Source organism: Agelaius phoeniceus, chromosome 1 (assembly GCF_051311805.1).
Source record: "Agelaius phoeniceus isolate bAgePho1 chromosome 1, bAgePho1.hap1, whole genome shotgun sequence".
Lineage (NCBI taxonomy): Eukaryota > Metazoa > Chordata > Aves > Passeriformes > Icteridae > Agelaius > Agelaius phoeniceus.
The window spans coordinates 142,727,688-142,849,388 of record NC_135265.1 but is presented as its reverse complement, the minus strand read 5'-3'; the positions used below and the strand labels follow the sequence as shown (position 1 = coordinate 142,849,388).

The 121,701-nt window shown below is 44.9% G+C and overlaps 1 protein-coding gene across 7 annotated transcripts; it reads right to left on the bottom strand.

The window, feature by feature from the left end:
* Positions 1 to 4,295: 4,295 nt before the first annotated feature.
* Positions 4,296 to 79,819, bottom strand: ZHX2 (zinc fingers and homeoboxes 2). 7 transcript variants are annotated; one of them, XM_077188621.1, is made up of 5 exons: positions 78,492 to 78,645; positions 47,007 to 47,068; positions 29,803 to 29,888; positions 10,718 to 13,411; positions 4,296 to 5,564 (listed from the first exon to the last, which is right to left on the bottom strand). In XM_077188621.1, the coding sequence occupies exon 4, from the start codon at positions 13,224 to 13,226 to the stop codon at positions 10,722 to 10,724; it is 2,505 nt and encodes an 834-aa protein (XP_077044736.1). In that variant the 5' UTR covers positions 13,227 to 13,411; positions 29,803 to 29,888; positions 47,007 to 47,068; positions 78,492 to 78,645; the 3' UTR covers positions 4,296 to 5,564; positions 10,718 to 10,721. The 7 variants fall into 7 exon arrangements, with proteins under 7 accessions (XP_077044736.1, XP_077044722.1, XP_077044730.1 ...); XM_077188607.1 differs by lacking the exons at positions 29,803 to 29,888; positions 78,492 to 78,645 and adding an exon at positions 79,434 to 79,819; XM_077188615.1 differs by lacking the exons at positions 29,803 to 29,888; positions 78,492 to 78,645 and adding an exon at positions 78,950 to 79,304.
* Positions 79,820 to 121,701: the final 41,882 nt, after the last annotated feature.

Below are 121,701 nucleotides of genomic sequence, written 5' to 3'. Positions count from 1 at the left end.
TGCTGTAATGGAAAAGGAAATTCTCTCTGTGTGGGAATAAAACAGCAGCTGCAGCAATGGCCAGAAATGTTACCCAGGCTGGGGGGAGCACCTGGCACCTCCCCTGTGGGTCCCCTGTGCTGGATTTGGTTGTGGTAGAGTTGATTTTCTTTACAGTAGCTGGTTTGGGGGTGTGTTTTGGATTTGTGCTTTATTCAGTTGAATATGGCAAGGTCCCTTCCAGCTCAAACTACTCTGTGATTCTGTAATATCCCAAACCACTGGTCATCCTCAGCAATAACAGCTGGGGAAGAAGGAAGGAGGAATGGGATGTCCAGAGCAATGGTGTTTGTTTTCCCAAGTCACTGTTACACGTGGTGGGGCCCTGTTCTCCTGGAGAAGGCTGAACACCTGCCTGCCATGGATGTTAATGAATTCCTTGTTTGCATTGCTTGTGTACATGGCTTTATCTTTACCTATTAAACTGGCTTTATCTCAACCCACGAATTTTCCCACTTTTACCCTCCCAATTCTCCTCCCCATCCAGCTGAGGGGGAGTCAGTGAGCAGCTGTGTAGGGCAGAGGTGCCAGCTGGGGTTAAACCACAACACTGCCCAAAATGGGTCCCTGGGAAAGGAAGATGGATGGAGGATGTTCAGGAAGAGACTTAAAGGTGGAAGGAATTAAGGCAGGAAGGTGAAAGCTCTACCTGGAGGCCTGGGCAGGAGAAGAACCATGTCCTGGCAGGACTGTGTGGGATGAGGGTCTCTGCAACTCCCCAGTCCCAGGCTGCTCATTTCTGCCCTTGTGCCTTTGCCACTTGTAGAGTGAAAGGCTCAGAAATGCCAATGAAAGAGCAATGACTTGATACCAATATAAAATGAAGCTTCCTTGTTGGGAAGCCAAGACTAGGCCAAGCTGAACTCAGCTCTTACCTTTAACACATTTATTCAGCAGTCTTATGAATACCTGCATACATATCAGTTTCTCTGTCTATAAACTTGGGTTAATGCTTTTATTCCTTTAGCTGTCTTATAGATGTTTGCAAAACATCTATATATTGCAATATATTGCACTGGGCTGATCCAGACTTTTAAAAAAGGTATTTTAAAAAGAGGAAGGTAAGGGTGAGTTTGTGTACTGAGGAAACTACAAAGATGTCCCATTTACTGTGCCTGAGCCAGCTTGCTGGATGTGTTAGGTACATGTAAATGATGAGAATTTTAATATAATTGTAACTACCATTTTAGTGCATCAGTTGGAGGGAAATAAGAAAACCACAGACCCCTCTGCTTTTGCTTGCTGTGTGATTTGCTCTGACAATTACCCGGTCACTCAGCTCTTACCTCTGTCCTAGCCAGAGCTTGCAATAATCTCATTGGGATAATTCAACTGCATAACACCCCAGAAACCCTGCCTGGTGCTTTTTATGCTGCCTTTCCATTCCTTCACTGTGTAGCTGACATTCTCTTGCTTTCACTGAATGCATTCACTTTTCCTGCTGTATTATGAATATTTTTGGAGTTAGGCCCCATTCATAGCTGCTTTCCATTAGTCTAGCAGAAGATTTCCTGCTCAGGTTTCTCTTTTTACCCAGCAGACAGTAAAAAAGTTCCTTTCCATTGCTGGTGTGCTCTCTCCTTGCTAACAAGATGTCAAATGAACTTCCTACAATGTTGTCTTATGTGCTTCTGAAATTTATTCTTTTCCTCCTTCTGTAAACTGGTAAGATTTCAGGATGCATCTTTTTGCTGCCTAAGAATATCTGAGGGCTACAAGATGAAGAAAGTTTAAGTGGTTAAATTTCTGCTGATGGCAAATATAATGCATAAATATTACTTATCTTGGTTGCCATTTTACCTGTTATTACCTAGGTTATCATCACATAATTATCATTATGCTCACAATCACTCAGATTTCTTGTATAACCCAGCACTTTCCTTCCAGTTTTTACTAGTCCACATGGTGCTGGGACACTCCTTCTTCCTAGAATGATCCCTGCAGCTACTGAGTTTCACCCTGCAGGTGCAGGTTTCTTGCCCCAATAACTGGCTGAATTTCAGAGTGACACTTTAAATGAAATTCCCAAAGGTCAGAATTGGAGATTTGAGGTAAGAAATGATGCTACTGCACAATTGTGATTGAAAAGTGAAGAGCTTTTTTTATTTTTCTTCCTTAAAAAAATAGTATTTGAGAAAACTGAACTGAATAATTTGGACTGCAGGGAGTTTATGGTTGCTTGAGTTGCTGCCCCAGAAGTTCCCAAGGCTTGGTTAAATGGGGCTTTGAGCCACCTGATCTATTGAAAGATGTTCCTGCCCAGTGCAGTGGTGAATGAGATGATCTTTACATGTTCCTTGTGATCCAAACCATTCTGTGATGCCCTTCTGTGGTGTCTGAGTGCTCTCTCACTGTTCACATTTAATAAGGCTTCTGACATGTCTAAATTGTGTGTTATGATGTACTTGGAGCCCCCAGATCTCTAACACCAGTACAGAGCTTCCCAGCATCTTATGGACCAAGCAGAAGAATGAAAATCCTTGTCAGTAAAAATCAGACAAAATTTAAAAAGGAGAGGCCACCAAATTCAAGGTGTTACTGACTTCCCAGTGACAGATTTTTCTACAAGCCACATTTTAATCTTGTACAAGTTTGAAAATCTGATTTATTTTTATTTTGTGTTTAACTAGATTTCTTCTGATTAGAAACTTCAACACTTAGGTTAAAATGCCTTGTGGGAGGCATCAATCAGCACCTGAGCCCCAGGGGCTGCTGCAGCTGGGGGAAAGGCTGGAAAGGCTGGAAAGGCTGGAAAGGCTGTCCTGAGCTGGCCCCTCGCTGCAGGGCTCTGCCAGGACAGGCCCTGCTGGCCGTGCTCCTCAGCAGCTCTGGGGCTGCAGGGCTGTGGGAGGAAGGAATTAAGGTGGAAACTCGGTGTCAGCAGCGTTTTCATGGTGTGCAGTGAAACCCCAGGGCCCTGTCCCCAATGGCTGCCATGCACAAACAATGTCCCCTTTGTCCCTTGCTCTGGCACTCTCCTAGGAACGCAGTCACTGTGCTGTGTTAATTAAACACAAAGCCTGCTGCCACTGCCCAGCTCTGCCAGCCACACTCAGGCAGCCTCTGGGGCACCTGGGCTGCTCCAAGCTCAGCCTAAAGGGGTCCCGGGCTTGGCTCTGTGGGCTCTGAAGGTTTGGTACCACACCATGACCTGCCTGCACAGAGCCCCTCAGTGCCACCAGGCTGCCACCCTGGCCAAGATGTGCCAGCCTGCTTGCTGGGGACAGCCTCAGATGTATTATCTGTGTGATGAGAGACTGCAGGGCCACTGCCATTGTTTCATTCGAATTGCAGAGATCTCTGAGAGCCCCAGTCCTGTGCCCTAATCCACTGTATCTGGGATGCACAAATACAGAAAAACCCAGGTGGGTCTTGTTCTTCCTAAGCTCCCCAGGAGCACTGCTAGTTAAGTAGGTCAGTGCTCCAAACACACAGATGTACAACTCATGTCAGACAGGAGAGATGCAAACTGCAAGACTAAGCCATCAAGTGGCTGTTAAAAACTTCACAAGGGCAATTAAACTATTACCATCCTTTCATACAAGCAGTAGAAAGAGAAGTGGCAATTAGTTTCAGTTACAGCTTTGGAGTTCTGGACAAGCATCTCCAGATGCATTTTCTTTTTGGTCACCTGCTCTGTGCACCCATGACTGCACAGGCATCTGCCCCCACCCTGAGGTGAGCAGATGAGCACCTGAGCTGTGTGTGATGGGACATGTGCATGCTCCCTGTCTGGCAGCCTCTGCCCAGGGAGCTGCTGCTGTCACTTCCCCACCTTTTGCACAGCAAACAAAGGGCTGCCCCATCCAGTCACTCCTCTTCAGCAAGGAACCAGACACCTTTACTGCAAGGGAATTCACTTGTTGCCACCCACTGCAAACCTCCCTCTACAGTTATATGTTGTGCTGATTAATAAAAATAACTCCATATGTGTGAATCACAGGGCTGGTTTCATTCATTCGTTCAGTTTGTGAATCTGCAATCAAAATAAAAGGTGTTCCCCAAAGGCTCATTCCCAGGCACTGTCTGCATCCTTCCTGCAGGAAACAGCTCACTGACAGGGGGGATTCAACATTGGTATTCATGGAGTTCACTTTAATACAGTATTTGCCACATTCTGCAAAACCAGTAAAACCCTCATTGCAGCTCTAAAGACATCAAACTCCTGTGCACAAAGTTTGGGCTGAGGGTGGGTGGGGTTTGGTTTTCTTGGGTTTTATTTATTTTAGAGTAAAACAAAAGAGTTGAGAAAAAAGTTTCCAAAATTTTTAGCCTTTGTTTTATTGAGTTACAACAAATGAGCAACAAGTTAGAAAAGTTGGATTTATTCAAACTCCCTACATCCTGTTTGTGCAGCACACTGAAAGGTGGGCAAGTTCTCCAACCCCAGCTCCTCAGAGGAACTCACTGGGCAGCTCTTGCACCCAGGCTCCTGCTCCCCTCTGCTCCCTCCTCACACATGCACAGACAGACATCCCCACACAAATCCAAATTAGCAGTATTTGAAAAAAAGTGCACTCAGGAACCTAAGAGTGATCTAAAAATTTAGTGGCAAGGGTTAATAAGAAACTTCTGTTGTGCGCTACAACGTCTAAAGCTGGAGGGCAGCTGCTGGTTATGGTGTCCATCACTGTACCAGCCAAAGAAACACAAATAAATTTGGATTATGAAGCATCTCCATTTCCTCATTCCAACCCCTCTGGGAGTTGTAATGCATGTTTAAACAAAAAGTGCTAAAAAAACCCCAAAACCAAACCAACGATCAAAAAAAGGCATTCTGGCCAAATCTTCAGAGACCCACAGCTGGGGCTGGCTGGTGAAAAGTGAAGTACAGGAGCTGGAGAAGACTTGCCTTGTAGGAGCATGGAAAAGCAGAGATTTAAATATTTCAATCAGTAGCAGGTGGCCATAGAACAAAACAAAAAAGTCAAAACAACAAGAGAAAAAAACAAAAAAACAAACCCCACTGCTCCAGAACATGTTTAACTGGTCTGAAATGTAAACTGGAGTGGGGATCTGGGCTCAGGTGTTGATCTGCACCAAGACAACTCCAAAAGATTGCAACTCTTTCTTAAAACACTTCAGGAAAAAAAAATCTCCCTCCTCCACAAAAGACACTTCCCTCCCCCCAACCAACCCCAAAATTTCTCAATTGCATTTTATGCAAGAATAACTTGCACCTATTAAAAAAATTAACAAAATTTTTATGTTGTACAAATCTGTTCCAGTAGAGGAAGAGGCAGGGCAGGAAAGTGGGTGGGAGAGAAACTAAGAGAAAACTATGTACAAGGACCCTTTCCTCTTTCTTTCTTCTCTTTTGTAATGCAGTAGTAGGACTTTGGCACTATCAACAATTCCATGGTGATGCTCCATGAGAATATCTCTTCCCACTGTGCCTCCACAAGCGCGGTTTGAGACTTGGAGTCACAGCACACTCTCTCACCCAGGCAGGAAAATAGAGTTGTCTTCTATTTTCAGAGAGCATTTCCCCTTCAACATCAGGACAGTGCAGCTGAGAAGTACCCCTGCAAAAATTACAACAGCAGCATATTATTTTTTAAGGCACTATGAACTGTTTGAGCTGTTAACTATGCTGAGACCTGGTTTACACCCTGCACATGTGGTAACACTGTTTTGTGTTAACTGCACCCTGAGGCCTATCCTTATCACAGCCTCATCTGGTAGGGTGCTGCATTTTTGCTGCATGTAACACCCAGCTAACAACCCCCTGTAGACTTCCAACAGGGATATATGGTCCAGCCTTGGCTCAGGCAGATTCTTACACTGACTCAAAATGATGCCTGCACATGTTTGGGGCAACCACTTTGCAACCACAGGACAGACAGTGCTAAAACCAAGAAGACTTCAGGTCTTTCTCCCCCAGTAAATCCCCTTGTAAGGCTTCCTATTTCACGTGATTTTAGAAAATGATACAAACTAAAAGACAATGGAAAAAGTTGGATGTGCCTGTGCTCTGCAAAGCAGCTTCCTGGTTCTGCTGTCACTCCTGCACCATCATAAAGGCTGCACAATTGGACCAGGGATTAAGAAATGACCCCTCAAAACCCAGCCTTCAAACAGGCACCAATTCACACCTATCCCCAGCTCCCAGCAAAAAGCAAGGGCTCTATGACAGGGATTATGCTCAGTTTTTCCACACTGAGGTGTGAACGTGCAAGAAGTGCAAACATCCTCTGCAGCCACCCTGCAGCAGTGCTCACTGAAACCTGAGCCGATCCTTATTTCACACCTCTCAGGGATGTTGCTGCCTGCTCTGTTATTTCCCACAAAAGCAGTGGGCTCTCTCTATCTGGCATCTGCAATGCAGTCAAGCCCAGGGAAAGGCCACAGGCTTGCACCAATATCAAGGGGAAAAGTCCTCCCCCCACCCTTGAGACCTTCCCACACAGGCCCCTGTTCATCCTGACCCACTGGAGAATTTTAATTGCTGCACTGGGTTTTGCTTCTCCTTCTGAAATCCTTCATTATATTAGAGCTTGAGTCTCTAATGCACCTCACTCATTTCAGGGGAAAAAGCATGTCCTCCCTACTTCAGCCTCATTCCCTGAGAAGTTTTATAGGGTGACCTGAATTCTTCAAAAACCTCAAAAGTTTCAGGATGACCTGAATACTGCACTGGTCAATCCCTTGCTGAGTTACTTCAGGAGGCTGACTTGGAGCCCAGCACCAGTGGCAGACACAACTGAGAGCTTTCTAAATGAAACCCTAAGTCTCAAGAAAAGTGAGAACTTGGGCAGAAAGTGAGAAACCCAGTGATGTTCACTGCTGGTGGTTTTGGACACTAAGGAATGCACTGGGTCCCTGGCAAGCAGGTCATGTGAGCTCCTGCAGCACTGCAGAGGGGGCTGGAGATGCCAGGAGGACCCAGACCAGCTCTGATGCTCAGTCTCATGCATTCAGCAGATGAAATGGATGATTGCCTTCAGGCTTTCTTTTTTTTTTTTTTTTTTTTTTTCCCCTACAGTGCAACCTTCACACGTGGTTTGACTCTGGCAAATCTCCACAGAGCAGTGGTCACAGCCAGCAAGATCTGGGGTGTTCATGTTCCCACCATGAGCCACAGGCTTTGGTGCCTACACCTTGCAGGGGTCATGCTTAAAAAAGGAGGTCATGAAATAACTCCAAAAAGAGACAGTTTACTGTGGAAAGGTGGTGATGGGGGAAAAAACCAGATCATTCTGAGAAAAAACAAAAGCTCTGGTCTTGGGAAAACCCCAGAGGAGACAACACCAAAGAAAGCAGCAGAACTGGCATCCTCTGGTCCTGCTCTCCTGCCTGAGCTGTAGTTTGCTGTGTTTAATTCAGAACCAGTTCCTGTTTGTCAGTTTGTGCACAGGAGGAGGACAAGGGACCCAGTTCTGACCTGTGCTGTGGGAAGGCAGGAACCTCTCTGCTGATGGAAAGGGAGCTACAGCTCTCTCTTGACAGAGCAGCTGGGCCTCACTACAGGAGGGACACAAAGCTTCATGACAGTCTCAGGACACTTCCAGAGAGGGCTTTAGTGCACCCTACAGCAGCCACTCAGCATCTGGAAGGCCTGGTACCCTATGGGGACAGGTCTCCCAGCCTCTGTTCAAGAAAACTGACCTGCTCCATGGAATAAATCCAATTTTGCCAACAGCTTCAGATACAGACTTAGTAACAGAGCCTCTCCTTAGTCCTGGGATGGCATTGCAGAGCCTGGCATGAATCCTGCTCTCACAGAGGCCCAGTCCCTTGTGAAATTCCCTCTAGCTTCAAATCCCTTCTAGATTCCCTCTAGCTGCAGCAGCAGAAGAATCTGCCAAACATGGATCAGTTTGGGAAAAACTCGTTTTTTTTAAGGCACAAGGTCTGTGAAGGCTATGACACAAATGCTCTCTCATAGTTCCAAAATCTCCTAAAGCTACACACTGGAGAAGAGTGACTGAGATGGTCTGGAAGAACTGAGGTTTCACAAAAGCCACACACAAATTCAGTCAAGCAGGGTATGGAGGTCAATCATCAAAACCCATTCATTTTAGAGTATGTAGATCAAGCTGGCAAAACAGCAACACCAGGAATATGCAAGGAGCAGCTCCTGCCTGGTGTGTGGCTCAGCAGTGAGAGACTCACCCAGCAGGTGTGGCCGTGTGAGAGACAAGAGGAATCCCTTGTCAGCTCTCCAGTCCACCTCTTACATGTGGTACCTGAGGAGCATGTTAGGAAAAATCCAGCTTTTATGACAACTGACAGAAACAAGTTCCTTGTTAGGTCATACAGAAGTCTCTGCTTTTGAGTCATACCCTGGACATCACTTGGGATAACACCTTGTTAATTTAACAACAAAATTTTAGCTGAAAATTTCTAAGATTGGCTGTCCAATGAAAACTTAGAAAAAGTAGTTGAGATTATTCCCTGAGTCCCATCAGATTGGGATATCAAGATTCCAAATTTTGTGTCACAATGACTGTGGCAATGCCTCCATGTGTGCACCACAGAGCAGCACTTGCATTCCTCAGCTGAGACTTACAGGCAGAATATAGGAAAATTAAGAGGACTTTTTTAGGTCCCCAGACCAGCACACTGAGAAACTGGCAAGGAGCAGAGGACAAAAGGGCCCTCTGACCATTACTGCACACTCCTTGCAGCAGAAGTCCTGCTCCAGTGCACCTTTTCTCAGCAGGTATTTTACACAGAACCACCTGAAAGCTCCTCGTGAAAATGATCACTCAGCAACAGTTTAACTCAGACCAAAGTTCTTATAAAAATTCCTCTCTGATAACAGTTGAGCACCTCCAGAGCCCTGAAGCTTTATGGCCAACACCTGCACAGAGGCAAGAGGGTCACTCCACACCTGACACTGCTCACAAGCACAAAAACCCAGGCACCAAACCCAGGCTGCTGCAAGGAGCTGGTGCAGATCTTGGTTTCATAATACAAGAGGTTTGTAAGGAACAGGGGTTTCAGGCAGCTCCCCCTGCTCCTGCCTTCTTCTCCACTGCCCCTCTGAGCCCCTGATCTCCCCCTCCTTGGAATCAATATGTGTAGCTGGAAGGGGGAAATGTTCTGGAATAACAACCCGGCGAAAAAGAATCCCACAATGCATTTATTCCTCACACATTTGACTTTAAAAGGCAGATCAGATCCTGGCTCTCCCTTCTTATGTGGCTGCACAACAGTGGCACCCCAGTGTGCCTCTGGCTGATGTTCCCACATCCTTCTTCCTTTAATCCCTGCCTTTGACACACAGGTAACACCTGCTCCTCACATCCCTAATTGCCAACTTTTCCAAGAGTAATGGAAGACAGTGCCTTGCAATGCAGTCTGAGTCTGTAAGATTTTGGTATAAAGGTGCTGTCATAACATTTCTCAAGATTAGCTAAAAGAATTCAAAAATAATACCACTTCAGGGTTGTTTTTTTCCTCAACTCAGAGAATGTCCAGGAGACTTTGGGACAAGTACTGCACATGGAGAAAGTGGTGTGCTAGCCAGCAGGGCTCACTGCCAAAAACTGCACCTCTGCAACAGGTGGTTCAATCCAAGTACTGGTATCTATAATACCAGAAGTCTTAAATACAAGTGTGGAGGCACTTCTATCAGTCCTGGCAATTTTTTTTTAATTTTTAATTTTTAAAGAAATGCTAAAATATATTTTACTTATTAGATGCCAGAAAATTACCAATTTTTCTCAAACAGGTGTTCTGTCACTATGGTTTTTAATGCAGGATGCTGAGTTTTCTGTAGGATAAGCTCTAAAGTTGTGGTTTAAGGAACCTCCAGATTCAGGAATACTGAGCACAAAATGTTACAGGTTCCAGTGAACTCAATTCAACATGCAAGAATTACTGACAGTGCTTGTTCCAGATTTACACCTGTGCAGTTGTGATCAGAAACAGGTTTCAGCTCTCCAAATAACAAGTCCTTTTGCACTGGGAAAGATCATATAACCCCCCACCCCCCTTAAAGCCAGGCCCTGCAGCTTGCTTTTAAATTCAAGATCCTGTGAAGAAGAGCTGCTAAACACCCACACAGCTTAGTCTGGGGCATTTCCTAAGCCTCAAGTGAGAGCAAGCAGAACAAAGCTAGACTGAAGAGAGTTCTCACTTGCAAGAGGAAGAAAACACATTTGCATGAGCCACTTCAGTCCCACTTTTTTCTTTTTTTTTGCTCGCTTTTGCATAAAGAGGCATCTGTGTCCTAGGCCCTTCCCCCAGTGACCTTTTGTTTTCAACATGGCAGGATGCTGCAAAGGAAGGACCTGAGATGCAAAAACAGGCACAGCCTCTAGTCAGTGATCTCTCAGCAAGGGGGATATTATCAGCTAGTATTATTTACTATTTCTTCGTGTGGCTCACCCAGCATGTTTTATGTAAAGTACATATAGGTTGTTTAAAGACAGAAAGTTTTAAGGTTTAATCACTTATTGCAAAAAAAAAAAAAATTATGGAAACCTCCCTTATCCAGGACTTGATCCACAAGGAGACAAAAACCAAGGCAAATGGCACTAACCCCTCCTCTATCATGCAGTTGGCTTTAATTTACAAACAGAATGGGTTCCCTTTTGTTCAGGCATCCAGCAGGCACAAAGCATCCGGCAGGGATGGGCTCCAGGGATTTACACTGAAGGGCTACAGAATGCTGGAAGCACACCCTGCCAAAGGCAGGCTCAGAGAACCAGGGCACCCTCAGCATTACCTGTCTATACGTGGGAATTGTCTCCAGATATACTTTCAGAGTCCAAGTCTGGCAGCTCTGTGTGGCCCTCTGTGGGGGCTGTTTGGCTCCAGCTGTCCGTACAGTCCGAGGCAGCATCGTCCTCGCCCACCGTCACCTCCACCCAGTTCACCTCTGCTGGCTCCTCGTTCTCCTCACTGCCGTGGCCATCGTGGCTGTTGCTGCACTCCAGCCTGTCCACCCCCTCTGCCTGATTCCCCAACAAAGAGTCCTTCAGTGGCTCACAGTCTCTTTTTGCTCTCACCACTGGTTTCCCCCCATTCTCTTCATTCAGTTTTTTATGCTCCTGGTAATGCTGCCGAGACACCTCATTACCATTCTTTGGACTCTCAATGTGCTTTGAGGTCTTTTTCTGGCTTTGCTTGTTATGACCATCACCAGCACACTGCTGCTGGTACTGGTCAATCCATTTAAGTGACCCAGTTCTCAGTGAAGACCGGTTTTCCTTGAACCAGCGAACTATTTCAGTTCTCGTGAGCCCAGTCTGAGATGCCAGCTGGTCATACTCCTGGGGTGACGGCCACTGGGTCCTTGCAAATGTGCTTTTCAACAGATGAATTTGCTCTTGTGTTTTCTTCAGTGTGGTGGAGGACCCAGATAAAGCACCAGGGAGCTGAGAGCCTGTCAGAAGTTCTGCCTGGCTTATTGCACCATTGGGAGTTCCTTGATCCTTAATTTTTCTGTATGATCCCATCGAGTCCAGGACAGCTTGCTCCATGCTGTCCCTTATCTTTCTCCGTTCAGAGAACCATGAGTCTATCTCCCTCCTACTCAGCTTAGTCTCCACTCGAAGCCTGTCCAATTCTCCCTGGGTAGGAAAGGAGCATTTTAGGAAACTCTCCTCAAGGGCCCTAAGCTGCTCTTGAGTTTTCTCTTTGAATCTCTGGGGAGTAAGATCTGTGTATGGGTGAAATGACCGGCCATGTCGACCAGCTGAAGGTGCTATTTGATCTTTCCCTAAAGCATCACCAGGAATTTGCACAATGCCCCTCTGACTTCTGTACCTGTGGTCACTGAACCACTTTTTGATCTCACTCCTGGAAAGACCAGTTGCCTCTATAAGCCGGTAGACTTCTGCATCATCAGGAAACTGGCTTGCCATGAAACTGGCCTTCAGCTCTGCTATCTGCTCCTTGGTCTTTTTCCTCTCACTGGCTGGGGTCACAGGAACAGCAGTCACCTTGGCAGGAATCTCAGGCACCTGGACTACGTGAGGACGCTTGGCCTCTGGGGCACTTGATAAGGTCTGTATTGTCCTCTTTTGGCCCTGGTTTGGGGCAACAGCAAGGGTAATTGGTGAACAGGAAACAGTTGAACCATTTGACACAGGAGTCAAAACCAGGCCAGTCTGGCCCAGGATCTGACAAGGCAAAGCTGTCTGGATGATGGGCTGTGGCATTTTTGCAGTTGCCAAAGGAGCTGGCAGGACGGTGATGGTCTGGGGAACTGCCTGGATAGTACCATTGAACATCTTCTTCCTTGCTTCCTCCACTTCTTCAGGAGACCAACTTATACCATGCTTCAAGCGCTGCGTAGCAAACCAGATTCGGATTTGTTCTTCGGGATGTTTCGATGCTGCCGTCAACCACGACAGCTCTGCTTGCGTTGGGTAAGGAAACTTATTAAAGGAGTTGATCATGGTTGCGTTAGTGTCCAGTGCAGAGTTGTATTTGGTACTGTTCAGAGGGACCGGGACCTTGGGGACAAGGTTGATATTTGGTGGCAGCTGTACAGAGGGCATTACATGGGCTAACACATCATGGAGGAGGTCTCCATTTATACAGGCAATGGCTTCAGTGGCTTCAGTGATGATGCGGGGCAGAGCGCCATCCACGTGGTTTTCTGTAACTCCCTCCTCTGGCTTTTTAGATCCCTTCTTGGCTTCCCCTTTAGGCTTTCCCAGCTTCATCACTGGTGCTTTATTTGCACCCATTGCCCCATGAAGTGAATCGTCACACTCTGGGTTCTCCAGCCCACTGCTAGTGACAGTGACATCGTTAGTGGCAGCCTCGATAGACTGCTCTAGGACAGTCTGATTATTGCGTTTAATTAACTTCAGTTTAAAGTTAGTCTCTCCCGGGTGGTATTTTGTGTTGTGGTCAGATAAAGAATCGTATTTTTTGGTTGTGAAGTTGCATTCAGCACAGACATAGAGGGGGTTGAGAATGACATTTGGATGCTGAGTGTCAACGTGCTCTGTAAATTCATTTAGGTTTTGTGTCGAGTAAGGGCAGTACTTACACTCATAACCACCCTGGGGTTTCTTAGACTGATTTTCACCCGCGGGCTTCGCCTCCACCACCTCGCAGTCTTTGACTGAGTTTTCTGGAGGCCAGGTGTTTTTGGAGTCCTGCTGTGATGCCCCAGGCCCCTTGTCTTTAGGAGTCTCTGCGCCCTCGGCACCTTCCTGCTCCACGACTTCAGAGGTTCGCACCATACAGGGAGTTGTGGACTTTCTCTTGCTGGCCATGGCAGCTGCTGGCAGTGTGCTGCTGTCCCAGATGGTGGCTTCTTTTGACAGGGTGAGCAACCAGCTCAGTAGATCTTGCAAACAGCTCCAAACTTCCCTGATTATTTGCCTCTGTTTCGTTTAAAGACTTTCTGCCCTGGCTGTGACCCTCAGCTTTGCCAGCAGACCCATCAGCTGCATGACACCTGTGAAACAAAGCACACGTTGTTAGCCACTGATCAATAAAACACAGATTTAGCAGAAAGCCACAGCTCAAGGTGTGTGCATTTGCAAGGCACAATATTTTGGATATTGCCAAACTCTTCTTCCTCCACATCATCATTTTAAGAGTCAACAATCTCCCCAAAAAGAAAAACGTCATGGGTAATTTGCAATGAAGTGCACCACAAGAAGAAAATGACTGGAATAAATAAGATGAACAGACAGAGAATTTTAATTTCCACTAGACTCAATGTGTTTAATTAGGAAAAGAAGAAGATAGTACTATAAATACTGCATCTTTTTATAGAAGCTGCAATTCTATTAATTACTATTTTGAAGCCTGCAGATTTGAAATTGAGTGTGATTTATATTAAACTTAATTACTTCCCACTGTCACTTACCTTGTAAATATGACTACTAAATGATTATGGTTACTAATGATGGGTGATTTCTAAATAAAGCTATAGGATCTGCCTTGGTTGTAAAAGTAATGGCAGAAAGAAGAGTTAATGTAAATCAACACTTCCAAAGGTCTGTGTTTTGAGAAAAGGTGGGCTCAAACAAACTGCAGCAGGAAACTCCAGCAGATTTGTGGAGGCCTATCAAGTCTTTTCCAGATGAGAAGTTTCCTTAAAACACTACTTTCTCACTCAGTATTGACAGAAACAGCTACCAAAGGCCACAGAAGCCCTCAGATTCCTTTTAAACAGGGACCCTTTCTGTGACCCCACTGATAATGTCCCAACTTGTGCATGTCACCCCCTGAGGATTAAAAAAAGCCAAACCAAAACATTTCAAAGCTTTATTTTTAATGCTCAAGCACCTTTGAAAGTTCCCAAATGCAGAATTCTGTAACATGTATTTTCTGAAGGATAGGAGGCAAACATCAGTCAGAACAAGCACAAAGAAAAATTACATTAGCTTTTTTAGGATCTACACACACTCATCGGGACTGGATGGAGGGAAAAAGAGCAATTTAGTTGTCAGAAGAGCTTAATTAATAAAAAAGCAAAGATAAAAAAGGTCACTTCCCTATTTGACAAGATGCTTTTTAAAATTTATCACTGATTCAAATTTGTTATTCTTCCTGGTCAGATGATCTCTGGTTTCATAATACTTCTACAGTCTTGATGGAAAACTCAGATTTAACAATCAAGAAGTTCTTGGTATTGAGTGGGAGGCACACTGGTGTTCACAAACTGGAGGAGGATGAAAAGGGGAGATCTGCAGAGTGGGTCAGGCCTGCACTGAGTTCTGCAGAAGTGTTCTAAATGGAGAATTTGAACTAGAGATCCAATGGAAGATACCCTTACCCCTCGCAGGGGGGACAGACTGGATGATCTTTAAAGATAATTTCCAAGCCAAACCATGACCTCATGTCTAATCAAATGCACATTTGCTTATTGTGAATATAGTAAATGATAAATGATCCAGAACTGGAGACATGAAGATCTAACAAAATAAAATATCACTGCAGTCACGTCTGGACACATCCAACATCAGCAGAAACTTTATAACCACCTGAGTGCTGTCCCTGTATCTGCTCCTCTCTCTGGAGCCTTGGCTCCATGAGAGAACCTGTGAAAGCAGCTGCAGCTCCTCGCTCGTGTTTGCAGCTCAGGAACACCCTGCAGGTCTCCAGTGCTGCTGCTCTGCCTGTCACAGAGCATCCCATTCCTGTACACATGGAAACTCAAACCATACACTCCAGCTGGGGATAAGAGCAGGGATGGCAGCTCCCAGCTCTCACACAAAACCCAGCAGGAAGCAATTCCCCATCCATGGAACGCTCCGTGTGCGGATTCACCACGCAGCGCCTTTGGGTAAGGCTCTGGTGACACTCAGGCTGTGAAACACCAAACACACCCTGGAGAAGATCCCATGCATATTTACTATGGTGCAGCTGCCTCTGCATACCTGCCCAGTGCTTTGTGTTCACAGCCACTGCCACCCCTGCACCTCCCAGCCCTGCCACAGCCCAGGCACACTCCTGCAGCCTTGGTGAAGCACCAGAGCAGCTGGCTGACCTTCAAGGGTGCATTTGAGCTCCAGGTGCTTCCCTGGGAAACAGAGCACAGCAGCTGAACTCTGTGAAACAGGCATGGCTCTGCCTTGGTCAGGGTGACCCAGTGCTATTCCCTCTAACCTAGGACCACCAACATTGTCACCACCATTCCTCAAATCATTCGCCTCTGAGCCAACATTTCCTTTTCTGTTTCCTTTTTTTTCCTTCTGCCTTTTAATGATAAACAAACAAGAACAGTGAAAGCAATGATGCCTGGTTTTCTGTACATTTGTGCAGATTTACCATTGAACATTCTCTATTCATTCTCTATCATTTCCACATATTCCTTCAAAATTCCCCTCCTACTTCACCTCACAATTGTCCTTCCACAGATATTTTGGCTGTGATCTGTGACTTGCTGTGTCCCACTGCAGGTGGGATCCCAAGCTAGAGACAAACACACAACTGTCCCAGTTGTGTCTTTGCCTGTCTTCCTGATCACCCATTTTCAACTGTGCTTACAGAAAATTAATTTGCTTTGAGGCTTCTTCCCTTATACCAAATTTGGTTGAAACAGGGCAAAAGATAGGGGCAGAATGGGCTCTGTAAGCCCAGCTGGTGCTGTGAACAGGGTCAAAGTGATCAGGTCATCTCACTCTCCCCTGTAGATCCCACAATATTTGTGATACTGACTTTCTTAGATGAGGGAAGGGAGGTGCAAGGCAGTGTCCTGGCCAGGGTAATGAAGATGGAGCCATGGCTCCTGAGATGCTCCTCTGAGTCTTGCTCTCCCTCCCAGGCCACAGCTGCACCTAATGGTCTGCTCCTGTTTTTATGTATGACCTCGTGCAAAATTCATGTGGCAACATCAGCAAAAGGAAGAAAATTCAAAGGACATCAAAGACAGAGCAAGGCTTATTTATATTTCACTGAACTTCCCCCCATCTCCACAGGAAGAAAAAGCTAGGAACATAAAGGAATGTGATGGAAGAGAAAGAGTGGAGAAGGAGAAACATCTAGGTTACAGCTTGGAATCAATCAAAGGTTTCTTAAAAGTCAGACTAAATGTTTTGAATTCCCCAGTCTCTGGAAGCTCAGCAAGCTCTCTGCTGCACCAAGCTCCCAACTCTCATGAGGACCAGCCTCAAACAAGGATGCTCTGATACAGAGGAAGGGCCAAGGTCCCTTCAAAACATAGCTAAGTGTGTGGAAAGATGAAAAATTCTGTCTGCTACTGTTTTCCCAGAAAATTGTACAGACTGTTTCTTCTCTTCCTTCCTCCTCTCCACAGAGTGGTTTTCTGCATGTCTAATTGCTGGCTTTCTAACCCTACACTTTGAGTAGTTTTTTCTGCCACATGAGAATCATGCTGCACCACAGAAATCAAGCACAAGTCAAAGGCTTCTTTTTAGAGGTCAATAAAAGAAACAAATTACTTTTAGTCTATGATGTGTAGTCTTGGGCACTCATAACTAACTACAGACTGTCTTTGTCCCTTTGACCCACACCCTGAATGATGGGGAGGAGGAGAAGCTCAACACTTTCATGAGCAAGGAGAGTTCATTGGGATCTCCAAGCAGTAGCCCCTGCAGGACCTCAGTCAGGATGTCATTTGGGATAAAGCAAGAGAAAGCTCCAAAAGAGGATTCGACCCCCACACCCCAAAACACATCCAGCTTTTGGGAGGTGCATCATGTACATTTGCAGGGACTGCCACAGCTCATCCCAGAACATTAGAGAAAGCATCAAGAGCATCTCAGAGGTTTCCAACATGAGCCACTTGCCAGAAAATCACAGGCCCAGCAGACAGCTTTAAATATGCAGTGTTGCTCCTGACAAAACTGATAAAGAGAGCCACTTCAGCTCCTCCAATGCAAGACTTAGCCACTGGCCCATCCTGATGGCAACCTGAGCTGCACCTCTCCACCTGAGCCCTGTCCACACGAATGCATTCCTTCCAGGGCCAAACCCACATCTGATATTCAGTGCAGGGCTGCACCATGGCCAGGTCAACCTCCATCCCCAAAGCTGGCCCTGTTCTCCTTATATTTTGTTATGGACAGGACTGTGGACAAATAATCTCTATTTCTGGGCTGCTGCCACTGTGGAGTGCCCACAGGAGTGAGGTGCAGGGTGATGTCAGCAGCTGCCTTGAGAGCTCACTGTGTCCTCACTGGGCATGGGGAGGGAACAGAGCTCTCATCCCTCCAGCTCACCTGCCACATCTCTTGTCTACCCATACTGCAGGGGGTTGAAAGAAAAGAAAATCTCATTTTTTGAATTTCCTTTTTAAATGAACAAATGCACAAAGCAGCAAAAGGCAACCAGGTGAAAAACAGAAGTGCTTGGCTGCAAGCAGAATCTGTCATTGTGAATGAGGTTTAAACCAAACCACAGAGAACATGTGTGCAGGAACAAAAACTTTCAATCTGCTCTGCATCAGCAAAGCCATCCAGGACAGGAGCACACAAGTCAGAAGCAATGCCTTCTTTTAAATTTATCTCTCCACAAGTGTGTCACAGCACTTATGAGTGAGGGCCTAACCTGTCTTCTTTTAATTTCTGAAATTTGTTTAAATAATGAAATAATCCAACCAGTATCCTCTGCTCAATGGAACTCCTGTTAAAACAGCTACAGAGCATCTGACAGGAGAATGAAGTGGGATCTTAATGGCAACTCTGTGCTTGACTGAGGAAATGCCAGATTTCCTATCCTGGCCCCAGACTGGGGAAACTGCAGAGAATCACACAGGAAAAACAAACAGGGTTTTTAGGCCTGGCTGGCACTGGAAAATGCTTGCCTGTGTAGCAATGCCACCTTCCATCAGCATAAGGGAACTGTACACTGCAAGCTAAGGGATGACAAAAACAAATCCAAAAGGTTTCTCTTGCTAAATATTTAAATCTTTTCCCTCTCTTGCATCTTTACCTCGTGCACATAGCTAAATTTTACACCCTACCTCCACCAGAACAAAAGGCAAATATTTGGGTAGAAACTGAACTCCTTTTCTGCACTGCTGTTCCCACAGGCCCCTCCAAGGTGGTGGCAGAGCAGGAATTTTCCATGGCACCTGGACACAGCTCAGTTTCACAAAGCATCATTTAAAACCCTGTGAGCTGGGGAAGTGGTAGGGCAGGGGAGAGATAGTGAAAACAAGCAGCATCTCTCCCTCATGCCACAAAACATGAATGAATCTGGAAAAGGCTGTCTAAAGATAACCAAACTTGAAGGTATGTCTAATTCAAAAGCATGGAAAACTTTAATTTTAGCAGAAAGGAAAAAGTGCATCAGAACTATCACTGCTTTGTGCTGCACCTTGCCTTCAGCCAAGGGCTGGAGTAAAGAAAGAGCTTGAACCTCCCAGGCAATGCAAATGTATCTTTACTTTTCACAGATAAACCTCACTTTTAAGAACAAACAGAAAAAAACCCAAACACTTTAGGGACACTTGTGTCATTTGCCAATCAAATATTTCTTTATTTTTTCATCTTACTGCATTGTTTGCTCTGCCCTGTGCTGGCAGAGAGTTCCCAGCACCTGGCTTCATTTGAAAATGAACAGTGGGGAAACCACCAGCATGAGGATAACTGCAAATAAACCCACAAATATCTAGCAGTGTTCATTTGCAAGGGCTGGCTGATGTTTAAAGAGGGTGGAAACATTTTATTTTACTGCTTAGGAGCTCAGTCTCCACAATCAGCATCCTCTCAGCTGCACAGGACAAGCAATAGCAAATTACACCCTTGTAATTTAACACCCACACCCCCCTTGTCTGAAGATGACATTTAATATCACAAAGGTAAAAACTCCTCCTTGGAGCTTTCCCACGCCCCTTCCCCAGCTTGAGGACACAGCAGCAGTAACAGAGGAGGAGCACAGAGCTCACCAGCAAGGACTTGTTGGGCACAAACTGCTCAGTCCCTGGCTTCTGGAATACCATCCCACTCCATTTCACAGCAAGTGGATCTCAGCAAAGCTCAACAGAGGTGCCAAGCTGTGCCCTGGACAGCAGGCAGTGTCCACCTGCTGATCTCCACCTTGCAAACACTGCAGGTTGCTTTTAAGGCACAGACACCACCTTTTCCCTTGTCCTGAGCTGAAGAATTTGCCACACCTTCCAGGATGTGTGACCAACCACACCATGAGGGACCCCAGTGACTCTGCTCATTCCTGGATACCTTCAGCCATCTCCTCTCACAAGCCTGGGGGTCCCTGGATGCAAATGCTGTGTCCCTCTGTGTCTCAGATTTTAACACAAATGCTGTGTCCCTCTGTGTCTCAGATTTTAACACTGTGTGGCTGCCCACAAGTCATGCTCAAGTTCAGAGCAGAGCAGAAACTCTGCTATCAGAAACTAACTGATATTACCTGACAGCATCATAAACCTGCCTTGACCAGCTGCTCTTTGTCCAGGAAGGCTGCAGCAATGCAAACAGAAGCAGCACAGGGCAGAGCTGTCATCCTGCTCCCCCCCAGAGATGCTGAAGTCATGTTCATTAAAGCTGTGGTAACGTTTTTCTCCTACAAGCACAAGGATGAGAGGGGAGATTCACATTTCACAGTGCAAAAAAAGAAACATGCCTAGGGTGATGTTCCTCCTTCCTTACAACTGCTTTCAGCATGCAGCTGCTACAGTAATATCAAAAAGCACATCAGCAAGCACAGCAAAAAACATGCTGTTGCTCTCCTCTGTGATAAAACACTTAAGAACATTGCTTAATTACATACAGAAGAATAAGTGGAAGCAAACCAGGGCAAATAATTCCTGCATGATTGTGACTGTAATGATTCACAAAGAAACCCAACAAACCCACACAGAAAGAAAGGCAGGTTTTGTGAATTAGGGCAGAGCTTTTAAAACAGCATTTAAGCCAAACCAGCATAGAGCTCCAATACCTCTACAGTTTTTTGTAAGCTGAATAAATCCCCATTAAAGGGGAGGTATACAGACTGTTATAGTAATAATTTTTGCAGACATGAAAAAATAAAATTGAAAGTTTGCATATGTTGGGGTAGACATCTCTAATTATAATAAAAATCCCACATGGATATCTGTGGGATGCTGTGACCACGAATATTTTTCTATAGGAAAGCAACAATTGATAATTTTTGTTTCTTTAAAGGATCAGAGACCCACACCTTCCAAAGGTGATCAGCAAACCCAAGTGCCTCTGGAACTCCTGACTTCCCCAGCAACAAGTCCTGTGAAACTGGATGTCAGCACATGAATGGGGGCAGAGCAAACCCAGTGCACATCCCACCTCTGCCCTGCACCCCCCTACATCACAGTCACTGAAAGACTCTGTAAAAACACAAAGATAAAACAAAAATCAAGTTTTGTTGGGGTGAGGGTGGAATGAAAGGGTTTTTAAAAGGCACCAACAGCTGCAGAAGATCCCAGTGAACTGCATGATGAAGTTAATCACACAAAAGCTGCCTCTTAACATTAACAGCTCAGCTCTGATGTGACCACTGCGTAGAGATAGAAAAACTTACTCTGAAAAACACAGGTATTTTGGGGAAAAAAAACCCCTTTGTAGGCTTCACCAGAATAGGTTGTGTGGCAGCACCAGGCAATAGGCTTATTTCAGAGTACACTGCTAACAGGCTGTTCTTTTGAACTAAAATGTTCTCATTCAAGCTGCTGTTAAGCCAAAGATGTGGGGAAAATGGTGGTATGAAGACCAGAGGCCAACCCCTCCCCAGAAAAGGGGAAGTTGAATATTGCATGCTGTGAATTTTCTATTATAAGTACCAATCTGCAATCACTGGCTTGTACTTTTTTTGCCTTTTTTTAAATGCAGGCTTAATTCAGTTGCTAAAAACTAGATTAGGCCTGACTACTTTTTTGTTTTCTGAAAAAAAATCTACTCATGATTAGAAACTGCACTTTACAAACTGGTTCATGCCCTGAAAAAATACTTATATTGTAGCAACAGTCACTTATTCCACCCAAGACATGGTCATAATCTTGGTGAAGGCAGGAGATGGTCCTTCTCCAGGAGGGCACACACCAGAGCAGGAGGGAGAAGAACACTGAAGTGCCAAGGTAGGGACAAAATCCATGTTTCCTTGCTTCCCAGGCACTGCCTTCTCCTCCAGAAAAAGGGCTGGCAACCCACAGCTTGCTCACAAAAAGGGACATGTGGGTAAGTGTGGTCACTGCAGCTCCCACTGGTTTGTGAAGTTGGTGCAGTCTGGGCAAAGCTTTTTTTCCTTGCAGGGTGAGAGCTCCTGCACCCAGAGGCACCCAGACCTGCAGGACACCTGACTGGGCAAAGCTTTTGTTCTTTGCAGTGTGAGCTCCTGCCAGAGGCTCCCACGTCCTGCTGGACCCCTGACCTGGCTGCTGCCCTGCTCTGGAGCCACAGATGCTCAGGGACACAGAAGGAGCCCAAATCCCAGTGGCACCTGGCTGTGCACTCCAAACCCACAGGGTGATGGTGGCTGCCCTGCTGAGGCCTTGCTCTCTCCTTTGGGAAGGAGGAATACAAACTGAGTTCTTCCAAGCAAGATGATGCACAAACAACCCATGCCAGGTACAGCCAGGTCCATCAGCAAATGTTCTCAACACCCACAGAGGGGCTGGGCTGATCCTCTGTCCAACACCCTCCACTGGTGGCTTCCAGGGGCAGCAAGCACCAAAACAGCAATCACGTACCCTGTCAAAATTCTCTCCTTTAATCAGTGGTGTGTTCAGTGTTCACTCCTAGGGTGGGTACTTGCATGTTCAGAAGAGAGACATAAAGACTAACAGACTTCTAACAAGAGAAACAAAAAAGCTATAAAAACATTCATTCTAATAAGTTTAATTACTTGTCTGTGCAACTCATTGAGTTCTCATCATTGGACTAAATTAAAGTCACTGGATATAAATAATTTTTCATATTGAGTTTTCATCTAGCATGATGTGGTAGGAGGACACAGACTTAAGACACAAAGTAAAAATTATCTCTTCTGCTTAGTGGGCTAATGTATCTGGATGTATCTGTCTTTTATGCAGAAAAAAATAGTTTATCCTGTTAGAATATTCAGCTTAACTTCTTTTCAGATGGACTTGAAAGAGCAGTATTTTTTCTAGGAAATGGTGGATATGTTAAAATAAGTATTCTTTGCTTAGAACAGTTTTTAGTAATAATTTCTTATTAGTTTAGATCAAATATCTAAACAGCAACATCTGGTCCACTTTCTCCTTCATGTCATCTGTCCTTCCATAACACTGCCACCTAGACAAGGAACAGCTGTACACATTTCCAGTGTAACTATATATTTTATATATTATCATGTATTTTTTCTCCTCAGATTTTATTGTTACTATAGAGACATTCTAAGTTAAATTCTTCCAAAGCAGAAAGAACATGAGCTGTGACAGAATCAAGACATTCAATTTTTTTACTTTGCTTACAAAACTTAATCAACAGTGTAGAAGTTTTCCTGCTTTAATACTTCTTACACTACTTGGCTCCCTTCTCAAATTCTTCTGCTCTGGGAACCACAGCACCCTGCCTTTAGTCAGTTGAGTGTCCACTACTTCCAAAATAAAATTATCAAGGCACTCAAACACTTTTGCAGGTGAATTGCAATGGGGAAAACAAAATAAAAATCATATAAACAGCCCTCTTGCAAGGCTGCAAGGTAGAAATGAGCTCTAAATGTCTCAAAAAACCCCCAAGAGCTCTCACTTCTCAAGAAGTAGCCCCTAGAGGCCTGCATGCCTTGGCTCTGACAAGTACATGGCACACACCACAGCAGAAAATGGGAAAAAGCCCCCAGAGGACCTGATGGAGGGAAGGAGAGAAGGCTAAAAGGCCACAAGGCTGTTTTGGTGACCACTCCTAAGAAATGTTTAGATTTGAGGGTAAAAGAGAAGAAACTTCTGCCACCAGCATGTCGCGTCTCAGCGAGACGAGCAGCACACACACCTGTGGGAGGTTTGGGCCAACTCTGTTTGTGCAATGTGGGAAGCAGCCTTTCCATCAGCCTCATTCACCACAACTGCAGCACTGAAATAGTCTATGGAACTCCCAGGACAGAGGAAGGAGCTCAGTAATTAACAGAAAACATTAGTAACCTGTGTGTCTATAGCTGCACAGCTCCCTGTTTGACTCACTCACCCTGTATTAGAAAAGGCAGGTGGTTTGTGATTTGTGCAGCTGATTAATCACTGCACCTCTTTCCTCCCTCCCAGTGGCTTCTCTCTGTATCTTCACATTCCCCAGTGAGACCTACAGATTGGAGGATAACACACTACAAGCAGAGCAGCATAATGTCTCCTGCCACAGGATGGTTTTACCTGTGGCCCACAAGCACTGCTGTTCTCTCCTGTTCCATTTCCCCACCCACTTGCCTACACATGGGTGAACTCAACAGCTACTGCTTGAAGTTGTCTTCAATGACACTGCTTACACAGTCTGAACCTCTGCACTACTGGGAAAAATTTCAGTACATGGTAATTTTGCCTTTTAAAACATCAAGTCTGGCTTATAAACTGTAAAAACCAAAAAAAAAATTTCCTGAATGGAAACTCTTGAGCTACAGTACCAGATGCTATTGAAGGAAGAAGCCCCAAAGCTGGGTTTGGGGTACAAAGATGTGTCTTAAAGCCCACCACACTGAGCACTTGCACAGCAATGAAAGGGAAATGTTTCACCTCAACACTTCCATTAACAGGAGTTTAGACACATTTCTTTCAAAACAGGACCACTCCTGGAAACTGCCACACGACTTTTCACAGGACCTGAGCACCCAGTGACCTCCAAACTCAGCCAGGGGGTACCAAACAAATCTGATGTCCAAGGCACTTCAGGGCAGCTCCAATTTTAAGCACACAGAGTCAGCTGCTGGCCTAACTCACACAGTTCAGTGACCTGCTCTATTAGGAGACTCCTGTGGTACAGATGAACCCCAATGTTTCTAGGAAGACATTTCCTTTCTCAAACCTGACTCAATTTTGTCACAACTATAGCCAGAACCTGAGCTCCTAGCCATGACAGAGACAAAAATCAGCACATGGGAAAGTTGGCTGCTGCTGGTTAAGAGGAGTGAGATGCTTGGGAGAATTCCATAGGCAGTGCTTTGCATCAGTCTGATCTCCTCAGCTTCCTGGTGATGAGCAGATTTGGTTCAAATGAGGGGCACTGCAAATATCTTGCTGTAAGTAATTTTCACTCACTCTCATCTTGTTGTGTACATTACCTTTTGTTGTGCTCTGCTTGCTTAAAGAAAAGGCTATTTTAAAAGTGGCCTGGTGATAAAAGTAAATTCCACATTTAGAGCATCTAAAAGCAGTGAGATGACTTCCACCCACCATGTAAAACAAGTATTTTTTTAGGTCCTTTCCCCTCATGTAGGAGCCTGCGTTAGATAAGTTAATGACCCATGGTGATCAGAGGATCCCACTGGTCCAATATTTGGAGGTTTTACAGCTGTTAAGATACCTATCCTCACAGCAGGACTGTGAGTTAAGGCACTGCTATTATTCCCATTGCTCAAATGGGCAATTAAGGCATGAAGAGAACATGGCAGAGGCTTTGCTAAATGGCCAAGTCAATTTACAGCTTGCTGCCACCCAAACTGGATATCAGAGTGCAAAAATCATGCCTTACCCAAGGTCTTCAGCAGGGCTGGAAACTGCAACAAGGTTTTTGGTTACTGCTCCAATCTCCAGTAAATTCAGTTTACCCTCACAAGTGGAAAACATTTAACAGCCCCTACAAAAGCAGCAGGTACTCTTAGATTTGGTGCTTTTTTGCTGGGACCTAAGTCACAAAACCACCACGACTTTCATCAGGAGGCTCATGGGAGGAAGCAAAAGTCTAAAGATAAAAGGTCTGAACTGTTCTGTTTTCTCTCAGAAATCACTCATGGGGCCAGGTGCACATATACAAGAGAGAAGCTTCTCAGCCAAGGTTGCTAAACCTCCCTGTCCTTACACAAAAGAAAAGCTCCCTTCCTCTGCAGCTGCTGCACAGCAGATCATTAGCAAACCACACCAACTCCTCCTGTCCTTCCTCTGCTTGAATCATGAAGTTCAAGAACTCTTCCCCTTTACACTTTTTGCCAAAATTCTGGAAAAAACAAGTATTTTAGAGAGGGTTCCCATGTAACAGAGATCTTCTTGTGACAATTCCATCTCACACAAAGTCTGTGGGCACCATCAATACACTTGTTCCCTTCTCTCTGGAGGCCCTGCATGGGTTGACCCACACCATTTGCAGTCAAGAGCACACATTTTTTTCTGCTTGTTGGTGATACAAGCTGAGCATTCCTAGCACGAATCATATTATTCTTTGGTCAGTTCCTCAGTCAGCTGTGAGGTCAAATGCTGAAAAAGTGACCATCTAAAAAAAGCTTAGTTACACTGCTTTCTCTCATTTGAATCACATGCTGTGCTTGTGTTTGTTGAAGTTGTTTTACTACATCTGCTGTACTTCATCCCTTGCAATTCCCACTCAGATCACCCCTACACATAATTTCCCCCTTATTACCTTCAAGTTTTATCTCAGCACTTTGTTTTCAAAGTGTATTTCATTATTTCTCCTTCTCTTAGTAAGCACCCAGTCCTCATACACATACAAAGCACTTTGTTTTAGTGTAAGCCTAGTGTAATTGTGTGACAGAGAACCTACCACATGCTCCACAGAAGAGGCTGAGAGACAATAAATTAGGAGTCCAGCAAGATCCTTTTGAAACATTTGCATGCTTTCCTTTCACTGCAGATTACATAACACCTTCCTTACTGGCCATTTGAGGCATCTAAGACAAGACCAAGACACCAACTCCTGTCTGCCATCAGAAACCAGAAACCAGTTGAAGCAGCACTGATGTTCCAGATATTCTACACCCTATGAAACATGAAATCAAAAGCTGTTTAAGTTATTCACCAAGTGACACTATTCTAATTTCTTCAGTCGTCCAAATACGCTCCCAATCAAATATTTATTTTCCTTGGGAAAATCCCTGATTATAAATATAACTTTTAATCAAACCCCCCCAAAAGCCAACAAAACCCCCAGAGTCAGAAAGCCTTTCAAAACTGTGCTTACTTATGGGGAAAAGGCCTGTCTGGCCCCACAGGACGCTGAGGTTTCGGGTGGCTATGAACATTTCAGTGTCCCTGCAGGCACCTGGCAGGCAGGCAGGCAGGCACACAAACGCCATTTTCCCCGGAGATCACGGGGCCAAACGAGCTTCCTCTTCCTCCCTGCACACCCTGGCTGCTGCAGTTTGTCACAGGGCAGAGCCACTGCCCTCTGAGCACAGTAACAGCTCTGCTCCGGCAGGATTTGGCAGGGCCACAAAGGACCTTTGTCCGTGCCAGAAGTTGAGTGCACAATGCAATCCTTGCCCCTTGTCACACAGAGCTGGGCTTCCCTGCCTGGGCTGGAAACACCCCCCCAGAGACTGCACCCCACAGACCCAAACCTGTCCCCCTCCCCAGCATGGGATCCTTCTTCCCCTATCCAGTGCTGCAGGCCAGTGGGGAGCAGTGGCTGCTTTTGGGAGCCTTTAGTTTTGGTGAATTCTACCCAGACCTGCTGCAAGGATGAGTCTGAGTGAGTGCCAGAGCTCTGCCCTCAGTCTCTCTACACAACTTTTTCCACCTAGATACTACAAGACCACCTGAATATAAGGGTCTCCAATTCCCAGGTATATTCTTGTCTTCAAGAGGCCAGAAACTTGGCAGACTGATCTCATTTCACCTAACAGTATGTGATTCCATTGTGCAACATTCCTCTGTTTGTGTTTGATCTGCCAGCCTGTGTGTGCACGTATATACAACTTTTATTTTTTCAATGTAGCAGCTCTAAATTCAGCCTGTCCCACCTCTCCCTCAACTGGCGCTTGAAATGAGGGTCCCTAGGCCAGGACAGGAGCTGCCAGCACCTTGGAGCTCTGGGAAAAGATGCCAACATGGGATGTAGGATGAGCACAGAGGATGAGCACACCCCAACACTATGCTGCTGGAAAAAAGTGGGATTTAGCAGGATGTAAATGTCTCTGCATTTTCATTTCACTCCAGAAATACAAAGAAGAAATGATTACTGAATCATTCACTAACTATTTAATATCCCAATTCAAAAGAACCAGGGATTCTTCTGGAACTATACAGCAAAAGAGAGCAAAAAGAATCTTTGGAAGTAAGACCTGATATGTATTAATAAATAGTGGGAATCGACACAGTTGTAAATACAGTGAGATTAGCACAATCCAAGCCTTTGGAGACTTTTTACACAGCACACGATACAAAGCAGGACATGTTTAGATTCTTCTTCTTTTCATCTGAAGCATCAAGGGATACTGATCAAACCAGTTCCTACTTTCATAACTGAGCTTGACCTGGACTATCCATAGCCTAGATACTGTGGCACAAAACACCCCTTATAATCCCAAACCCAAAAGGAAGCATGTTTCACATGGAGAAATTATTACTATATTGAGGAATAAAATGCCAAGGAAAACAACAAGAGAAGAACTGGCTAAATCTCCCATTCATTTATTTCTAACCAGCATTTGCCATCAGAACACCTAAGTTTGACCAAGCACTTGGCTCCTCCCATCTCCTCCCACAGGTTTCAATCCCAGAGTGCTCACTGTTCCCAGCTCTGGCATCGCCTCTCTGTCTCCCTGGAGCTTGGATTTCCCCGAGGGCCACTTCATACTCCTCCAGATGAAGAAACTGTAACAATGATGCTTGAGCAATACTTGAGAAATGCAGCAAAGGAGGAGAACTGCTCCATAAAACAGTTTCTCACTGAAGAGTATTTGTTTAAACTTTTTTAAAAGAATTTTTTAAAACTCGGTTTCTTTTCCTCCTGTTCCTGGGATGTCAGGACCAGGCCTGCAGCAGCGTGCCCAGGGCTTATGCTCACCCCCACCATCTGTAGCAAACCCTCCTCCTTCCTGCTCTCTCCTCAGAGCTGCAAAACAGGCTCCAACCATCCAGTCACCAAAATCCAGTGTGACACTATTATTCAGTATTTGTTGGCCAAAACACATGTGTGCTCCTTCCAAGGGAAGGAACAAAAACAAATAAACCCCCCCCCTTAATGATATAATTTCAAAAGACACTGATTCTGTGACCAGCTTGTGTTAATTTAGATGGTCACCTGGTTTTATAATGTTTGTGAAAATTCTTCTCTCAAAAAGAAACAGCCACCAAACACTCCAGTACGAACTCTGTGCAACGTGGCAGCTCTTTCCATGGCAACCCACCAGCACCAAGCCTCCTTTTCTCCACAGACTTTGCTGCACAGAAAAGGAGGGCAGGGAAAGAGCTGCTGCAAAGCTCTGGCTGTTGCTGCCACCCTGGCAATCCTGCCACCCCTGGGAACCAAAACTTTGGGGAAAGGCAGCACTTCCACAGCCTCACTGCTGAAACGTGGCTTAGCCCCAGCTGCTAACCAGCTGCTGGGTCATTTGCAGGTTGCTTGGTTTGCTGGGTTTGTAAAGCCCAATCAATTTATTTTGTTTCCTAAACAGCATGAAATATTACCTTGGTAGTTCCCAAATCATTCTCCACACAGAAGGGAGTGGAATTAAGGCAACTAGGCCAAGCTCTCAGATGGTCTCCACATGCAACAGCAGGATGGTCGCTGAGGGCACCTCCTTCTGGAGGACAGACAGACAGACCTGCCACTGCCCTGGGCAGCCTGGCCAGTGTGGAGCCAGGAGCACCCACAAGCTCCCTGATGTTTTGCTGGGACCAACTGGAAAACAGCAAGGCTCCCAAGCTTGTCTCTGCCACTACACATTTTCCTTCTAAACACAGCACCTGCCCAGGCTCTTTGATGAAAACTTGAGCAATTCAGCACCCCCACACATGTGGGAGCTAGGATCTTGTCCTTGGCCAGTCTGAAATTAGCCATGTAGCCAAACCCCTTGTGTCACTACAGGCAACCCAAAACCGAGCCACAAGCTCCCCAGACTTCCTCCCCTGGACCTCCTCTCACAGGCACTCCCTCCCTGCCTCTTCACCTGCAAGGATGCCTCAAGCACTGGGACAGCCCACACTGGAGTGGTCCTGGGTTATTTCTCCTGAAGCTTTATGTGAAGATTTATTTACACAGAAGTTTCTGAAGTTTAGGAAAAGCCATGTTCCACAGCAATAGCTGATGCTATTATTTGAAGTGACCTGACCCCAAAATCCAAATAAGAAGCAGGGATGGGGACAAACAATAGTGCCATCAGTAAGGCTGGAGATGGCACAGACTTGAAACCAGATCTCAGATGATCATTCATCAGCCATGACCTCTCATATCTACTGTGGATTTTAGACATTTTTCCCAACAAAAGCATTGACAAAACAGACACTTATGTGGAGAGCTCATTTCCAGCAGATCAGCTGCCTTCTGGCAGGGAAACACTCACCCATGAACATTTCCTGAAGCAATTCCTACCTCAACACTTCTGTGATATTCAGGGAACTAGGTCAAGACTTACTGCAGGCTTCTCACCTGAAAGAAGAGTCCAAGGAAAAAAAATTACTGAATTACTTTTGTGTTTTCTCCCCAAAGTTCCTTTTCTCTTCATGATTTCTTTGCCTTGTGGAAGTGATCTGCTTCTCCTCCAATACCTTTTGTCTTCTCTACCCTCACCAAAACGTTCACAGAGTGAAGGAAGCTTAGGCAGAAGAAACCAAACAAACTGTTCACACAGTTCCTGGCTTGTGTGGTCTCCAGAAATGCTCCAGAGAGGGAGTCCCTGCAGAGCAGGGCTGCTTTGGGCTTGGAGGGGAATTGGGCTGTATGTGATCCAGTTCATTCTGTTTCCCTGGTATGTCCTGTGGACTCACAGCACTAAATTAAAGGATAAAATCAGAGGGGAGAGAAAGGGAACAAACAAGAAATCCTTAAAATCCCACCCTGCTCATGCAGCTCATGGGCCTCTGCCTTTTTGAAAAAAAATATAATTTCTAAAGCAAAATTATCCCATGTGTGGTACTGCAAGAGGAGGAAAGAGAGCCAGGAAGCAGGAACAGACTGCAGAGCCTGCAATGGAAAATCCTCACTCTGTCCCTGAGCAGTCCTCTTGTAACACTTATTTTAATAAAGTGAATATGATGAAACACAGCCCAGTTGTACACAAAACTGCTGAGAAATTGGATCCGGCTGCTGAAATCAGCTCTGGAACCCCTCCTCTCCCAATCCTGCCAGTTCACATCAGTTAATTCCATCCAAACCACCCCCAGCCAAGAAGAGACAGGAGAAATGAGACAGGATGGGTCAACCCCACATTTGATTCATCTTCAGAGCAGGGCCAGTGTGTAAATCTTTATTGGTCTCTTTTGTCACTCGCCAAGGTTCAACCATGGCATCTCTGGCTGTCCCCTAATGATGAAAGGTGACACTGACTAACAGACTTCAAGGGCAATGTCCATGCAACTTGGCCTTAGCTCTTGCATGAGCAAGTGAGAAAATAGCCTTAATATTAGGTATAAGAAAGCAAATTTTAAAAGGGCCTGTTTTTTTTCTCATCATTTGCTTTTAATTCTAGGTCTTATTCTTTTAAAACTGAATTCAAACAAGAATAGACAGATTTTCCTGCTTTTGTGGAATAAATCAGCCCAGCTCCTGAGGTCAGTGTTTTCAGACCAACACATGAAAGCAGAAGATGGGTCTGAGGAAATTCAGTGCTGGCTGATTCATCCTTTAGAAAGGATGAAGAACAACCATCCTGGACATCAGGTTTGTTCCTTTGAAGGCAAAACAATTTAGTGCTGGTATCAAGTTGGCAGGAACTGGAGGGAAAAAAAAAGGCAATCCTGTCCAGACTGCCCTGAAATATCTTTTCAGGCTTTAGATGCTGAACAATGAAAGAGCCTCCATGGTCCATCAGGTTTGCACTGAACAGAAGCGAGGTGAAGGGCATCGTTCCTCGTTCACTACGTGTATGGTGGCTGAGCACTGCTGCCCTTCTCATGTCCCCTGCCACAGACATGCACACAGAGACAGGGCAGCAAAGCAAGAGAACCACAAGTTATATGACCCACTGAAATGTTCCCAGATGGAATCCACACTTCATGTTTCACAGGAAACAAAGCATAGCCTGAAACTTGTGAAAACAAAACTGCACAGCAAAAATTCACCAAAAGCACAGTATGAGAGAAAGAGTGAAGACAAAAAGTGCACTCTTTAATTTAGGGATTCACTTTAATTTAGATTTAATTCAGATTTGGAGAAATCAAGAGTGTTGGTGGAGGAAAAAAAAAGTCTTTTCTCCTTGGACAGCCCCATTTCAAGATGCAGGTACACACTCACACAATGTGTATCCAGCTATATAAAACCAGCACATGCCATCACTGTTTGCTTAGAGTGTAAATAGCATCAGGAAAGAAACACTTTTCAACCTGTCCCTCTGCTTGCTTTCAGTCCCAAGTGACTTGTAAGAAGGGCTGTCTGAAGATGCTCAGTAGCAGGTCAATCTTTCCCAGCAGGTAGAAGAGCAATAAATCAATTGCTTTAAAAGAAAAAAAAAGGAAAAAAAAACCCCAAAAAAAAACCCCAAACCAAAAAACCCCTGAGGCTTGCTGGGAAGAAGTAAAATTGGGGGAAAAAAGAGGTAAGATGAAAAGAACCTGTAATCCCTTTAATGCAGCACTGAACTTCTTCTGAAGAGAAAGCACAGTAATGATAAGAAAAGGAAAGGAAAGTGAAAGAAGAAAGCAGCCCATTGACACTAGGTACAGATATTATTTTTAATGGGCATTAGGTCAGCAGGGCATTTTCCATCTGCCCTGCTTAAACCAGAGCTTGATGATGTTACATATGTGATTTTAATACAGCATTTATCCTGGTGGGACTGTAAGTTTGTTGTGTGTGTGCATGTGTGTGTGTGCACATGGGTATTTTGATGGGTTTTCCTGAGGGGAAGGGCAAATTTGTAAGCAGATGATGAAAACAGCAGATGTTGGGCTGCACTTCTACTGATTTTGGGGTTGCTTAGAAGGGAGAAAGAAAGAAATCATCAGCGACAAAGGGCTGTGAGAACTTGGAGAGGAAGGGAAGAGGAGAATGAAGGAGAAACAGCTTTTCTCTCAGCCTCCTGCAGTCCTTCTGGATTCAGCTCAAATGGCCAAAGGGCAGCCCTGCTGCTCTGGAATCCCACTGGGCAGGGGCAGCTCCCCTTTACCAGCAGGGCCCTGGACAGGACTCCAGGCTCTTCTCCCCTGCCAAATGCACAGGAACTGCCATGACCCTCACTCCTGCCCAGTTCTTAGCCCAACCTCCAGGCCTGCCCATCTCAGCTCAGAATCCTGGACAAGGCAGCAATGATAAAATACATTTTTCCTGTATTTTTGTTAGTCATCTGATGATTCACATAGACAAAGAGATCACAGTCTTCCTCCTTCAAAAAGTCTACATAAAAAGGAAAGATCACGATTCCACATTCTGCTTTTTTTTTCAAATTCCACAGTGCTTTTCCAATCTAATTCAATAAGAACTATGCAAACTAACTGGAGCCTGCCAGAGTTCCCAGTTAGCTGCTTGACTAACACAGAGCAAGCTAAGGAAGATTAGTTGGAAGCTGAAGTCAATGTTTAAAACACAGATTAGAGACAGGTTTGGAAGTTAACTCAGAAAACCATACCCTACAACCTCAGCAATCTCTTCAGTTTAATTACCACAGCTTTAGGATACTCTGCCATAATTAGACCATACATCTCTAAAGGTGTAAAAGATCCCTGGAGAACATCACCATTAGTGCCAGCACCAGTTCCTTACATCCTTAACTACAGGCAGTGCCTTCTAGTTGAACATAACCTAAATAAACCCAAAACAAGCCCAGACTCTTTTTCTGCCCATTGATAGGCAGCAGTGGTAGAACCCAAAATGGTCACTGTTTCAGGAAACTTGAAGACTTGAAAACATCAGTTAGACCTGAAGAACAAAGCAGAAAACATCCACATCTCTATGGGGAACCTCCATCACGTGCACTACAAGTGTGTGCTGCCATGGATGGTGCAGGGATTCACTTTCTCCTTGGCATGTGAAACTGGAGTAGGAAAAAGAGACCCAACAAGAAGTTTAATATTCACAAGCTGCTGTAAGAACCACCAAGGAGTTAACAATTTCCACTGGTTTTACTTTACAAGGGGCAAGATAGAAATAGGGATACATTTTTAAATTTAATTTTACAATCCCTGAGGATTATATTCCAGGAAATTACTCTCTTATGTGACTGTGGTTACTGCATGACATTTTGGTCACATTATCTCAGACTCCTTTTTGGCACATCTGTCAGATGGGATTCACCATATATTTAATGGCATGCAACACTGGTTCAAATATAATTTACTAGAAATATAATTTACTACAGCAAGTTAAGAAAACCTTTTTCTTATGCTTCAGGTTACAGCTTAACTCAGAAATGCCTTCACACAATACTCATCCAATTTTAAGATCTCCCATGTAGATTTCTGGAACTTTAAACAAGAAAAGAACACACACACCCCCCAAACAGATAAAACTGCTTTACATAAATTAGAGAAATACAAGATACAGTTTGACTGCACTGAATTATCTCAATCCTAATACCTTCTCCAGCATTTTTGAGTTATTCATGTAAAGTCATTTCTCTGTATGATTCCTAGGCAGGATTTCTATGGCAAGAAGGTTTACCCAGATCAACAGTTTTTCTCCAATCACAATGTCACTGCTACAAACTCAAACAAGCCCCACTCCTTGTCCCAAAGAGTTTACACACTATGTCCCTGCTAATATGGGAGTCAGGAGGACTATTAGATGTAAATTGCTTTGAAGGTAAAATAAAAAGGGTGTTAAATATTGCTGTCTTCACCAGTCAATATACTTCAAAACTCTCTGCTAACACTATGGTAAAAATAGCAATTTTGAGCAACAAGCTACATGTTCCACAATTGGTGGCTCAGGAGCAACAAGCTACACCAAGCATTACTGTCTCTGACAATAGCCCCACACAGGCAAATTTGTTTTAGGGATAAACTGAACAAATTTCAACACATGCAGCCAGACAGATTTTGCTCAAACCCTTCAGGCAATGAGCTGGGTGTGCTTGTACCCTGCAGAGGGCAAGGAGCAAGAGGGATCCAGCAGAATGACACCAACCTTGCAAAGGAAGGAGCACCCCCTGGGAAAGGGTGGCTCACTTGGGGTCAACTGCTGCTGTGCTGAAGGTGCACAGAGCAATGTGACACCCAGCCATGATGAGGAGGGTCTTGGAGAAGGGGATAAGGAGCAGCAGAGGAGCACCAGGCACCTCCAGTAACCCATCCAGGGAGGGATGCACAGACTGGCAGCATGCGTGGATCTAGCTATGCTGTCAGCCCCCTTTTGATCAAGTAAAAAAACCCAACAAATCAACAAAAAACCAATTCACCAGATTCATCCACAGGAATACAAAGCTCTCCCACCCCCACCTTCCAGTTGTCTGGAATAAAATCTAGCCTTTGTAGAGCAGACACAACCTAATTTTCCTTTGTGTTCCGTACTCGAATCTCCAACGTTCTGGGTCTGTGTTGCCATCCCAGCTGAGGCTCCCACCAGCAGGAAGCACCAGGGAAAGCCCCAGGACACACAATGAGATCTTTGCAGAATGCTCTGGCCAGCAAACAGGACAGCTGGCTCCTTGGCTCAAGCAGATTTGGGAGTATCTAAGAAGGAAAGTGCAGCTAATTACATGAACTCCTTGAACATCTCAGTTTCCTGTGAGGTGACCCAGGGCTGTCCCACCTTTCAGAGCTCTCAAGGCTGAGTGTTTGAGGACGAGCAGAGGCCCAGAGTGCTGCCAAGGTTAATCCTCTGAGAGTTCTCTGGAAAGCAAACCAACAGCAACCAAGGAGGCTGCACAGAAGAAGGTGGCTCCTCCTGGACAGAGACCTGGTGTTCCACAGTTGTGGAGGTGACACAAAATGTGAGCAACTCAGTAAACAGCCCAGGAGCCTCCACCTCAGCAGGCACTACACCAGGACCAGCTGAGGCCACAAACCTGCACTGCATGGGGCAAGAGCTGATGCATTTGAAATTTCATTTCTTGCAAAATTCCTAGCATTAGAAAGCAACACAAAAGCAGCACATGTTAAAGGAGAGGTTCAGTCAGCAGCCAGTTTGTGTAAAGTCACCTCAGTGCTCAGGGTGTTGAGAAGGGGTCCTGTAAGGAACAACCTGTGGAAAGTTGCAGAGTTGTGCTGTTGATGCTCATTATGATGATGTTGCCACTACTAAATTTACTGGTGTGTTTCAGTAGCCAGGGAAGAGCACAGAACACCTGAGCCCAGTGCTCCATTCCCCTGACACATCCCAGAGCACAGCACACAGACTGAGCAGGAGAAGCCACAGGTAACAGGTATCTACCCATGACCAGCCTCAGACACCTGATGGGCACAGCTCTGTTTGCTGGCAGGCAAGTGATGTGTGGCAGAAGCAGGGACTGTGATTTGCAGGGGTAATGCACCAGCTATACCTTCCAGTTGCTTTGTTGCATGTTATTTTAATTTTTTCTTTTATATTTGCCAAGTGGGAAGCCCCAGTCACTGGCAGTGGCACAATAAGGCTCCTCTCACAGACCCAGCACTTTTGAGCAAGGAGAGCATGGATGCACAAGAAGAGGGAGGTGCTAGACAGGTATGAAACCAAGCCTGCATGAGTCTGAAGCAAACTAAGATGCTGGAATGATCACATGGTTCTCCCAACCCTGGGATGCTGCTGAGAGATGCAGCCTTGAAACTATCAACCCTTATAAATGAGATTTTTTCAAGTTTATTACTTTTGCAACCAGCTTATGAAACCCTCTAAATACCTTCGACTTGTTTTGCTATTTAAATGCTCTCTGGAGTCCCTTACTCTTCTACCAAGAGGAGCTAAATCACTGCTTCCTTCCCCCTCTGCCACCACTGCAGCTTTTTGGAGGTCACCATCTCCCTTCTCTCCATTTATCCTGTCCCTGAGTGCACAGCTTGGTGTGTACCAGATATATCACAAGTGCACAGGGGCTGAGCACAGGGCTGGCTTGTTTCTTTCCTGGTTAGCTTCATGCTTAAAGGACACACTGAAGCTGTTCTCTGCTGGGAAAGGAGATGAGCACCATCATCCCCTGGTGCTTGCCAATGCCCCCACCATGGTGGCATATCAGATCACATGCCAGGGGATGCAAACCTGACCCCCAGCCTACCCTATCTCCTTCCTATGCTCAAACCCACTCTTAGGAATCCCCAAAGGTGATGGAGGTTATGGCAGGCTCTGGAAGCTTTACACTGCTTTTAACACACAGGGTGTACCTCTGATTTCACTGCCACCTCTGGCAGTCAGGGCTAGCATGAGCCTAATGTATGCATCAGGAGTTTGTCCAAATGACACCATTACTCATCCAGACTCAGCTGGAAAGAGATTCTCAGAGATCCTCATGACATGCACAAAATGCACCCTTCAGATTTTCACACACAGCAAAGGAAGGTGCTTCTGGATCTTCTCTTACAAAAAACAGGCAGAATTTGTACAGTAACAGATAAAAACCTACTGCTGCCACAGCCAGCCCTACATGTTACACTACCACTGGAAAGATTTCTTTCTTTATGAAACATTCATAAAGAAGCAACACTTACTAATAAGGGTGTGCTCCCTTCCACCCCATAGGCACATAAGGGCTGCTTCTCACCTACTCACAAGTGCTTTCCCCAGTGCCTTGGGAGTATTTTTAGAGGGCTGATCCTGGCTCATTGAAGTCCTCTGAAATTTTGCTACTGACTCCAGCAGTAGCAAGATCAAAGAAGAAAGCTGCTTCTTCTCTGCACTCCTCCAGTATCAGAGGGATGGCCTGTCCATGGCCACTCAGAGGGCTCTTTTTTACTGAAGGTAAAACCACTGGAGGTGTTGAGGAATACATTCAGTGGAGCTGCAGATTTGAGCTCCGGGTGGAGGGAGCCTGAGGCAAGAGCTGGCAGCGACCCTTTGCACAACAAAAGGCACAGAGGACCCCTGTGCAGGAGCCAAAAACTCAGCAGGAAGAGCCCAGACTTTCATGCACATAGATTGTGGGGATGTAAAAGCCCAAGGATTCCTTTGTTTGATGTCCCACCTCCAGAGGCACCAGTTCAAGCTGTTATTCTGTTATTGCACCATGATTATTTTAAGAATCCAGACATCTGAGACTCTGCTGTGGGAAATCCTGGGTTGAGCTGGTAAGGAAGCCTGGTGTGACTGTCTGAGTGTGGGGAGGCAAGGGGGGCACCCTCTGCCACTGGAACCACCTGTGGTGAAAGGGTTTCGGTGCTGTGGGTGCAGCTGCCAAAGCAAATCCTGCATGGTCAGACAGGAAAACTTCCTCAACAGGACAGCAAGGTCACATCAAGTTGGGAATCTACTGAATGCTTTATGGAAGAGCTAAAAAAACCCCAACCAGCTCCTCTTTGCATTCACATAGTCTATAATAGCTAATACACACTTACTAGATAAAATTACATACGTAATGTAAGTAACATAAACCACATTTTAATCCTATATTAATAAGAAAGACAATAAATGCAAGGCCATTCCCTGTCCGGCTAGAGCTCGAGTCTCCTCCTGTAGCAGGTGCTCTTTCCAAGCATTGCACCCCCTTGTCCTTCCCTACACACACTCAGAGCAGCATCTGAAATGCAGCTGCCCCAAGCACAGCAGGGTTTGATTCATCTGCTGCAAGCCTGGCTGGGTTTCAGAGCGTGGCAAACACAGATATCTGGTTTGAGGCATGCAAGGAAGAGTGTACTTGGAGAATGCAGACAGGAAACGTGCCAGATTGTTTATACCTGAGTCATAACTAATGCTGACAATGAAAACTGAGTCAACTCAGAGACCACCACTGTGCTCAGTGCCTATGGGATGCTCCAGCCTAATGCCACTAACAGGGAAATTGGGACTAAGCACAAATTACCCATATAAACATCACAGTTGTTTCTGTGAAAGTGTTGGTGATGTGATACCCCCACTGTATTGGCTGTGTTAGGAGACAGGAGCACATTCTCCAAACCACAGCAGACTCACAGGTCCAAGTGCTGCTGCTATCAAGACCTTGGGCTCCTGATTTCCAAGAAACATCTCCATGAGTGAGCAGCCACTAAGAAAACAACACTACCAAAAACTACTGATGGTAGCAAAAAGAAGGAAATGTCTGGAACAGGTGGAGATGGAAAGCTCCAGGAAAGTTCATTGCAATTTTTGTCACTTCCAATCTCTCTCCTTTCAATTCACTGAACTCTATTCTATCCCTTGATATTCTTGCTTATCAGGCAGACATGGAAACAGCAGTGCACCTTTGAAATCCACTGGGAGCAGTGAAGAGGAAAGCTAGCAAAGCCTGGTTTAGCTTTAAGGGGAGGGGATGAGGGTTTAAGTGAGGGGAGCAGATCCCAGGCTTGGTTAGATGGGGATTTGTGACAGACCACAGACTTGCAATGCAAGGTGTGTACATGGATCCCAAATCACAAAAAAAAAAAAAAAAACAAACCCAAAACAAAAACCCCACAAGCCTTGGGCTTCATTTTGGTGGAGTCCTTGTTACTGCAGTATCTATGAGCACTCACTTGGGCAAGATGTGCCCTTTGCTCCCACACAGGGCTTTCTGCCACCTTGGATCCACCTTTATCCTCAAGGGAGGGAAAGTCAGACATGCCTTAGTGCCTTTCACACCTCTCCAGACTACGTGCAAGTCCCAAATTACTGTAAATTGAAAATCTGTATAGCACATTGCACCTATAGAGGGAGGCTGAGTAGATGATGCTGAGCTGAGGACCTGACAGGTAAACTCTCTCACAGCAGTCTGTGTTCACTGTAGAGCATTTATTTCCCCTCATAAATCACATTTCAGCTTTTCCAATCCAACTCCTTTGCACATCTACCCAGACAGAAATACAGGCTCCCACCTTCTACTTTTTTCCCCTCCTGATTTCCCTCCTGGGGAGCAGCTTTCCAGACCTGCCACCCATCCCAGCACTTGAGAGCATTATCCACCAAGGACTCCCCCAAATCTCTCAGCACCAGTCCTGCTCCACCACACAGACTCCTGGCAGAGCCATCCCTCCCCAACAGCCCACAGCTCCCCTCTGCTCAGGGACAGGGACAGCAGAGCTGGCCTGACCTTCCTGGCTCCCCCATCTGCTGCCCTGTCAGTATTTTCACTATCAGCCACACATAACCTGGGGCCATTTCTCTTAGCACGTAGCCCAAGCAGGATTGCTATTCTGCAGCACTTGTCTCTGTATCCTTTGCAAAATTGGGCCATTTGATGAAAATTTCAGGTAGAAATGTTATTTCTGTACCTTCTTACAACAATTCCTATTTCAGCTACTTACCCCACTGCCTTTTGACATTTATAAGCATCACTGCTCAGACCTCTACCCTTGCCAGTCACCTTCAACCAAACCCTTCCCACCTCCTCCCAAGGAATAGCTCCACAAGTTCCCTTTGGTCAGGGCGTTTGGTTCAAAGCTCTCAGCCCCCTTGTCCCCCTGAGGTAGCCTGATCACATCTGCTAACAGAGCAGTACTCACCTCCTCCACTCCCCTGGTAATGCCAGCTTCATCCATCTGCTTGTCAGCTTCCCCCACAACAGCCACTGCCTGTCCCCACCCATGCGGCCCCTCCAGCATGGCAGGAGCTCCCACCATCCCACTGCAAGCCCAATGGAGACCCACACTTGCTATGAAAACATGAAAATTTGGGTTTTGCAGTGTGTCAGGTGCTTGGTGGTAGAAAATAAAAAGGATTTCTTCCCAGACCTCTCAGAAAGCAGCAGCTGAAACAGGTGGCTGCAAGCATGTGCTGCTCTGTGGCTGTCACCATCCACCAGAGACCCTGCCTCCATCACAGCTCCTGCCATTTCCTGGGATCACCTTTGGATTAGATGAGGTTGCCATCAGTTAGCAGAGGGATTCAAAAAGACATGCAAGAACTTAGCAAGAAGTATGGGATGCAACTCAAGAAGGATTTTTTAAAGAACTGCCTAACACACCCATAGTACTTGCTGTATTACTGCAGCAATAATATAATCACTCTAGTTTTGGTCATGACAACACACCTTCAGTGTAAACAGCAAGGAAAGCCTTAATTCTGTTCCTGGCTTGCTGGAACAGTTTAGACAAGTCTTTAGCACCTTAGTTTACATGCCTGGGGACTGGTTTTGTATATCCTTCTGAGCTGTTAAATCCCAGATGCCCAGCTGTGAGCAATGTGTAGCAGAGATTTGCTGTGCTGCTTTGGAAGGGCCACCTGACACTGTGTGACCAGAGCAGTGTGATGAGCAAGGACCTTCTGCAGCCTGGAACACTGTTATGGACCACTACAGAAATTGTACAGGTCATCTTTGGTCAGGGTGGCATTCCCCTTGTCCACTTTTCCCCCATCTAGTTTATGGCTCAGAGTCAAATGGGAGAGACAGACAATTCTGAGGGCTATGCTTGTGATCTGCCTCAAACATCTGTCCAAAAGCAGGGTGAAACATCTCTGCAAATGGTGCAGTCTTCCAACTGATGCTGGAAGTGGTTAGACAGCTACTGTAGAATAAACACTTAACTTATAGGCAGCTGGGGTGAAACACATCCTAATCCATCTCTCCAGGTTTACTTGCACTCATTTATAAAATGGGGTAACAGCAGCATCCCAGAATCTCAGAGTGAGAGGCTGAGCTCATGGATCCCTGGGTCTGGGCCAGCCACCACATATGGTACATGATGGAGGTACAAACAGCCTCAGACCCACCTGCACAAGTCACAACCCTCAACACCCTGCCCTTGCCCTCAGGAAATAAAGGTGTTACCTTCCAAATAAGGTTTCAGTACAATATTAAGGAATGTGATGTGAATAGAGACGAAGTGTGCAATACTGAAGTTAATTCCTATTTCACAGGAAATAGGGGCTGGAAGGGAATCCCATGAGAGCAACACATTTATTTCATTATTATATCACAGACGACATTAAGCATCCACTGAGTCCCTCAAGGCAGAATTCTTGCATAAAAAGCATCCTCATTTACCAAGTATGATAGAACCTGCAACTGTTCTATAAATAAAGGTTATTTACAAAGAGCTGTTAAATATTTATTTTTCTCTGGAGACTGAGTTCTCTGTTCATTTGTCTCCGCTGAAGAATCATTTGGTATCAGGGAGCAGAGGAGCTCACCTAAAAAAAGACTAGGAATCTGTCCAGAGCCTGATCCGGACACAGCACCAGCCTCCTCCACAAGCTGGCAAGGAAAAGCATCCAACCTGACACAGAGGGAACACGAAGCAAACAAAACAGGAATGAGCTCATTGGGGAGGCAGAGGTAGAAGAAGGAACACCAGTGATACAGCAGTGATTAATAAATGCTATCACACTGCTTCGTCCTTACAGGGCTGCCTTGGCACTGCACATTGAAAGAAGTGACAACCTTCAATTGTGAAGAGTAACTGCAGATTTGCATTACATTTGCTTTGTGTCTTAGGAACAAGAATACATCTCTCACAACCAATAAATTAGTGATTTTTTACTTGGGTGTTTTTATTTTTTTAATTTTCTGAAGCTGACAGATCAGGGTGGGGGACACATGACACAGGCTCAACCAAAAAAACCCATGGCTCTGGAATAGACTTCACTGCTAACCCTTTGTAGTAGTAACTGTAATAGTTCTTACTCCAGCTTGCCAAAAGCTGTTTTAATTAAATATTAAAAAGCTATTTGTTAAAATAACGTTTCCATAGCAACTAGAGAAAGCTAAAATACCCTGGTGCTTCTGACTCACAGCATATTAATCAACCAGCAGCTATTATATAATGAGCACCTCCCTGCAAGCACCAGCAGGAGCCACGGCACCGAGTGCCTGAATGCAGAGCTGGACTCTGCTCTGTGTTTGCTGCCTGCTCCCAGCACAGACCTGGGGAGTTACCTGGGCTCAGCCCAGCAATCACATGCCCAAACATTCTGGGGAAGCCATGCTGGAGTCCCCAGGGTCAGTATGTCCCTGTGGGGCACAGAGGGGGTGGCACTGGGCAAGGGGAAGCTCTGGTGAGGGTCACACAGACAGTGGCCCCCACGGGCCTGCAGCAGTGAGGGGCTGAGGTGGCTCCTTCCCAGCAAGCCCCAACCACCTACCTCCAGTGCTTGTCTTGCAAATGCAGTGCTCATACCACATCTATTTCTCTAATTTATTTAATTTTTTTAACATGATTTGAATTATTTTTTTGTAGCAAGCACCTTCCTACTATTAGGCCAACTGTGCAAAACTGAGTAAGTGATTAAATCTTGCAGGGACAAACAAGCTCTGCTGCTCAACCAGAAAAGCTTATTTCACAGATTCAAGAAACAAAACAAAACAAAGAACAGCAAACAACCACTCCCCCCTCACATCTAATGCCCCCAAAAGATGAAAAAACCCTTCTATTCTCTATCCATGTAGCACAACAATGGCAGCCTCAGCCACCCAGCAGGTAAAGCTGCCTGACCTGGCTGCTGCTGGCCCTTGCTGCCAGCCTTTGGGAGGCTTTGCCCCAGGACACAGCTTGTGTTAGAGCAGGGCAGTGTCCCCCAGTGCCTTGTCCATAGGAGCATCACCACATGGTCTGAAGGGATGGGAACAACTGCAAAGGGAGTTGAGCAGTTGAGGCCAGAGCAATATTACCTCAGGGGAAGAGTACTGGGATGGAGAAGTGCAGGTACACTGATCAGATGGAGCTGGAAACCACTTTTCTCCTCCTCAGTGACTCAATTTTTGCTTTTAAGCCCCCTTCCTCTTTTCTTTCCAATGGAAGAGAAATATCTAACCACGCAGTTATTAGCCAAAAGGAATGTAATGAATATTACAGCATCTGTATGCCAGCTTTGGTTTCCTGCTGCTTTGTTTGGGTGTCACAGACTGTGGCTATGACAACCACAAGCAGTTATTGGACTGATGTCATTTGTGACATCATACTTAATGGAAAAGAAAAGGAAGAAGAGACAGTATCAAAAATAAGAAGAATGGAGCAAGATCCCAAAGGACCACCACACTGGGGCTGCTGGAGAGCCAGGGAGAAGCAATCCCATCCTTACCAAAGCCCAGGCAGCACTCAGCTCTGGGGAAAACCTGCCCTGGGCTGTGATAGGAACTGCAGATTTGCAGTTACATGAATGAAATCCTCTCACCCCTTCTCATCTTGGAGCTGTAATGGAGGCTTTTGGCTGAGCCTCATCTCCCCTGACTAAATTTCTCCTGCTCTCCAACCAACTTCTCCTCCACATCTTCCTCCTTCAGTTACAACAGTATTCCTCTCCTTTTAAAAAATAAAACAATCTGTCCAAAATTTCCAGACAGTTGCCTGATCAAGCACTGGGAGAATGAGCGTTGGTTTTGTGAGGAGTGCACTGTCTGGAGAGGTGGCTTTGCTGGTGACAAGTACAAGTGACAAAAATTTCAGGGCTGCCACACCTACAGCCCCATCTCTTGCCCCCTGTAAGAGCAAGGAGGTAGCACCACTGTTGGATTTGGCAAAGCAGTTTCTGTACACAGTTCTGGCATCCCTAACACACTGTTGTCATTTTATCTGCAGAAAATGCTTCCAAATTCACTGTTCAAGCTCCAAGAAACAAAAATAACCCCAAATTAATCTAAATCTCATCTGATAAGAGAACAGTTTACTGCAACAAGTATATTTTTTTGAAGTCACACATCCAGAAGCCTTGACATTAAGTGAGTTAATTTTTCCAAGCTACTACTGCCCAAAGGACACTTTCTCTGTCCTCCTGCTCCCCCACCAGACCTGCTGTGCCTTTGTAGTCCAACACTGCGGCCTGCCCTGGGCATCCTGTGACCTGCAGGATCTCACCAACCTGTCCTGACACAGGGCATCCTGGGGAGGGAGAGCAGCCACAGAACCACCTGAGGATGCTTCTCCCCAAGCACCTACAGCCTGGAGGGACCCTCCCCTGCATCCTCCCAGGGCTTGGTTCCCCACCAAGAGATGGCTCTGCCATCTCTGCAGAGAACAAAAGTTCATCAGCTGAATTCTGCCCATAATAAAGTGGGTATTGCTTTTAAACAGCAGGACAGAGATGCTGCCTTACAAAGGGATGGTGAATTAAAGCCTCATGGGTGAAGCAACCACCACTCACAGCTTGCTCCTAACTGTCCCCAGGCACACTGGAAGTGTCAGGAGCTTCCCAAACCTTACCTAACAGCTCATAACACATCTCTTGGTCAAGGCCCCTCTGCAAGGATGTCAGTCAGAGCCACCCCAAGCCCCTGTTGACACCCACACTGCCACCCCTCACCGGGCACAGGCACCTCTGGGAGCAGCCACTGACAAGATTCAGCTCCAGCTGCTGGCAGTCAAACAGAGAAAGGGAAATGACAAGAAAGCCTCTTTTTCCTTCTCTCCATCAGTTCTCTCATAGAACAACTGAAAGATTTTGCAGGGCAATACTGCAAGAGGACAGAGAGAGCAGACACAGAAGAGCCAAATTCTTCTAGCCCTGGGTTTTCCTGAGCTTCTGAGCAGGAGGGAAGTTTCTCAGTCAGCACTGTCCCACTGCAGCTACCTCATGCTCCCCAGCTCCTGTCATGCAGCCACAAGAGAAGACAGGCAAATGGGAACTTCCAGTCTCCTTTCACTGCTGAGCTGTGACTGGGTCTTGCTGCAGTAATTTCACAGCCATCTGAGATCCTACACCAGCTGCCTGGGGAGCTTCCAAGGAGGCCACTCTTGGCTTTATCTCTCATCCTCTTAACACAGCTATCATGTATCAGAGGCACCTGTGGATTACATGCCTGTATCAGCACTGCTGTTTTACTTTGATTTAATGACACAGACAACATCTATGTGGCACCAGCAAGTCCTTCTCTGAGGAACAGGTCCCCATGCTCAAGCCCTTTGTGGAACCAACCACCACAGGGGTGCATTGGGATGAAGATTCATTAGGAACTGAGAAAACGATTCCCAGATTTCAACACTGCTTACCTAACAGAAAAACAATTGAGCTTTGGTTCTGAGATGAGCAAAGGGCTTTTCTAAGCTGTGGATATACTTTGGATATATACAAAGCACACTTCTGCTGATTTTTTTTTCACTTAAATTAGTATCTATTCATCACTATGAAGCCAACACAGCTGTAAAGAAACAGAGGCCAGAGCCCACCCTGTGCAATGCTTTGTACGTGACTCACAAAAAATAAGCCCCACAGCTCAATTAGCAGGTCTTGTGTGGCAGTCTAAACACCAAGGAGTTAGAAGAAAACATTTGTGATTCAAAGAAAGAATATGAACCGTGGACCTTACTGAGGGAGATCAATACAAAACACTGTCATCATTTCACAGCCCTTTTTTCTCCAGTTACTGCACTCATTGACAGTAACCTTGATAAAGGGCTGAAAGAAGGATTAAATTTTTTTGCTTACCAGTCTCTGAATGCTTGATAGGTGTTTATTAGGGAATTTTCACCACATCTTTACCAAACAGAGATGGACTCAGTTTTTCTCCTTTAACAAAACTAGCCCTTTCTTTTTCAAACTGATTTCAATTTGGGGTTTTATTCTGCTCTAGCCCAAATAGATTTTTGTTGTTGTAACAGAAAACAGGCTTAAGCCAGTGAAATTAAAATAGAAACAAAACTCTGCTGATGTCCAAGTAACCACAGATTGCCATCACCACAGAACAGGGTAAAAACAGGAGTTGAGCTGATTATAAAAGCCTCAAAAAAACCCCTAAAAAACCCCTTATTCTACCCTCTGCTAATAAAATTTACTTACAGAAAGCAAAGAAGTCCAGAACAACAGCATCCAAATTTCAGCCCTGTTATCAAACCTCAGAGCAGCTGCCTCAGGAGCCCACACTGTGCCAGGCACACAGCCAAAGGCTCCAACCAGGCTTTCCTGAGGTTCCTTTAGAACAGCACTGGCTGGCCCACCTGGAGAGCTGCAGAGTAGCCACAGCTGCTGGAAATCCCAGCCCACACCCTCCAGCAATGCATAGGGAAGGGTTGTAGGGCAGCTGCTCTTCAAATATACATTTTCAATTGTTTTTTTTTTTTTTTTTAAATATATATATAGAAGCTCCTGGCTAAGGTGCTTTGAAGCAAGTGTGCAGGTGTCTCTTGTGATATAAAACCTCCTTCAAAGCTATTTTATCACATCAGGGAACACCCAAATATTGGATAGTTTCCTGTTGTGATGACAAGGCTGTGGTGCTGTCCATACACACAAAAACATCACAGCCAATCTGTGCTCTTTTTCCATTGCAAATGATGCAAGCTCACTTCCCAAGGAATGCCTCAACTCTTCAGCAAGATTCTGTCTTTCCATAGTTGGTAAAGCTTGAAAACAACAAACAAGCTTCAGATGGTGCTAATGGTCCATTCTGCTAACCATATTCTGAATTAAATGCATTCATGTGGTTTATATCTGTAGTGAGATAATTATTCAGCCTATGTGGTAATGCAATGCTGACTTTATTTTGTGGGCTGCAAAGAGGTGCCAAAGGCACTCAACTAGTTCCAAAAGACTGGATTTGCTTGCTGTAAACATTTCTTGAAATGTCTTTAAAAGAAAAAAAATTAGAAGATTCTCCTTCTCTTTGGGCAAGCTTGGATTTCTCATGTAAAGGAAAATAAACCTACTTACTCACAGCACTTGATTTCTTACATCCTGGGAATCCCTCTGAAGATGAACAGTACTTCTGATACCTACAAAAGTAGAAAAAAACATGTAAGTCAGGGAGAAAAAGAAAAGAGAATAGCAGCCATCCCTTCTCCTTTACAACTGGTAATTTAATTTTTTCACCACACCAGGAATGCCATCAGGAATTCCAGCAATTCCCTTTTTCACTGACCACCACTGACAAGCAATTTGAAAGATTTGGTCCTCCAGCCCCTTTACAGTAACATAATGAACCTTGGGAGCCTGTCAGGAGAAAAAAAAATCTACATTTCTTAGGCCAAGCAGACAGTGGAGAGTGCTCACACTGATATCCTGAGATACCACCACTGTGGTTTGCACTGGAAATACCCACAAAACATCTGCTGCAGCTGCCATGCTCCAAACAAACTCTTTGGCTACTGGGAACTTCTACAAAATGCCATCAAAATTGTCCTTCTCCTCCTTAAAGGGACTCACCTGCTGTCTCCCAAAGCTAAAGTAGGCTTTCCTCATTTTTGCTTTATTTTTTTTCCTCCTAAGAAAACAGGAAAGGAAGGTTTCGCTTCAGCAGCTGCAAGAGCAGAACTGAATAGAAAAATATTCCCCTTTGGCAGTGGCTGTACACACACCTAAGAAACACAGTGCCTGCAGGTCTGCAAGAATGGTTAAAGAGATAATAAACAGCCAAGGGACTGCTCTGAGTAAAAGAAATACAAACAGAAAACCACCTCACAAGCCCCCCAGGAAAAGAGGCAGAAGCTTATTGATTGCCTCAGTAGGACTGTGAGCACAAGCTGCACTTTCAGCTCAAGCTGAAATATTTGGGTTTGAAACTCCAGCCTCCTGTTATCTGGCCCGAGGAAGGTCGGCTGACAAACCCAAAAGAAACCACCTGGAGTCTTTTGCTGCTTCCCAGCAGGTTAGGTTGGTATTTTTTTGGATCTTTTCAAAGGAAGATATGACTTGATTTCCTGAAAGAGCACGCTGGCTACTGGAGGAGCTGGGAAGCCAGAAGCTATTACACAACCATAACCATATTTTAGGAGCTTAGGCTAGAAAAAGCTGCATGTTTATTCACAGATAAAAGGGAAACTGCTTCCCGCTTCGCTCCATCTAGGAGTAAGGCAAAAACTGCTAGTTTCACTGAATTGTAAAAGAGAAATAAAACACATGGGATAGCTGCAGATTTTGTGCAGCTATTTATACCTCCAACACTTTGGGACCCAGCAGGCCACCTTCTGCTGCTCTTCCTCCCTCTTTTGGGTCAAATTCTCCATTCTCACGTGGTAGGCTTACGATGAAGATGTTTCTGTATTTAATGGGTTTAGTCCAGTCATATTTTACTAAAACTGCTATCTAAAATTCTGCCTTTTCAGTGCTCTGTCCAACACACAAAAGTGACCCTACAGCTTCCCAACAGAACTAAATCCAAACCTGTGAATAAAACACTTCTAAAGAACAAGGAAATCACCTAGAGTCCAACACAGCCCTGTCCTTCCCCGATCTCAAACCTCTGCCTAGAATGTTAAGTAAGATAAATATGTCTGTGTATGGTGCTGTTGCTTGTTGGGACTGTATATTGACCCTCACAATTTTTGGTACTTCTCCTAAAGACCCTGCTGGTGAAGCTTCTGCAAGGATCTTCTCCACTTTTGGAAGCATAAAGCAGAAAGAAATCTTCATCCAATCCCTTGCTGTTGTAATCATCCTGCACAATCCTCTTCAGAAAGTATACAAAAAGTTTCTGCCCCTTGTGGCTATGAGAATATGATTTGGGTTTAATATAACAGCCCAGAAACAAGTTGGTAATATGTGTGTGTATATATATACACACACACATACATATTTCAGATCTAACTATTTCACACTTCTGGGAGATCTGCTACTGCTTTTGAATGTTTGGAGTTAGGCAACAGTGAAATGAAGGAGTCACAAACATGTTTGATATAGAAACACCAACTTTTTCAACAGGTAGGTAATTACTATTGAAAACTCTTGCCTGAGTTTGCTTGTCTTGAGCATCCCTGCTGTGGGCAGCTCTTGAGCAGCCTCCCTTGGGGACATGCTTACTCCAAGGCAGCACAAGGCAGGAGAAGCAGCTTTCCTTGCCATGAAAACACCACTTTGCTGGAATGCATCACAATGCTGGGATCAGGCAAAATCAGACCAGACCTCCCCACTGCACAGGAGGCATTCATACAGCCATCACCATTTCACCCACATGAGCTGTGCCACACCAACACCCACAGAGCAATGGACAAGAGCTGGGGAGATCTGTATCTGCTGGCTCCCATGTGCTGTCATGGTGAGTACATGTACAGAACAGTCAATGGTGCTTTCTGAGTTACCACACACACTCCTGGTTGACAGGAATTGCCTGTTTGTGTGTTTACGTGGCCCACAGCATGCAGTGAGTAACTCCAGCTATCCCAGCCAATCTTCATTCTCTGCACACTGAGCAAGAGACTCAGCCACCAGCTGCTTCATCATTCTAGACTCTTTCCAAAAAAACATCTCATGGCAAAACAAAAGAAAATAAACAAAACAGCTTTTACGTACTTTATAAACAGCAGCACTCCACATGGTTTCTGCAACCCAAACACTACAGCACAAACCACCTGAAAATGGGATTATTTTGCTTTATTCACCATGGAGTTTTTTACAAAAAAAAAGAGATTGTCGAGATATCTTCAGAGAGCTAAAAGGCAAATCTTGAGCTGCTGTTAGACAGGGAAGAGAAATAATGGTACTTTTTAGATGCTTGACAGAAAAGTTCCTTTGAGACTCTCTCAACCTACAGAAACTATCAATTTTGCAAAAGCGTATTTTACAGAGAGAAACTGAATTGGGAGCCCTGAAAGCACCTGCTTTCCCAAGCTGTTCTTGAGATGAAGGAAAATAAACCCCACATTCCTCTCGATTTCTGTTCCTGAAGATGCAATTGGGTGCTTTAAATCCTGGGGTCAGCCCAAAGCATCCCCATGGAACAGGTCGTGCCAACTCTCCACAGCTCCACCAGCTCAGGTGTTCCCCCACAGCACTGCTGATCCATCAAATGCCCTGACTGCCCCAAAGCCCCAAACTGGTGGTACAGGCAATAGGTCAGGAAAAACCTTCACTAAGCTAAGTGCCCAGGATGCTGCTTTCCTTTGCTGCTGGCTCAGCAAGGCAGGAATACAGCAAGGATGCATTCCCAGGATGCAGGGTGGGGCACTGGCAGCCACCCACCACGTCCCTGCTCCTCACTCCCTGGTGTTTGTATCATACTAGGCATTTATTAACTTTTCAGTGTAGCTTACACCTCTATTTCCCTAAAAAACACCATGATCAAAATTACCACCTTAGCAATGTGAATTACTCCTAACAGCAGACTAGCAATGCTGCTATGGAATTAAGCATGCACAGCTGTGCTGGAAATGGGGGGTTTGCAGCCTCTCGACTGCAGACTGTTATTACAGCATGATTAGCAGATACAAATGTTCTTGAAAGTCATCTCTCTCCACACACTGAAAATCAGAGTTATCCCAGCAGATCCCAAGAGCCCCAACAGCTCCTGGCTGCTGGTTCAGTCCTTGTTAAGCATTCACCAAACCTGGCAGAGTGCAGCACCATGGACTAACATGCTCATGAGCCTCCTTGCCTTCAACACCTTTTCCTAAAGCTACTAAAATAAACCCATCCCTGCCCCCATCCCTACAACAGACAAAATACAACTAGAAGTCTACATCAAAACCTTAAATATGCAGTGAAAAAACCACTAAAAAACCCCCAAAGTGCTCTGAGGTCTCTGAGTAAGTGCACACACAGTGCAGACAGTGATGCTTGGACAAACCACAGGGTATCTCCCACAGCACTCCATCCCCAGAGGTCCTGTTCCTGTCCCACTTGGCACTCAGCTGTCCTTCTCCAGCCTTTGGAATAAAGTTTAAGAAGAGAGGGGTATTTCCACCCCACACCAGCTGCCGCTGGCAGCCCCTGAGCTTCCCTGGAAAACCACCAGAGCTGACCTGGAAAACACAGAGCAGGAGGCCCCTCCCAGGAGTCATGTTCTGCACCTCATTGGTGTGATGACCACTCACACAAAGTCCTTATCCACGCTGCACAATTTTCAGGGATCTGTGAGCAGAAGCTGTCCCAGTTAGTCAATCCAAGGCTGCACCATGCTGCAGCTCTCCAGCCTTAGGTTCCCCAGGTGAATTTCTATAAGCTACAGGAACAGACCAAACTCCTCTTTGTAATGCCTTCTGATATTACTAGCTGCTTTTGAAAAGATTACAAAGCATAAAAATAAGCAAAGAGAAAACAACAGCAAAATAAAGAGTAAATAAGATCAAAAACCAAATTAGCTGTCTTAAAAAAAAAAAAGGGAAAATTTCATAGTTTTAGGCACATTTTCACTGTGCAGCACTGTCCCAGAAACTATTCCTCCCCTCTGAGAGATTTAGTAGATTTCAGAAAACATGTTCCTCTCTGCCAGGTTGAAACTGATCTCACATTCCTCTAGGGAGAAGCAGATGGCTGAGCCAGGCAGCCTGGGCAGCCACGGAGGCCACCTTTGCCTGAGTGCCACCCCAGGGGACTGCCCAGTCCCTGGGATCCAGGCTGCTCGGGGCCAGGCTGTGCCATGCACAGTTCTGCTGAAGCTGGTGGCAAGTGCTGTGCTGCTGGCACCAGCTGCAGCTGGCCTTGGCTACAAGGTGAGACAGGGGCTGGCAAGGGTCCTGGCCTGGCTTCCCTGGCACTGAACGGACAGACAGACAGACAGTCATCCTGCCACTTCTCATCTCAGTGCCCTCTTGAAAAATTTGCACATGAACAACAACATTAACCCCACAGCCCCAGCATGGGCAGGTGACCACACACTTCCTCCCCAAGCTCCTACAGCCTTTCTGCACCTCCCTTTCCAATGCTAAGGCTGGTTCATGGGGAACCAGGCCCTGAACCAGAATGAAAGAGAATGGGAAAGCACTGCTCAAAGCTGATTATATTTGCTTTAAAACACATCCCCCAGTTGCAGATGTCAGCACAGAGAAAGGTAGAAAGAAAGAAGGGCTTTCTTTCCTATCTCCTTAACTGTTCCTAACTTCCTTCAACAAATCAAAGTGTTTTCTTGAAGGGTGAGAAATTTCAGTCTCATACTATTTTAAATTGGCAGCAAGGGGTTTAGAGCAAGGAGAAGAATGTTTGATTGCATAAGAAAATTCAGCCAGAGAGAGAAAGTGATGTCCTGTAGGGTTCTGGCTATGAAAAAGTTCATTATTGGTTTATTTGGCTTTTAGTAAGGCTAAACTATTTCACATTATTCCTCTTAACCCTTGCATTTCAGACTGTCACCCTCTGGTTAGTTACCTGCATGCCCATAGTAATGAAGGTATTGGAATGTTGCAAATCAGTTGTCAGACCCCTCCTCTGCCAGGGCCATGACTGAGAACTGTTTTCCAACACAGTGGTTGCTGGACTGTTGTTGGACACTTTTTCTGCCCAACATATGTACAGCAATAACTTTTTATTTTTAAACAACCAAGCTGTGGACTGTTAACCTGCTAATTAATTTTCAACACCATGGGATGTCCCCTTATATAGTCACAGAATCGTTTATGTTGGAAAGAACCTTTATGCCAAGTCAACCACTAAACCACGTCCCTAAGTACCCATCTACATGTCTTTTAAATACCTCCAGGCATGGTGACTTCCCTGGACAGCCTCTTTCAGTGCCTGACCACCCTTTCTGTGAAAAACTGTTTTTTAATATCCAATCTAAATCTCCCCTAGTGCAGCTTGAGGCCACTTCCTCTCATCCTGTCACTGTTACCTGGGAGAAGAGACCAACCCCAGCTGGCTGCAGCCTCCTTTCAGGGAGTTGTAGGCAGTGACAAGGTCTCCCTGAGCCTCCTTTTCTCCAGGCTAAACACCCCCAGCTCCCTCAGCTGCTCCTCACCTGACTTGGGCTCCAGACCCTTCCCCAGCCCCATTGTCCTTCTCTGGACAATCTCCAGCACCCTCAATGTCTTTCTTCAAGCTGAGGGGCTCAGAACTGGACACAGCACTCGAGGTGTGGCCTCACCAGTGCTGAGTACAAGGGGACAATCCCTGCCCTGGTCCTGCTGGCCACACTATCTGATCCAGGCCAGGATGCCATTGGCCTTTTTGGCCACCTGGGAACACACTGGCTCATGTTCAGCCACTGTCACCCTGCACCCCCAGGTCCTTTTCCTCTGGGCAACCTTCCAGCCACTCTTCCCCATGCCTGCAATGTTGCAGTCCCTGTGTTCAGATCCATCCAGGTGCCATACATGGAGATATTTCCATTTGATGGAGATACATGGTGTAAGTTGTACACTGGGGACAGAGCCAAAAATCACAGACTCCTTTCACTACCCACCAAATACCCAAGCTCATAACAACAGCAGTGTTCAGAGCAGGAAAAACCAAAGAGAGAACTGAAGCAAACACAACAGACAAACATGCTACCCCACATCAGTTCCCATGATCTAAATGGATGTGCCACTTTGGGAAAGACAGGGGTCATCATCTGAGGCTGCCTGGAAGAGCAGGCAGGTGGGGAAAGGGTTGTGAGCAGCAAAACATCAGCACAACTTCACATATGGCTAATGCTAGACTGCAGCCAGAAACATCACCAGCTATTGTCACTGCTCAGATCCACTGTCAGAGTGACACAATTCAAGGCCTCCCAGTATGACTGTTAGGTCTGGCCTGGTCTCTCCAGTTTCAGCCTGATTTCCTCACCACATGACAGAGCCCAGCAGCAATCAGTCTTTTCCCTTGCTCTTTATTCATTCCCTCTTTTGTTTCACTCAACCCTCAAGCTGAAAAGAAAAAAAAAAGGGGAAAAACCAAGACTGATCAAGACCAGACAGTGACTAGATTTTGTTGCCATAAAAATAAATGCAAGAGGAAGGGGTTTCCCTTTTTCCAGCTGTTTAGACCATTCCTACTTTTGGCTGTAAAGCACCGATGTATTTGCAAATTCCTGCCAAACATAGCACTCATTGGTGCAAAAGTGGTGCAAGAAACTAGATGAGCACAGGATATAAACATAAAGCAAAATATCACTTTGCTCCTCTCAAATAATTGTGTTTGTGCTTCATTTGCTCATGAAGACCAGCACTGTTAGGTGTTATTGAGTATCTTCTTCTCAGTAAGAGCATCCATGTCCCTCTACCTGGAAAGCTCAGTGAGAGGTACCTGGGTCAGCTACAAGTAATCACAGAGCCACAAACAGACCACAGGAAAGGTTGCCCAGGGTCCCTTATATTCCTTCTAGGAATAGAGGTTCCTGCTAGGTCCTGAGCTTCAGCTGCTCTCCTCTGCAAACTCCTGGAGGTCCTGTTTGATGGGAGCATCTCCCAGGGCATGTTCCTGCCTGCTGCACTTCTCCCAGCTGCACAGCCCCAGCCCTGTCTCTTCAGTATCCCCATGCTCCAGTAAATAAAGCCACAAGGGAAAAGTCTGCATACACTGACACATTAAAAAAAGTGACTGATCCCAAGGACTGGGAAGGATTGTGGAAATCCCCACAAAGCAGCTGCTTTTGTGGCCTTTTCTCCCTATCCTGGGGATAGGCAACACAGCCTGGGCAATGTGTCTGCTTATTCTGTTAAGAATCAGTAACTCTGGGCCCATCCTTCCCCTCCAGCTAGACTTTAACTTTTAAGGCCAAGAATACAAAGGGATAGAATGAAAGTCTCCTACAGCCTGTCAGTCTTGCTGTCCCACAAATTTATCCTATCAATTTATCACCTTCACTGCTCTGATGTCTGTATTGAACATTAATTTGTTATGTGTCTGGGTAAACAGCCCTGAACAGCCTGGGATGTTTTTGGAAACCAAAGCAACAGAGGTTCACTGAACGTGTGATTCCTCCAGATCTGTGCTTCATTGGAGTAAAATGAAGGTCTAGATATGCCTTTGTTTGAGGACTGGTCCCATGGGAATCTCATGAGGTTTAACCAGACCAAGTGCAAGATGCTGCACCTGGGTCAGGGTGACCCTGGTACCAATCCAGGCTGGGGAGGAACAGACCCAGAGCAGCTGTGCTGAGACCTGGGGGTGCTGGGCATGACCCAGCAATGTAGCCCAGAAAGACAAATACCCTGGGTTGCATCAAAACCTCATGGGCAGCAGGTTGAGGGGAGGGATTCTGCCACTCTGCTCTGCTCTGGTGAGACCCCACCTGCAGGGCTGTGTCCAGCTCTGGGGCCCTCAACACAAGAAGGACATTAGCTTGTTGGAGCAAGTCCAGAGGATGTCACAAAGATGATTAGAAGGATGGAGCACCTCCCCTATGAGGAAAGGATGAGTGAATTGGGATTGTTCAGCCTGGAGAAGAGAAGGCTTCAGGGTGACCTAATTGCAGCCTTCCAGTTCCTGAAGAGAACTTACAGGAAAGATGGGTCAAGAATATTTACAAGGGCATACAGTGCCATGACAAGGGATAACGGGTTCAAATTGAAGGAGAATAGGTTTAGGTTAGATATAATGAAGAAATTCTTTACTGTGAGGGTGGTGAGACACTGTCACAGGTTGCTGTGGTTGCCCTGTCCTGGGAAGTGTTCAAGGTCAGGCTGCACAGGGCTCCCTGCTCTACTGGGAGCTGACCCTGCCCATGGCAGGGGAGCTGGAATGAGACAAGTCCCTTCCAACCCAAAGCATTCTCTGATTCTGCTGGAAGACATCTGGAGCACCAGATATTTTTTACAGCTTTCTACCCCACTCAGGATAGAGGATATATTCACATTTCTGAGAGGGAACCCTGCTACTACTTGGATACAACTTCCCCACTCACTCCAGCAGAAGCAGGTTTGAACCAAGGAGATAAAGTGCAATTCACATCCTGCTGTGAAGACTGTTCAGGAAAAATGCACTTTCATCTTTAAAAAATCAGACAAAATCAGATTTAATACAAAATGTATCTTATCCTTCCACATAACCAGCAACATGACATTAAATTTCTTCTGTCTCATGATATATTTAATGAGGGGGAGAAAACCAGACAAGTGCACTCCCCTTTCTCCAGTACTCCTTGTTATTCTTCCAGAACAATTCTTCAAAGGTACTGAGATCACTGTATGTTACCTCCTTTTTGAAGGATCAGATACATTGCATCAAAAAGCATGCAGGAAAAGTTCTAGGGCATGAAACCAATTTTTGCACACTTTTATCTGGGTCAGCTTTTCTATTGATTCTGCAAATACTGTATCATTTTTTTAAAGTTAAGGGTTTTTTTAGTTTAAAAAGAAGAAAAAGAGAACATCAGAACTCAAGTCAAACATCCATCTCAGCCAAGGACTGGTTTTGTTGGGTGACTCCAAATCAAAAAGGTAGATTTTTTAATAATAAAATCCATCTAACAGTGAAAGGGACCTGGATCAACTTCTAAATTCAGTAAATGCCCTCTTCCCATACTGGGTCTATTTTCATTAATATCATTAATACCATCTTTGCTGTTAGGTGTACAAAACTTAGCAACAGCTGACAACATCTAAGAAAGCTAACATGAAACAAACACATCAAAACCACTCAGACACATGTTTTAGCATTAATTCCTCCCTTCCTTTCTCTGCTCCTCTGCCAAGTTTTCCTCCATGGTTACGAACCATTTGGCTCAGCCTCCAGCTTTGCTTTATGTTGTTTCATCAACCAATGTGTGTCTTGAGGTGCTCTGAAATAGAAATAATAAGTAAGAACTGGCCTCAGGTGATATTCTGTATTAGGAGGAGATGAACTTACTGCAGACACCCTGAAGATCTGTACCAACTTCATCTGTACACACACATGGTAGATGGAGGAAGGACCCTTCCCAGAGGACTCCTACTAATAGGTGACAGTTCCTAGTATGGACAACTCAGAAAATTTGCTTACAATTTCAGTTGACAGCAGAATATAATAAAGTAGTGGGGAATTTCAATTAGGTTGGTGAAAATAAAGAGCTAATAAACTGTCTCTCAAGTGCTTTTCCAGAATGGAGTGCTTTTACTTCTGAGAGATACTTTTTGCATATTTTCATGGTGGTGTGATGCTGGGAACTCCACCACACTGTCCAAGGGCCTGATTATCAAATGTGCTTCTGCTGAAATTTGGGTGCCTGCTTTGACAAAACTTTGTTTCACAGGGATCTGGGCACATGGGAAGAGAGCCTGTACACTTTCAAGTCAGAGCTCAAGAGGGGTCTGACTAAGATAAGCATTTATTCCCTGGCTCTGGGACTCTTGTCTGGCATGCTCAAGATCCAGAGGATTGTCTGAACAGATACATCAACTTTTTTATACTCACTTTTCCCATTCTGGAGAGCTCAGATGGAAAGATGAGTAATCATTTCCATCACACCCACAGTGTGACCCATACAAAACCCCCAGCCTAACTGACACACAAATTATTAAACCCCAACACTTTCTTGCCATGATTTTACCCCATTAAGCCTTGTCCTCATTAGGAATCTTGCCAGTCCTGCATGGGCTGCTGGATGCTGCCTCCAGCACTGCACATCAACAACCAAAGAGCTGCAGACAAGTGAGCTGCCCTCTCTGCAGCAGGGCTGGAGGTGCCTTTGCCCAAGGATGGCCCTGCTTCCAGAACCCCACCCTGCTGTACTCCATCCACAGCCCAAGTGCAGTTATTAATATACTTCTAATTGCAGGAATTATTGCTCTGTTACACTATGTCTTCTCTCTTCCCCCATGCATTGACTGGTTGCTTGGAGCTTTGCAATCCTTCAAAGAAAATGCTTTGAAAAATAAGACTGAGGAGGCTCACGTTAAATTGGGAAATGAGCACGCCTTGCTGGCTACCCTGAGAAACTAGGACAGGCTTCTCTCCACCAAATCTCCAGGTATCTCTGAGGCAGCAACAGTCGGCACAATTCTTAAAATACGCACAGGCTGATTAAAGGCTGGCTTGCAGCACTCACCAGACCTGCAGCATTAGTGCAGGCTTTTAAAATCAGACAGGACAATTTATCAAAGAAACCTTCTCCAAATGCAGGACTGCTTGATGGACCCCCTCCCTTGCTCTCCCACCTCACAACACACCTAAAGCTCCTCTTGGGAAAGCCTGAGGTACCAAAGTGGGCACGAGCAGAGGTACCCACACCTGGGATGCCAGTCCAATTCAAACCAGCAGCTGCTTCAGTGTTAAAGTTGGGTTGTAATCCACACTTTTCCAGGGTTCCTGACAACCAGCCTCCATCCTGCTTCATCCCTTGCTGGGAGATGCAGTGCAGACATCTGAGGGGAAAGCGGAGGGCTGAGCCAGGGCAGCTGGCCAATGGATCTCCAAAATATCAGAGGAATCAGCTGCAGAGCAGACTTTAAAACAAATATCCCTTCCAACAGGCCCCTTTCCCTGGGGGAAAGGTTTCCCCCTGTGTGTCACACCCCAGGCCCTCTCATTCATGTGCTTGCCTCGCACTGCAGAGGCTTCATTAGCGGAGAGGAGCCGAGCGCTGCCGGGCCCCGCGCTCCCCTCAGGGATGGATGAAAGCCAGACTGAGTAGCCAGCAACATCCCCCCCTCTCACAACAGGGGGAACAAGGGCTGCTGCCCTTCCACTGCCTTCCCCACCTTCCTCTCACGTAGCAGAGCACCCCCAGGCCAAAATGAATTTCATATGGTGTTGTCATCCTGTCACTATGGATGAAGCAAAGCAATACTAATAGTTTGGATTTATTTATGTCAGTTTAAATTCAGGCAAGGTTGCAAATTTGGCTTTGACTGAGCCCAGCACACCCCAGCAGTGGCAGAAGCGGCCCTGGCAGGTGTCACCCTGGCCATCATTGCTGGCTGCCATTCTGTGCCAGGCTCAGGCTGTGGCACTGCAACGCCCATGGGAGGGGGTGGGCTCCAGCTTCCCTCAACAGCCTCACCCTGCACTGACACTCACCCCACAACCTCAACCATGCAATCCAGCCAGCTCAGCTTACTAGCACCTCCTCATTTAAACATTTAGGGCACTTTGCCACAAATGCAGATGCTTTTGTTCCTCTGCTCTTTCACGTGGACTTCAATAAAGAGCTTTTGGCCACCTGTCCCACAGGGGACAGTTTAGCATCTTGAACAGAGCTATCAGGCACACAGGTTAATGGATGAATGTTAATGTACAAATATGCTGAACCTAAATGGACTCTCTCAAATGAGAGTCAAAATATAGTCAGAGGTCACCAGAGAAACCTACTAGTAATGCTCAAATTTATACAGAATCATAGAATAGTTTGGGTTGAAAAGGACCTTTAATTATGTATTAATTACAATTAAAATGGATTTTACTCCAATCCTCTGCATATACACAACCTCTCAGTGAAGGAAACATTGGTTCTAAAGGATCTCCTACAAAGCAAATTAAGTAAACACCTTTAAACAAAGCTCAGCAACTCTCCAAATCCAGGCAAGGTAGTTACAGCTCTCTTTAGCCTGTACTTCATGGATCTTCACAGCAATCTGTGGAATCAGTCATAACTTTCCCATTTTGTCCTTTGCAACATTATGACAACTTCTGAATAACTGTGAAGCAGCACAGCTTCCTCAGCTGGAACATCCTCCACTGTCCCAAGGCAAACTGCACTGTTTGGATTTAATTTCTATTTATATGGCTGTGTTTTCCAGATGAAATGTGTGGTCTAAGCAAAAAACACACCCAGAGTCTTCACTGCCTTCATCCAAACTCAGGCATATGCTCTCACATGTTCCACTGAAACAACCAGGGCCCCACCTGGTACCTCAAAATCCCTTAGAGCACTCTGCCCTTCAGGAAGCTCTGTAGTGCTCTGTTGAAAGATGAACAGCGCTCAAAAATTTTATTCTTCATGGAGGCTGTATTTAAAAAGATTTTCTACTGTTCTCACTGGAGTTTCACATTTTGGATATGTGACAAAGCAGACATTGTGTGCAAGGAAATAAAAATTCTGACTGCACAAAACTACCCTAAAGCTAGAACTTCAGGATTGGATACAGACTGAATTCGAACCCTTGAATCAAATTGCTCAGATCTTCTCTGCTGCTAAAATAAAGGCAGAATTTTGTCCTGAAAGATTCCTGTCGCTCCTCAGTTTAAAGCAGAGTTTAACTAGAGACTTGTCAAGTTTCTAGTCCCCACCTCAAATAGCCTTGTCAAGTCACACAAGCAGCAAGAAGCAGCCAGGGCAGGGTTTTATTGTCAGGGAATGTAAACAAGTAACAGGCAGTGCTGTTCGTCTATCTCAGGTTGGCGCATATAATTTTAATTAAAGCATTTATGTAAATACAGATGCAAATCAGGTTCAGCATAGCATCTGACAAATTACTATCAAAGACCTGAGGCTACTGGCAAATTATCAGCATGAGCTCTCATGATGCGAAGGTATGAAATCCAATCTTGGTCCAGACACTGTATATTTTATTTGGCTTAAATTGGCAGTAAAACACCATACTGAGGCATATGAAAGAAGTTAAATAGTCTTCAATTTGAAAAAAGAGCACTGAGGAGGTAAACCAACATCCTTGTAATTTCTACTTTAGACAGCTTGTGTCTAGCAAGAAAAAACCCTTTCTGCAACACCTACCAAAGAAACTCAAAGCATCTCTGAAATGTTAATTAATCCATACTCTCCCCAAGGGATATCTATTTTAAAGATGGTTATATGGAGCCTGCATTCATCTCTCATTTGCCAAGGGCTCCCAGGGGAAAAGCCACAGAGATCAAATCTGGACCTTGGCTGTGCTCCTCCACATTCTCATCACAAGACTTCCCCTTCACAAAAATCACAAGAACTCACTCACACCACTGAGGTGTGAACCTCTCTGGCCTAGATATCACTGCCTCAAAGTAGTGTTAACTTCAAAACCTTGTTTAACTTGCAAAGATGATTACAAGACAAGAAAAATAAAGGAAAACAAATCACAAGAGCAAAAACACCCACTCCCAACATTTGAAAATTGAAGGAATCTTTAGATCATACTGAAAGAATCTTATCTTTGGAAAATGAGAAGGTATGACCAAGGTAATCTCCACAGCAATATCAGCAGCAACTTCTGCTATTTCTTCCCTCCAGGTTCAATTCCATCCTTATGGCCTTGCAAGGGAAGAGCAATTCTCCTTCATTCAGAACCACCCAGGAAGACAATGCTTGGAAAGAGGCAATAGCTCCTAAGGTTTTAAAGCAGACTTAACCTGATCAACATAAATGAAGTTTAAGTGCATGCTTAACATTTTGCCTGCAATACCCTCACACATTTCCCAGGGTATGAAATTCTCACTGGCACTGACAGAAATGAAATCACATTTCCAATTTATTTGGAATAGATGCAACAAGTTCCTTGGAAACAATTGTTATTACTGGTGATAAAGAAGGAGAAGGAAACGCAGTAAGGTTTGGAGTTACAAAGGTACATTCACAGCATGACAAAATGTGACATATACATGTCATAGCATTACTATGACAACAGTGTTTGGAAGATGTGTAACCAGCATTTTGTAAGCATATGGTCATATACTGGCCCCTTCCTGTGCTCAAAATGAAAAACAAAACAGAGGGACAGGAGCTAAAGGCATGAAGCCACAGACTGGCCAGTTTGCATTCCTTTGTCCTGATATCAGTTACAACGACTGCACAGTCATTCAAATGCTTTGCTTATACATGTGCTTATTTGTCTTCAGCATCTTACTTCCAAAACACCTAAAAAACCTCCAAGAAACATATAGAAATAGCGAGTGCTGGTTTTGAACATTGGGACACCAGTGTGAATTCCTACAGTAACTGTGATTTCGTGGCTGCAGGGAGTGTGTGGAAGAGGGGAACAAGAGATGCTGATGTAATTAAGGAAATGATACTGAGGTTGCACCTCCTGTTATCTGTTGGAACAGGCTAAATGTGAGAGCTTTATGCTCCTGGAAATTTGGCATCCCTGCTTTCCATGGCTATTAGGAGAACTGGTGCACACACATATATATATATGTACATATATATATATATATTTGTGTGTGTGTATGTATATGAAACTTGCTGGAGAGCATTTAACATTGCAAGCTCTGCTTCTCCATAGCACATCTGCATCTTTAATGGAGTACCTGCTCCAGCAAAATCATTTTCTGGGTCCCCTTTTCAAGAAGAAAAAGTGGCAAGTTTCACTGAAGGGGGAGGAGGGGGTAAAGACTGTTACAAAGGATGAGACACTCCCCCTACTTATTTTGGGAGAAAGCCAAGCCAAAACCACAGCCTTACCACATACTGGTTCCAAGTAAGAGCCCAAACACCTAAAAGAGGCCAAGTTTGCCATCTTGATGATTTCTTGTTGATAATCACATCTCAGTAGACTTTTTCTTATCTGATGACTTAATCAGACAATTTCAACAGATTGAATGATTGCACTAGTTTTGCCAAAAGCAGTAAGTGACTTGCAACATACAAGCAAACAGATAAATAAGAGACTTGCAGGTCTGATGCGGCCCCAGCTGGCACATCCTTAGGGAATTGTTTGGAAATCAGTGGTCCTATACTATACTGAGAAGCTGAGCCACTCAGGCAGCAACTCATTACCAAGGGACATGGATGCACCAGAGGAAAAGGAGAGGACAGAAGGATATAACTCCAGCCAGGCTGTGGGAGAGATTTTAATTCCCTGCCTCACCTTGTGTAAACCATTTTTACTCTCCAGAGCTTCTTCACTTAATTCTTTTAACAAAACTTTTCCATATCACAAATACTGGTATGGTAAATACCCAAGAGGATACAAGGTGCTTGTATTTTAAAAATATGAGATCAAATAAGCACCAATAAACCACTCTCTCATCTGCTTCTCCAGTGAGGCTTGGAATAACCCTGAAGGCCTGAATAACCCTGTTCTTCTTGAGCAAAGAAATGTGTAACTCTAAAATGCTGGGGAGGAAGAGAAGAGCAGTATTTCACCAAAGGACCTGTACTAGCAGTCTAACAACATAATCTCTTGAAGGGAGCCAAGGATTAAAAGTTTGTGTGGAAAGACACAGTAGGTAGTAAAAATACAACAGTATCCATCTTTCAAAACTCAAGGGGTCTTGAAAAAGGGTGCTAGGAAGCGGGAAGGGAATTACTCTGCCCAAGAGGTAAAGTTGTGCCTTGTTTCCTCTGTCTGCATATTTTTCCACCTTTTATTTTTGGATCTCACAACACTATTCAGCACTACATGGCACATAGCTGGAATAACAGCCACTGTACTCTGCTCCAGAGCACAGCAGCAACACTGGAACCACCTTGCAAAGAAGGTAAGAGAGAACATGGAACATTCAAACATGGAGCATCTCTCACCTCTGTTTTACTTGAACACACCTTTAGGAATTTACAGGAACTGATTTCCCAGAAGTGCTGCAGCAGCAGAGGAGCCCCTGTGTGACCCCAAAGGCTGTGCAATGGGCAGGGCAGTGGTGCAGAGCCCAGCTGTGCAGGAGCCCAGCACGAATCCCTGGCAGGCTGCAGAGGGCAGCTTCCCCAGCACAGGCACGCCTGCCTCACTCAGGAGTCCCACCTCTCTGGGCTTGGCCAGGACAGCTCTGCTGGCAGGAGTCTGTAGTGTAGGCACGGCTTAACCCCGAGCTATTTTCAGCAGGAGGAGGGATGGGATGCGAGATAACTTCCCAATATACAGTACAGCCTGTGTCATAATACAAAATCCAGCCTTTGTGCCTTGCAACACAGAGCTGCTCAGGGCACTGCAGGTGGGGACCATCAGATGCTGTCAAGTAAGAGCCAAGATGCTGATGCCATGAAATAAATGGTTTTTAAACCCCCCAACAGGACAGTTTTCGTTGATACACAAACTCTAGATTAGCGCTGTTGTGGGCTCCACCACATCAGGTCAGTGCAGAAAGACACAGCTATACAAGCAGGGAAGTCAAAAGGCCAATTTAGAGTCCTTAAGCCCAGGCAAGCACAATGCATAAACAGCATCACTGGAAAAAATGTGGAACTAACACATCTCAAAAGATTTTAAACTCTTCTGAAAAGGCCAGGTTTAGCAGATGTCCCAGGACAGCCTTATCAGACTCAACCAGGAGCCATTTTATTTGGCTGGCTGACCTGTTCCCCTATTTCTGCCTATGAACTGGTTTTGCCCTTTTGTCTCTTGATTTTAGGCCTGGATAATATTTTCCTGTGTCAGAATTTACTGTGACCCAAAGCAGCTACTGACTGGAGTAGCCACCAATCTAAACACACATGAAAACTTCAAGTAACACTTCCAACCCTGTGTATCACCCCCGAGGAAACAGGCAAACACCGTTACAGCTAATCAACAGCTGGTTTCTGCTAAAAATGCTACAGACCTGCAAGTCCCAATGAACTCCCAGTACCCCATGGACCACTTAGATGCCATGATATCACTTCAAAGGCTAGACTTGAGAAACCACTTCTCATAAATCTGTACAATCATTTTTAGCTCAACATGACCACATTGCCAGAAACAGAAAAGGAATTATGATTTGTAGCATCTTCTAAAGCACAGTCCAGTTCTCAGTCTGAAAGTGCTGAAATGAGGAATTTGCCCAAGACTGAAATACATGCTTTCTCCTTGGAAACATAGCTCACAGGCAGAAGATACATCTGGAATTCCTCTGCTGCCAGCCACTGGTTTAGTTCATGTTATGATACCAAGAACTGAAAGTTGTTTCTGCTGAGAACCCCTCCTTCTTCCAGTTGTTTCATAGGACAGAGTGAGTTTCTATGTTAATGGAGTGTTAATTATCACTGTGTTTTCCCACATAATTGATACCTGATAACCGATGCCTATGGCAGTGGTAAGACATGGTCCCCAACATTTTGAATTACACTGATCTTTCCTCTCCTCAGGAAAAGAGATTTTATATCTCTTACCTGTGATTCAGCCTCAAACTCAGAGTTGGAGGAATCGCGTCTGTTTTGGATGGCAGACTCCTCCTAATTACCAAGGAAAAGGTGAGGAAAAGGCTCCCAAAACTCAGGTTAATAAAACCTTTAACCTTTGTGCTCATGCTGAGAGTCATGCCTTTGTTGAGGAGAGATAATGGCACCCACTGGTAACTAAAAACCAACAATGATCTGCTCTGCAGTCTCCACTGCAGCTTTCTCTAGAAGAGCTGCACCAGCCAACAGCCAGGGACTCAATTCTCGCATCCACCCATTTTCCAGCTTTTGCAGGAATTACCTCAGTAAAGAGTCACAAAAGAAGCTTAAGATCTGGGTGTTATTCTTGTAGCAGGAGGATCCCAGAAGTCTTCCCCAAAGACATTTATGCTACTTTTGAGGGCAAAAGCAGATGGCATTCAGTATGCTGCTGGAATATCCTGGAGATCAGCGTGACAAGGGAGTCCCACCAGTGCCTACTGAAATCATACAGGGCACAGCACCATCACCAAGTTGTGTCCATCACGTTCACCTTGCCAGAGCTGTGTGAAATAAACATTAACTTAAACATTGTTTCAGTGAAGGGCTTCGAATTTCTACCCAGGGTCTGCCCTAACTTTGCTCCAGCAATTGAAAGGAATGGCTCCAGGAGAGAAACCAAGCATCTGTTGAAACTTGATATGATGTGGGATGAAATATTCACACTCTGTAAGAAATAACAAGAAAGTTGTACCAGAGAATATTTCTGATATGGATTTATTTTGTCACCTGGTTCCACTTCAGCACTACCTGCAACCCCAGAAGCTCAAGGAGTATTAAAGGTCATTCCTGACACAGTCTGCATCTTCCAGACACAGAGGATCTTTCTCACTCTGAAGGCCAGCTGCATGTGGGAAAGATGTTAAACTGTAGAAACTGGTCCTCATTCCTGGAGTCATACCTGTTCTCTTTAAAGCATATCTCCCTACTTTACCAAAAAATGCCTCCCACATGTATTTACAGCAGTGTTCACTTTGCAGATGGCTGTGGGAAAGAAATAGAGATTTTAATCTGTCTGGTGCACCACCAGCTGCAGTTGGATTCAGTGGACAGATTCTTTATTGCTGGTAGACTTATGTGATGAGATGAACACAGTTTTATCTCCAAGATCTGGATGGAGGGGTAAAATAGCTTCCCTGCTGTTTCTTGGTACCAGAGAACTAAAACAACTGGCTCCTTCCCAGGGAATTCACTACTCACTGCTCATCTCTGTGATGATGCAGGAGCTCTGTTTGGAAGGGACAGGAATGACTTGTAGGAATGGCTTCAGATGAGGCTCAGTGAGTGTCCCCCTCTTCCACACTAACCAAACTTCAATTCAAGTATCATTACAGTCTTGGAAAAAACGTTTCCATCCTCTGCTGGCTTTTTACTGCTTGGCTCCAGGCAAAATGTTCAACTTTTGTGCCTCAGTTTCCCCACCACTTAAGAGTAATAAAACCTCCCGTGGAGGTGTCAATTACACCTTGGTGTTTGTATAGGAGGAAGGTGCAAAGGAAAGCACAAGAACCAGAGATCATCAATAAAGCATCCAACACTGCCACTGATGCTTCAGCAAACCACGAGCCCACTCGACTCCTAGAGCCAGATGTGCAGCACTAGCTCAGAAAGCCAAAACACAGGAAGAAGCTGCCAGGTTCTTCATATTCATAAGCTTTTTAATAAACCTCAACAAAACTTGGAGGCATGTTCTCTGCTGCTGCTCTTGCCCTTTTGCACAGTGAGCAAGTCATAAATATTTCAGGGGAAGAGTCCAGAAAATTTGCAAGACTGGTCCTAGCCTTTTACAGCATTAATGAGCAGACCATTAATAGTTAATGAAGCAGCTGCTGGTGATCTCAGAGGTAAAGGCAAGACGAGAACAGTAGCATTTGCCCATTCACTACAATGTGATCATGTGAAGGAATGGCTTGATCCTTCTATCAAATTCTCCCCATCACAGCAAGACCCAGAAGCTGATCACAGGACTTCCAGCAGAACCACACACAACCCTCTGCCCCACTGCTGTCACCCAGCACGGATGGGGGCTGCTGGAAGTGGTCTGAACCAAGTGTCCTGATGCTCTGTGCACACTGGAGGGACTGCAAAGGCTTCAATGCTGTGTCTTAAATACAAGACTAATGTTCCAAACAATCAGGTAGGACCATGCAATGCCTATGTGCAGGTGTGTGTGTGCACCCCATAGCCAAACATACGTAAAAATGCCAATAAAGAGTGGGTGTTGAGGCCTTTTAAAAGTCTCAACTGTTTGTTCAAAGCTGCATTTTGAAAACCAAACTCACAATACAACTGGGCAGCCAATTTCAAAGAACAATTTCTGTGATTTCAGCCTCAGATTCAGCAGCGAGGACTTTGGTGAAAAGGTATTCTTGCTGTACTTACTCTTTTGTATATCTGAACTGACATCCCCTGGCTGTATCTCTGCAGACAGGAAAGCACCTTGCAGACAAGAAGTCACCTTCTGGCAACTCTGCTTGCCAGGAGCTTTACCAAGGAAGGGCACCACTGGCCAGGCTCCTGGGTGCAACTGCAGCCCTGCAGCCCTTTTGTTTTGAGAAGAATTGGGTAAAAGTTTGGACACTGCCAAACTCAAATTTTCTTCGTTTTATCCCTGCGAGTATCACTGATTTTTAAAGGATTCTTGAGGTTTGTTTCCATCTTCCTCCACATTCATGTGTATGTGGGTCCATCAATCCCAGCACAGTCATTTCCTACTGGTCTAATGAAAACAGGGAAGCTGTGGAGAGACCCCCCACCACCTGTGCTCTGGAGAGTGGCCAGTGTGACCCAGTGCACACAGGAATTCAGCACCACAAATCAAACGCACTAAAAGCGGTTTGCGTCAGTCCTTGGCCCCAGGAATAATCAGTCTCCTGGATTTCAGCTCACATCACATCTAGCTTGTCACAGATTAAGCCTTTTCTGGGGTTTTCTAATAGGGGTCTGCACAGAAAGCAAGGATTGATAGCAGAGAGGCTCCCTGAAGACCCCCAGATGGATAGGGACAGCCAGACCCACCTCCTTCGACAGCAAGCTGAGCTGGGTTTGGATGCAATCTGAGTATCTCCCTTTTATGTAAGTGTCCTTAGCACAGAGTGCAAAAGTTCATCTGTTCCAGCCGTTCAGGACTGGCAGTCAAGAGCTTTGCATTCAAAGGGAAGAGAAAAAGGAAAAGAAAAGCTTAATCTCAAAGTTACAGTCTTAATTCCACCCTCCAAACCAGAGATATTTTAGTAGTGCAGGAGTCAAAGGCAACTGCAGCACTGGGCCCTTTGTTAAATAATTAACTACGATTTGCCTAATCCATCCATCCCAGGTTCTCAATGAAGAGACACAAAACATCCCCATCAACACCCCACTCTTGCCTAAGCAATGAGCTTCCTACAGCACCTCCTGGATAATCCTCTAGTTTTTAACAAAACTGCTCCTTGACTTTTCTCACCTTCAAACATGATTCTGCCTGCTGCTCTCAATGCAGATCAAAGGTGACCTTAGTAGATCGTTACTGTGCTAAGACATAAATTTATTAAGTTAAATTTCAAGTAATTATGTTATTCTGTAATTTTATTAAAAACTATCATTTGCTAAACATGCTCTGGAAAATAATTACTACTCAGACTTAATAATAAAGTACATAATTAGCAATGAATGTATACTGCCTCTTTTTAAAATCCATAGCATGTAATGCTCCCTCATGCTTTGAGTGGAGAGTGTCTTAAAGTGATCATAAACATTGGTTTAAAGACTTCAATACCTTAAACTAATTTAAATCACATTAAGGATGAAACGTTACATAGGAAGAACCCTGCCAGATTCAGATGTGTGTTGGGCTGTTCGTCACTCACTACATCTATTTTGCATAATTTAAGAACAAATATTTTAAAATAGCAGACAAGTAAAAAAGATCTTTAATGACCAGAAAAACCTACCCAACCTCATGTTTCTTAATCAACTTCCTACTAGCTGCCTCTTTCATTTAAGAAAGAAGGAAAAAAAAGTTGACATTTTACCTTCTCCTCCAGCAAAACTTTGATGCTAAGTGTGTGTCACATTTTCTGTTTCCAACTCTTTGAGAATTATTTTTTACTGATTTTACAAGACAGCAAAGGCACATGGGCCATTCATGCACTAGCCAAAAATTTATCAAGCTGCAACCCCAAACAAACCAAGTGGCCACAGCAGAAGCTGAAGAATGTTCCAATATGAGTATCTGTCAGCTGCAAAGACCAATACTAAAGGGTTGCAAATCACAGTCCCTTTCCACTGCTGTGCAGAGCAGCAATCAGGAATTTGAGCAGGAGAAGGGTGTCTCAGCCAATCTGTGCCAGAAGCTCAGCATGGAACGCATCTGGGAGATGCTGCAGCAGGGCCCAGATGCACAAACCAAGCAGTGACCTTGCAACACACAGTAGCAGCCTCCACCCTGAGACTCAGTAAAAGGATCAGGACAAGAGAGAAGGAACAAATAAAACCCCTACTTACACAGGGATGAACAAAATATAGGCAGATTAAAAAAAATAAAATAACTAAAGCATGTTAGATGAAAACATGAACCAGTGTAAGTGGTCCTACTGCTTGTGCCAGTGAGAGGCAAATAGGAAAGGATGCCTTGAGTGCAAGGCAGGTAACTGAAAAATACAATCAAATTTCTACCTTGGCTGCAGAAATCAATACAGAGAGGAAACTCAGGTATGAATTCAGGTTTTTTCCTGTGCAAATACACCATTCAAAATGCATCAAACTACAACTCACACCACTCCACACAACATATCTCAAAGCTAAAAGCATGGCAGAGCTGAGGTGATAATTCCCATCCCTCTTGCTGTCTGCTACCATCTGTAAGTAAAGCAGCCACAACTCCTTTGCCACACAGTACTGCATACCATTTACACCACCACCAATTTGGGGATGCAGCTTGTGTTAAATACCCAGAATCTCCTCACACACTTTTCCCATTCAACAGCACAGTTCAAAGCAGATCCCTGTCTCCATCAAGCACCACAACAGGCTTTGCCCACCAATGGAAAGGTGGTCTCCTTGTCTTGTGAGCACCCTGCCACAGCAAGCTCCTGGTTGGGATGTAAATTGAGCCCTCCAAAAAAATGTCAGGGTGGGAACAGACTGGTAGGGGAAGAGGTGAAGGAAGAGGATACCACAAAGAAAATAAAAATGCAAACCATGTGCTCAACAATGATCTTCCTCCTGAACTGAGCACAGGGTGCAGACAGGGATTTGTGTACATTTTTTTATTTAGAAGAACCTTATATTTAAATCCCCCAGAATTTTTGTGGGAGAGTGGCAGAGGGCTCAGCACAGAACTGGAGCCAGCTGGCAAAGGGTGTCTGGTGCCTGCTCACCCCTTGCACCCGAGGGCAGTAAACCCTGAAGTTGAAAGCACTCACCCTTGAGAAATTTGTGGTGAGAACAAGACCATTCACTACTCACCAAGAGGCAAGAACAGAATAAGGAAAAAGCAGTTCATGTTTCAAGAGATTAAGTCCACCAACTCAGTGCTCTGATTTGCTTCTGGAGAAGAGATGGGGCTGGAGCTAAGATCATTCCTATGTACAAGCTCTTTTCAGCATAAATAATATATTGTGACACTCCTCTCCTGACTTGGACACGTACCGAGTGCTCGCACGCTCTCCTGGACCATCACACAGAGGGTAAACACATAAAAAGAAGGTTGATAAGGCTAAGATCCAGGATAACAGGATAAACAACAGAATCTAAGGCACTCAAATATATTTATGGTTGAAAGCAAAATCCTTCAGAGAGCTAAGATTTTTTTTTCCTTTATCTGATTAAGTGTGGATCTTGAAACTTGTGTTTGCCTTGAGCAGTATTTCCCAAACCACATTACCCCCCTGACATCACCAAGGTACATAGACAAGATGCCAAGAGATACACAGAGGAAGGATATCCTGTGAAAACTATTTTAGCAATAGTGAAATTATAAGGATGCTTTCAAGAGATGCCAATTTAAAAGTAGTAAAGAAAACAGTTCACTCCAAACACATCATTCTTTCTTGTCACTCCAATTGTTTTAAAACACATGTAGAGCCAACTCCTCTCTTATGCTGAAGAATCCCAGACAGGCAGAGAGAAGTAGAGTCTTCTTTAGGCAGCAATTTACTCTGAATTTATTCATCACCATTTACACCTTGAAGCTTCCTACCTGCTGTAGTTGGGCAAAGTCCTGCAGGTCCTCAGTGGCCACCAGCCCCTGTCCTTGGCAGCCTGGCACGGGCACCATTCATCTGCCAGCTCTTCCATACAGCAATCCCTGGCACTCTCTCTGGTTTGAAAACCCCACGTGAAGATTTTCAACATCATCAGCCAGCTTTTTCAGCTGGTTTCTCAAAGAAAACTAAACCTAGTTCTCAAAAAGGTCCCACAGTGGAGCTGGTAGCTTCCTGGCAAGATACTTTACCTGAGCACAGGTTGGAAGGACCTGTGCCTTAGGTTAAAGTCCAGGTAAAAGGCCTACTGTCTCTCTCTCAAAAAAAAAACAAAACCAAACAACAAAAGGATGTAAAGCCCTGAGATATGAGAAAGATGTCCCAAAAATCTGCAACTGCAAGGTCATGACTCCTGGTACTGAATATCACTTGATGGTGATGAAAAGCAGCATCATAATGGTGACAGGCTGGAAGAAAGGACATGGGGATGTCAGATAGTAAATGTATGAGTGATAAAGGACTCTGTAACTACCTTTGGCTGAGCAAAAGGAGAGCACTGGAGTACTGGTCCCAGGGGTGGGAGCAGTGACAGTCATGTGCACTCCCAGCCAGGCAGCCAAGTGCTCTCCCTGGGAGGGAGCTGAGCACTCAAACACTTCCTCGCCTTTCAATCACATGGAAATGAACAACACTCTTCACAGAGGGCTAGGAAGGGGAATCTCTTTGGAAAAATGCAGAAAAAAACAGCTTCGGGGGAAACTAGGATTCTTTGGGATAGCCCCATCTTCCACAATTTTCAAGAAAGCTGTACCAAAGCCTGGAAGACAACAAGCACCAGAGCCTTTAACAGCAGTGTGCTCCCAGCATATCATTTAAATAAATCAGTTTCTGGAGAGACAAAAGACAAGGAAAAACTCCCTGTGGTGCCTGACAGTTTGTGCTCAAGAGGATGCTGAAAAAAAAAAACCCACAACAAGACATATTTGCTTTTGAGGTGGGTGGTAGGAGGAGGGGAGGGGAAGGAATATCCCCAGAAACACTTGAGGCCAGAACCATCAGGACTTTCCTTCATTTTGTGTGAAAGTGAATCAGCAGTGCTCTGCCAGCCTGGCAGCAAAGCTTGGAGATGCTGCTGCTGTCTGCTTCATACTGGCTTTCACTGGCATGAGAGGAGGCAAAAACCTCCCTGCACCAATTCCCAGGCCACCACCCAGCACACTTTGAAACCCTACAAAACTTAACTGCTTCCAACTGGTCTATCCTCTTGGATTTTTGTCTTGCTAGTAGGATTTTAGAAAAAGAACAAGTATTTTCCCACTTCTGCTGTCTAAGTGAAGTGCAACATAAAGTAACTTAAACTAATAAGCATGAAATTAGGTTGAGAAATGTAAAAAATAAAATAAACTTAAGAGTGAGAAAAGTGAACATACACAAGAAAGGCAGCAGGAGGGGTACAGAGACCTTGAGACATACTGATATTTTATTAAATTTCTCTGAGAGTGCCTTCAGCAGCAGTAGCAGCAGCTCAGAACCTGCTTTTTTTTTGTTGGTATTAAAAAAAAAACCAAACAAACAAACCAAAAAACCAAACCAAACAAACCACAAATAACAAGATTCTGCTTAAAAAGAAAGGAACCACATTCTTCCCTATACAGTTTTGCTCACAGGACTTCTTCCTCCACTTCCTCCATCAAACTGGACAAGAGGTTAAGTAACACTCAATCTGAGCCTTCCTTAGTTATGGTCACTGACTCAAAAGAAGCAAGAAAACATCTCTATTTCTTTGTTGGTGGAGGGTTTTTTGTTTGTTTTAAGCTCCAGTGAATAAAATATGCAGTTTTAACACTTATTAAAAATTGTGGGAACAACATACAATCAACTACAAAAGAGAAGTCAAAATAAACAGATAATTTGAGGTAGCAATTTAAAAAAAATATTTAGTATTTAAGAGGGGAAATAAGGTCAGGACAGGATGAATAGGGATGGGGGGAAGAGAAGGAAAATCCAAGATTTCAGGCCTCTCATAGGCTCAATAAATAAATGAAAAGCAGTGCAAGACATTCCCATCCTACCCAACCCACTGCTCACATGAAATTAATCGTCCCCTCCATCAGTGTCAACTGAGACCACACTGCAGATCACAGCATCAAAATGCTACAGATTAAAAGCTAACACTAAAGATTTATATCTCTACATGTCACTTCATAAAGGAGGGAGAGAAGCAGAGGGCTGGTTTCTCTGCAAAGCCAAAGCTACGAGTTTTCTAAGTGGCAAGGCAAGTAGCTTTGCTTTTCATCTTGCAACATTTTTCCAGGAAAGAAGATGAATTTCAAGCTGTGGAAGAATTTACCAAGTGAACTGAAAGCCACAGTGGGCAGGTAGTATTGCTCTTGAGGAAACTCTGTGACTTGCACAGAGCTATTTGCATTTACCAGGATGTGCCCATCCCTGTGGTCCAGAGCCTCCACTGCCTGCAGCTGCAGGAGGGGCTGCACTCTGGCAGTGAGGCTGGAGGTTTCCCCTTTCCCAGAGCAGAGGGTGGATGTGCAGACAGACACCAAGAGCTGAACAAGCCCATGACAGCAGGCATGTCTGCATGGGCACATCTCACACCAGGTCTGTACCACCAACACTTGCCATGCACTGTACCAGCCCAGGGCAGGACACGCCACTGCAGCAGCTGTGCTGGCAAACCCAGGAGTGAAAGGGCTGCCACACCAGCAAAGTGACATTACTGCCAATGTCACCTACTGGGACAGGGCTGGGGTGAAAAACCCACTATCAGCACATTCACCCAAGGAGAAAGTCCTCAATGTGCTTGTGGGATGCTGACCAGACCAGAGCACCTGGTACCCTGCCTAATGAGATATTCAACATACACAGTCTCACTGTGTACCAAAGCCTGTAGAGATGGGACAAGGAGCAATGGTTTTGAACTGTAAGAGTGTAGGTTTAGATTGGACATCAGGAAACAATGTAAAGATCCCTTTCAACCCTCAGGCTGGACAATCCATGGCAAAGGCAGCAGGAGGCAGAGGCCTACAGGACTTCAGAGCTTTTGAACCATGCAGACAGAAAAAGTGCATCCAAAGCTGAGCCTGGACCATGGTACTGTTTACCCTGTAGTCTGTGTGGGTGGGAGCTGTGGAGATCTGCAAATTCCTCCCAGTGAGCCTGTAATAGTTAGTTTGAGAGGCAGGCAAGCGCTGAGCAGGCTCCAGTTTGCTACATCAGGTCCCCACTGGACAACAGTGTGGAGAAGACACAAACTGCAGCTGGTGCTGGGGAGGCTTGTTCTCAGAGCAAAGCTGAATTCCCTGCCCCTGCCCTGCTTTCAGCACCCAGCATGTGCCCTTGCCCCCAGCCAATTTGCCAAAGGTTGTCAAAACTCACTGCAAGCTCACACCCTCCACTCCTGATGTGTGATTTCTAACCATGCAGGTGTTCTAGATCCCCTTCTTTCCCATTTGCTTCCCAACCTTCCTCCCCTGTCTCCCCTCCAGATGGCAAATGCTCCCCTCTGTCCAGCACTGACATGAGCCTTCCCACCAGAGCCCCACTGGGGCACTGCCCACTGGAGGCCATGTGCAGGCTCATCCAAGAATTCAAGGAGATGTTGCACCATAATCCACCTCCTCAGCTAGCAGAATCTCCCAGGATGACTTTTTTGAAGTCCCCTTCTAGCTGCCAACACCTAAACCTTCTCTCCTTGCCTGTGTTGTTCTCTCTCTGCTCACTAACAAAACCAAGCCATCTGAGCCTTCTGCAGTGCTAAATACACAAAATCATTTCCCACCTCTCCCTCAGTTTCACCAGCAGACTCACAATACTGGTCATTCTACATAAACTCAGCTTATGGAAATTCAGTTTTCACTGTAGGAACTGGTTTGGGGTCCCATGACTCCAAAAAGAGCTTGCAAATGCACTGTCTTATTTTCAAACTCACAATATTTTTACAACAATTCCAAGTGCTAATTTTTAAAACCAAAACAACCAACCAAACAACCCCTCTGCCTTGTAAAGGCATGGTGGTTTTGGGGAGAGGCCTGGCTTGGTGATTTCTGAACTGTCTCTGGAAGGCAAGGCTGGAATTGAACACTGTTCCCTTCATCTTCCAAGCAGCCAATTTATTTTATTTCTATTTTGCTACACCTTCACAAACCAAACTCTCAAATATTACTCCATATGAAAAGTATTTGAATCCTTCTGGAAATCAACAGCTCTTTCAGCTTTTCAGAAAAAAACCAACTGCTACCCTGGGACTGAACTGTATCATTACATCCCATAAACTTCAGATCTATTTTTGCAGGGTTGATAAAATAAACTAACCACAAATATTAGTTCTAGCTGATGTGACACATGTAAATACACCCTGACAGAAGACCAGCAGTAATCATAATGGCTTTAAGTTAAAGCCTTTATAGATTATTTTAGTGCCAACTTTTGTTTATTACTTACTCTCAGTATGAACAAATAGCATCATGTAGATGTGCAGTAACCTTTAGGGAAAGAACACACTTGCTGAATTACCCTCACACCTGAAAGAAAGTCAAACTACAATTACACTCCATGCGAAATGTAAATGCAGCTTTACCTGACAGCCATGCTGAAATCTCAGGGAATTCAGCTGAGACACTGCATGTTTCTGAACAAATTCTAATTAAAATACTTTTTCTATTTATTTTCAGTGGATGTTTCCATTCCTTAAGTGGACACAAAGAAAAATAATTTAGACATGGATCAAAACATCCCAAACAGAAGACACTCCAAATAGCATTTCTGAGAACCATCCAAGTTAGGGCAAAACAAAAAGAAATAAAACCTGAAGATGTCACACATGCAAATACAGTGATGTCACGTCTGGTATTAAAATCTTTGTCTTTTATGAGGATCAGCAAAAACCTGCTGTGTTCTCATTCCAACCTGGAGCAGTTTGAAACTGATTTGAAAATGCAAAAAGAAGCCAGTAACTTTACTGTATTTAATGTTGGCTCTTTTTGACTTTTAATAAAAGCACAATAAAACTTTCCCCTCCCCACAAGAAAAAACACTACAAACTTGAGCTGTTTCATATAATGGATTATTCACTTTACAGATATTGACTAGAAATTGATGATTGTAACTAGAGTAAAAAGGAAAAAAAGCGAGTAGAATTCTGAGGGAAAGCGATTGGAAGGAGTGTGCTACTTTCAGACACTGACAGCAGGAAATGTCCTGTGTGACAAAACTCTGACAGCTGAACTCTTGGGGTGGACAGGCAGAAAAAAGTCATTTTACAAAGGAGAGCAATCAAAAGGTCTTTGGGCTGATGACTGAGCTATAAACACCTATCCATGCTTTTTGGCACTGAGTTTATCACGGATACAAGAGAGGACAAACATGGGACAGCTCTTGGCCATTGCTTTCTGTAGAAGTTTGAGGGGATAAACATGCTTATGGGGCAAAGTAAAGTAAGGACCAGCCAATTCTTAGCATTTATATTCTTCCCAATTGCTGGCCAGTACCTTGCTTTTCCTGATCCAGAAATCAGTCTACAATTCTGTTTCGAAGAGCTGCTGAGTTCATACAACATACTGAAGCCACATCTACATTAGAAAGGCTTCACAGCTACAGAAATGTATTACCCTGGCAAAGCACTCTGGTCACAGACACCTCTTAAACAATAATATTGCTCGTCTACTGCTCTAATAAAACCACGGCAGCACACACCACTCCTAATGCACATGCCATTTCCCAGTAAGGCTGCATGAATGAGACTTCTGCTAGAGACATCAGACCTCCTCTAGTTACATCCGTGCCTCCACGACCCAGCCGCGGCCAGGAGGGAGAAACCGCGCACGAAGTTTCATCTGTAGTTTAAAAATAAAAGGCACCTCACTGACAGCCTTGTGCTGTGACCCTGCGCTGTCAGACGTGCAGCTTCTCAGGGCAATGCCCACTGTGCCTCTCTGCCCGCTGCTCCCCGCGCTGCTGCCGCGGGACCCGCAGGCAGGAGCGGCTGATGCCCGGCGATCCCCATCACCCTTCCCACCCAGCCAGGAGTCCTACTCTTCCCTCCCATTCCTACTTCTGCGATGTTTTCTCCCCTTTTGCTCTCCACCTTCCAATCCAAAACTTTTGCTGTGTTCCCCTGCGCGGCAGGACGCTCGCAAGTTCACAGGGTTTCCAAGGAGCACCGGCCCCAAGAAAGGATGGGGAGCCGCCAGCGGAGAGAGGTGCTCGGGCAGCCAAGGGGGAGGAAATCAGAGCCATGCCCCGCCTCCCCTGCCGTCTCCCTCAGGAGGGATTCCCAGGCTCTGAACTAACCAGAGTGCTCAGAAAAGAGCTGGGTATAGGGATCCCCCAAAGTCAGACGGGTACTTCCCTGGGTCGTTTCCAAGTTATACTCCTAGCAAAGAGGGGGGAAAATCAGTATCCTTCCCTGTCGCCTTCATCGCAGAGGGAGAGAGAGAAGGGGGGAAAAAAGAAAAGAAGACGGTTCTGTGATGTCTTTGGAAACCGGCTAAAACAAACGGGAAAGTCACCTCTCGTTTAAAAAAAAAAAAAAAGTGGATATAACGTGCCAAAGCCTGCATTTCCCCAAATCTCCCCATTCCGGAGAAAATAAAATGCCACGGGAAGGCAGAGCCTTTCGCTGGGTGGAGGAGGGATGGAGCGGGGCGCCCGGCTCTGCCCCGCCGCGGTCCCGGCTCGGTGCCGCCGCTCCCCGCAGTTACCGGCAGCGAGACCCGCGCCACGACCACGGCGTCACGGGTGGGAGGGGGGCTGCCAAAGAGGGGAGGGAGGGCAGGAGGAAGGAAAAACATCAAAAATTAAACCAGAAGAAATCGCTGCCAAGTGCGGCCGCGGGCGCGGAGCCACGCGCGGCGGCGGCGGCGCCGGGCCCCTCCCGCGCCCCGGGGCCGCTCTGCCCCCCCGGCCCGGGAGCCCGCGGCTCCTCGTCAGGGACCGCGCTGACAAAATCCCCTGCTCGCCTCTACGTAACGCCCTGTCGAAAGCGGACGCCATATTTTGTGTTGCTGATGTCGACATAGACAAACGTAGACATGTTTCCCCCCCACTCCTGCTTTTCCCCCTTCGCCCAAACTTGCGATCGGGAGGCGGCGGGGAGCGGAAAAAGGGCGAGGGGAGGGAGGCTGCACGGCCGAAAATGAAAAACGTAGCTAAAATAATTAACAGCCCACCCCGAACAGCCCTCCCGGCTCCCACCCCCGGCGGTCTCCCCCGCCCTTCCCCCCACCTCCCGGCCCCCGCCGAAGTCCAGGGAACCGGACAGTTTCTTGCAGGAGGAAAAGTTGGGTGCGAGCGGTCGGGGCGGGAGCGCCGGCGAGCGTCCGTGCGCAGGGAGGGGGCGGCTGGGGAGCGCCGCGCACCGGGGGAGGGGGCCCCGCCTGGGAAGTTTCCTACCTGTGCCCAGGGCGGCGGCACCGACTGTCCCGGGCGGAGCGGCACCGGGGCTCCGCTCCGCGCCGCTCCGCTCCGTGCGCCGCCCGCGGCCGCGGGACCCCGCGCCCCCCGCCCCCGCCGCGCCGGCCCGCGGGGAACACGCGCGCCCCGCCACGCGCGCACGCACCGGCCCTGCCCCGCCGCGGAAAAAAAAAAAAAAAAAAAAAAAAAAGGGGGAGAAAAAAAAAAGGAAAAAAAAAAAGGAGAAAAAAAAAAGAGCCCTCGATCGGCGGGGATCTACGCCAAACCCCACATGATCTCTGACGTCAGCCTGCGTATTTGCATACGATACCACCGCCGGCGCGGCCGCCGGGGTCCCTCGGCGCGGCGGAAAGTTGCGCGCGGGGCCGCGCCCCCCCCATGGCCCGCCCGGCCCGGCCGCGCCTCCCGCGGCTCAGCCCCACCAACCCTGCACGCACCCCCTGCCCGAGCGGGGGCTCCGCCGGGCGCTCCGGTCCCCGCGGTGACACCGCCGGCCCGTGCCCGGCCCGTGCCCGGCCCGGACGGTGGCATCGCCGGTCCCCGCCGCGCTCCCCTGCCCGCTCCGCGGACGGAACCACGCGGACCCTCACGTCCAGGTGGAGCCGGGGTCGCAGCGGGGGACCCCGGCCCCGGGTTGTTCGAGCGGTGGTGACGCCGAGGGGGATATGGACCCTTGGTAGAAGGGCTGGGAGTGAGGAGCCTGGGACCAGCATCCCGTGGGCTGGAGCTCCCCGTGTGGGGAGGGCAGCGGCTGGACGCTCGTTCTAGGACGTGGGGACGGGACCAGCATCTCTGCAGCGCATCCCTGCTGTAGAGGCGGCGGGGGCTGACCCCGCGGTGGGCACGGCGACGGCATCCCCAGGGTCTGGACGAGGCTGTGCCGTTGCCGTGGGACTGCCCCTCGGAAGCGGGGCAGGTTACCTGGGGAGGTGGGAGGCACTTCATCTTCGGCTTGTGATACAGGCTTTCCAAGCCACGGTCTTTTGGGTGGGCTTCAGGCGGTGGTGGTTTTTTTGTTGCTTTGAAAAAGGTGGTGTGTATTTCCAAGGGATGCTACCGCAATCTCTGCTCCTCTGCTGCAACGCAGGAATCCTTTCCCCAATTTAAAACTGCCGTTGAACTCTTTGCCTTTCTTCCAAAGAGATGCAGACAGATATGATTCAGGCTATTTTCTGTTTACTTCGATGAATTAATTAAAAGAAATAATTTACCGATTGTATCTTGCTACTAGTTAGCAGATCTTCCAACAAGTCCTGGCTAATAAGACTTAAGAGTAGCATAATCTCGCTGTAACTTCAGGGATGTGCTATCTAGACGTGGTATCTTTGATTAGATCGCATTAGATTAATCTTTTAATTCTATTCTTTGTGCTCTACAGGCTTTAAATCTCGGCTTGCTTTGGCTCTCACCCTGCCCCATGTCACCAGCAGGTCGGCCAGGCTGCAGCCCTTAGCCCAGCTGAGGGACTTCGCTGGGCATGGTTTTGTTTCCCTTCCCCGTGTCGGGCTGGGGACTGGCTCGTGTTCGAGTGTCAGACGAGGAGCTCTAAGTTATTGCAACTGAATAATCGCAGAAGAACGTAAATATGTCAAAGCAGTGTCAAGAGATTTCTTTGCAGGGATACCCTTATCTGAGTAGGCGTGTTTCTGACTGCCTGACTGAGTATAGTCTCTCTCTGTAAGTATTTGATAACAGGATGGATTCCTTCCTTGCTGCCACCAGCCCCGAGATTCCTGCTAACTTGGCTTTCCAGAGGGAGGCTGTTAGGCAGGGACAAGCTTGGGTATAATCTCTGCACTTGGGGGCATGGAAGATGCCCCTTAAATCTTGCTGATGCTCATCAAACTCTGGTGTTCGTCCCAAAAGCTGTCGGTGGTTTTGATATTTTTTAATGGAAATTTCTTTCTCTTTTAAATATTTCTGAATATACTGTGTTTAATTCTTCAGTAGCTGTCCACCCCTGAAAATGTTTCTGAATTTTGAATACTCGGGTGCAAAAAAAAAAAAAGTTATTTTAGGGCACAAAGATTTTCCTCCAGGATACACAGTTTTTTTACTGTCTTAAATTACTTTTCTATGATCTAGAAAAGAGACAAGCCTAAGTGTTTTAGTAAAACTACTATACTTTTGATTATAAAATATTCTTGAAAGGGTAGATCAATAGAAAAGCAGGTGAAAAATCATCTGCTTGCTGTTGTCCTAATTGACACGTACTTTAAGGCCTGTTTAGCTTTTCTTGCATTTCCAAATGCAGCAGGTTCTTTCACCGATTAGGTGATATGGCAGCTAATGCTGCTTTTCAAGTGCAAAAAAGGGCTGTCAGTGGGAGCCAGATGTGGGATTTCAGACCTTGAGCCCGGGTTGTAACAAAGGCAGTTTTAACCTGTGGCCAAAGAGATCCCTGCACCAAGTAAGGCCTGCAGTGAGGCTTAGCCACCTTCCCCAAAATCGTGGATGGTGCCACACAAATTAGGAACTGGAAGATCATTAAAAATGAGGCATAATTCACTGTATTTAAGATGAAGAGGATGTGGGTTTAAAATTGGAGCAGTTGTTATTACTACCCTATATGAATAAACTACTGACAACTATTTGAGCAGGTGTGTGTTCAATGCTCCTGCTAGAGGAGCTGCTCACACTGTGTCATCTAACTCCAAGAATACCTGCTTGTGTCTGACTTGGCATTTCCCACACGGAGGCACAAAATACAGTGCACAGACATTGGTTTTGTGAATGTTTTTGACTTGGTCATCACATTCCTCCTCTGAATCTTGAGCAGTGGGGCAAGCAGGCTGTGTGGCATCTCCACCTGGATGCTGTCCTTCAGGAGCCTTGTAGTTGGTCGGTTAGCTCTGATTCTGTCAAATTTATTTGAAGTTAAGAGAAATGATCGAAGATTTACTGAGAGATGGCAGAACGGTGTTTAAGATTAGAGTTTATAATTACAAAAGCCTTGATTCCTTGGGAAGTCATGCAATTAAAAAAGTATCAGTGATGAATGCAATTGGAATACTCTTACAAAGTCTCAGTATTCATTTATAAAAACCTAACATTAACGTGACGCGGGGTAACATAGCAAAATGGAAATTGCTTTGCAGAATATGCAAAAGGAAATTTGCAATTTTAAATTTCTTTTGCATAAGGCTTCTCTTTTTAATTAATAGCACAATGAAAGCCACACTGATTACAAAGCACAGTGAACATGCATGCACAATTTCCCAGCAATGTGAGAGCAGAGTACTTGCTTGCTTTAAATCTAGTGCCTCTCTGTTCCTTCTGTGCACCGTCTCTGGGTTTAAAGTGACATCTGCTCCACAAAGCCCTCAGATGAAGTTGCAGTCTTGTCTGTGAAATAATGCCTTGGTCAGACAAAATGAACTGTGTACTGATGTGTAGTTTTCTTACAGTGTGGATATGAGTGTCTGACATATGTATTGTCACATACATTTCAGTATTTTTCTGTTTAATGTTTTTTTTCTGACTGTTTAATGCTTAATCCTGTGAAATTGCAGGTTGAGTCAGCATTACAGATCTAATTCCTTGTCTTGGAGGTACAGCTCTGACTTTTGCTCTGAAGGTACTGCATAAATACCCTAAAAAGGAATATACATCCTCTAAGAGACACAACAGAGGCATGCAAATAAAAGAAGTCTTTTCTGTTGAGTGCATAGCTACATGTTTCTCATTTTTATGCTGGCCTAACTCTGTGAAATAAGTGGAGTTTTGCCTACAAGATGTAGCAGCAAACAGGTAGGCTGTGAGCTTTGGAATGGATGTGTTTGCTTCTCCCAGGGCAGGTGAACCAGCCCTTGGCTGCTGGGCCAAGCTACTGCCTTGGAGCTGGTTTTGGGAAGAACCAAACTCAGCTTCTGTTGCTAATTTTACACCTTGCCCCCATCTCCTCTTCCACCCCGTTCTTCTAACCCTGCATGGGCATAGAGATTTGCTGGCTCTGTTTTTAATGCCAGCTCAGTAAAGGAATCAGGCTTCTTATACAATCAGAAGGAGAAATTAAGGTAAAAACAAATAAAAAAGAAATCAGCAGACGAACACTGCTACCGTTTTTCCCTCTCTTGTGGAGACCTTGATCCTGCTGAGGGCAGGAAGTGGTGCTTGACTGGTGGTGTGCACATCAATGGCTGAGAAACAAAGCTCTTTAGCTTGGTGGGGTTTTTTCACCACCCCAGCAAAACAGCTTCCCAAAGCAAGCTTTCTCCTTTGCTAAAATGCTTTGTCGCTCCTATCAGTGCTCTCAATCACCGGCGTGTGCAAATGCAAGCTGAAGTAGTAAGCACCGATCAGATGTGCTGTCTGCAAAATGAGATGTTAATATGAATGCACAGAAAAGGAAAACAATATCAAGGTCTGATCCAATTATAAGGGCTGCTCTTATGATTTGTAGTGCCCTTAAGCTGAGGGAAGCTGTCACAAGGCAAGATGCCTCCCCTCCTGGAAGAAGGGCTGATGGGGAAGATTAGTTGCTAAGCCTGGATGGAGAGAATCCCCTGAACACAACCTCCCTAAGCATTTGCACTCATTGCCTGAGCTTAAGATGGGTCCTGGCAAGAGGCACACAGGCATCTGTCTTTTTCTGTTTCAAAAACTCCAGGAGAGCTGATCACTTATCACGGGAACCATCTGGCTTATTCTTACAGAGATCAACAGTTAGTCACTGAATGAACAAGGAACAAGCTGCATTGAAGTCTGCTCTCCCCATTAAATATGAGGACTCAGCCCAAGGTCTCTGAAGCACCACGTGCTTTGCCTGCTGCAGGCAGAAGGGAGAGAGATTTAATTTTGCCTTGAGGTTGCTGAGCTGCTGTCATGTGGAAGAGAGCTAGAGAGCTTCTGTGGCGAGCTGGGGACGCCAGCGTCTCTGCAGTGAGCTCTGGTGGCCGTGGGGATGGGACCTGAGGCTTTGCTGCCTCAAGGTCACCTCTGCCAGGGATGGAGAAGCCCGAGGAGGGAGCAGGGCTGCACCATGGCTGTCTGGAAAGCTTGACACCATCTGCTCTGCCTCCCATGTTCACTGTTGATCTCAGTTCCCAAGTGCCAGGGCAAGAGTGGGAATGGGTTATTGTTGTGGGACAGTTGCTGAGGATGCAGGACCAAGCCAGCGTAGGCTGCTGTGGGTCAGTGCTGCTGGGCTGTGAAACTTAGGGAGCCAAGGTGTTTCACTCTTACCTTTGAGGAGTAAAACTCCACCTTGTCCCTGAAAGGGTGCAAGCACATCTGTGTGCTCTTTGTGCTTCATTAAGAAGGTCCATAGAAATAACAGAGGCAGCTCCTTGCTAAAAACTTCTGAAGTCAGGCTCTCTCTGCACTGACTTGTGTTGGGCAGTCAGTGTTTTCATAGAGCCTTTGGCAGCCTCTGCCTGCCCTCTGCCATTCCTGTCAGGTCCCTGTGAGGGGTGGCTGCCTTTGATATGCACTGATGCACCAGGGGGGCTTTGCTCACTCACCGCTCCTCTGGGCCTCCTGTAGCCAAGCAGGCTCCAGACTTTTTTGGATTTATCAGTGACCTGACAAGCTCAGTGAACTTGGAGCAGCAGCTTGGCCTTTCTTGTGGATGGCCTGCAGATCTCACGTGAATGCTATAACCTTTGCTGAGAGTGACAGTTTGGGGATTTTTCTTCTCTTTTCAATGTTTTTTAATTTTTTTCTATTGCTCTTGCTAATTACTAAAGCAATTTTTAAAATTTAAATGAGGGCTTCCTCCCTCACAGCCCATCTGCTGTGAAATCACAGCGCACATCCTTTGTGACAGTTCAAGCATTGCCATGGCAACGTGCTGTGATGTGATCAGCCCTGAGTTATGACCTCACTGCGGGACTAGGCAGGCCAGGTTGCTTTGGCAGAAGGAATAAAAACCAACTTCTGTATTACCAAAAGTGATATCTCAGCTACAAGCTGGTGGGATTTGTCCTGGACTAAAAGCCAGGCTAAATCCCTTTCTGGAGCTTTTTACAGGACTTCAGTGCTAGGGCTTGGCAGGGGCATCCACTTGAGAAATCATCTATTTGTTTCCATAGAGAAAGTTACTTTCTTTGAGAAGTCTTTCCCACCAGTTTATGGCACTATTTCAGTAGAAATTCTTTGAATTTTTAAGACTTTTTAGTATTTTTTTTTCCTCCCTGTTTATCCATAGTGCTGGAGACCAAACTCTCTTTTTCCTATTTGGAGGCAGGTGCTGCCACGGCCAGTGGCAATGCATACTTCACCTGTGCTCCCATGTGGCTTTGCCCTGACCCCATCCAGAAGATAACAGGGCTGGGGTGAGTATTTTGACTTTGTGAGGCATTCATCTCTCACCTCCCTGCTGAGCCTGGCGTGAAGGGTGACAAGGCTGCAAGCCTTTGTGGACAACTGGAGTGGATTAGTGACCAAAGACTGCCCAGCAGGTGTCATATCCAGTGTTATCCATTTCCAATTAACCAAAGACCTGGTTCAGAGCCCCTGGTTCAAAGTAGGGGATTATTTAAATTTTTTTTTCTTGTGTGACTCCTGCTGATTTTGGATCAGATTTTAACCGTCAAACTGAGCCTGCTCTTCAGGAAGCTATTTACACATGTAACTAATTCACCAAGACAGCTTGTATATTTATCTCTACTGTAGAATGTGTTTCAGAATGTGTCTTTATCTGTCCATTATATAGAATACAGCATCTTTAGACCGGTGGTGCAAACAGAATTGATGGGGTTCTTTGGCAATTCTAGAGGGACTGGTGATACAATTTGCCACCTCTCTGGAGACCTGGATGCTTTGCAGGCAGCCTAGTTTCTCTATTTTATTTCATGCTGTTTATGAGGATTTAAACAATACATGGCTATTAAATTACATGTATTAGCTGAGGAAAGGGAGGGAGGGACTCTGGGGGAAACGATGTAGTTCCAAGTGGCACACTCTGCAGAGAAGTATTTCACAGTATTAGACTTTCAAGTGTTAAGACTTTGTGGGCAATTTTTCTGATGGTATTAGCTTGGGGCCCACAGTGGGTCTGCCATGCCAAGGTCTGTGGGGTGATGGAAGAGCACACAGCCCTTGGTTGCTGTAGGTCCCCTGTCCCTTAGGGCAGAGCTGGTACATAAGGCTTGCAGTCCTCACACATCTGTTCCTCCCCTGGCCCTTTCTGAACATATGCAATCAATATAGCCCCAGTGCATTATTGATCAGGCCATTTAACTTTGCACTGATGACTCTGCTTTACCTGTTGAGTCAGAGAGCTGGCAAATTGTTGCTGTAGTTTTGTCTTTAAGCCATTTTGGAAAGACAGCCTTGAAGATCTCCATAATTTTTAGGCTCACAACCGAACGGGGAACAGAGGGGGAAGGCCTCAAGTGTAATAATTGTCTCCCTCCAAAATTGTCTTTAAAAATACTCCCTGGTTTAGCCTCTTTATGCCATTTTACAGCCTCCAGCAAGTTTTTACAGCTGAGCTACTTTCCAGCCCCAGAAATTGTGGTACAGTCCCTGAACTATTGAAGTGCAAATGACTTGACCGTAATCTAGGAAGATTCAAGAGAAACAGGTCAGATGTGACACTAAACACTTATGGCAACATATTTCAACAGCAGGAGGACAGAAGCAAGTTTTACCCTGGTCAGGTTTAATGTGAGAAGATAAAAATCTATTTTCTGAAGGTGAATTTCATCAGGTCTTAGGCTGTGCAGGCTCAAAAATAACAATCCTTCTGTAACTCTGTGTAAACCAGAGCCTTAAGGTACTTATAATATTAACTTCATAAGCTTCACAGCACACTCATAGTATCAGCCCCTATGGTTATCCCAATTTATTGGTGGGAAAGCAGAGCTTGAGAAAACTGGAGACAAGGTCTCCAGCAGCTTTGGCTGTGGCCAAGCATTCATAAAAATCAGTGCCAGCACTGGGGCTCCTGGGACTTTTGGCAACCCCATGCAAGGGACTCATGGCACAGCCAGATCCCTGGAGGCTAAACCCACTGGCTTGGCTGTGCTGCACATTGTTCACCCCATGGCTGACACCAGGAGGAAGGCTTAGCTGGGCTTGCTGCAGGTTGAGGTAAATATTTATGAGATTGACCTGGATCTCAGCAGTGGCAGCAGGAATTTTCCTGCTTTCACAGAAAAGTGCATCTATACCACTCAGAAATATAAAAGCAGTATCACAGTGCTACAGAAACAATTTGGAGTCTTTATCCTACTGGGGCTCAGCCAAGAGTTTATATCATTTTCTTAGTTAGACACCTGCCCTTAGGTCCTCAGCACACAGATTTTCCCTGCATGCTGGGTTAGCTCCAGGATTTTGTTTTGCTGCAAGGCCATGCTAGTAAAAGCTTCTCAAAGTTTTGGAAAGCTGGATTTGCAAAGCTCCTGGATAACATGGTAAATTGCAGGTTAGGCTATGTGTATTTACTGCAACTAAAGGGAAATGGTTTTTTCTGATCTTGAAAATCCCAAAAAGGCAGCTTTCTCAGTGAAAAATATTTTGTCACAGTAGCCACCTTAAATGTCACCCTAGACCAGTGACAAATTTATGGTGACATTTTTCAACAGAGATGGTTAACTCATCTGCTCCCTGTAAAATACTGATTTTCCTGCACTTTGAGAGTGTCTGGAGGCAAAAAGATACTGTATGTAAAACCTGATTTATAAAAACAATGTGTCTATTGCTTCAGTCTCTGGGTGCATTTACATTAAAATTTAAGACAAATTAAATTTAACATGATGCTGCCAACAACTGTGTTTTATCCAGGACTGAGCAGACAGGACAGGATTTAGCTTTTCAATAAATGGGTGGCATTTTAGGGGGAAGCTTGGAAAAGGTTGGGGGGACACACTAACAGAGTAAGAGATAAATGTGTATATCTTTATGAAGGCATGGACATGCATTTTGCTGCCTATGAACTGTAAATTACTGTCTGGTTTCAGAAAGAATATTTCCAATATTCTTTCCAATATTAGGAGACGAAGATAAGAGAACTCTTTGTTCCAATACAGTGAATTTATTTGCAGGAGTTTTTGTAATTCAGTAATAGAAGGAAAAATAAATGTAGATTTTCTAAATGTTTTCCTTAATGCTCTAATATTGGTACAGATGTTTTAGAGAAATGCTGGGATCTGTTGTCTGAAGGGGAGGTGGGAGAGGGATTAATTCCTGTCCAGGTCCTATTCACTGCTTTTACTTTTGTCTTAACACATTAATGAAATACATTTAAAAATAATTAGTATCCTAAGGATGGCGTGATGGATACCAAATTTGATGCATAGTGGTACAAATGAAGATTAATATTAGTCATATCTGTATCATTTAATGAAGGATATAATGCCACCTGCTGTGTGGTGGAATCAAATTACTGTTTTTTTGGTTGTTTTTGACTAGTTCTGGAAAGAAAATTAATTTGAACGAAGCTAATTTCCCTTTAATATCTTAGATTTGTAATTAAAGATTCACGTGTTGCAGTTAAGCATGAATAGTGTGTAAAATCACACATAGGAGAGGGCTATGATGTTGACCCCCACCATTCCCCAGAGGTTACAGCACCCAGCATCTTCTAGCTGAGATTAGTAGTAGCTTCATTTTCTTCTTCCCTGCAGACTTGCAAGACATCCCCATGCATTTCTGTGATTTTTTACAGGTACAAAAGAGCATCACTTGGAGGCCAAGTCTTGGGCTGTTACTCACAGAGCAGTGCCAGAAGGAGCTGTACATTCATACATTTAGTGTGTGGCCCGTGCTGGAGCCACTGCAGGGCCAGGCTGGGCTGGGGCTCCTCTTTGGTGGCTGCTGCCCCAGCACCTCTCAAGCCAGGGGTGGCATGTGAATCCCAAGAGGAGCAATGATGCTTGGAGAGGAGTCCCTGCTGGAAGCAGACCACAAGTAGCATTAATAGAAGCCATTAAACCCCAAGCTGTGGCTTGGATCTGTTGCCCCTGTGGACCTGTCTGAGGACCTGGAGTTTTTGGCTGAGGGGTTGCTTTGCAGCTCAGGATGGCCAGTGTAGCCAGAGCTGCTGTGCTGGAGTGTGCTCTGCCTCCTTGCTGTGTCTAAAAGCTGCATGGCCTAACTGCTGGATGGCATATTGTACATGGCAGACTGGCAAGCAGTGGTAACAACATGATTTTGTCCCCCAACAAAGTTAATTGAATGAGATTTAGTGTTGCTAAGAGATTTGGACTGCATCCCTCGAACTTCAGGAGATTAGGCTGCCAAGCAGGAGGCACTGCAGAGGGGCTGGCCCCATGCCAGTAAACAAAGCTTTATCAGGATGATATGTTAATATTTGTGTGTACTGTAAAATTAAAAAAAAAAATTAAAAAAGGGAGGGGCAGAGTGGTGGACTGCCTCATCTGCTACTCTGGCATAGAAATTCCCATTGAAGCTGATGGTAACACGCTAATGCTTCTGCAAAAAATGTGATTTCAAAACAGCTTGGTTGCAATGGAAAACAGATGCCTAATGCAGTCCACCTTCATCTGTGGTTCAGCAGATCTTACATGGGAAAATATTTGTCTTGTGAGAAGGCCCAGAGGCCCCAGTTGACATCAGAGTTGAGTTTGGTGAGGGGCTTCTTTGGGATGCAGCAATGCTGGCTCAGCAGGGTGTGGATGGATACAGCATTTCACTGCCTGGGCACCAAGCTGGCCAGGCCTGGGTTCAACATTGGAAAACTGTGTGACCATGTGAGTGTAAGACTGCACTTGAGGTGGCAAACCATAATGAAAAGCTCAGCCTACAGGAAAAAATTGTGAACAAACTGATAAGAAATGCAGGCAGTGGTGAGACTCTTGGTTTCTTTCACCTGACACAATATGGACAGGGAAAATGCCAGGAGCACCGCAGTGGATCTTGCAGGCTGAGAAGGTGCTCCTGAATTTCACCTGAACTTTGGACAATTAAAACATCAAAGCTGGTGCCAAAATGTATTTTTCTGAATTAATTGCTGGAAAGAAATTAATGGGAGAAGACAATGGAGTAGATGCTGAAAGTAAGAAACAGCAGGATGGTCAGGAGGGAGTTCCCTGTTGGCTTAGCTAGTGATGTGTGCCATGGTTAGAAGAAATGTTTTCTGGATGTGTGTGAGATGTGTGAGATGTTTGAGAAGGCCCCTGGCAGTACTCCTGCCTAGTTCTGACTTGCTTACTGCTAACAGGTTTTCACCCTGGGGATTTGGGGGAAATGGATCTGAGTGTGCTGGGTGCTGGAAGCACACATGGATGGGTGTGGAGTGTCACCACTTCAGTGACAGCTGACCTGAGTCTTACCAGAATCTGTAGTGATATTTTCATCTGAGGACCACTGCAAATGTGGTACATCTGGTGACCACAGCATCAAAGTGTAGCATGGACTTCTTTCACCATATGAATCTGCAGGACCTGCACAGATGTTGGGAGAAAGGGGAAGACCTTGTGGTTTGATGAGATAAAGGACAGCACAGCCCACAGAGTTTAACAGTTTTAGCTGCAGCTGTGACACAGGAGCTGCAGCTTTCCTTTTTTGCCAATAGACAGGTAAAGCCTGGGCTGTCCAGATCACACTTTTCCTTCTCTTCCAACTTACTGCCTGCTTTCTTAAGCACTTTGCCTAAAATCCTGGTCCCAGTGAGGCAGAATGGCAAATATCCCATTGGCTCCAGTGGGACAGGTGCTATTTCTCAGCTACAATGACACACTTGCCCTTTTCACTGGCTAAAGTCTGAACCTACACATCCACAAGTCACATAAAGACAACACTGAGGTCACAGGAAATCCTCATTTTTGGTATAAAGAACAATCTATAGGCTGACTCAGCTAATCTTTAGATCACTGGCAGGAAGAGTAAGACTTGGGAGCCTCAGCCCAGAGACAAGTTCAAGTCCAGCCTGATTAAATGCTGTCCTCTGTCTCTACAACACAGATCAGGTGTGTCTGCATGGGTTTTAGTAGACAAGTTTTACACCTACAAGATGTTTCCTCTTTGCCACCCCCCACCTGCCAGCACTGGGGTGAGGTACAAGTGTGACATCTGTGCTGTTTCTATAGCCTGCAAGCCTGCCCAGTCCCTGAAAGACTCAGCCTCCAGGAGAGGGGATGAGGAATGCATCAAGCATTTATTGGCTTGGCAGCTGATAGCTGGGTGAAGATAGGTACTTGTGTATGTCCCATTATCTGGCTCTGGGAAAAAGGTGATGATTCACTCCAAGTGCTTTATCATAGCTCCACATCAGAAGGGAACTATAGAGAAAACGTAGAACTGTCTTGACTTTTTCAGATTTGAATAATTATGTGAATCTAATTAGTATTAAGTTTTACATTCCTTTAATGAGGCTTTTCCATCTCAATAGTCAGTTGTTTGCACAGAAAAACTCCCACTTCATATTATTTTTTATTGCCCTAGGCTGTGTGTGTCTAATTTTTCCTGTATCCCAGAAACACTCCAGCATTTTGGGAGGATTCAGCTTGAGTGCTGCCCTGCCTTCTTGAGTGCTCAGGAAACACAGAGCCTTGCACAGAGCAGCACTCTGTGCTGGCATACAACAACAGGAGCTAGGAAGCCTAAAGCTAAACTCAAATTCATCCTGGTGGAAACTTTATTTTAGTGGATGAACTATATCACTGAAGAAAAGTTGGATTTATCTCCAAACACCACATCTCCCAACTCCATAGGAGTTCAAATGAGCTAATCCTAGCAACTTTAAATGATGTAAGGCGACTTTCAGTCCAAAAGCCTTTTCTCCTGTCAATTTTCTCCTGTGACTTTTCTCCATTTGTGTGTCTTTCCATGCTCAACTGGCATCAGCAGCAGAGAGGGAGGAAAATAATAACTACAGCAGTCACTGCCAGAGCAAAGAGGGAAGTGTGCAACTTTTTTTGTAATGTCCAGAGAGGAAAAAACCATGAGCACAAAACTTGTCTGCTGAGTTTAATCTTAACATTCCTTCTAGTAAGGACTGATGTTGTATTTAAAAAGTTAATTGTTGAAAACAGACCTTATATTAAAAGTATTAAAATAATATTGAAATTAGTTTCTCTGGCTTAAGAAACACCAGCAGAAGGTTCTTTGTTCATATTTTTCTTTTTTCTCTGGGTTGCAAGGACTAATTTATCTGTTCCAGTAAAATGCTGGTACTGAGACCATCACCAGGGCTGGCCCCTTGAAATAACAGCTCTTCATTTCTCTCCTCTGTATTCAGCTGGAAAGGGGCTCCTTGGCTGCACAGGGAGCTCCTCACTGACAGCCTCCTTCTGCTGGGGCTTCAGGAGCTGATGGAATGAGGGGGAATGGAGAAGTTAAACCTCCTTCTCCTCTGGTTTTAATGTCATTTACCAAGAAAGTATCGGAAGTTCTTAGTTTCACATTTTGATCTCATTTCCCATTCGGCAGCTCAGTACAGATGTGGATTTTCCAAGCCATCTGATATGTTTGGATAATAAAAGCCTGTTAGGTCTTTTGGGAAAAAGCTGATATACATTTGCCAACATTTTTGTAGATGTTTTCCAAGCACAGTTTTCCAGCTGAACCCCAGAGGATGGGCAGGCTGGGAGCTGCTGGAGGGCTGTGTGCTTATTTTCATCCATTTGTAATGTGCTTAAAAAAAGAAAGAAAACAATGCCCTTTCTTTGTGACCAACATCTCTAAAATGATACAGTTCTGGGTGTTTTTGTACTGAAGACTTTCTAATAAAATCTTAATTCATGTATTTTAAACTAGTTTTCTGTTTTTCTGCCAAAACATTGAAAAAGTTGCACTCTCTTCCCCATGCATTAAATGATTTTCACATGCTCTGAATCAGGAAAAGCAAATTAAAATCCTATGTTGTGTTTTTTGGAAAGCCCTTAGAGCTGTCAGTTCCCATGGGGAACACCCAGGACATGAACTACAGTGCATTTTGGGCCACCTTGCAGACCTATTGTGAGATGGGTATTTCTCCAAGGAGATGTACCCTGGTCCTCTGTGCTGCATGTTTGCTTCCCACCCCCTTCTGCCATTCTACTCTTTCTCAGAGAAATATCCTTTCCCTCTGAAATTGATCCTTGTCCTTTCAAGTTTCTTCTCTTCCTTTGTTGTCAGTAGTTCTACAGAATAAAATAGAGGAATGTAAATTCCTCCTTCATCTTTTCTACCTTCTTTCTTATGGTATGTTCTCCCAATGAAAGAGGAAACACAGTTTTTAGAACGGTTCTTCATGAGCTGGAGAACTTGCACTCCAGGCTTTGCATGGATCCAGTGCATGTGGATCTAGAAATCAGCGTGTCCAAGTGAATCCAGGGCTCAGCACACACTGATTTTTCAAGACTGAAGACACCATTTCTTTATAAAGGTGTGTGCAGTGAAACCCTCTGGAAGACTCTCCTTGGCCTCAGATGTCAAATGTAAACTTCAGCCTCATCACAGTAGAGAAAATGACATAAAAGAAGTTATCTGTTCCCAAAAAGTGGCTTTGTTTTGCTGTTATGTGTGAGCTGAAAAGCCTCCTGTGCCTACAGGAGGAAGGAAGATTTTTTTTTAGAACTCTTATATCATTAGAAGATTATTCTCTTAGAACCTAAAAACAACAAAGAAAGTTCAAACACTAGGCAAGAAGACTGTTACAGGTGACATAGCTGTAATTTGCTGACATTTTAATCAGCACAATAACACTGAAGATCATGATGCTCTGGCCCGTTTATTCTTTCTTCAGCTGTTCAGTTAATGGATGGATTAATTGGTAGCTGTCAAGCTTGAGCTGAATGTACTGAAGGTTTTTGCAACACAGCTCTGTCCACTTGAAGGCAAGTAGTATGGTTCAGAAAAATGTCAATTAGAAAGCAATTTCCATGTATTCACAGCTTACTCAAAGTGTTATAATTCCACCCAATGCTTTCTATGCTGCTTGCTCTTTCAATGCTCATCTATTTATTTCTGTTATCTACTTTATTGTAAAGTCCCAGAGATCAGACTGTCTCCTTTATTGTATCCATGCAAAGTGCCCACTGCAGTCTGGCTTTCCTTCTTGCAGGAGCTCACTGCAAGGTGCTGCTGCGATTAATGTGAGCGTGGAAAGTTGGAATAACCTCCTTGTAGCTGCTCTGAGGGATGAATGTGTGTGAGGAAGTCTCTGAGGATTTTTCCTATAATAAAGTATTATTTTTCACATTAACAATTCTAAAATAACTGAACTTTGACTTGGACTTTTCAGTCCATGTTTCCCAGCGTTTGTGTTCACTAAGCTGCTCTGCTGCAGAGAGTGAAAATCTGGCCCCTGTGAGCCTTGCACAGTCCCAGGAAACAGTGGCCAACCCAAGCTGGCTTTTGCTGCTAGATTTTGAGGAGCAGATTTTTTTTTGTTTGCACCTCTATAAACTTCCAGATCACACTATAGCTTGAGCACATCTCTTCAGAAAGCATGTAAAAATATTTCAAATAAATGAAGATGCATTTTACAAATAGATATTTTTAGCTGGTCAAGGAAAAACTGCTTATTAAAGGACAATACTCCTTTTACAGGTGTATCACAGTGGTGGGGGTAGGCATGGATGTGGCAAAGGTTAGTGGCTTTTTTGCTTAATTTGCAGTCTAACACTTAAGATAAAGTGTTGGGACAGGACCTCTGAGAATTGGACTCTGAAAAGAATAACCCTACTCCATATTGGTTTTGGTAATTCACTCATAGTCTCTTGCTACATGAGAACCTTGTCTGTGAAGTGAGGACTGCAGGCAGGAGTGGGAGAGGTCTGTGCCATCCTGACTGCCACGGCTGCTTCTGGAACTGCTGTGCCACCCTGCCCTGGGTGCTCCCTGTCAGGAGGAGGGAGAGCTTCTGAACATCTCTCAGGCAGTTTCTAAGGCTGAGCTCCTTATCTGGTGGGCAGGGCTATGTCCTGTATCTGACAAGGTCTCTGCTAACTCTCTTGTTTTGCAACTTACGTTACCTGCACAGTGAAGCAGCTGATTTCAGCAGGTTTTGATGCTTCATTAAAACATTAACAGTGCAGTGTCACCATGCAATATGTTGGATGACTCTTGCAATGATTATTCTCTCAGAACTTCTCTCTGAAAGCATTCAGCAAGGGCTGAAGAGCTTGGTGGAAAAGCAGTGACATTTGAGAGCTGTGGTTGTCTGTAGGATTTGGTCTTGGCACCCCTTTAATGTCCCTAAACTGTGCCTGGATCATTCTATATGACCATTGTAAATTATTGGTGATATTTCTACCCAGTGTCCAGGAGGAATGATGCATCTGACTCCATGGATATCAGAAGGCTAATTAATTACTTTATTATACTATATTATTCTACATTATATTACACTATATTACATTCCATCTAAACTGAATCTCCCCAAGCACCCAACTCAACTCAGCTGCCCAAAATCTCGTGGCTGTCTGCTGACAGACAGTTTGGACACGTGCTTGGCCCTGATAGGCCAAGGAAACAAAACACCATCACTTTGGGTAAACAATCTCCATATTGCATTCTTCTTTGGCACAACATAGGAGCAGCAAATGAGATAAGAATTGTTTTGATCATTCTTTCTTTTCACTGCTTCTCTCAGGTTCAGAGAATGTGAATCCCACAGTAAGGGATGCAGCTAATCTGCAGAACCACATCACTTTTAGCCATTTCTCATTGAAAGGCTGAGACAAGCTGAGATGAGAAAGCCCATGGTGGTGCAAGCAGTGGGTGTGGTTGAGTGAAGCCGACTTGGATGTCCAGTAGTGCAGAAAGTTTGAGAAACTTTGGCTTAGGCCATCACAAGGATATGGCCTAAATCACCAGATGTGAGGAATCCCAAGTGATATGTTATGAGTGCTTCCTTGGTGTTTGACTTACCCCACAGAATTTCAGAGCTGGGGATGGTCATGCAAACTGTATGTGTAGCAGAGAAGACAAATCTGAGTTACTGGAGAAAGGGATTAGCTGTTCCTGGGGCCTGGGGCCAGGGCTCTTCATCCAGATTAGCTCAGAGAGGTTTTTTTTTTGGGGTCTAGAATAAAGATTATACTATAAAAAATCCAACAGATGCTTAACTGTCATGTTGTGAATGGCATCACTGTAATTAAATGCCTCAGCACTTGCCTTAAACAAGTAGTTTCTATGAGAGTTCATCATTGAAAAAAAAAATTTAAAAACCCAAATGGTGTGATATGGAAAGGGCAAAAAGGAAGACTGTGCTTTTCTTCCTCCTAATCTTGATTTAGCACCTAAAACTCCCCCTAGCAGGACCTGCTGCCTCATATGTGGGGATGATGTAGGCAGCTTTCCCTGGTCTCAAGCCCCAAGTTCTCTCAGGAGCTTTATGGTGGGGTGTGAATTCCTTAGCATGGCTTTGCAGATGGATGCATCAAGGCAGAAACCTTAAACTTCAATGCCATGACTCAAGTGCTGCATCACTGTGTACCTGTGAGCCTTGTGTTTAGGTGACCTGCTGTCCTGTGAACTCAGACCTCCCTTGGGAATTCACAGTAGGGGTGGGAGCCTAAGGCTGGGATTTGCAGGTGTCTGCCCAGGCAGAGGGAAATGCCCAGGTGTCAAGTCATGTTCTTGTGTGAAGCCTCTTTCTTCTAGTAGTTCCTAGCTTTGAGTGGGGAAAGGCTCAGCTCTTTCTTCTGACATGCATAAGGTGCTCTTTGAAGGCACAAAGACTCTGGTCCCTGTTTATTCTTGTCTGCCCAAGCACATGTCCAAGGCAGGCACTGATCCGTGGGTCTTCAGGGCAGCCTTGGTTTCCCTGCTGAAGCTGGATGTCCCCAAGCCCTCCATCTGCTTGCACATGGTGTTTTGTCTCTTGCTTAAACACACCTTGAAAGTACAAAAAGTGTGGACAACTTCTGGTCTGAAAGTCCATTTTGGGACAATAAAAGGGCTGAGTGTTACAGTTGAGGCAAAATATAAGTGCCAGGAATACCTGGATGTTAGATACTGCTGTTAGAAAAAGTAGGTTAGAAGCTCTCATTTCCTGCAAATCTGTATCTAAAATGACTTTCCAAGGTGAGGAACAAAACCAATCAGGCTCAGTTTCTTGTAGGCACAGAACAGCCTCTTGATTTCCTTCTTCACAGTGTTTTTTTTCTCTCTTTTCTTTCTGTCACTATTCAATCAGATCCAAATCCTTCCAGCTTCCCCAGAGAGGCTATCCCAGGTCTAACACTCATGCCTCCCATGGTTCAGTTAAAACCAAAGGGCCTCAGGCCAAGCATCTCAGCTTGAGACCCTCAAAGTTGTTTGGGTTCCCAGTGTCCAAGATGAAGGATGGCTTCCTATCAGTGACACCTTCCTATCAGTGACACCTTCCTATCAGTGCTTAGGAGGGAAGGGCTTTGGCACACAAAACAGTTAAAACGTTGGGTGAGAGGTGTTTAAACACTTGGGCAGGATCTTTGGGATCACATGCAAACTTGCAAACTGGGGAAAGGCCCCTGACCTGTAAATCCCAAACTTCAGCCCAATTTCCAGCCTCTCCTTGTCTTTCTGAACAGCAGCCTGCCCTCCAGTGCATCACTATGCTGGTTTGGTGACTGCATCCTTGCAGAGAATGCCCCCAGTCCCATCAGTCAACCCTTTAGAGGAGACAAGAAGCAATACTGGTCCCACCACTGGTCTGAGGGATGTGTCCAGTTCCTGGCTGCCAGCTGGACTTTGCAGTGCTGCTTACACCTCCCTCAGCCTGGTGGCACAGCCCATTTTCCACCCACCTTATTGTTCTCTTATCCAACCCACATTCCACCACTCTGATGATGAAGACACAATGGGAGACTGTGTCAAAAGTTCAGGGGTGCAGCAACACTGCCTTCTCCTTCTCCTTCTCCTTCTCCTTCTCCTTCTCCTTCTCCTTCTCCTTCTCCTTCTCCTTCTCCTTCTCCTTCTCCTTCTCCTTCTCCTTCTCCTTCTCCTTCTCTTCTCCTTCTCCTTCTCCTTCTCCAACTGCTGGTTGCCTCATCACAGAAAGCAGATCTCTACTAGCTTAGGCATGGTTTGGCTTGCACCTGGATTCAGTCAGCTTTGCACCACACTCCCTCCACCTTCCAGGATGTGGTTCCATCTCCTTGCCTCCCCTGGAGCTGACATCCCTCCAACATCTCCTCATGCTGCTGTAAAAGTAATTTAACCTGGTACTGAGCAACTGACTCTGAGACATTCCCTACAATTATCCAAACCACTTGTATTCTGGAGAAATACAGATGATGACATTCAAGATGGAATAATTACGTAGTGGAGTCTTGCAATATTTATGTGAAAGGTTATTACAGCAGAGCTCCAAATGTTACCAAAATCACCTCAGGAAAACAGCATGCAGGGTTTGCATGTTGGTCTCCTGCTCTCATAATGCTCACTGATGTTTATGTGCAGACTTATATGGGTTTTTATTGCTAATATCCTTCTCATTATTAGCCCTTTTGAGTTTTATGGTATATCTTTTTGGCACAGAATCAATTGAGAGTCTCCAATTATGTTTGCAGAGAGAAGATGCTGTTTACATGTTGCTGTGTAAATACTGGACAGAGAGATCTATGTGGGAGCATCAGGCATGGTGCTGGGTCAGAGACACCAGAGGGTTATTTGCAGGACTCCTATGGCCAAGAGGACAGAGTTTGCTGCCAGTTACATCATCTTCTCTCAACTGGATGCAATAGCAGGATTGTAGCTGTGGGAGGGACAGGAACTTCAAACACAGTTTTCCCTGAGGCACTGCAGGCTGGGAGATGCAGGAACTCATATTCAATATGTAGCTGAAGAAGGGCAGGAGCAGAACAGGCAGTGCTGTGGGTCTGGCCCTTGGTGAGGTGGGACCTGCCTTGTGCAGAGCTCTCCATGTGCACTGGTGAGACCTCGTAAGGGCACACAGTGCAGTGTTAGGCAACGTGCCACATGAATCACTGTGCAGAGGCTGGAAAAATGTAACAACATATGGAGCTGAGTTTGAGGAAGGAATTGAAAACAAACGTCATAACTTGAGCATTTTCCTCCCATTACAGCTATTCACATGTGCCACTGATGTTTGATATGGGCCTCCCTGCTCACTGGGGAGATATCTGGAAGTTGTCACTGGAGCACTTGCTCTCCAGAAGCCTTTCACCAACTCTGTCTGCAGCTGCTTTGGATGAGGAGTGAATTCTGTGCTGACCTGAGTAAAACACAGTATCTGCTTCCCTTCACAAGCTTCATGAACTTCTCTCACATCTCCATAGCCTCTGAGCTGATTACATCTAATCCCAGCAGCTGTTAAATAATCTTCACTGAGGGTGTTCAGCATGACTTGACAAAGGACCTTATAACCAGGCACAGACCCTCTAGAAACCAGGTTCTGATGGGCACAACATAGACACGTGCACATCTGGTTAAAACACCCTCATGACTCCAATGTACTCCAAGCAGGCAACACAGCTCCAACCAGGAGATTCCATTCTTTCCCCCAGGAAGCACAAAACCTTGCAAGCCAAGCAGAAACCAAGTGGGTGGCAGTACTTGCTCTGGTTGGGATACTAGAGGACACAGCTCAGGGGGAGTATGTTGTGCCTGCTGGTACAGACTTCACATGTGGCACTGGCACTGGTCTCTTTGGGCCCTGGGTCTCCAGCTGCAAGAGGAGGGAGGAATAGTGCCCTCTGCCTTAGCTGTTTGCACTTTGACTTCCGCAGTGGGCATGTTACTGTACCTGAGGAGATTCAAGACTTAGTCTGGGAACAGAAGCTGCAAGCAAATTAAAACATCTTAGAAAAAACTAACTTCAATACAGAAAGGTAAACCACAAGAGTTAGAATAGAATAAATTCACCTGAAAGCAGGAACTCAGCAAGATGTTGGATGGACAAAACCCACAGCATTGTCAGCATTACAGGTATGTCTGTCAAACAATTCCTGTTGGGGTGTCTCCATTGGTCAAGCTGCCACCCAAGCTGTGAACAGGCACATCTGGCTCTCTTGTCTCCAGCCTGGAGCCCTGGCAATCACAGAAGCAATCATTGTGATGTAGGAAGACCATGGCTAAACTCTTCATTTCCTGGCTGTTTTTTGCATCCTCTCTCAGGGCATTCATTGCATTCAGCATTGCATTCCACTAATGAATGGGGCTGGCAGGAAGGGGGTGGGTTCATTGACCTCTTTCAGGGGTTGGTTTTAGGTGTGGGACTCCTTGGGAGTAACTCACTAATTTCATCATTAAAATTGTGCTCAGCGCTCTTGTGATGGCCATTCTCTGTCTCCTGAATGTGAAGTTGGTTATACAAAGCCAGCCAAGCACCTTCTCAGGATGTGAACCTCAAAATGCAGCTCTGTGCCACATGGTGACACCATTTAATAAGTGTCTGTCAGATGGGACTGGTGGAGACACTTTCTGGGACTGCCACGGGGCCCAGGGCTGGGGAAGGAAGCGGGAGGGGATTGCCAGCTTGGCACTGGGTGGGCAGTGCAGGGGCAGAGGTGTTTCCCAGGCTCTGCTGGTGCCTGGGGCCCTCTTGTGGAGCTGTTGCCTCGCTCATCCAGGGTCAGGATTAGCTCCTATTTGGAATAGGGCTCACTGGCTTCTTATGAGTTTCAGAGTGGCTTTTTTTGAGAGACAGAGATTTTCGCCTAGGTTGCTCCCCAGAAGATGGTGTGGCAGCTCCAGTTTTACTGGGTCAGGCCAGGTTTCCTCACTGACCCTCACACCTGGGCTGGGTCTCAGCTCCTCTGAAGGACCTGGGGGGATGGACAGTCCCTGCCTTTTTGCAGATAGGTGGAAGGATTCATTCTCTAAAGAGAACTTATCTATCTGAAGCTGGCCCTTTTATAAATGCTACTCAACAGGTGTAAGGTGAATCCCCCAGAGAGATCCTACAGTGATCAGATGAAGAACAAGAACACATTATTTCTCTCCACTTCTTATAATAGGAGTTGGAGGTGATGAGGTGATGTCAACACCTATGTTGGAACTATCTGCCATTGGGTGAACTGAATCCCACCATTGTGCCTGAAAGCTTGGTGGGATCTGAGCAAACTCTGCACCTCATCTCACTCTGAAGAAGAGCCCTTCATGCTGGAGGCCCTGCTGCAAAGAATTAGGTGTTGTTCTTTCAACTACTGCTGTATCCATGAGTATTCTTACTTACTATGGGCTCTGAGCCAGCATAACTTGAGTGTTAGTTTAATGCCTAAATGGGAGTGGGATGTACTTAAAGTTATTTAGTAAATGCTCTGATGGAGCAAGAGGTGCACAAGAATTAGCTGCAAAGTTGGTTGCAGTAAATAGAAGCCAAGGTGGAATCTGGCCAGGGATTCTCTCACTCATTTCCTTATCCCAGAGCACTTCACTGAGCTTAATGGGCAAAATGTGGCCAAGATTATTCTTTCCATAGTCTAAGTTTTCAACTAAAAATATCTGTAATCCAAGCTCATTTTCCTTTAACACAGATAGGCTTTTGCTTCTGCCATCTGGGACATGTACAGACCTGGTAACTCTGATCATGGTTGTTGCATATTTTCCTTTGTTTCCCAATATAAATCTCTGATTTTTTTCCCCCCCAATCACCTTCTGTGTCACCTTGTGCAGGGAGACGTATCACCTTGGCTTTTTGGAATAGGGCAATATTGACTCTTCTGGTGTCCAGCTTATTTTCAAACAGTTGGAAAGACTCCCAACACTTTTTGCAGAGATGGCTCAGCCATCCGTGCAGCAGCAGCTGAACTGCCATGAATTATAGACTGATATACTAAAGATTCCTGAAACTGAAGCCATTTTACTCCAGTACCCTGTGTTGCAAACGATGGTAATTCATGCTCAACATCTTGCGAAGCAGCTGCTGGAGTTTGACGTTTGGGCTGTGGTTTGCCAGCAGGAGAGGTGGTCCTGCTTCTTCCCCACCTCCCCAGTGCAGCTGCCTGCACGTGCCATAGCTGCAGGAGGGAAAAAGCTGGCTGGCACAGAGAGCCCTGGCCCACCAGAGCTGCAGGGATCATTTTCCTGATGAGTGGGCAAACATCTCCTATGGAACAGAGGGATCCTGTCTGATAAACGGAGGGCTCTGGTTTAATTCTTGTGAGAGCAAACCTGGCTTTCACAGAGCTGTCTCTGCTCCTTGCAGGGCTATGCTGGCCTCAGGTGTCAAGGCTCTGCTGGTATAAAATGAATGGTTATTGCACCAGAGGCCTTCAATCTGCAAGTGCAAATGTGACATAAATGGGTCTAATGAGCATGGGGCTTGTAATGGGTGACAGCTTAAGAGCTGCACTATGAAAATATGGTCCTCTGTGTCCCATTTTCTTTACTTGGCTTTCATTTACTTTCTCATACATGTGGGGGAGATTAAGAACAGAGCACTTACTACTCTCCAGCATTTGTGCATGGCTGATGCCTTCCCTTTCTACACTATAAAAGAAGCAGGGGCTACCTCAGAGCTCCACTGTGGATTAGCCAGTAGGCTGCAAGAATAGCAAGGAGATTATTCCTGGTTTTCTGCAGTGCTGCAAATCAGATCAGATGATTTTTATCATCATCTGAAGTCTCAAATCTGTGCATCTGCAAAATAACCAGGGCAGACTGTGAACAGTTTTGAATGGTACTCTGTATATACAGTGTGTCTCCCTTCCCAATGGCTTGTGAGCATCAATGAAGAGAGCACTGACTCAAAAGGGCCAAGTACCAAAATGTAAGATTTTCTGAATTCTGGAAACAGTCTTTGCTCTCTGCTCCACATCTTGCATCAGGCACATGAGAATGTTGTGCTTTAATGTGCATCTGGAGACATTTCACATAGGGAAGGAGAAAGAGAGAAATGTATTTCACTGAGCACTTTGCAGGTGTGAATGAGGCAAGAACACTGTTTAATTGCTCTCATGCCACATACTTGCAGTTACTTTTCCCTTTCAAAGACATAATTTCAAGCTGCCACTAGGTACTCTTTCCTAGAAGGGCTAAATTGGTGAAAAGAGTGAAGCTATGTGGTGCCTTCCCACCAATGCCAGAGCAGCTGTTCCTCTGATTGCCAGTCATTCCTTGCCTTTTCTTCCAGAGAAACACTAATACAAATATTACAAGCTCATATTACTTGCAACTGTTCAGACAAATGCCTTAAGAGGAGTGGTATTGCTTTTACCTCTGTGTATGCTAGTTTAGGGAGGCTGTTGATGCAAAAAGTTGCTACCATCTTTTCCAATGATGAGGGAAACCTGGATCTATCCATGGAGGTTTTTCTTTCAGATACTAGCCCTGCTCCCATCCATCCCTGTGGGCCCCAGTCAGCCTGTGAGCTGGGCAGAGGATCAGACTGGAAAAATGGTGTGGCTGTGCAGGGCATCCCAGCAAATGTGATGGCATGAAATTCTGGAAGTCTGAAGCCCAAGCTCCAGCTCAAATCAGGACAACTTTAGTCCAGGTCTGCTGTGATTTTGCCTGTCTGAGTATTGAAAACATCCAAGTACAAAACCTTTCTGGGCAGTATTCTCCACTCTGCCCACACAGTCCAGCCTGAGCCTCCCATAGCTGTCCCCCTTGTAACTCCTCAGTCATGCTGACCTCTGTTAGATCGTCCCTTAGACTCCTTTTGATCAAACTGAACAAGCTCATCTCTTCCTGGAGTTTTCTTTACCATTATAAGTCTTCATCTTTCTGGTTTAGAAGTTTGTAAAAAATCCCTCTCTCTGTATTTTGTTGCTATTCTGCTCATTAATGTTAATGTTATTAATTAAGTTTAAACAATGGTTAACTTGTCATTCCTGTTGGTAATTTTGGTAATTATGTCATGACCCCTAGTAGTACATTAAAATACACACTTGCAGTATATAAAGGCCCTTGCCAAATTTACAAGGCAAGCAAGAGAAGCATAGTATGAACTGCTTTTGTGATCCCCTTAATGACCTCAAGACTTTTCCTCTTGAAACACCTCCCACTTGCAAAAACATTAAAAGTGGGGTTTCCAATAGGCGTTAGATATTTATGTTGAATTCACCTCCGGGAATGTAGAACTTGTTAAAATGTCTTAAATTTTTTCTTTACAGATTTCAGTTCAACATTGAGATGCCCATTTTAATGACTTAGTAATGAGATGTCATTAGTTGATCCACTGCCAACCTTCCATTCAATAATTAGCCCCCCCCCCCCCCCATAACATTTTTGCTTGATCCTATCAAGCTTGTATTCACTTTGATTGGATAGAATGTTCATTGGCAGACGCTAAGAGGAGGCCCATAATTCTATTTATGTTCATCCCTTAAACTATTTTTGCCATTTAAGGGATCTAATAATTTCAGTTCTCTTTCACCCATGATTCTAGCTTAATTTAGTAAATTCTTGTGCTGTATTTTTTGAAAAAATTGAAGACCTTCACTCCTGAAATGAGCTGCTCTATTTTTACTGGTAAGAAAACATTCTGCAGATTGAAAGGTATTCACAACTTTTTTATGATTAAGAATATTAAAGTTTGAACCAGCCATGCAAAAATAACCATTTTTTGTTTTATAGAGTAAGAACAAAATCTCCCAGGAAACCCCTGCAATATGAGGAACTGTACTTCTTGAAGTGCTTCTCATCTAATCAGGTGAAGATGTACATTGCAGTAATATCTGTATCTGAGCTCATCAGACCCTCTTCATACCCAACAAATAGCAACATACATGTCCGTGATGCAATTCTTGTCATCACAAAGAACCTGTCTAAAGTAGCTGGTGTGAGCTGTTATCTTCTCTCCAGTGACATAAAGGGATATCATTTGTCCCCATACCTGCACCAAGTGCCATTTGAGATGCTGTGCTGCATTTGACAACACCTGCAGGGGTCGGCAGATATGGTGTAGGACCCAAAGGAAACCTGCAGACTTCTGGAACAGCAGCTGGAGATTGGCACCAGGTTCCTGTGTTAGGGGACTGGATCAGCACAGCCTGCATCCATCAGTGTGGTCCACAGTGCTCTGGGGTATCAGCCTTGGAGATCATGCTTGACCTCTGACACTGCTCCTGGAGGAACTGGACATCTCATGGGTGCAGTGTCATGTCATCCAGCCCTGTGCAGATCTCCTGGGTGTCCTGGAGCACATCAAACATGGCACAGTTACATTTGCTCAATAAAATCAAGTCCTGGAGCAGACTGCTAGGTGAGTGCAGTACTAGTGGACAGCTAAACTTCTGCAAATGAATCTGGAGGTGAATTCCACTCAAAAAGTCAGATACCTCTAATTTCCAATCTTTGTCACTGATGGTTATTATTTAGGGTCAGGTAGGATTGACATCCTCACACTGGTCTTGCTTCAGAAGGTGTCTGTTTGCTGGTGGAGCTCAGTGCAATGCAGCAGTGCTGACATATCCATTCCACTGGAGAGATGCCTGCAGTCATTCTTGGGTGGTGACTCACTGAAAAACTCCCACAGTCGAGACTATTTGTCCGTTCTAAATTAAACATCTTCCAGTAAGAGCAGAAATCCTCCCTAGTACCTGCTGGAGGCTCTTACATGGAAAGGTATGTATGACTAGTCAGCCTCATACCTGGGAAGGGCTCTCAGTGAAGACAGAGGGACTATTTGTAGCCCTGGTTGAGAGGAGTGTTGGACTGATGACCCTTCCAACCTCAGCTGTCCTGTGATTCTGGGATCCAGTTGTTATACAGAACTGGATTCTGCCAGCCTGCAGTGGGGTCAGTACAGCTGAGGTTTAAAATTGGGTACCCACATGAATAGTCTCTGAATCACAATTCATAAAAGCCCAAGTGGAACATAAGGCTTCCAGGAACTGGTATAGAAGGAGCAAGACTGTGCTGGCTTCCACTTGGGTACTGAGATCCTGCTGATTTCACTGAGTCTTCCATCTCTACAGAGCAGTTAATAATGCAAATGCTTGTTTGGATCTGGATCTGAAATCAGAAAAGATGACAGCTGGAGCCTACCTATCTCTTGCTAATACTGTTTTATCCATTGCTACTAAATTAGTTTCTACATTAAAGCTGTTTTTACCTTTTTTTCTCTCTCAGATTTTAGCGGTTTATTACTAAATCTTGCTCTTTTGGGATAATCCAGTCATTAAAATTAGGTTTAAAACTGAGATTTAGCACAGAGCTTAGTGCAATCCATGTCTGACTATTGTGTGATATTTAAAAAGGTTTCTTCTGAAGTGCATGGGACTTGCTGTGCTAATAAAGCCAGGAGAGTGAGTGTAGAAGCCTAGAAGATAAGGGAGCTAATGTGCATGTCTCACACACTGATAGCTGAATGGCTGTGGGCCCAGCCAAGGGCTGCTGGTATTAACAAGCAGGGGGTGTAGGTAATACCACACTGTGAGAAAGAACAGGATGTGGCTGGAGATAGGGCAGCACTTTTCTGGGACAAAAGTCCTTGATCTGGCTCCTGGAGAGAAGCACAACACAGTAGAGCACAAGTGCAGGAATGAGGCTGAGAAGAGGGCATGGACTGTAGGGGGATGGAGACCACCAAAGACTCCAAAGCCTGCCAACCCATTTCCAGAAAGGTCTGGAAAAACAGACTGCACATGGTAACTATTTTGCATAGAGAGTGAAAAACTTATTTCCAGGGTGGGGAAAACTTGTGTCTACAAGGGTACTCCCAGAAAGCCCAGTGCACTTGCTCCATGTGTGTGCCCCAGGACCATGGACACCCCAGCTGGATCGAGCTGGAGCCACATCTGGTGATTTCTTTTCCCTCTTTCTTTTCTTAATCTCTCCCCCTTTTAAATCCCCCTTTTTTCTCTCTCTCTCTTTCTCTCTTTTCCCTTTCACCTTACCCCATTTTTCAAAACCTACTGCTGTGTGCTTAGATAGGAGATCACAGACTAACACATCCATGCCAAGTGTGTCATCTACTAATGGAACTTCGTAAATTTATGTGGATCCTCTGAGTTTTGTTGCTTCTTTTGACCACATATGAGCATCTATGAATCTTGCATGCTCCCTTCCCCTTAGAAGTGGGATGTCACAGTGAGCAAAAGGACCACTGCTCTGAGCCAGGATAGCAGTCCTAGGACAATTTTTGACCAGCTCACTGAGATCCTTTGTATATACAATTATAGCTTAATATAAAAATGGGATTTGTGTGTGGCCCTATAGTCTGTTTGCCACTTTGGCTTGCACACTGCAGACAGAAAAGACCAATATCATCTGCATTTGATCCACAGCAGATTGCCTGGGCTCTGACATGGTCTGGAACCCTGGAAGTAAGGTGTGGTTTAGTGGAGAGACTCCAATGAAACAGACACTGCAGACACAGAAGTAACAAAGCAAGTTAATAAATTAATTCTGATAAATTAATAAATTAATTCTCTCCAGACAAACATTCGAAATTAACAGGTACCAGTATTAATACACAAATAAACAATGACTTCTTAAATAAAAGGATGTGGAAAACAAAACAAATACAATTGGAATATTGACACAATTTCACCTGATAAGTTTTTCATGTTAACTTTTATAACATTAATAATAAAATCTCTAGCCAAAATTCATGTTTAACCAAGTCATGACACACTGCAACTGATGTGGGGTGCTGCAAAGCTGCAGTATCAGTTGGTTTGGATGAAACACCCCTGCATGAGCAGTGAAACTGTCTGTCTGGGGAGCTTCCTTCATTGGGGAATTTCACAAATAGGTCAGAGAAAGATGAGCTGGGAGGCTTCTTATGCAGGATTGCTTCTACTTCAGTGTTGAATCTCCTGGGTTCCTGAAGCCTCTCTGGGAAAGTCACTCTCTGCAGTCTGCAAGAGTTTTTGAGCTGTGGTATTTCTTTGAATTGAGGTATTCAGTGGTGCTGGAGCCCCTAGACTGATAACCCAGTGAAGGCCAACACAGTTGGTTTCTAAGTCTTGTCACAGTCTTGATATGTAAGGAATAATAATTGAGTTAAACATTAAATTTTCTTTCATTTTACTGCCATTAGATCTGAAGATTTACAGTAGCATGCTGTTTTCATCATTTTTTCCAGTAGTTGCTTTTATACTTCAGTACACTTTTCCAGATCTCCTTTCTTACACCACTTTCTCCATATTATAGTTCTGTAATCATAATACCACACTGATGAGATTGGTTTTGATTAGCCAGATTAGGATGTGAGCATGCAACATGCAGGAGAGCTGTGAGCAAGGGTACAAATGTGAGCAGTGCAATGGAATTCAGCAGGGCTCTTTAACATTAAGTACCCTGGAAGCTGTCAGGAGTCTAATGCTGAGCCTGAAAACACTTTGACCCCATGGTCTGAGCTTTTCCTAAGGATTCTACAGCCTCAGGGGTCACACTGGATTCAGGGACCTGCCTGGACATGGGGATCTCCAGGCAGTGGCAGTGGGCTCTCCTGAAGAGGAGGAACTGAGGAAGGAGTGTAATTCTCCTCTCAGACAGGGCTACTTCTAAGTAACATGCAAAATCCATTTTGTCTGAGCTTGGTGTGCTTATGGCAAGGGGGTTGCAGCTAGATGATCCTTAAGGTTCCTTCCAAGCCATTCTATGGTTCATTCTGATTCATTTTATGATTCTGTGATTCGATGACAAGCATCTCTGACTTGTTCTGCAAGCTGTGTACCCTTTCCCTGGCACTTCTGCTTTCTCTTTTACCTTGTCATGCTGGTGATGTTTTTTCAAGTTGCATCCATTGCATTTCTGTTTCCTTTGATCTCTCTTTTTGTTGCTTAAATATGCACATTTACAGAAGAATAGCAAGTAAAACTCTTTTGCCTTTTGTATGTGCTTCTCTGTTGGGTGATGGCATGTGCTTTTATTGGGCTGGCAGTGGCTATTATTTCAGCTATCCTGCCATATAGAAGAGTCTAGCTTTTTTCTTACAACTCCTAGAAGATCACAAAATTGTTTCCACAGACTTTTCATCTAACACATAATACCAAGGTTAAAATAATCAATATTGGCTGTTTTATTGAAATATATAACAATATAAGAATTTATTAAGTTCTTCCTTTTGTAAATTCTTTACTGGATTACAGCTCTTATGGAAGTTAATATACCTAACAGGCCTATTACAGCTTATAAATTCTAAAGCTTGTATAAGTAGTATAATAAAATGTAATAATACTGATAATATCTTGGAATTTGCAAAAAAACCCCTTCAACACATTCAGTTTAAGAAGTGGTCACAATTCTTAGATTTATTGTAGGTGTTTATACCTCTTTGTGAATTTCTGTGGAGGGAAGGATGGTTATTCCTGCTTTGCTGATAATACAAAATGCAAAAGTTTCTTGGGGTTTTTTAGAGGTTCCACTTAACTTTTTTTACATAATTCCCAATTTGTGCTTGATGTAAAGCTGAATATTTTGTTTTATTTCATTATTGCTTGGGACTCTCAGTTTGCTCTGATTGATATTGCTGGAATTTCTAAAGTCCAAATTACAGAGTAGAGAGAAATATTTGTAGTGTTGAAGGGATGATGGATTTTGCTCTGACTCATTTGAAACAATTTTCTTTGCCCTGAAATCTTAGATAGATTAAAAATGGTGATCCAGCTAATTCTCCTAAGGAACTGAAATCAGTGAGTTGTCCTGATTTATGCTTGTGAAAGGGCTTCCTTGAGCCCTTGCAATGAGCAAGAGGAAAGTCCCACCATCCAGGATTAGTTCAAAAGCAGACTGCAGTAGTGAGGGGATTTGTCATCATGTAGTTCCAGAGACCTTTTGCAGGTCTTCCCAGGTACAATAATTTTAATCTATTAAAGTTCTGGGATAGGGAAATTATTCTTGAAATTATCCAGAGAGAAAGTCACTGTCCCTCCAGTCTAATAAGAGAAATCACCAACTGCAGAGGGAGGATCCAGCAGTCAGTGATAGCACAGATAGATCCAAGAGAAATCCTAGAGAGATCTTCCACCTTTTCCTCATAGCATGACTGATTTTCTTGCCCTGGACTTACCATGTGGTGGTTTCTGTCTTGTGTTGCCTCCTGTCCCCATGAACTGCAGGAAAGGAGAGAGCTGGAGGCTGCTGCTCCTGGTTCCTTTCTGGACCCAATTCGAGTGATGGAGTCCAGAGAAACTGGAAGAGAACTTTGATGTGGCAGTTTTCTGCTGCTTGGTAGTTTGTCTGCTGCTGGAAAAGATTAATGAAGGCAAAGCAGATTTGAACTGAGTGCAGCACTACCTGGGCTGTGCATGTGGAAACAGAACAGCTCAGCTGGGCATGGCAGCACCCAGTCTGCCATCAGCTGGGACAGATTTTGCAGTCTGGGGAAGGTGAAGATCTGTCCCCAGGGGACCTCAGGAGGCTGTGTCTGCATCATGGCTTGGCAGTGGGACAGCAGGTCCTGGCTTAGTGCTACCCTGCATGGTCTGGGTGGCCTAAACCCCTCTGGCAATGACAGGCTGCAACAGGAGCTGCTGGGATGGGGTCTTGAGGTCTTGTCTCTGAGGGATTCCCAACCCAGCTCCATTTCACCCACCAGGGAGCTGAAGGATGTCAGATGATTTGTGTGAGCTAAAAAATGAGTGTCAGCTTACTGCATGGCCAGTGGTTAAGTTTTCACATGTCCCTGCAGAGAAAGAGCTGTTAAGTAGTTGAAAGGAGACTCTTTCATGGGATGTCTGTGTATCCATCTACATTGCTTCTCTCTGGTTTTGTTGGCAAACTGCTTTCTTTTCAGTGCTAGTTCTACTCCTCCATTTATAATTTTATGCTTGACTCAATATATATTGTTCTTTCAGAATGAACACTATCTTTTTCTTCCTCATTTTTCTTTCAAAATGCAGTTGGAGGCCTGAGGGAAAGTCACGGAGTGCTTGTAAAGCTCTGGAGTAGAAACAGTCCCAAGCCAAGGAAATGGCTGCTGCAGAGACCCCTCAAGTCCTTGTGGGAATAGAAACTGCTCCATCTTACTGGAGCTACCAAGGGAGAATTACTGTGCTCCTGCTTCAGTGAAAAGCTGGCACACTTCAGTATTTCTATGTACATCAAGTCACAAGTGGTTCTGTTTGGTCTGTATTTTTAATTGCTGGAGTAGAAGTAAGCTTCCCTCTGATTTAGGAGGATCCCCAGCTGGATAGAAGCCCCACTCTCCCAGGAAAAGAAGCCACCAAAGGCCTTTCCTCACTGAGCCACTCTACCAGGGTTGGGAGCAGGCATAAGTCTGCAAAAAGCTCCTTTTATCCAGGCTGCTGTTTAGTTTTGTTAGTCCCAGGCTTGGCTGTCTGCAGTAATGCATTATCGATCTTCCCCATGCATGCAGTTTGAATTTATTATTGCAACTGCTACCTTGCTGACTTGTCCATTTGTAGTGTCACACATGACAAGGATTTTGAAGGACAGCAACAGCCCAGCTGGGAACACATGAGAGCTGCATTCACAGCAGTACAGCTGACATAGCAGGAGTGACACAGCCAAAATTAAATCACCACTCCAGGAATACTTGGCAGCCCAAGCCCAGATTGGAAATACCCAACAAGTTTGCTGACATCACAGGTACCTTTTTGTTGTCCTAAAAAAACTCCAGAATGATGTAGTACCTCATGTCATAAAATGTGACATTCTTCAAAGTGTTGTTCCGTGATTCATTTGTTTTGGATGTGGTAGCATCCCTCTCAGTACACTACACACTCATTAATTTTCTCCCAGTGCAGAATTTCTATCTTCTTTGTCATTATTTGGGGATGGAAAAAAGAATTCCAGTTATGTCATTTAGTAGGGCAACTATTAGGGAGGACAGAGACCACAGGGTTTTAGCACTGTGTGATTTGAAGGCCATAAGTGTCAGTGAGTTCATTGGCTTATTTGTGCAACAATTCAACCTTCTGTCCTATTTAGTTTTAGAAGTGATATCACTAATAAATATACTTCCAGGACTATGGTAAAAGTGACTTTCAGAAGTGTGTCCTTCTGAGACAGGTTAAAGTTTCATCACATAAAAGCTCCCTATTTGCAAAAGCTGCTACCCAGCCAGTGCTGGGTGTGATCAATCTTTCCATGCCTAACTCTCTGAAAGCTGGGTGTTACTTTCTGACATGTTGCTTAACCTTGGAGTCTTCTAATGGGCCAAGGCACCAGGAGAGAGCTGGCACTGGGATCCACGTGCTCCTCTGTGGGACTCTGCCTATCACAGTGACCACAGCGCTGTTTCCTCTGTGTAACACAAGTGAACTTCTGAGCGTTTGACGTTGGTTTTTGTAATTTGAAAATCCTTTCCCAGCATTTATAAGCATATTTGATGGCAAGTAGTATGGGTGGAGATTAGGTCTTGTGTTACAAGGAAACTCTGATTTTCCTTTCTGAACTGGGAAGGAAAAACTACCCTTCCCAGGTGAAATTCCAGGAAAGCAGATAAATGAGAAAAAGTGGTTGGTCTGAATTTAAATATTTTGTAACTGATTTTTGTTCAAAAGTCCATTTCAGGAGAAAGAAAATAAAAACTGCCATTCCAAAAGGACCAAATAGAATAAATGAACTTCACAATGTGTTCAATTTCTTTCTAGAGCAACTGCTATCAGAATAAACAGATTTTTGAAAATGCATAAATTATGAAAAACCTTGATTTTTTTGGCCCCCAAAATTATTTAATTTTTAATTACAGCTAGTAGTGTCAGTGTACCTTGGGCTGAATATCCTGGCAGATCTTCTGGAATGTGGTGATGTGCTGGCCAAATGCACCTGTAGAGCCTAATCCTGAAGTCAAAGCAAGAAAACAGTAGCAGAGTTATATCAGACTGGGACACTTTGGAAAAAAACCCTGTTTACTGTTTTAAAGGAGGGTTTAAAGCTGTTTTCAGCTGCTATGAAGGCTGGATCCTCCTTTTCAATTTTTTTTGGGGACTGTTATTCTCCAGTTCCCTCTTTTAACTTCCTGAACCAACTTAAATGGCTGCAGTAGAGCAGGGATTCTATAACAATTTCATTTTTATTGAAGAACAGAGATGGAAAATTTAAGTCAGAGAATGAATAATTCCATTTCTAGTGGAGTATGCTGTGTCTGTTATTGTGGTGTTGCATGTGATACATGATGACCTCTGTGTAACTTCTTATTGGGATTTTAGTACATGTACCTCAGCCTGCCTGTCAGAAGCCAGTATGAGTCTGAGAGACAGGAAAATGGGGTTTAAGTCAGCTGGAGAAACATGGTCAGGACTCTGTCATGTCTGCTGCTTTGGGTAGGTTGAAGTTGTGGGATGGAAACTGCAACTTGACTGCTTCTTTTTGTGAACAGACTGGATCTCTACTGCAAGTATGAACATAGCCTTAGGAGTATGTAAAATTCAACAGTATTTAATTCTGAAATCCCATTTGTGTCTTAGGGTTCGGTGTTTGTATCTTAGTGTCAAACTTTTCCTACTTTTCTTAATGTTTGTGCATGTGTGTGTATGTGAACTACAAGTAGAATGTCAGCAGCAGCAAGCCCACATTTTAGCTTTGGTAATCAATTTTGAAAATGATTATTTATTTTGTAGCACCTGAAAATAAATTAGGTTCTTGAAAAGAAATTGTATGGAAAAGGAGATTACAGTGCAATGAAGGATTTGACAGTTCAGCGAGAAGAGAGGGGAAGAAAATGGGTTATGGAAATTGGAATATGTGGTTACTGAAGCTAGTGTGGGTGGCTAGAAATAATTTTGCATGTGAAGTGTATGTACAACCCTTTTCTGAAAAGCATGTGAAAAGAGTGAATTTTTATTTTAAGTGTAAATGCTTCTCTCAGAAATGGTATTTGAGATCTGTAGATGAACAAGAATCAGAATTATTTACTGAGGAAAAGATTTTTGGAAAAAAACTGAAGCAAAATGCACTCTTCATGATCAGTCCTCTTGGTCTGACTCTGGAGGTTTTGTGTCTTGAAGTGACATTTCTCCTTTTCTTTATTGGACAAATATGTGAGTTGCTGAAGCCAGTTGGAATATTCCTTTGGAAATACTGCTTGAAAAGAAATCACTTCATTTTCAAAATAAAAAATGAGGAGAAAAATTTCTGGTTTTAGTCAAACAAATAAACAAACAAACCCATGTAAAGGCCAAATAATTATTTCTCTTTGGTTTATGATAAGTGTAGGCCTGAATGCTTTTGTCTGTGAATTGGGTTGAGAGCCAAAGATTTCTCTTGCTTCAGTGGATGAAACCTGGATCTTATTGTGTAAAACAGCAACAACAAAAAAATCTTTCTCTGGACTATTTTTGAGAGTACAAATATTTGGATTTCCTGATAATGCAAATTCTTATGTATTCTCTTCAGAAATGGGTGGACATGGTCATGCAAACAACCTAGCAACAACTGTGAGTTCAGAGTTTGCCTGACATCATTAATTGCTAATCAGACAAATTCCTTTACTTTACTGCAAGATGTGACTTGGATGCCATAAAGACCATAAAACCTGGTGCAAAACCTCTCAGCTGTTTCTTTTTCTTTTTGGACATGTTGAGATGGGTTTTGAATGTCAGTGGGCTGAAGTAAAGGAGAATTTTATGTGCAGAGCTCTTGGGTGTCTCTGGTCTGCCTAAGCCAGGCAATATTAATTGTATGGGAAGAAATTGAGATTCTTTGCCCATTTAGAGATCATCCATCATTTTCAGAATTAAGCATCCCAGCAGTTCTCACATGAAAGTTAAGCAAGGGAAGGAGACTCATCTTAATAGTATGTGATTGCAAGATAATGAAAGGTGCTGGGGCTTACTTAATTACCAGAGGTTTATCTGCCTGCCTGGGAAGGAGATGCCTGCAAAGCAAAGTGCTGAGATGGATGGTCTTGTCTCTGAGGTGCCATTCCCATGGGAATGCTGGGCTGATGGAGCTCACTAATGCAAGGAGCAGGGCTGTGTGTGCCTGGGGGTGGGCTTGGCAGGTCTGGGCAGGGGTTTAGCTGTGCATGTCCTTGGAAGAGATGGAGCTCCTGAGCCCTGGGAGCAGGCTGTAGCTCTCCCTGTGTGCATTCCAGTGCATCCAGAGCAGGAGGCAGGAGCAGATGCAGGCTCACCAGCCCCACTGTGGGGCTGAGGTGCAGATAGCCAGGCTGTCTCAGCTTGCAGAGGTGCACCTCACTTATTGGGTACCCCTCTGCTCAGACTGAGGGGTCAGTCCAAGGCTGAGCTCACCCCACGCCCTTGGGGCAGTGCCTGTGATTCAGATGCCCTGGAAGAATAAAAATTTTATTTCTATGACTATTGTACCTCAACACATATATAGCTGAAAGGTTGAAGCTTCTGTTTCAGATGTTTGTTCTTCTCTTGGTTAATTATACAGCCTTGTAATGACTGATTAAGCAAAAGAGCCATTTGAACATCTGGCCAAACTTGCTGAGGTGCAGCTCTTAGCTGTGTCCCAGTACAGCTGTCCCATGTTTGAAGGTGCAAGGGCCACATTTCCTCTTAGGAGACTTCCAGAACTTTGGGACCAGACTTCACCTGTGTGCTCTGGGCATGCAGAGCAGCCAGCCTACTCCAGGAGTGGAGGCTGTGGTCAAAGTGCCTTTCCAGGGTCTTCTGTTTTGAGCTCTCCTGCTCGACAGCGTGAGCTCTGCATTGTTCCTTACAATCAGGCTCGTACCCATTAAATTTTGGTGGCAATCAGTGTCCTTTCTATCACTTAGTAAATGTTGTTTTGAGGATGGGTGCAAGGAATCTGTACACAGAGTCCAAAATAGTGTGCTGAGTGTTGCACTTTGGGAAAGGGCAATGCCAAGATGAAACCAAATCAGAACCTTTTTTGTCATTGTTATCCACAGTGAAGAGGTTTTTGCTACTTCTTGATGCATGTTGCTGACAATGGTTTACCAGGTGTGATCCACCCCCATTTGGCTGGATTTGAAAAGTGCACATTGGCATTGCAGGTAGTGGGGTGTAAATCTTAGATGGTGATGGTCCCTGTATTGCAGAGCTGGGTCAGACTCTGGAAAGAACTAGTGACCAATTTTATAGCTTTTTAATCTCTATCAACACACAACTGGCTAGCTCTTGGGGGAAAAAGATTTTGAATTATAGAAAAAAGTGTGTTAAACTTCATAATATCTAGACATAAAGGATCTTGATCAGTGCTGAAACCTCCCAGTAACTGTAAAAGGCACTACTGCTCCCCATGTTGGCTATAACTGAGGTATCTGAAGAAATAAAATTACAATGAACAGCAATTACTGAAAGATAATAAGAATCACAGCTGCTGCCATTCAAGAGCTGTGTGGTTCTTGAAAGTTACAGTCTCTCCCCACCACCTCATCTGGAGATTCACAGCTCATATCAGGGTGAATCCTCCTAGCCCTTTGCAATATGCAAAACACAGATTTCTACAGCCAGCTGCTGGAAGGAACAGAAAGGTGCACCCCACATCTGGGTGAGGTAAGGCCTCTGTTCTGGAGCCTGGGAACTGCTTTTCTTCCTGACTGATGCTTCAATAACCAGGACATCCCATCTGTTAAAACATCTTGATGGATGCAAAGGGACTAAATTAAGTATTTCAAATTTTCAGGCCTAGACGAGTGAAATTATTTCTGCAGGCAATGTAGAACTAACAGGGGCAAGTAAGAAGTCCTGAGTTCTTAAATTTTTACACTGTGCTTAATCAAATATGACAAGCCCATCCATTCTTTTTAATCTAAACAAGAACAAATTTTATAAACAGGTAGCCATGAACCTAATCTCTGTGTTGGAAACAAGTTGTGCCTATTCACTGTGCCTGTTCATTGTGAGCCACAGTTTTATTACTGACTTGGGACTGATATTACTGGCATTTGACATGACCACATAGCAATACTGGGTGCCAGGCCCTCTTCTGATTGGCTTTTGCAGCACATATTCAGCTTCACTCTGGTTATCTCAGGCCCAGTTTGTGGCAGTTTCCAGTCCTGTGGTCCTGTCAAGGTATTAAAACATCACTGCAAGAAACAGCTTCTCACTGGTGCTTAGCAGCGGAGCACATGCCCGAGATCCATGTGAATCGTGAGGAAATGGTTCCCACTACTGAGTATATTAAGTTAAAGGAGAAAGTGATTTCCATAGTAACCACATATGGTAGGTCAGATGGTGACTTTCCAGATTTACCACCAGTGGTTTTGATCCTGAATTATTTATACAGTGAATTTAGCTTCTTCAGTCTTCTTGGCACGTTGCCTGTGGATCTCCATGTTAACATGTGGGAGAAAATGCAACTGTTGTATGTGGTGCCAGAAAGGCTTAGACTTGATGTTTTTATTCACAGATGAAACATTGCTATTCTCATGGTAAGCATCAATGCAAATAATAGTGGAAAGTCTCTAATCTACTTTTTACTAGGAACTCTGCAGTACACACTAATTTGAACATGTTATAGGTGGAGCTGGTAGCAGTTGTATGCCTATATTGCCAAACAGTTTTCCACCCTAGGGCCTGCTTTTCTTACTGAAACTCCTTGAAACTCAAAACCTTTTGGCTGAAATTCATCAGTTCTCCTGTTTCTGTGGACTCTGATTTTTGGAAGGAAGTTTCATTCAGTTGCAGTCTAAATTTGGGGGTTAAATATTGCTTTATTCACATCAAAGTTTTTGTAAAATTGTTTTCCTGAAACTTGGCAACTTCTAACATGGGGAACAAGCACCCAAAAGCACAATAAAGTGATTTTAGGATCATGATTTACCTAATTTGTTCTCAGAAATTATAGCCAAATTTAGTGAAACGGTAATTTTTTTTTCTTAATTTAATTATTTATTGCTTTACCAGCCCTCTGAGGTTGTTATGTAGCCCAGCCTTTCAACTTTTACTGAAAGCAGACCTGTAGTAATGAGGGATATATATTTTATAACCTTGTGGACACCCCTTGTAGAACCTGGTTTAAGACACTCCTGAAGCCCTTATTGTCAGTAATTATTTCCAAAACTCAGTAGACAGCTCTGCATGGAACAGTTTCCTGCTAATATGGTTGAAGTCCCAGCCAACCTAAGGCGTTTCTACAGCTCCCCAGTGTGGCATTTTGGTTTTTACTGGCTGGGAGGTGGTGTTTTGGTCAGTAAGGGGTAGCTGAGAGCAGGTCAAGTGTCGGGTCCGGCTGTCTGTCTCTGCCCCGACACGGGTAGGGTGGTTCTTGGGTGGCACGCGTTTCAAAGGACGAGTCTGGACTCTTCAGCTTTTCGATCTTCAGATTGTTTATTATTTCTTATCTACAAAATTTTCTGTCTGCCCAACAGAGGTCTGATCTGCAAGGCAGCCAAGGGCACTCGTGACCACCCACGAGGCGGTCGTGTCTTTTTATACTAAAATCTACGTACATGATATTTACTTTTATTTTCCAATACTTTTCACCCATGTTGACAAGTGCACCTTCACCATAAACCAATCCTCAAGTGCCAACATCACCACAGGAGATGGAAGACAAGAAGAAGAAAGAAGAAGGACGAGACATGCCCCGATCCCTCCATCTTGTCTCCATAACCCCCCTGTACCAAAAACCTTAAAGTTTATATTTCACTCTCTAAATGTGTCCCTTTTACACCTTTTACTCTAAAGTGATTCTCATGTCCTCAAACTGCTGTCACTTCTGTGGATGGATCAAAATCAAGCCACCAAACACTCTTGGCAACATTCCAGGATTTCCGAGCCCCCCAAGGGTGCTCCTGGCAACTCTGGACATCGGGAACGATGTGCTGAGTTCCCACAGTCAAGGTGCTTAGCACAGCATCAGCACCCTGGCCTGAGAGTTCCTTTGGCAGAATTTGGCACTGTTAATTGTGAATATCCTTTATCATATTTATTTATCATACTTTGTCATATCAGATCCCATCCCTGGGCCACAAGGACTCGCTGCACAGCTCCAGCATGCCAGTTGTCTCATTCGCCCAGAATTTTTCTGCCAGGGACACTCCCAGCCAGGCTCTTGTACCCAGGGAAGAGTGGGTAAGTAATTCCCTCGAAGGAGAAGAGGCTGCTGAGCTTTTCTGGACCACTCACCACCACAGGAAAAAGCAGTGCCACCATGGAGATTCCACAGGGATGGGCAGTGACAGAGGTTGAGGGATGGACTGGTTCCTGCCAGACAGCAAAGCCTTGGGCTGGGGAATCCTGCCAAGGAAGGTTCCCAGGATGAGAATGCAAAGTTGTCCTGACCACTGTGAGCCTGATTCATGTCAGCTGTGGGCTGGAGGTAAGCAAGAGGACAGCCACTGTTGAGCAGGTGTGCTGGGACCCTGTTGGAACCCAGGACATTCCTCTGGCTGCCCTGGAGGACTCGAGACCCTGGCAGGGCTCAGAGACCTTGGCACAGAGTCAAAGACACCTGTGCCTTCAACTTTAACCCATGGAAACAATTACCAACTTTGTGCGAAGATTTACAAGCCACAAGGGTTTGAATGGAATGATAGTGAATTTATCACAGGGTGAAAAAGTAGAATTTTGGGGTTTTTAGCATGGGAGTTCAAGAGGTAAGATGGAGGAATCTGAGCATGTCCTATCTTTCTCCTTCTTTTTCTTGTCCTCCATCTTCTGTTGTGATGGTGGCACTTTTGGATTGGCTTAGAGTAGAGACAGACTGTCTAACATAGGTGATAGGTATTGGAAAATTATTGTAAGTAAGTACACGTAGTTCTTAGTATTAAAAGACAACACTGCCCTTAGGGTGGTCAGTGTGCCTCAACATGACCTGCTGGATAGATCTCAGCAGACCTGAAAAAGGATATATTAGATAAGAGAAAATTACCAGAGCAGAGGAATCCTGACTTCTTCAAGTGCGGGGCTGGGAAAAAAGACTTTTAATACCTCAGGAGCCATTCCAACAACAACAAACCCGAGAGGACCCAGCTGTGGGGAACTATCACAAGGGCAAACAGCTGCTGAGAAATCAGGGATGGACACCATCTAATTGTGTTTCTCTCCTTAACTGAGGTTCACAACAATGTTTGAAGCCAATAACCATATTGGAACCAAAAACCAGCAAAGTCCATATGCTGCCTTCCACCCCTTACCATGAAGCTGAAGGAATCAGAGCCACATGACAAGTTTTCAGTGTGCAGAATTAGCTTAAAACACAAATTAGATGATCTTTAAGGTTTCTCCATATCCAATCCATTCTATGTATCTGTAGAGTGGTGTGCTTTGATTTGAAGCACATAAGAATTGTTCTCCAGAGCTGCTGAATTGCTGATGAAAATGTGTCACTGAATTCTTCTGTGCTTCAGCTTCTTTCTTCAGTGATGGACAGATAGAAGGTTGATCCAGAATGGGTTGAGAGAGGATGACCATACTCCTAATGAGGTATCTGAAGCTAGGCAGGATGGATGCAGACTGACACTTGTTTATCAGATACCCTTTCTGCTCCACACTCTCATGTGTTGGGTTACTCTATTTGGCTATTTTCTCTTATAATCACTACTCCTTTTCAAAATTATCTCCACCAAAGCCAGGGTCCAGATGAGTTGTTCAGTGGGAGGAATACAAACCAGAATAATTTGGATTGGGAGAAACCTGTAGATTTCACCTGGCCCAATCTCTTCTTCCAAGCAGAGTTGAATTTGAAATCAGAGCATGTTGCTCAGGGCCTTGTCCAACCAAGTCTTGAATATCCCCAGTGCTGGAGATTCCCCACCCTCTCTGGATACTTTCTCCACTGCTGAACTGGGCTCACAGTGAAATATTTTTCCCTTGTGTCTCTTTAGAATTTCCCTTGTTCTGGCTCAAGCCTTGTGTCTCTTGCCTTGTGTCTTTTCACTGTCCACCTCTGTGGAGAGATGGACTTCACCTTCTGTCCATCAGACAGCTGTGGACAGCAGTGACATCTTCCCTGAGCTGCTGCTTCTGGCTGAGCAGGGCTGTCTCAGTTTCTCCTCCTGTGAGGAGGGGCAGTGTGCCACAGTCCCCAACCATCTTGGTGACCCACTGTGGGACTTCACCTGCTCTGTCAACATCTGCATTGTGTTTGGAAGCCCAAAGCTGGCCACTGTTTTCCAGCTGTGGCTCCAGCAGGGCTGAAGAGAGGGGAAGGATCTGCCTTAGCCTGCAGGCTCCAGCCTTGCAGCAGCTCTGGATGAAGCTGGGGAGGTGCCCTGCTGACTCAGGGTCACCTGGTGTTCACCTGCTCCTGCGTCCTTTCCTCCAGAGCTGCTCCCGAGCCAGCTGTGCCCCAGCCTGCACAGCTGCGTGTGCTGCTCCTGCACACCTGAATGCTCCAAGAGAAGTGGAATAAATATCCTGCCATGTCCTGGAGGCTGGGAGCAGAAACGCCCCCGTCCCGAGCATGGAGGGCGGATATTTGGCTTCTGCCACCACAACAGCTCAATGTGCACGAAGGCTCGGTGTGACCTTGTGTTAAATGCTGAAGCAAAAGTGCAGAATCGCTGCTGGGGAGGTTCTGTAATGCAGCACGTCCCGTCCAAGTTCTGCAGCCGTCCTCGGGCTTCTTCCTTTTTCCACTAGAGGGACCCAAATGCAAATAAAAGCTCCAATTTATCAGCTGGGGAAAAGTGTCTGGGGTCAAGGATACCAGCATTGAATGAAAAACAGTGTTTTCTCCTTTCTAGTATTTGTATTAAGGACTTGAGTAACCATTCATTCATTCTCATAGAGAATTCCATCTAACACCTGGGATCCCATTCCAAAACCGGTTTTTTAGGCTTGAATATGTCAAAAATAATAGCTAAAGTAGCTGCAGGCCAAAGAAAAACCTTGGCCATTGCTCAGTGTGTCCTTTTCTGGGCAGTGCATATTTCATTTTCCAGGTGCATTTTATCAGTGACCTCTCTGCTGTGGCTCCCTGACACTGATGACACAGCCTCTCTGATGTGGCTCATCCTTTCTGCCAGATGACAGCAGAACATGGTTTCTGATTCAGCTGACTGAGGGGATGGGAATGAAAAATCATTGTTCTTCACTGAGTGTTTGCAACCTATTAGAAAAACGCTCAGAGGGATGGGATGTGGATATTCTATCCCAGACCTTTGCAAAAAAGGCAAAAGGGAAAAAAAAAGCTGAAAGGAAAAAGACAGTATCTGATGTTTTTTGGTCTCATAATGGAAAAAGCATAGGATTAACTCTTCCTCCCCCCCAAACAAGACTGACTAACAAAAGCTGCTTTAACTTCAAAACACTGCTGATTAGCTTCAAGTCAACTGAATAAATTTTCTTCCTGGGGAACTGCATACTAAGGAAGGATGAGATAAAACCTATATTAAAAAGCTGAGTTTCTCTTTTTTCCCCCGTAACTTAGGGGAAAAAAAATGCTAAGCATGTGAGTGTGGTTTAACTTTATGCACCACTGGCTCTACAAAAGCCCAGTCTTGAACATCTTCTAACTACACATGTATTTAGTAGAGGATCAAAGTTTTATCACTGCCTGGGCTGCACAACCAGTTTGGCTGCAGAAAGCTGTGACCATTTGTCCTGGTCCTGCAGGACTGCTCAGGGCTTTCCCTTAGCACATGGTGGTGTTTGGA

Coding starts and splice junctions, on each gene's coding strand:
- ZHX2 (XM_077188607.1), bottom strand. CDS start 13,226: ATGGCCAGCAAGAGAAAGTCCACAACTCCCTGTATGGTGCGAACCTCT.